The sequence below is a fragment of the Canis lupus genome, chromosome 7, assembly GCF_003254725.2.
Source record: "Canis lupus dingo isolate Sandy chromosome 7, ASM325472v2, whole genome shotgun sequence".
In the NCBI taxonomy this organism is placed as follows: Eukaryota; Metazoa; Chordata; class Mammalia; order Carnivora; family Canidae; genus Canis; species Canis lupus.
In genome coordinates this window covers 51,948,509-52,076,940 of record NC_064249.1, presented here as the reverse complement: position 1 = coordinate 52,076,940, position 128,432 = coordinate 51,948,509, and the positions used below count along the sequence as shown (strand labels likewise).

At 39.2% G+C, this 128,432-nt stretch overlaps 1 long non-coding RNA gene across 1 annotated transcript; it reads left to right on the top strand.

Annotated features, from left to right (window-relative positions):
* Nucleotides 1-72,387: 72,387 nt before the first annotated feature.
* Nucleotides 72,388-123,348, top strand: LOC125755457 (uncharacterized). The gene is made up of 3 exons (XR_007412075.1): nt 72,388-72,472; nt 117,931-118,133; nt 120,898-123,348. It is a non-coding gene; the product is annotated as an uncharacterized LOC125755457 (long non-coding RNA).
* Nucleotides 123,349-128,432: the final 5,084 nt, after the last annotated feature.

Sequence of the window (128,432 nt, the reverse complement as noted above, 5' to 3'; positions counted from 1 at the left end):
CTGTATTTTAGCATATTGGATGTGAGACAACCCAAAGAATTTTTTTCAGAAACCCTCTAGTTGCTCCCTTTTCAGTTAATGCCCCTTTTCATTCCCTCTACATCAAACATGTTTCTGAATCCTCAGCCCAAAATATAACAGCATATGCTTCCTTGTCTCCTAGAGATTTTTCTGATCTTCCAAGGTCCCACTTGCCTGGTATAATTAGGTAAACTCTTTGTCAAACATCTTTAAGTGTACGAAGGAAGCTGTTGTGCAAAAAACATAATTTTGAAACTTTTCTCAATGAAATTGCTGAGATTATCCCCCCTTTGTGTAAGTCCAAAGTAATGTGACTGATGTTTTAAAAGCAAAACATGTTCAGCTGTCACCAAAGTGATGCAATGTAATCTTCCTGCTTTCAGAGAAATGTAGACTAGAAGGCTCATTTGAGACACACACTATGGCCATAATGGAGAGCATTTCTCTGCATCTGAATTTCCCAAGAAGAAAACATTTTGAACAAATTTGAAATAATCCCACAACTGTTTGTGAAGAGGGTGGGCTTAAGCAGCAACATTTCGATAATCTGAATGAATCTTAAAATGATCACATGCAGGTATATTCATTTACATATTTTAACTGAAAAAAATATGAAGGGGACAGAAAGAATGAACATAGTCATGTTTATCAAATCCTAGGCACCATTAAGAACTGAAAGCGGTTGTGCTGAGTCAGTTGCAAAGACATTGAGTCTAGCTCTGTGTCTGTCTGGAATGGATTAGTCAGCTCAGTCTCAGCCTACTGCAGAAACAGCAACAGTGGCCAAACTAAGGGGGTCATTTGGTGTATGGAGATGGTGACCAATGTCATGAGCATCCGAGTGACCAGATTACCTAGCATAATTAATTTACTAAGTATGAGTGGGTACTTAGAAGCTGCCTCAGTAATGGCTGCCCAGAGAACAGACAAAGAGTCAGTAAAGATAAAATTAGAATTATCAAGTGTAGCATGTTTTTTCCATTATCCTGCCCCATTCTCTTGCTCCTTCTGACCCTCCCTGTCAGCACCCTCAGTTAACCTAAATCCATGTACATGACCATTTCATATTGCAAAATTCACATGTCTAGAGGAACTTGAGTGGATGACTTTTTAAAAATAAATATTTATTTATTTGAGAGAGAGTGAGAGAGCACAAGTGGGGTGAGGAGCAGAAGGAGAAAACTCCTCACTGAGTGGCTCAACCTGGGGACTCCAGGATCATGACCTGAGCTGAAGGTAGACACTTAACTGACTAAGCTACCTGGGTGCCCTGAGTGATGATTATTAAACTGAAATTTCATACTGCTCTCTGTGGGTTCTTCATCTACCTCACTGGCCTCTGTTACAGAGTCAGTCTCCCACCTTCCTTCCACCCTTCTTACTTGTCAATGTGGCAAATCTCTCCCACCCCCACTGCCAGGTTCAGTTCTCAGATGTTTCTCTTTGCCTCTATTCATACTTGATACGTGGATTTAATTAATATCTAGATACTGATATGCAACTCCTGTTACAGCCTTTTCTCCCAGATTCCAGATTCCTATATTCAACTACCTACTTGCTATCTTCACTTTGAAGGTATCTATTAAATACCTTCTGTATGAAGACAGCCTTTTGGTTTTTATCCACAAACCTGCATCTACTGAGATTTTCTCTAACACAATAGATGGCAACTCTGTCTCCTCTAACCAACTACTTCAGAGTTCCTCCTCCTGCTCCTTCCCTGCCTCCTATGTCTCATTTTTTCTCCTCCTTCTTCTAAGGTCATTTGTGAGTTCCCCATCTGGAATCCACTGCTTCAGACACTTTTGTGGATCACTTCTCAATTCCTCCAGGAATTTGATCAAATGTCATGGCTTCATAAAAGGCTTCCTTCATGGGGTGTCTGGGTAGCTCAATTGGTTACACTTTTAATTTCGGCTCAGTCCATAATCTCAGGGTCATGAGATTGAGCCTCATTTTGGGTTCCATGCTGAGTGTAGAGCCTGCTTAGGATTCTCTCTCTCCCTCTGTCCCCTCACTCCACTACGTGCTAGTGTGCACATGCTCTCTCTCTCTTAAAAAAAAAAGAGCCTTCCTTCATGCCTCTTTATAAATGGCCTATTCCCCACATCACTCTATATGCCTCATTCTGCCTTTTCTTTTCACAGCTCTTATCACATGTGGTGACATATTACCTATTTATTATTTGTCCTCACTAGAAAAGGGGCTTTATGAAAACGGCTTTGTCTCTTCTGTGTCCTGCTATATTCCAAATCCTGGAATAGGAGTTGAAACATAGTAAATACCAAAAAAATTATTTGCTGAATTAATAAATTATGCTTTGGTTTTATAATCTGTCATAATTCTGTAGTTCTAGGTTTACAGCAATTTTCCCTCAGCATCCTCTAATATATTATTCCATTATCTTCTGGCACCTATGGTTGCTAAAGGGAATTTTGCTTGTTATCATACTAATTGTCATTTCTTTTCATTAAGAGTAATCTGCCCATTTTTCAAAGCTTTTAAAATTGTCATTTAATTCTTAGTTTTCTAAAATTTTACTTTTATGTGACTTGGAATGGACTTTTAGAGTTTAAATATATAATCTATAATATGCAGTATATTTATAATCTTTAGTATATATTTTAAATAAATAAATACACACACATACAACATTTTGTAGTCTTTCTTTTAAAAGTTTCTTTTAATTTTGAGAATAACGGTTTTCTTAAATTTTGGATAATTCTCAGGTACTACATTAGGCATTATTTTTCCACCCTTCTCTCCATGTGTCCCCAGAAAATTTTCATCCTATTTTTCCAGGCTTTCAACAACTTTTTTAAAAAAAGATTTTGTTTATTTATTTGAGAGAGAGACAGATAGAGCATGGTGGGGGGGTGCAGAGGGAGAGGGTGCAGAGGATCGAACTGGGGCTCCATCTCAGGACCCTGAGACTGTGACCCAAGTCAAAGTCAGATGCTTGACTGAGCCACCCAGGTGCCCCTCAATGACATTTTTTCATATTAAAAAAAATCCTAATTTCTCTAAATTATCTTCAAATTCACTTACGTCCAGAGTAGAGTTTTAAGCCTCCTTTAAACTTCAAATATTAAATATTTATTTTCAAGATTTCTTTTTTTTTAAATTTTTTTACTTATTCATGATAGACATAGAGAGAGAGCGAGAGAGAGCGAGGCAGAGACACAGGCAGAGGGAGAAGCAGGCTCCATGCAGGGAGCCCGACGCAGGACTCAATCCCGGGACTCCAGGATTGTGCCCTGGGCCAAAGGCAGGTGCTAAACCTCTGAGCCACCCAGGGATCCCCTATTTTCAAGATTTCTGATAATTTTAAAATCTCTGTTTACTCTTGCTTCATTCTTATCTAAGTTTATTTCATAATTTCATAGTTCTTTAGTGGGTATCATGCCTTTGTGTGTCTTTTAGGTATCATTAACACTGAGTTAAAAGCCTTTGTAAGAATGTTTCATAAGACAAATTTTACCTGACTTGCATCCATGTTACAATTTCTGAAAACTACAAATGGCATGTTTTATTAAGACTTTAGGAGGAGTATGGGCTACTGGTGAGAATCCCTGAGCAGAATTTCTGAGGTTTCTTAAAGGCTGCTCGCAAACCTGACCCAGGTTAAGGGACTACCAGTACTTTATATATTGGTGCCTATATTGTTAAATGGGGAGATTTTTTTGGTCATAGCTGAGGTCTGAATCTTCGAACTTTTGTTATCTCATTTTGCATTTTTCTTTACTATGTTTTTAAAAATGTATGCTTTATCTACTACTCTGATTTCTAATGAATTAAATAGAATTTCTTTATATTCCCTTTCTTCCTAACTGAAATAGAGAGGTATCCATTATATTTCTATTCTTAATGACTGTGTCTAAAATGCGCATTTACCTAAAAATAGTTTAAAGTCAATCAAAAAGTACAAACTTTAGATTCTTTAAAATTCATGTCTCCTCCACTTTCCATTATCCTATATTTCCTGCCTTATTTTAAGATCCTAATTTATGTTTTTCATTATTTTCCATCAATACCTTTCTTAATAAACCAACATGCTGAATACATTAATTGTTTAATATTTTTCTTGCATGACACTCCTTCCTTCTGTCAAGCTGTGGGAGATGTATAATGTTCAAAATATTTGTTGCCTCTTTTGTCATAGAATTACATTTCCCTTCTTCCTGGATCTGAGACTTGGTTTGGCCAATAAACTGTGAGCAGACGTTACCTGTGTAGCTGCTGAACAGAAGTTAAGAGAGACTCTCCTATAAGGGCAGCTGGATCCCAAAGTGAGGAAAGTGGGGCAGAGCTCTAGCTACCCACAGCCAACCTGGGAGCTGTGAGCCACTGGGCATCAGTGCAACATGGCCTACACTCTCTCCAGCCTCTCTCTCTTGATAACACAAAAGTCTGTCTTTTTAAGAACTCTCTCACCAAAAATTCGCATATTAAATCTTGTAGTCTTTGTCAGAAAAACAAAACCCAAATATTTTGCTCTCACTTTTTTTCTCTTTAAAAGTTTCAAGTTTGCTCTCTCCAAATATAAAGCCAGTTATAATTCAACTCAACATAGGAACTTGTGTGCAAAGTTACAAGGAACTGTTGCATTTGATAAAAAGCTAGGTTAAAGGGGATTGTGTGGTTTATTCTGGGTGTGTTTTGTTTTGTTTCAAGGATGTGGCTCTTCCTCGGGCGCCTGAACTCTGCAAAGAAATGGTTATCTTGATAACCATTTGACAAAATATTTGTCCAAATAACTATTTGGACAAATTCTGAAAATTAAAAACAAATAAAACAAAACAAAACTCATGCAGTTGGTTGTAAATTCCTCCAGGAACTGTTTTACTGTCTGCTTTTCAGGAATTAAAATAATAATAATAATCTTTAAAAAAAAAAAGCCACAAGCTTAAAAATCAAACTGCAGAGGGAAGAAACAGTGACAGATTTTGTTTTGTTGTTTTTGGTGAGTATGCTTCTTTAGAAAATCTTTAACTTCTGGTACATTTTTTTTCACAGTGAATAAACATAACATTGATACACTACTATTAGCTAAAGTCCATAGTGTATTCAGATTTCTACAATTTTTACCTAATATCTGTTATCTGTTCCAAGATTCCATTCACATTAACACATTACCTTTAGTCATCATGTTACCTTCGGTTCTTCTTGACTGTGGCTTGACAGTTTTGAGGAGTACTGATCAAATACTTGATAGGCTACTCCACTACTAAAAATTTTCTGATGTTTTTCTCATGATAAAACTGGGGATATGGGTTGGGGGAAGAAAACCATAGAGGGAAAGTGCCATTTTTATTACATCATATTAAGGTTATATATTATCAATATGATTTATGACTATTGATGTTGACCTTCAGTGCCTGCCTGAAGTAGTGTTTGTCAGGTTTCTCCACTGTAAAGTTCATCTTTTCTTTTCCTCCTCTTTGGAAGGAAGCCACTATGTGTAGCCCATATGACAAGAGGGGTAGTTTATATGCTCCACTTCCTTGAAGATAAGGTATCTATATAAATTACTTGGAATTCTTCTGCATTAGAAATTTATCTCTTCTCCCCTAATATTGATTTTTAAAATAATTTATTTATATCCAAAAGGAACCATGAATATTTATCTTATACTTTGTGATATAATCCTACACTATTTATTTTGTTACTCGCATTTTCCCAGCTTTGGTCATTAGGAGCTCCTTTAATTGTCCCTGTGTTCCGTCAACATACTCCCACCCTTGTGGGAGTTTGTGATTTTTTCTCTGACTTTCAGTATTGCAAAATGTTCAGTGGTCTTTATATTTCATGTTCCAATCCTAGAATCAGCTATTTCTCCAAGAGGCTTATTCCTCTTATTAGAGAATAGTATTAAGGACCAAGATTTGGACAGTAGGTTTATTTGTTGATGCTAGAGTGTTGTTTCTTTTAGGCTGACAGCAAAGAATTATATGTGTGTATACTAACCTGTGTATATTCACACATTGACAACTATTTCTGTATGTAAACATCTCTATCTAAATTAAGTTAAACATGAGTTTGTACTGATATCTCCATTGCTATGTGGATCATTCTATTTCCCTTGCTGATCTATAAATTCCCACTCCAATAGTGAGAATTCTAAAATTTTTAAGATTCTTTTTCTCTGATAACTGACTTTTTTTCATCACATTGGAACTAGGTGTGCATATAATTTACTGTATTGAAAACTCAATGTGCTCTTTCAAATGGAAGACATCTTTTGTTAAGTTATGTATCTGTTTCAGACATTACATCTTTCTGTACTACTGCTCCCCATTCTCTAATATCTCCTCCTGAAATGCCTAGGGGATAAGATGAAACTTTTTAGTTTCTTTCTGTCTTTCATCTCTCTTACCTTCTCTTTTATAATTCCCATCTCCTTATAGCTTTACACTGCATTCAGATGAATTCTATTTGCATCAAGTTTAACAATTCCACCCTGTTTCTTTCTTTGCCTTTTCTTTATATGTATGCCATATAAACACCACCCAGAGAAAGATGTAAAACATTTCTAGTATCACACAAGGCTCCTTTATTCCCTTTGAGTCAGTATTCCCCTAAAGAGTCCTCCATAGCTATAGATTACTCTTTTTGAATTCCATATGAATTAATTCTTGAATTTATGCCACTTGTGTCTGGCTTTCTTTTTAACAGTTAATTTGTTTGATTTGAGATAATTTTAAATTTATAGAAATGTTGCAAAAATAGTAGAGAAAGTTCTCATAAACCTTTCACTCAGCTCCCCTTTCTGCCAACAGCTTATATAGCAATATGTTTTAGGTGAACATGAATACTCACTTAAATTAGGTATTTACCCATATGTTGAGTTGCTGGGTCATAAGGTATGCATGTTTTTAGCTTCATAGATTCTGTTAAACTGTTTTCCAAAGTGGGCATAGCAATCTGCAATTCAACTCATCCATATATATAAAAATTTTAGTTTCTTCACATCTTTGCCAACTCTTGCTATTGACAGCTTTTATAATTTAAACATTCTGCTGGGTGTGTAATAGTATTTCATAGTGTTTTTAATTTTCATTTGGTTATAACTAATTATGTTGAATATTTTTTCAAATATTTATTGGCCATTTTGATGGTCATTTACCTTTTTGGTAAGGTACCTGTTCCGGTCTTTTTCCTACTATTTTATTTGACTGTCTTTCCCTCATTGATTTGCAAGTATTTTGAATATATGCTGGAAAGGACTTTTTTCTCATTTTATGCATTGCAAACATCTTCTACTCTGTGAGTTATCTTTTAACTAATATGAAAACTAAAACAATGTTTCTAGAATAGAACAGGAAAAACATATTTGTGACCTTAGAATAGGCAAAAATTTGTCAAATATTATGCAGAAAGAACTAACATTAAGGAAAATATCAGTAAATTTGATTTATAAAGCCATTTTAATATACTTATTTTAAAATTTTAAAAGAATTTTAAGGAGTCCTTCCTTTTTTGTTATTGCTATTATGTGGATTCATTATCTCTCATGGAAGTTTATTTTTTCAAATGCCTTGTAGTTTTTCCTCCTCCTCCTCCTCCTTCTCCTCCTCCTCCTCCCCCTCCTCCTCCTCCTCCTCCTTCTTCTTCTCCTTCTTCTTCTTCTTTCTTCTTTCTTCTTTCTTCTTTCTTCCTTCTCCTTTCTTCTTCTTCTTCTTCTTCTTCTTCTTCTTCTTCTTCTTCTTCTTCTTCTTCTTCTTCTTCTTTCTTCTTCTTCTTCTTCTTCTTTTCATCTGTAGTCAGTAGAGTTTTTGCTGTTGTTGGAGCCCAGCAGTTTCTGTACTGTGAAAAATCCTTTAATAATAGAATATTCTTTTATCACTTCTGGGGATTCACAATTATGGGCCAATTATATATTTATTTCCAATTTTGGGGTTTCTATTCTACATGTATTAATTTGGAACTCATAGCAACACCTGGAGCAAGCATGAGTAACTAATATATTTTGAGGAATCATATCTGTACCTCAGGATGATAGTAATTCCAAGCTGTTTCCCTAGGTTTATAGGTAGAATTTTTCAGTCTCCATTTAATGGATAGGAAAATGCTTGACAACTTATGGATTTTATAGACAGCCCAGTTCCAGTTCTCACACAGCAAAGCCCTGTGGCTATACTGATCCAGCATGAGTGGGAGGCAAGGAATTCTGAATTAATTCAATTTCCATTTTTGATCAAAACATGTTTAATTCTGTATTTCCAAAACACAGAAATTTTAGGGCTACATCTAGTAACATCTCTGAAAAACATATTTTAATAAATGCTAAAAAGACTAGAGGTCAGGATCTCAGTCATCTTTTTTCCCCTAGCATAGTACCATAGTTCACTGATTATGTACGTAAGTAAATTAAGATTAAATTTCAGCCCTAATGAAGACTGAAATTTAAGATATAGGAATCCATTTTACTGAAGACTGCCTTTAGAATGAGTCTGTTCTTATTTGTGTAAGTTATGACCATTTGACAAGAGTCCATGAGACAGAGAATATGATAACCCTCTTGTCAATACCAAGGATGTGTCGATAATAGAAAAACTCTCTGTGCAGTCTGTCCTGGGAACAACAAAGCAGGCAATACCCATTATCCATGTGTTATTTCCTGGTTGAGGACATAAAAACAGATCAGGGCAAAACCCAGTGCGTCTTTAAATTAGTGGCACAGATCGATGCCCATATTTCTCTGTGTCATGTTTCATTATGTTGAACTATTTATGTCATCGTAACCCAAGGCATCTTAATGCAACCTGACATCCAGGTTATGTTGCATTAAAAAAAATAAGAAGCTATTGCATTCTGTTAATGGGCTGGAAAGCATTCCAAGTCTCTTTTTTTTCTGCTCATAATAGGGTTACCACATGGTGTGTATATGGGGGTACAGTTCTTTATTAAATGTTGAAATATCAGATACCTTCAACTTAAGTCTGTCAAAAATATTCTTTTAGTTTGGCCTCTCACTCCTATTTTATGCCAGTAATAGAGATGTAAAGGTTAGTTTTGGGATGGTAAAATTGTTGTTCATGGTATTTAGAGATGACCACTTAAATTGGGGCAACTCTTCTCCAATTTTCCAAATTGAAATGCACTCATCTTTTAAGAGTCTACTTGAATGCTATGCCTTCCAATAAACTTTTCTTTTTACCACTTAGTTTTCTTCTTTCTTTTCTGAACTTCCATACCCAGTCATTCCTACTGATATGGCATATTTTTATATCCTAATAATATTATAGATTTTTGAGTATATGCCTTAGCTCTTTCAAATACCCTACATTTCTTCAGGATAGAGACTAGTTTTATTACTGTAGCTTAGTGATTCTCTAATCCTTTGTGTCCATAAAAATAATTTAGAGACTGTTTAGAATACAGTAATAAAACTAGTCTCTATCCTTGTCATACTACCAGTGACTTTGATATAGTAGGTCTGAAGTGGCAATCAGTAGTCTGCATTTGTACTAAAAAGCTGCAGGGGAATAAATATCAAGAATACCAAACTTAGGTACTGATATCGTTGTCAAATTGTGAAAACCAAAGACAATGATACGGAAAGAACATATTAAAAGTACTAGGAAAAATCAACACGTTATGCGCAGTGGAACAGTAATATGAAAGATGGTTGATTTTCAGTCAGAAACAATGAAGGCCAGATGACAATGGAATGGTCATCTTTAAAGTGCTGAAGGAAGAAGGAAAAGAAAACCCTACTACACTAGAATCTATATGCAGCGAAATATCCTTTAGAAATGAGTGTGAAATAGACATATGCAGATAAATGAAAGCTGAGAAAATTTGTGGCTGGCAGACCTGCACTATAAGAGATATTAAAGGAAATTCATCAAGCCAAGGAAAATAGTATGAGATAGAAATCTGGTTTCACAAGAAGAAATGAAAAGCACTAGAAATAGTAAGTATATAGATTAATATAAAAGACTAACAAATTTTATCTTCTTAATTTCTTTAATGGGCAAATAAACTCTTTAAAGCAAAAATGACATCATCATAAGATAAAGTTAAAACAAGTAGAAATAAAACATATGACAATAATACTACAAAACTTGGTGGTGTAATAAGAATAAACTGATCTGATGTTCTTACATTTGTGAAATTGAAAGCGTGAAATGTGAAGTATGAGCTAGTAAAATATTAGTTCTAAGGATACTTTTACAAATTAAAGATACATATTATAACTCCTAGCATGAAGAGGAAAAGTAATAATAAAGAGAAGCATAGCTAAACAGCCAATAGAGGAAATAAAAAAGAATTCTAGAATGATTCAGTTAACCTCTCAAAATGGCAAAAAGAAAAATCAAAACAGAGAAATAAATAGAACATAAATAATAAGATGATAGATTTAAACTCAAGCATATAAATAATTGTATTAAATGGAAAGAAACTAAAACTCAAAAGATAGAGATTGTGAGATTGGCTATAAAAGTAACATATATACTGTCTACAAGTCATAATCTAAGTGTAAACAGCTTGAATGCAATCACAGATGAAGTGTTAATACCTCCTTTTAGCAGTTAATAGAGTAAATAAGCAGAAATTCATTTAGGATACAGAATTTAAACATTAAAACCAACTTGACATAATTAACATTAACAGATCACCACACCCAACAATTGCAGAATAATATATTTTCAAATGCACATGGAACATTCATCAAGCTAGCTCATATATTGACCCACCAAATGCATCTCATAAGTTTCAAAAAATTGAAATCTTATAAAATATGTCTTCTGATCATGATGGAATTAAATAAAAAATCCTTAGCAATAAGAGGAACAGAAAAATTTCCAAATGTTTGAAAATTAAAGAATACACTTCAAAATAACCCATAAGTCAAAGAAGAAATTATAAGAAAATTAGGAAATGTTTTGAATTGAATTATAATAAAGTTACTGAAAATCTTTGGACCTTGTGGACACAAAAAAGCACTAACCATAAGAAAACTAGAATGACCTTGAATATGTGAAATTAAAAAGCCTGACGATATGAAGTGAAGATATGGACCAACTGAAATGTTCACACATTGATGGTGGGAATGTTAAATCACTTGAGAAAACTAGACATACACCTACCTCGTGACACACTATTCCCATGCCTAATTATTTATCTAAGTGGATAAAAACATTTGTTTATGAATGGCTTAAGTAATTATGTCATATGGCTTTCTCCACAACAGTCAGAAACTGGAAACCATTTGAATGACTAGCAGTAAGACTCTTTTTTTTTTTTTTTTAATTTTTTTATTTTTTTATTTTTATTTTTTTTTTATTGGTGTTCAATTTACTAACATACAGAATAATACCCAGTGCCCGTCACCCATTCACTCCCACCCCCCGCCCTCCTCCCCTTCTACCACCCCTAGTTCGTTTCCCAGAGTTAGCAGTCTTTACGTTCTGTCTCCCTTTCTGATATTGCCCACACATTTCTTCTCCCTTCCCTTATATTCCCTTTCACTATTATTTATATTCCCCAAATGAATGAGAACATATAATGTTTGTCCTTCTCCGACTGACTTACTTCAGTCAGCATAATACCCTCCAGTTCCATCCACGTTGAAGCAAATGGTGGGTATTTGTCATTTCTAATAGCTGAGTAATATTCCATTGTATACATAAACCACATCTTCTTTATCCATTCATCTTTCGATGGACACCGAGGCTCCTTCCACAGTTTGGCTATCGTGGCCATTGCTGCTATAAACATCGGGGTGCAGGTGTCCCGGCGTTTAACTGCATCTATATCTTTGGGGTAAATCCCCAACAGTGCAATTGCTGGGTCGTAGGGCAGGTCTATTTTTAACTCTTTGAGGAACCTCCACACAGTTTTCCAGCGTGGCTGCACCAGTTCACATTCCCACCAACAGTGTAAGAGGGTTCCCTTTTCTCCGCATCCTCTCCAACATTTGTGGTTTCCTGCCTTGTTAATTTTCCCCATTCTCACCGGTGTGAGGTGGTATCTCATTGTGGTTTTGATTTGTATTTCCCTGATGGCAAGTGATGCAGAGCATTTTCTCATATGCATGTTGGCCATGTCTATGTCTTCCTCTGTGAGATTTCTCTTCATGTCTTTTGCCCATTTCATGATTGGATTGTTTGTTTATTTGGTGTTGAGTTTAATAAGTTCTTTATAGATCTTGGAAACTAGCCCTTTATTTGATATGTCATTTGCAAATATCTTCTCCCATTCTGTAGGTTGTCTTTGAGTTTTGTTGACTGTATCCTTTGCTGTGCAAAAGCTTCTTATCTTGATGAAGTCCCAATAGTTCATTTTTGCTTTTGTTTCTTTTGTCTTCGTGGATGTATCTTGCAAGAAGTTACTGTGGCCGAGTTCAAAAAGGGTGTTGCCTGTGTTCTTCTCTAGGATTTTGATGGAATCTTGTCTCACATTTAGATCTTTCATCCATTTTGAGTTTATCTTTGTGTATGGTGAAAGAGAGTGGTCTAGTTTCATTCTTCTGCATGTGGATGTCCAATTTTCCCAGCACCATTTATTGAAGAGACTGTCTTTCTTCCAATGGATAGTCTTTCCTCCTTTATCGAATATTAGTTGCCCATAAAGTTCAGGGTCCACTTCTGGATTCTCTATTCTGTTCCACTGATCTATGTGTCTGTTTTTGTGCCAGTACCACACTGTCTTGATGACCACAGCTTTGTAGTACAACCTGAAATCTGGCATTGTGATGCCCCCAGATATGGTTTTCTTTTTTAAAATTCCCCTGGCTATTCGGGGTCTTTTCTGATTCCACACAAATCTTAAAATAATTTGTTCTAACTCTCTGAAGAAAGTCCATGGTATTTTGATAGGGATTGCATTAAACGTGTATATTGCCCTGGGTAACATTGACATTTTCACAATATTAATTCTGCCAATCCATGAGCATGGAATATTTTTCCATCTCTTTGTGTCTTCCTCAATTTCTTTCAGAAGTGTTCTATAGTTTTGAGGGTATAGATCCTTTACATCTTTGGTGAGGTTTATTCCTAGGTATCTTATGCTTTTGGGTGCAATTGTAAATGGGATTGACTCCTTAATTTCTCTTTCTTCAGTCTCATTGTTAGTGTATAGAAATGCCACTGACTTCTGGGCATTGATTTTGTATCCTGCCACGCTACCGAATTGCTGTATGAGTTCTAGCAATCTTGGGGTGGAGACTTTTGGGTTTTCTATGTAGAATATCATGTCATCGGCGAAGAGAGAGAGTTTGACTTCTTCTTTGCCAATTTGAATGCCTTTAATGTCTTTTTGTTGTCTGATTGCTGAGGCTAGGACTTCCAGTACTATGTTGAATAGCAGTGGTGAGAGTGGACATCCCTGTCTTGTTCCTGATCTTAGGGGAAAGGCTCCCAGTGCTTCCCCATTGAGAATGATATTTGCTGTGGGCTTTTCATAGATGGCTTTTAAGATGTCGAGGAATGTTCCCTCTATCCCTACACTCTGAAGAGTTTTAATCAGGAATGGATGCTGTATTTTGTCAAATGCTTTCTCTGCATCCAATGAGAGGATCATATGGTTCTTGGTTTTTCTCTTGCTGATATGATGAATCACATTGATTGTTTTACGGGTGTTGAACCAGCCTTGTGTCCCAGGGATAAATCCTACTTGGTCATGGTGAATAATTTTCTTAATGTACTGTTGGATCCTATTGGCCAGTATCTTGTTGAGAATTTTTGCATCCATGTTCATCAGGGATATTGGTCTGTAATTCTCCTTTTTGGCGGGGTCTTTGTCTGGCTTTGGAATTAAGGTGATGCTGGCTTCATAGAACGAATTTGGAAGTACTCCATCTCTTTCTATCTTTCCAAACAGCTTTAGGAGAATAGGTATGATTTCTTCTTTAAACGTCTGATAAAATTCTCCTGGGAAGCCATCTGGCCCTGGACTCTTGTGTCTTGGGAGGTTTTTGATGACTGCTTCAATTTCCTCCCTGGTTATTGGCCTGTTCAGGTTTTCTATTTCTTCCTGTTCCAGTTTTGGTAGTTTGTGGCTTTCCAGGAATGCGTCCATTTCTTCTAGATTGCCTAATTTATTGGCGTATAGCTGTTCATAATATGTTTTTAAAATCGTTTGTATTTCCTTGGTGTTGGTAGTGATCTCTCCTTTCTCATTCATGATTTTATTAATTTGAGTCTTCTCTCTCTTCTTTTTAATAAGGCTGGCTAATGGTTTATCTATCTTATTAATTCTTTCAAAGAACCAACTCCTGGTTCTGTTGATCTGTTCCACAGTTCTTCTGGTCTCGATTTCGTTGAGTTCTGCTCGAATCTTTATTAACTCCCTTCTTCTCTTGGGTGTAGGATCTATTTGCTGTTTTTTCTCTAGCTCCTTTATGTGTAAGGTTAGCTTTTGTATTTGAGTTCTTTCCAGTTTTTGAATGGATGCTTGTATTGCGATGTATTTCCCCCTTAGGACTGCTTTTGCTGCATCCCAAAGATTTTGAACGGTTGTATCTTCATTCTCATTAGTTTCCATGAATCTTTTTAATTCTTCCTTAATTTCCTGGTTGACCCTTTTATCTTTTAGCAGGATGGTCCTTAACCTCCATGTGTTTGAGGTCCTTCCAAACTTCTTGTTGTGATTTAGTTCTAATTTCAAGGCATTATGGTCCGAGAATATGCAGGGGACAATCCCTATCTTTTGGTATCGGTTCAGACCCGATTTGTGACCCAATATGTGGTCTATTCTGGAGAAAGTTCCATGTGCGCTTGAGAAGAATGTGTATTCAGTTGAGTTTGGATGTAAAGTTCTGTAGATATCTGTGAAATCCATCTGGTCCAGTGTATCATTTAAAGCTCTCGTTTCTTTGGAGATGTTTTGCTTAGAAGACCTATCGAGTATAGAAAGAGCTAGATTGAAGTCACCAAGTATAAGTGTATTATTATCTAAGTATTTCTTCACTTTGGTTAATAATTGATTTATATATTTGGCAGCTCCCACATTCGGAGCATATATATTGAGGATTGTTAAGTCCTCTTGTTGAATAGATCCTTTAAGTATGATATAGTGTCCCTCTTCATCTCTCACTACAGTCTTTGGGGTAAATTTTAGTTTATCTGATATAAGGATGGCTACCCCTGCTTTCTTTTGAGGACCATTCGAATGGTAAATGGTTCGCCAACCTTTTATTTTCAGGCTGTAGGTGTCCTTCTGTCTAAAATGAGTCTCTTGTAGACAGCAAATAGATGGGTCCTGCTTTTTTATCCAGTCTGAAACCCTGCGCCTTTTGATGGGGTCATTAAGCCCGTTCACATTCAGAGTTACTATTGAGAGATATGAGTTTAGTGTCATCATGATATCTATTCAGTCTTTGTTTTTGTGGACTGTTCCACTGAACTTCTTCTTAAAGGGGAATTTTAAGAGGCCCCCTTAAAATTTCTTGCAGAGCTGGTTTGGAGGTCACATATTCTTTTAGTTGCTGCCTGTCTTGGAAGCTCTTTATCTCTCCTTCCATTTTGAATGAGAGCCTTGCTGGATAAAGTATTCTTGGTAGCATGTTCTTCTCATTTAGGACCCTGAATATATCCTGCCAGCCCTTTCTGGCCTGCCAGGTCTCTGTGGAGAGGTCTGCTGTTACCCTAATACTCCTCCCCATAAAAGTCAGGGATTTCTTGTCTCTTGCTGCTTTAAGGATCTTCTCCTTATCTTTGGAATTTGCAAGCTTCACAATTAAATGTCGAGGTGTTGAACGGTTTTTATTGATTTTAGGGGGGGATCTCTCTATTTCCTGGATCTGAATGCCTGTTTCCCTTCCCAGATTAGGAAAGTTTTCAGCTAGAATTTGTTCAAATACATATTCTGGCCCTCTGTCCCTTTCGGCGCCCTCGGGAACCCCAATTAAACGTAGGTTTTTCTTCCTCAGGCTGTCGTTTATTTCCCTTAATCTATCTTCATGGTCTTTTAATTGTTTGTCTCTTTTTTCCTCAGTTTCCCTCTTTGCTATCAACTTGTCTTCTAGGTCACTCACTCGTTCTTCCACCTCGTTAACCCTCGTCGTTAGGACTTCTCGTTTGGATTGCATCTCATTCAATTGATTTTTAATTTCTGCCTGATTAGCTCTAAATTCTGCAGTCATAAAGTCTCTTGAGTCCTTTATACTTTTTTCTAGAGCCACCAGTAGCTGTATAATAGTGCTTCTGAATTGGCTTTCTGACATTGAATTGTAATCCAGATTTTGTAACTCTGTGGGAGAGAGGACTGTTTCTGATTCTTTCTTTTGAGGTGAGGTTTTCCTTCTAGTCATTTTGCTCAGTGCAGAGTGGCCAAAAGCAAGTTGTATTGGGAAAAAGAGAAAAAGAGAGGAGAGAAAGAAGGAAAGAAAAGAGAAAGAGAAAAAAAAAGGGAAGAAAAAGAAAAAAAAAACGAAAAAAAAAAAAAGAAGAAGAAAAAGAGAAAGAAAAAGAAAGGAGAAAAAAAAGGGGGTGGGGGAAGGAAACAAATCAAAAAGCAAAACAAAACAAAAACAAAAACAAAAACAAAAACAAACAACAAAAAAGAACCACCGGGGAGTATCTTCTGATTCTGTGTACTTTAAGTCCCTTGGCTTCTCCTGGAAGTTGTCAGTCTAGCTGGTGTTCTGGGGGAGGGGCCTGTTGTGCTGATTTTCAGGTGTTAGCAGTTGGGGGAGCTGCTGTGCCCCTGCCTGGTGCAGGGCTCAGCGGGGGTTGTTTACCCCGTGAGGCCGCAGGAGGAACAGCCCCAGTGGCGGGGCAGCTCTGGAAACCTGGATTCAGCTCCGGCAGGAACTCCGTCTGCAGGGCCTGGAGGCTCCGGGGCGGGGCCGCTGATGTGCTCAGCTGGGGCAGGAGCGTCCTCGCTGTCCTGGGCCCTCCCGGCCTCTGCCTGTCCCGGGGGAGGCGGGATCCTGGGCTGTGTCCCGGCGCCCTGTGCTCCGGAGCCTGCGCTGGTGGATTCGCGCTCCCGGGCCGCGCAGCCCCCTCCGCGGAGCCGCCGCCCGAGCCCCTCCGAGCTGCTCCTGGAACCGCGCAGCCCCCTCCGCACGGAGCCTCTTCCTCTGCCCGAGCCCCTCCGAGCTGCTCCCGGGGCCGCGCAGCCCCCTCCGCGGAGCCGCCGCCCGAGCCCCTCCGAGCTGCTCCTGGAACCGCGCAGCCCCCTCCGCACGGAGCCTCTTCCTCTGCCCGAGCCCCTCCGAGCTGCTCCCGGGGCCGCGCAGCCCCCTCCGCGGAGCCGCCGCCCGAGCCCCTCCAAGCTGCTCCGGGTCCCGCCGTGCGCGCTGCAGCCCTTAGGGAGCTCGGCGCACTCTCCTGGGGCACAGGTGTCTGTTAGTGTCCCCGGGAGCCCGAGGGCACCCCCTCCCTCCTGGGGTCCTGCTCCAACTCCCTGCGAGCCCCTTTCCGCCCGGGAAGGTCGGTGCAGCTCCTGCGTCTCCGGGACGGGGCTCTCCTGTCCTGGGGACGCTCGCCCCGGCCTCAGCCCGGCTCCTCGCGGGGCCCCTCCCCCTTGGAGGCCTTTGTTTCTTACTTCTTTTTCCCCGTCTTCCTACCTTGATAGAAGCGGGAACTCTTCTCACTGTAGCGTTCCAGCTGGTCTCTCTTTAAATCTCAGGCCGAATTCATAGATTTTCAGGATGATTTGAAGGTTTTCTAGGTAGTTTGGTGGAGACAGGTGATTTGGAGACCCTGCTCTTCCGCCATCTTGCTCCTCCCCCTAGCAGTAAGACTCTTGATAAAAAATCATGGTGTATTTAGGTAATGGGATACTACTCAGCTGTAAAAATGAACAAACTGCTGATGCCCATAAAGCTCACAGACTTTATGTTGAGAGGAAAAAGCCAGAATAAAAAAAAAAAAATACCCTGTGTGACTTCATTTATATGAAGTTCTGGAACAAACAAAATTAATCGATGGAAACTAGAAGTCAGATCAGTTATTACCTGGAGCAGTTGGGGATTGATTGCAAAGGAGCATAAGAAACTGGGGTGTGGGATCCCTGGGTGGCGCAGCGGTTTAGCGCCTGCCTTTGGCCCAGGGCGCGATCCTGGAGACCCGGGATCGAATCCCACGTCAGACTCCTGGTGTATGGAGCCTGCTTCTCCCTCTGCCTGTGTCTCTGCCTCTCTCTCTCTCTGTGTGACTATCATAAATAAATAAAAATTAAAAAAAAAAAAGAAAGAAAGAAACTGGGGTGCAAGAAATGTCTATCTTGACTGGGGTGAAGGCTACATGCGTGTATATGTTTGTCAAATTGTATCAAAATAAATACTTAAGCTGTGTGCACTTTATGTTATGAAAGTTGTACTTCAATAAAGTATCTTAATCACTTGAAAAGCATTTGGGCATATATAAATTTCTGGGCTCATTTTGCAAAGATTCTCATTCAATGGGTCTGTGTGAGAACTAGTTAATCTGAATTTTTAGCAAGGGGTCCTGGTTGACCCTAATGCATGTGGTCCATCAATTATACTTTTGAATGTAGTAATCAAACATAATATTGTATGTCCAGAAGTGCTGATCACATTTTGCAAATGTAAATGAATTGATCATAACTTACAATGAATTGGTTATCTTTTAATTATTTCTTTCAAAGGAAATAAATGAACCTCTTTTCTTGTCCTTTTCTTTTCTTTTCTTTTTTTCTTTTTTCCCCAAACATCAAGCTTTATGAATTTCCTCCAAACCCGATAAAGCTAACTCATCTCTCCATTATCTTTCATTCATGCCACAGTATTTCCAGCATTTGCTTTTGCTAATGGGCTTTTTCCCACTAAAAAAGCCTCTGCTGTTGGCTTTCTGTTGGTCTTGTATCCTCTCCTTGGAAAGCCCAATGACATGAAGCCCTTTCCAACTAGACCTGTTGCTAGAATCTAACTAATAATGATTTCCCCTTTTTAAAAATCCTGTAGTTCTTTATTGACTGATCTATTCTTTCTAGCACTTCCACACATACCAAACTGTATGGCTGTCTCTTTTCCATATGGGTCTTTTCGATAATATTGTAAACAGTGGAAACAGTTCTACTTCTCAGTTTCTTGTAGCTAGTCTTCCCCTCTCACCATGATAAGTAAAATTAAAACATTTGATAATTGTTTTTAAATAAAGAACAGTATTTGAGATTCAGTGGGAGTTAGAATTCCAATCCTGGCACCCACAAACTATGTAATATTGAGAAATTTATTTGTCTTCATCTATAAAAATGAGAATTGTAATTCTTCATAAAGTTATTCTTCTTCATAGTTATTGCAAGGATTAAATGGAGTAAAGTACATAAGCCACTTTAGCACATTGTCTGGTGCTTTACAAGCATTTAGCAAATGGTTGTTGACAAGATTGTTTTTTGCTGGTATGCCATTATTGTGTAGTTGTGATATTATTATTTGTATTGTTAAAGACCATACAATATTAAGACTGTAGGGGAATTTAGAGTTACATAATCCAATCCATTTGTTCTTATAATTAGAAAACTGAGGTCAGAGAGGAACAACCTATTGATTGATTCTTTGGTCTTAAAAGAACACTATTCAAGTTTCGAAGTTTATGTTCTGATTTACATTATGTTGCAATGATAATACCTATTTGCTGCATACAGATAGTATTTTCCCATTAAAGGAGGAAAATATCACTCTCTATTTACATGGAAGATGACCCTGAGAATTCCCCAGTTGTTTTGTTTTGTTTTCTAAGTATAAACTGCTTTCTTTAAAATGTAGACCCTAAGAGATATAGGAGGGAAAGCCTCTGCCCACCATGCTCTGACTGCCTGTACATCACACATATATTCTCACATATTTACAAAGATTCAGGTCAACCTCATGCAACGAATCAGTAATTGACTTGATTATTAATTGTTTACCTTATAACTATGATCACAGAACCCATAATATATCTCCCTATTTTGGTCTTCTGCTCTTTAGTTGGTTGATTAATTCTTCACCAGAAAGTTATATGTCTTGTGTGAAAAAGCCTACCCTCCTGATTCAGAGACCACCATAACTCATTAGTGAGCCCATTTCCCCTCCATCACTAAGTGTGCACAAATTGTCATGCTGAGAGGAAGTCTAAATGGAAATTTGGAGATGGTGAGAGACAGAGATGAGAGAGGTGGGATCCAGCACATGAAAAAAAGAAGTTTTAGATATTGAGGCTTTAAGAAAGAATGAATTAGGGTCTGTGAAAGTGGACATATGGTATGCACAGGTCAGTAGCTGTCTTGCCTTCACTCTAGCACTTATCCTATTTTCCTCTGGAATGTTGGGCAGATTTTTAAAGTCGATGAACTTCCTAATGGTGCTGCAGTCACCGCCCTGTTTCTTTTCCCTTGCTTTGGGGCTCCTTGGGTGTCTATGGTTAAGTGCCTTTAAGAGCTGCTTATTATTGTGATTTCCTTTAACCAGCTCAACACATTCTTTGCTTTTCAGTTGTTGATGTCAGTCCTAATGTGTTGGGCCAAACACATTGGAACTTGTTAAGATTCTCCAAATAGCTTCTTTGTGCTGGAGATATCACACCACTGACAGGCCCTCCTCTCCAGGCTCCCTGGAGCTTTTTATGCATGTGTTATGCCCCCTACCGTCCCCATCACTCTGCCTCACAGAGGAACTGACATTTAGAGCCAGAGCTCAGATACCAACAACACATTATTTTTTAAAACTTCATTTCTCTCTATATTTCCCCCTTAGTCCATTCAGATGCTGAATGTAATAAAGTTGCCAAAACTCTCCCTCCATTGGAGTGAAAACCATTCATTTGTCGTCTCAATTTAAGATTCCTGACTCCAAATAGAAGGATATTCTCTGTGGACGTAATGGGACATTTAGCAATTCATTCATTTTCTTCACATGCTACTTATTTAGGCGCTCAGCGGTTGGTGGCTTTGATGTGGAGTGGTGAAATTATAAAGACATTACATATCATAAAAATATAAATGAAAGAAAACACAGACCCTCTTTTATATCAGGCTAAATTGACTGCTGTCATATTAAGGGTATTTTGTTTTATAAATTATACCCGTTTCAAGGTATTCCCTTGAGTGAGTCACTACTTTGTCTTTTATTTCCCTTTCCTTTCTTTTTTTTTTTAAAATAAAATATGCTTTCCCTTTCCAATATATTGATATAAAGAATGTTAAAGGACTCAAATATAGAAATTAATGTATCTGAAACCAAACTTCCTCTGGAATTTGCAACATTGGGCCTGTAAGGCAATCAAGTCATGCATGATTTGCCAATTCTAACTTACATTGTTATATGTTGGACATAACAAAAGAACTTTGGAATAATACCAAATTCATGAATTATACTCTTCAATATTGAGTTTCTTGAAAAAGTTACCCAAGTATGACTACCTGTCCTAGTGTTTGGGCTGCTATGACAAAATGTGATAGGTTTGTTGGCTTATAAACAACAGAAATTTCTTTCTCGCATTTCCAGAGGCTGGAAGTCCAGGATCAGGGTGCCAGCCTGGTTGATTGAGGGTCCTCTTCTGGGTGGCAGACTTCTTGTATTCTCACATGGCAACTGTCAGTCCTCTTTTATAAAGACATGAATTCTATTCAGGAGGGCTCCATTTACCTCCCCAAAGACTTTACCTTCTAGTATCTTTACCTTGGGGGTTAGGTTTCCAATAGAGGAATTTTGAAGGGACACATACTATAGCACCATCTATGTAATATTTGCTCTATGAAGCTAAGATTGCTTACCCTAATAACTCCTTCAATAATCTATTCTGTGCCTCTCCTTCATAATTGCACTTAATCCTGCTCCCTACAGGGTGGGCATGGCCAGCAAGGAGGAGATGGCAGCTCCAAGATGGAAGACTGAACTTCCTAGACCAGAGATGTCACAGGGGCCATGTGTGGGATTGGTCTGTACATTGGATTAGGTGAGGGGCCTTGTTTAGTTATTGTTAGAAATATAGGAGATTGAGTGAGTAAAGCTGATAGAGGAGCTGGGAGAGGGCTGTGGGGTCACAGAAGGCAAAGTACAGAAGAAAAGAATTAAGGTAAAAGATTCAGCTGAGAGATGCTAGGTCAGAAGGAACAGGGGAGGGGAATAGGAATAATTCCAATGCCAGCATAAGGTATAAAATCAAAGATGGGATTTATTTATTTATTTATTTATTTATTTATTTATTTATTTATCTATTTATTTATTTATGAAGATGAGTTTTATTGTGAACAGTCTAAAAAAAAAAAAACTAGGTACAGGATCTTTCTCATTGCCTATTATTTTTACATGTTAGAAGGTCTCCGTCCTTATTACTGACCATTTTTGTCTGAGTTGACTGTTGTCAGTAGCCAAGAATAAATATTTAGGAATAAGTGTGTCCTGTGATATTATGATTTGACTTAAGACTATTTTGTTTAGTCTTCAAGAAAGTCTTACTCTTATTAGTATTACAGTATTCAATAAGAAATACATGTTTCCCCTCTCCATGCTTTCCCTCCCTTTGAATGGATCACTGCTTGTATTGCATCCTCAAATATGAGTCTCTCCCAACTCTTCAGTTTATAGAGCTGAAATTATCTTGGTGTTCTTCAGCCTGCACTTTGGGGTTCAGAGGTGGATCATCATAGGGGAATTTCTCCTAGTGACAGACTTCTGATGAATACCGTGGCTTTTGAGTCCCAGCCTGAACTCTTGCCCTGTGCCACACTGCCTTTGGCTTAAAGATAAGGACCATGATGGCTTAGACACCCTCACTCCTCTCAAGTTGTTCCCTCCTGCCTTGTTAGAGCTTCTCTGGTAGCTTTGGCAATGATTTGCAAATTATAGCATAATAAATTCTTAATCCAGTTTTATTTTAACATCTTCATTAATTATGTGGAAGAGGGAGACAACCACCCGCTTATTAAATTTTCAGATGTTGCTAAATTGGGAGGAGTTGCAAACCCAGCCAAGATCCAAAATGCAACATAAAGGAACCTGGAGATGTTATTGGGAAGTACAGGTAGAGGATCAGAATGAGGTTTAAATTAGAAACAAAAATGGAGGTTATCTAGAAAGGAGATGTGGCAGCTCCATAAGCTCAGGGGCCAGAAGCAGCCTTGGGGAGCCAGGCAGATCATGAACTGTGATGGAGCAAATCAGGGTGCCAGGGTGCCAGATTTCCATTTTTTCCTCCCAGAAAGGAACCATGCCTCCAGTATGGTAGCTGTGTCTGATGACTTCAGGCCTGATACTTTTGGTCACCATGGCCTGTGAAAACAATGAGAGGGGGCATATCAGCCACTCAGGGGGTGTGCCAAGATTTGCTTCTTGCATTCCTTACAGTGCCTTGCACCTGGCTGTGCACAGGGCAGATGATAAAGATTGAATTAATTAATGTATGTGAAAATGGTTTAGAAAAAAATAAAAAGCACTATGGGAAGATAAAAGATTATTGTTTTTTCTTACACAATGAATATTATTATCAATCTTTCTTAAGTTAAATTTAATTGAAGTTGATTAAGGGGAAAAATGGCATATGTGGGCAAAGAGAGCAGAAAGGAAACAACAGACAGAATGATTAGAATGGGTTTCTCCCCCTAAATCCATTGCTCCATGTCTAGGGAAGTTACTTAGGTTGCTAGAGGGCTGAGGCCCTTTGGTGACAGTGACAGATCTCTGTCCCAAGAGTGGAGCACCTTTGGTGATTTTATTAGCTCCTTCAGGACAGGTTATATTGGGAATTCAGCAAGGAAGAGTGGCTGCTGGGGCCAGGGCAATACAGTTGAGCATTATAAAGATCATCACCTTTGCATGAAGGAAATATTTTTAACTCCTTCACCCTACTCATGATGTTTTCCCAGCTACAGTCATATTGACCTTTAGTCAAGTCCGCACTGTGGACACATAGTCTCACTGAAACATAACTGTATAATTCAAGCCACACACTTCATTCCTAGCCTCAGCTCCTAAATATTACTACGGATGCTACTGTGAACCCTGATTAATATCTTTTCAACTAGATGCCATTGGTTACAAAAGATGCTAAATGAATGAGTTCATGAAAGGGATTCCCAGTGCATTCCCATCCTCAGAGCTGGATAAAACCTGGAAGGATAATATTTGTCCTACTAAAAAGGAAGAAGCAATTTCATCACATATGAAAAATAGCAGAATCATTAAGATTTTCTCTTCCTACAGTAGAGTTTCATTTTCTTCCCTATACCAGACTCTAATAGGGTATGGAATATTGCTTCTCTTTTCCTCCTATCTTCTGCAATGACTAACAAGGGGATGAACACAAAGGGAGAACTCAGTAATTGATGGATGGCATTTTAGAAAATTACTGCTTTTCCCAAGTGCCTACTTATCCCCATTGAGAAAAAAAATAAGGACAAATATGCTGCCTTTTACAACTCTCTAGAAGTAAAGAAAGGCTATGGGTAAATATGACACATCTTTTTAGACCAATAAAAGGCAGGTAGGTCTTCCACCAGAAAGCATTGGATAGGTGGCTCTGCTGAGAAAGCATTGGCTTTTGTCACCACCTGGCTCCTACTTGGTGGGTTAGGGAGTGGAAGAAATGAAAATAGCCAACCAATAATTTAGGATTATATGGAAAGAGGCTAATTGGTCTTTCACCTTACTTTCCTTGTCATTCCTTCAGGGATTAGGTTAAGCTTCTGTATATGTTTCATCAGGGAGTCATCGGGATTATACCTTGCCTCTCTGTCTATCATGCTGACAGCACCTGTAATGTTGACTTGATTTTGATAAGCCCTACCACTCGTCACACAACTCCTTTTAGTCAAAACAGGTATATAATTTATGGCGCCCAAAGCAGTTGTTAGTATAAAAGAATTAACTAGGAGGGAGGCATGTGCACTAGGACAGTCCATTCTGAATTATTAAGTGGCTATTCCAGTCTGCTTTGTGGGGACTGGGTTTTTTCCTTTGAAATTCCTGAGCAAGGAATAGACACATTTGTCAGTCAAATATGGTGTAATTTCCCATTTAGGGAAGAAAAAATTAAAAAACAATGACTAGCTTAAGTTAAAAAAAAAACAGTGGAGAGGGCTAGGGTTTGTCAGGGAGTTGGGGGAGTCAGCATCCAGGTAGATGCCTGTTGAGTGAGCAACACGGTGAAGGTGAGGCACAGGGGTGGTAGTAGGTTTGGGGCGTCAAGTAGGGTGAAGCACAGTAGGAGTTTAGGCTGGCTAGGACTGTCAGGGTAACTGCTGGGACACTTTCTCTGGAAGTTGCAGGCAAAGGTAGAATATGGAACCTGAGTCAATATCTGGGAGACATGAAGACAGGCTGTGGGGTTTGCTGTTTCCAAGGATGCTCAAGCATAGCTACTTTTTAAGCACGGAAGTTCTGCAGGCTGGAACAGCATCTCCCAACTCGCCCAGTATTTGAGCTTGAATTGTGTCCCCCCCACCAAAAAAATATATATTGAAGTCTTGATTCCTGGCATCTCAGAAAATGACCTTACTTTGAGATAAGTTAAAATGAGTTCAAGTTAAAAGAGAAATAAGCAAGTTAAAATGCGGTTCTTAGGGTACTCCCTAAGGCAATGTGACTGGTGTCCTTATACAAAGGGGAATTTGGACATGAAAACTTGTACACAGAAAGAACATCATATAAAGATGAAGGCAGAGGTTAAGGTGATAGGACAACAAGCCAAGGAACACCAAAGATTGTCAACAAACCTCTGGAAGCTAGGGGAGAGGCATGAAACAGATTCTCCTTCAGAGCCCCCAGAAGGAACCAACCCTGTGACATCTTGATCTCAGACTTCTGGCTTCCAGAATTGCGAGAAAACAACTTTCTATTGTTTAAACCAACCAGTTTGTGGCACTTTGTTACAGCAGGCCTGGGAAACTAATATGCCAGAAAAGGTCAACTAGCCCTGCATGAATGAACTCATAGCTCTCAGGAAGTCACACTGGCTTAGCAGTCCCAGTTCCACAAGGAAGATATGATGTTCTTTACTCAAACAAAAATCTGTAGAGTCTGTCTGCAGGAAAATCAGTGGGATTTAGACTTGTTCATTAGCATTCAGGAGAGGTTAAGTAATTTAGCTAAAGCCTACAGGAAATAAATGGTGGTTGTGTAGCTAATATCCAACCCTTCTCTGTCAGGTCTCTATTCTAAAAGTATTGTTCAGTGACAATGCCAGGGTGCACAGTAGGCTGTTAGGGGAGTTTTTCTAGGGATTAGTATCCTACCTTCCAACTCTTATCCTTGAGATGTCTTTCAGGTGTCTCACATCTGTCTACACGCCCTACATTCATCCTCAGCATTTCAGGCTCTTTTGATCTCACAATAAGACAATTCTTCTGTCTAACCACAAATCATGTGTCTAACTTCCTCAGGAATGAGGCTTCTCACATAAGCAAATGTTCTAGATTCTTGATACTCATCCTTAAAGTCGCTGAATTAATCTTCAAAAAATATAACAAGTTTAAGTGGGATTATTTCTAAAATATATCATGCAAGCTTAGATAGATATTCTCATTTGCTTAAGCACCAGTTATCACAATGACTGAAGATAATTATTACTAGTATCAGTACACTCCGCTCTAACACAGACAGATTTTCTCTGTTTTTCCTGCCCCAAGCAACATCTAAACTACTGTACTCTATGAAGTTTTCATCGGGACAGTGGGAAAATATTGTAGTTATCTACTGCTGCATAATGAATGACCCCAAACTTAGTAGCTTAAAACCACAATTTATTATTTCTCTCAATTCTGTACATCAGGAATTTAGGCACAGCTCAACTGGGCAATTATTTTATATCACATAGTGATGAGTGGTATCATTCATGCTATTGCTTTTAGCTGAGAGTGTGGCTGCAGCAGGTACATGCAAGATGGCACATTATCCTCCAGGACCTCTCTCCTTTGTATGCCTCCTGACAGTATGGTGGGTGAACTTCAAAGGTAAAGACACAAAAGCTGCCAGTCCTTTTAAGCCCTCTGGGAGTCAGGCATTCCAAAACAACACGTCTGTCACAGTCTGTTAGCTAATGCAATTCCCAATGCCATCACAAGTTTAATGAGAAAGAGGGTGTCTCCATTTTTTAGTGTGAGAAGTGATATGCTTAAAAAAATAGAGGATTTCTGGGAGTCATATTTAGAGACTGCCACTGTAGAGATTTAAATGGCTTTAAATTTTTTTTTTAAATCTTTATTTATTTATGATAGTCACAGAGAGAGAAAGAGAGAGAGGCAGAGACATAGGCAGAGGGAGAAGCAGGCTCCATGCACCGGGAGCCCGACGTGGGACTCGATCCCGGGTCTCCAGGATCGCGCCCTGGGCCAAAGGCAGGCGCCAAACCACTGCGCCACCCAGGGATCCCTTAAATGGCTTTAGATAGTATACCAGAAATGTATGCCAGCAAATTAACCTCTAGGAACCTCTTTCTTTGACAATATGGAGATTAAAGATACTAAGTACCCAGAAAGAGAAGGGTGGCCATCAGAGTACCAGGTTTTAATAGTTATATGGCCAGGTCTGATAAAGATTTTTGGATCCTGAAATTTAGGCTTGTGGTCTAAGTAAGATCTAGTAAGATCTCTTTTTCCTGAATCTAAATCACCACAGAAGAAGGAAATTAAAGTGAGAGAGACAAAATTCTTATTACTTATCTAGAAGTCTGGAACAAAAAAAAAAGGAAAAGGAAAACCAAAAAAAGCTCCAAAGTCTCCCTTGATGGCAAGACTGACTACTCTTGCTAGTACTTATTTCTGCTTCACATCCCTTTTGGAGAGAGTCATCAGTTGTCTTCTTTTTGTGCAATGGTCATATCTGTTTTTAGTCAAATCTTACACATTTTTCATTTATGGTTTTGAATTTGCTGCAGGAAACTGGGAAATGACCTTATATAATGTTCCCAAGTGAAAAGTGAAATAAACTCTAAATGAGAAAAGATCACCTTCCATAAGAAGTTACATCATGACAAAACATTTTGAAATTTATTTTGGCTTTTAGGGTTATTTTAGTTTCTTCTAGATTCTTTTTTTTTTTTTTTTTTTTTTTTTTTTTTAAATTTTTTTTTTTATTGGTGTTCAATTTACTAACATACAGAATAACACCCAGTGCCCGTCACCCATTCACTCCCACCCCCCGCCCTCCTCCCCTTCTACCACCCCTAGTTCGTTTCCCAGAGTTAGCAGTCTTTATGTTCTGTCTCCCTTTCTGATATTTCCCACCCATTTCTTCTCCCTTCCCTTATTTTCCCTTTCACTATTATTTATATTCCCCAAATGAATGAGAACATATAATGTTTGTCCTTCTCCGACTGACTTACTTCACTCAGCATAATACCCTCCAGTTCCATCCACGTTGAAGCAAATGGTGGGTATTTGTCATTTCTAATAGCTGAGTAATATTCCATTGTATACATAAACCACATCTTCTTTATCCATTCCAACGAAAGATGAATGGATAAAGAAGATGTGGTTTAGTTTCTTCTAGATTCTTATATATGTTCTAGACTACTGTTTCCTCACATTGCCTTCATCTTCAGGATCACTGGGAGAGCTTTTGAAAGACACATATTTGTGGGTGTATGTCAGTCCCTTATCAGATTTCAGGGGATTGGGCCTGGTACTGAAGAAAAAGAGAAAAAAGGAAAGAAAGCAGAGGAAAAGAGTAGTTTTATTCTGAAGATATGTGAAGTGATCTATGTTTTGTTTTTTGTTTTTTGTTTTTTACTTTATTTCAGAAGTTGGAGAGTGAAATACAGTGGTTGGTCAAAGTTTTGATGGAACAAGGTCCCCAAGGACACATGGGATGTAAGTTTATAGAGGTGGGAAAAGTCCTTGAAGAGGAAATACTGGTCTGTGTAAGGCAGGTGTGGGTGGAACTGTGATAGGATTGGCCTGGGAGTAGCTAAGGGTATGTACCAGAGAGGAAAAGAAGAAAATGTTTGGCTAAAACAGTAGGGTAATGATAGAGACCTGTTGCTTATCACAAACAAAGTTTGTGAACTGTGTGGGGGAGATAGGCAACTTCCTCGGAGGTAAGCCATTTTAGACCATAGGAAAAACTGAAATTGGCACTAATGGTGCCAATTTCTCCTTGGTAATATCACAATCAGGCTTAGTCTCCCCCTAATGGCCTCTGCTGTTGAAATTGTTTGCATTGGAATTCTCAGGAGAGGTTTTACTCTCCCCCTTTGCAGCATTTCCTGATCATCTGAGCTTCAGGACACCAGTTGGATCATGGTGAGGACATAGGAAATCTCCAGGCCTAAATTCTGATGCTCTTCAAAGTGTCAAGAATAATTTCTTTGGTTAATAATACTTAGCAGTCATAGTAGAAGGCCATTTTTGGCGAGGCAGAGATTCAAAAGAAGGGGATGAGCACAGATATGGAAGAGTTGACATTGTCATCTGTTGATGTTGGCAACAAACGATGAATTTAGAATGATAGAGACAAAGGCATCGCAGAAATTACAAATGAAGAAATTGAAGACATGAGAGTAGTTACTTCTTGATCCTTGGGAGGGAATTGACAATTGAATTAGAACAGGATCAGCACTTCAAGCTAGCCTAAGGCTTTTCCCTCTGCAATAGTCTCTTTGAACCTCAAGCACCATCATGTGTTTATAAAAATCAGTTGATATATCATTTTGGGGCAAGGAAGATGAAGGGAGTGTTACTCAGCTTAATGGGAAGTCATCTTTGGTCTTATTTTAAATTGCAAAGTTGACCTAATGCCTTTGTAGGTGTTTTCCTAGATTTTAATCACCACTGATGGGAGCATGTTAAAGTCAGGAGCCCCCATCTTCCAAGTGTCTGAAAAGATACAGTTAGTGTGGAAAATGAACTTCATAAAAGGCAACTGAAATTCTCTTCTCTCTTGGTTGAAAAGAAGTTCAAGATTATGGATGAGGATATTTGGAATACAGAGTATTATAGGCAAAGAGTTATATATGAGACTGCATATTTTGAGTGGTGTTTTAGATATAGATCAACTTAGGCACTGAGTTTCTAAACTTAATTTCTGTATTCTAAATTTCCGAGCCATCACTAAAGTTTGTGTGCTGATAATAGGTACATGCATCATCAGTGTTGGCTTGAGATATTTGGGAGTGCCTCACCAAGGAGGTGAGACGTATCAAAGGTATAAAAGAAGTGAGGTATGTCCAGGGAGTTTTTGAATTAATGATGGTGTTTTGTCTGTTTTGCTGGATGGAAGACATAGATATTTGTTTTATTATTCTTTATAACTTATAGATACTTCATTCTTTTGTATCTACTCAATATTTTTATCACCCTCTCAAAATAAAACAAAACAAAAAAGTAGTGAGATGGAATTTTCAGTGGGAAGAATAAGGGAAATAATTTTTCATGGGTCTATGAACCAGCTGTTTTAATGAGAGCTGAGGGCCCTAAACTGGGGAAAAATGGGATGGAAGAGAAAAGTGAGAGATACGACAGAGTGGAACTAACAGGTGAGGAGCAATACTAGGTGTCAAGTACAAAGCATCTGAAAATGTCATATATTTTGAGCTCGGAGCTGAAAAATTTAATTGCAAGATAATATGTTAAGTCAAGAGCAGCAAACTTTTTAGCAAAGTGTTGATAGTAAATATTCTAGCCTTTGCAGGCCATACAGTCTCCATTGTAAATATTCAACTCTGCCTTTGTAAAGTGCAAGAAGCTATACACAATATATAAACAAAGGGGGATGACTATGCTCCAAAAAATTTTATTGATAAACGCTAAAATTTGAATAATTTTTATGTATCATAAAGGAGTATTCTTCTTTTAATTTTGTTCCAAATAGTTAAAACCTCACAGGAAGTACAAAAACATGCAGTGGGTCGGATTTTGCCCATGGGCCATAGTTTTTCTAACTCTATGTTAAGTGGCTATGATATGATAAAGTAAGTAAAACTGAGTATACAGTTTGAAATACTAATTTTATCTACACTAACTTCTTTTCTCTATATTTCTAATTCCTAGAGTCTCCTTTAAGATTCAGCTTATTTTGTTTTGACTTAATTTTTTTTACAGCAATTTTAGATTTACAATAAAATTGAGAAGGAGGTACAGAGATTTCCTTTGGAACCTCTGCCCCTACACACACATAGCTTTCCCCATTGTTAACATCACTCACTGGAGTGGTATTTTTTTCTTTTTTTAATCAAGAATGAACCTACACTTCTCTTCTCTATGTCTATACTGGACTAGGGACCATGTTTTTAAGTATGGGGCCTAAACATGTAAATAATTTTGTAGATGATATTTTTTTTCTATTGTTTGCTTTGGAAATTTCTTTGTATATGTCTTTCAGTTGTCTTTTGTATTGCCTGGTTTTTAAAAAATAAATAAGACTTTCACATTTCAAAAAAAAATAAGAATGAACCTACATCAACACATTATATTCACACAAAGTCCATAATTTACCATAGGATTAGATAGTGTCATTCCTTCAACCTGTACTTCTCCTTCAAGATTGTGTTGACTATTCTGAGTCTTTTGCCTCTCATATAAACTTTTGAATCAATTTGTTAATATGTATAGAATAATTTACTGGACTTTGAGATTGCAATGAAACCATAGATCAAGTTGGAAAGAAATGACATCTTGACAACCTTGAGTCTTCCTGCTCATGAACATGAAATATCTCTCTATCTCTTTAGTTTTTTTATTTCATTCATGAGACTTTTGTCATTCTCCTCATATATATCTTGTATGCATTTTGTTAGATTTATATCTAAATATTTCATTTTTGAGGGTGTTAATGTAAATGGCATTGTGTTTTTAATTTCAAATTCCACTTGCTCTTTATTGGTATATAGGAAAGTAATTGGCTTTTGTATATTAACCTTGTATCCTGCAAGGATAATTGCTATTTGTTATAATTGCTTATTAGTTCCAGGAGAGGATTTTTTTGTTGTATCTTTCAGATTTTCTACATAGACCATCATGTCATCTGTGAATAAAGACAGTTTTTTTTAAATTTTTATTTATTTATGATAGTCACAGAGAGAGAGAGAGGCAGAGACATAGGCAGAGGGAGAAGCAGGCTCCATGCACCGGGAGCCCGATGTGGGATTTGATCCCAGGTCTCCAGGATCGCGCCCTGGGCCAAAGGCAGGCGCCAAACCACTGCGCCACCCAGGGATCCCTAAAGACAGTTTTATATCTTCCCTCCCAATCTGTATACCATTTATTTTCTTTTCTTGACTTACCACATTAGCAAGGACTTTCAGGACAATGTTAAAAGTAGTGAGAGGAAACATCCTTGCCTTGTACCTGATCTTAGTTGGAAAGCTTCAAGTTTCCCAGCATTAAGTGTGATGTAGGCTTTTTGGTAGATAGTCTTTATCAAGTTGGGAAATTTCCCCTATATTCCTAATTTGTTGAGAGTTTTCATCATGAATGAATTTGGATCAGTTCAATTTTTACTTTTCTCCAACACACCATTCTCTTTCCTTAGGAACAAACAACTCCCAACATGTATATTAATTGTGTGGGTATGTTTGTCTGTTTATTTTCATTCAATGGTTATAGCCCTGTGACATATCTTAGTATTGAGATTCAGACAAAGTGTTATCCTTTCTTGTTGTCTTCACAGTGCCCAGCAGAGTACTGAATATCCAGTCTGTGGTCTATAACTATCTAACTTAATGCATGAAAGAATAAATAAAAGTGAAGTTCATTCTGAAGTCATCAAATTAATTCTTCCTTAATGATTGAGTATAAAGTGTACCAAAATTATACTAAACGTATAAGCTAATCAATATAAATTATAGGAGTTCACACTTAATATAAATTAACACCATTTAGAATGTAGGGGAGTTCATTTTATAGTGACACTAGCAAATAAAACAGATCTACATTCAAATTACAGCCTAATTAATCACATCCTATGTATCAGTCAATGTCCTGTCAGAAAAAAATCCAAGCCATACTATGTATTCCAAACAGAGAAAAACAACGTGGGAATGTAGTTTGCGGGCTTTCTGCTATGACAGTAGGGAAGAGAGTATATGAAAGCAAATGTGAAACTGAGGGATAAGAGATTCTCATGGCACAGTTCACCCCTGTGACTTCTCAGCATCCACATACATCCCTTTCTTCTATAGTCAAATTTTTGTATAATGGTAATAAAATCATCTTGCTTCCCTCTAAGAGACTGCAACTAGCCCTCATACTAATGAAGGTATGCTTACCTTCTCCTAAAAAGTGGAGATATCAAATCCTATTTATATCTTTGTTTGGGTAATGTTAAACTAGCCACAATTCCTTCTGTATATTCTATAACCTAAATTCCCACAACCAACCATTACCAACACTCTTTTTATCAAACTATAGTGGAAAAGGAGAGTAGAAAACTGATTGACATATACAAATATATGCATAAAAAAAGAAATAGGTATACTCTTATTGATCTCAATTCTGAAAGTGAACATGAGTCTGTAGTTGGTATTTATAACTTCTTATCTTACTATCTACTCATTCCCTGTTCCTTTGCTTTTAGCTAGAATCTCAGTTTGTTAGGGTTTTTCCTCTGATGGATAACCCATATTTTATTTCCATAAGTTTTTATCTTTGGTAGTCCTGATTTTATTGGGTTACTATAGTTTTCATTTACTATTGAATTTAGATGTAGAAGGGATACCTAATGCCTAGGAATACATTGTCAGTACTAGAATCCCTGGAATCACAAACCCCCATCCCATCTCCACTTGGCAGAGGGTAATAAACTTTCTGTTCCAGGGTCCCTCTCCCTGTTTTCCCCTGCTATCCCAACATGTGATAGGTTACTTTTCTTCCCTAATTAAACATTTTGAGCTGCAAGTCATTTGTAATGATTTATGGCAGCTGTGCTTTTGCCAATATTACACAGTATTTTTCTTATTACTTAATTGTTTTAGCAGTGCTTCAGCCATTAGTTTCTGAGTTCTGAAAACAGGAAACAGAAGTCTTCTATTATAGACGCCTGCCTAATTAGCTCAGAGGCTGTCTAATGGGGGCTATTAAAAATGCAAATGAGGTGTGATCAAACAGTGAAAAGTTTGGTCCTGACAGAGTATACTAATGCATTTTCCCCCCTGCAAAATATACCAAAATCCTGAATGTAGATTTCTCCCTTCCTTCCTTCCCATGTGAAATAGCTTTTTTTTTTTTTTTTTTTTTTTTTTTTTTTTGTGGGGATTGGGTTCTTCCTTCCTCACCTGGGCAAGGTTGTAGCTTAAGAAGAGTTCTTAGGGAAATCATTCTCATTTCCTACCCCTCAATATAAGGCGGTGGTTCTTAAACTTTAGCATGCAGAATAACCTGGAGGGCTTGTTAAAACAGATTCCTGAGATGACTCCTAGATTTCCAATTCAGTAGGTCTGGTGAGGGACCTAAGAACTTGCATTTCTAACCAGTTGCTAGGGAATGCCAGCGTTGTATAGTCTTTGTCCTTTTGTGACTAGCTTATTTCACTTAGCATAATGTCCTCAGGTTTATCCACATTGTCACATATTACAAGATTTCCTCTTTTTAAAGGCTGCATCCTGTCTTAATATTCCATTGTACATTTATACCACATTTTCTTTACACATTCATCTGTTGATGGACATTTAAGGGTGTTTCCACTTCTTGGCCATTGTGAATAAAGCTTCAAGTAATAAACATGGAAATGCTAATACCTCTTCAAGATCCTGATTTCAATTCTTTTGGATAGTCAGAAGCAAATTGCTGGGTCATGTGGGTAGTTCAGATGTTAAGTTTTAGGGGAACCTCCATACTGTTTTCCATAGTGACTGGACCGTTTTGGATTCCCACCAACAGTGTACAAGTGTCCCAATTTCTCTACTTTCTCACCAATACTTGTTGTCTTTTGTCTTTTTGATAATAGCCATTCTAATATGTGGTAGGTGATATCTCGTATACTAAGATGTCCACACTACTTAAAGTGATCTATAGATTCAATGCATTCCCTATCAGAATCCCAAAAGCATTTCCTATAGAAATGAAAAAAATAACTCTATAAAGTTCATAGGGAGACATAAAATTCTGAATAGACAAAACACTTTTGGAAAAGAAGAATAAAGCTGGATTCATTGCATTTCTTGATTTCAAAATATACTACAAAATTGTAGTAATTAAAACAGTATGGTACTGGCATAAAGACAGACATATATATCAATAGAATAGAGAGCCCCAAAATCCATACCTATATGGTTAATTGGTCTTTAACAATGGTGCCAAGAATACGCAATGGGGAAAAGATGGTCTTTTCAACAAACAGTACTGGGAAAACAGGTTACCCACATGCAAAAGAATGAGATTGGACCTGTTAACTAATAAAGTGAAAAGACAGTCTGCGGAATGGAAGAAAATATGTAAGGAGCTCCTATGATTCAACAATAAAAAAGCTAATAACTTGTTTTAGAAATGGGCTAAAGACTTTAGTAGACATTTCTCCAAAGAAACATAGGAGAGGCCAAAAGATTATGAAAAAGTGCTAAACATTGCTGATCAGCAGAGAAATGTAACCCAAAGCCACAATGAAATATCATGCCATGTCTTTTTCTTAATTAGCAACCTGAGAATGGCTTAGTTACACCAAGTGTTGACTCTTTGGAAAAGCTTCTCTGACTCTCTCTCAACCCAAATCAGGGTTATGTGAACATTCTTTATGACTATATTATTATCATATTACCTAGCACATGATGGGTGGATCTAGGTTTTGTGGAGTCTGAAACTTATATAATATGAGGAATCTTCTTTCAGAGAAAGATTTAAAAAATATATCAATATAAAATTGAGTGAAGATCCCTGAAATTTCCCAGTTAATATGCCCTTGCTCCATCTTATGCAGAACCAATTCTTTGCATACCTTTCTCACTAGATAGTGAGTTCCTCATGGACTGGGATTGAATCTGTTTGTCTCTGTGGTCCCATATCCAGTGGTCCCCTGACCCCATATTGCTCCTGGAAGTGACTAGGGAATTCCACTGCTTCTTTTTCTTCTTTCCCTCTGTCTTCTCACAGCTTAGGCCCTGATTGTATTTGGGCTCTTGAAATAAAAGGATCTGAACAGGGAAATTTGCCCTGATCCTTCTACTACTTCCTGTGGAAGAGGTTAGGGAGAGGATGAGGAGGAAGAGGACACATTGGTGGCATTCTGCATGAGGAAATCACAGCCTGTGGAGCTTAGCCCAAGACCCTGAAGGAGGACATCTGCAATTAGAGTCGTCCGCATGTTGGACTTCACAAAACAGCGTTCTCCAGATTCAACAAGGTATAGTCAAGTGCTGTCTTTTCATCCCTTCATTGGTGCATTAATGAAAAAGAAGCATCCTATTGATTGTAATTCTTAATGCTGCTGTTCACGCCTCGCCCAGCAGACTTGGATATTCTGAAGAGGGCTCCAGCTTGAAGGTGCCCTGGCTGCCAGCCACCACTCTCCAGGTCTCCTCGCCTCTGGCTGCTCCTTTGTGGCTAGAATACAAAATGAGGGAGAGGCACTGCAGGCCAGAGTCTGCAGGTAGTTAGGGCGTTCTCACCAAATGCCTGAAGACCTCAACCTAGCTCCCAGGAAGTAATCTGCTTTCCCTACTTCTCCCCTCAGTCTCCATCTTCAGAGTTAGGGCTCCTCCACTCTGCCTGAGAATCCCGTTTCCCTCATCAAACTCTCTCTTCTATCCTTCTGGCAATCATATCTCATACAGAGCCTGAGTTATGTTTTTTTTTTTTTTTTTTTTTTTTTTTTTTTTAAGATTCCAGATGTCTATGTGCTCACTGCTTCCCAGCTGTTCTGGAAAAATGGTTCATGGTCTGCCAAGCTGGTTGCAGAGGAAGAAGGAGCATCACAGATATTGAGGGCACTTCTGCCACCACCCAAACCATGGTTTTTGTTTCCTGTAAAGGACCACAGGTGCCCTTGCCCCTGAATCACTCTTGTACTTGCCTGCTATGTGGCCTCTAGTCACTGGTTGCCCATCTTGACACTTCTTCAATTCAGATGACTCTGCTACAACTTAATCCTTTAATTACACAATTAGCACATCTCCACTGAACAGGATTTGTCCTTGTTGGGCTGGGCAAAGAAACTGCACATCATGGGGAAAAAATGGGATAGCAATTCAGTATGTGGGAAATGCAAAGACAAGTGGTCTGGTCTTCATAAAGGGGTAGTGGTGGCACTTTCAGCAGCTTTCAGAGTAGCTCTTCCCAGGCAGTGGCTGAGATCCAGTTCTTCACAGTTGCAAATATTCATTAGTTCTTAGGTCATCGAGGTAGGGACGGGTTGGACTCCTCCTTGGTGAGCTTGTACTTCTGTCCTTTCTTTCCTTCGCCTCTTCAGGCTTTATAATGCTGGTCATCACTCACTTTAGATTTCCTCTGTACTCATCCTCACACTAAGTCTTCTCCCCTCCTGGACTAGCCCTGTGTTGCTCAACTTCCCACTCCCTTCACGCTGGGCACTGTCCTGAGCCGATAGCCCCAGAGGTGTCAGAATACAGCTCCAAGGTGAGGCATAATCATAGCATAGAGACCCCCCACCTGCATGGCTCCATGGGCTCCAAGGATGTTGACAATTACAGACCCTCAAGGACCAAGGGAATATTCTTCCCTAAATGCTTCCAGGGTGAAAAAGACTAGTTTGGCATCTCTGTATGGGGCTTTAAGAGTTATTTTTGTCCTTGAAGTCTAATAGTGGGTTATTGGTAATTATAGGAAAAAAATGGAGAGGAAATAAGGGGTTTTTTGAAGTTTTTTTTTCTGGTTCCAGTATTATATTCTGAATTTCCTATTCAGTTAGATACAACTCCTGAGATCATGACCTCTATGATTATAGCAGAAAGAGGCCCCCATCATCCATGAGCCTATGATTTCCACTTTGTTTCTATCCCTCTAACTGGCATAATTTCTCTGGATACTGCAGAGAAGGGATGTTACCTAAATGCTTGTTTTGCAGGGTGCCATTTCCATGCATCAAGTTCACTTGCAGTAAGGACACACAGGGGCCCAGTAGATCTCTCTTCATTGGTGTTTTATTCAGAGCAACTCAGAATATTTGTTCTGTCAGATGCTTTGAGTGGCTCCCTACTGCCAACAGACTGAAAGCTCCCTCCTTAGTTGGGCTTTCCCTTTCCCCTGCAAGTGACTTGCACACACTCTCTCAATCACTCTGTTTCATTCATTCATTCATTCATTCATTCATTCATTCATTCATTTCTCCATTCTTCCATAAACATGGATTCACTACTCTTCTAATGTTGAAGAAGCTGTCCTAGGTTCTGGGGATATGAATAAGAATAAACAATAACTCCTTCTTCAAAGGTCTAATAATCCAGAGGAAGACAAAGATGTAAGTCAAAACCACAAGAAGCACTGTCTCTGACAGTGAGATGGATGTCTGTTTAGAGTTGGGCAGGGGCACTTAGAAGGAAGAGCCCTGTTTCACTTGGGAATAGGACTGGAGAATAACCAGAAAGGTTTCATAGAAGAAGTGGCACCATCATGGTATTACCACATGTTGAGAAGCCATTTCAACTGGAAGGAGTGTCCTGAGGAAAGCCAGAGGAATTCTGGTCAGAGTGTACTCAGGAACTATAAACCAAAAAACAGGTGGCCAGAAAAGGCTGGAAGGGAGGGCAAAGTCCACAGTATGTAGAGCAACATGTAAGCTGTAGGAAACATTAATGGATGCTGTGTTGTGTGTGTGTGTATGTGTGTGTGTGTGTGTGTGTTAAAGCCTATAGTTGGGTAACAAACAGTGTCTTGGATACTAAGGGACCAGCACAATTATAAAGAATGTTTTAAACATGAAAAATATGAATAGCTTAGAAGACATCCAGTTGATTGATTTAATCATGACTGTTGTAGTCCAAAAGTTTCTGGCTCAATGGTCCCTTCCATGAATACAGTACAACCTCAGACATTCCTGCAAAGGAATGTTATTCTAGTTATTTCTGAGACTCCTTGAAGAGTGACTCACTCACTAGCAGGACTGTCTGTCACCTCAGGGACACCACATGGCTCCTGCCTCTTTCACCTGCCCTGCTCTAATGTCCTTGGATGTGTTCATATCCACTGTCCTGCCCATTGTGGGAACAGTGGCTTCAAGCGGGGCAGTATCTGGGTGTTCCTGTGCTTCAGGCTTTGGTGAGGCTGATCTGAAAAGGGCCCTACTTGGAGGAAGTAAAGGTCTCCCTCCAGGTCTGGGCTACACAAATCCCAGAGTGTCTGAGCTCAAAGCAGAGACTCACAAAGCTGTTTACAGATAAGAAGCTGCATCAACCTTTGTACCTTCCTGTGGCCAAGTAACTAGAACTGGCCCTGGGGCCAGATCATGGACAGAACCTGTTTCTCTCCTCCTTCTCTTCCCTGACCCCTCAATCCAATGCCACGTGTCTTCCATAGTTAAATACAAATGCTTCCAATTTGCTTCTTATTCTGGTAGCAGTAAATACATACTATCATAGACACCAAAAACCCTGACATCTATACATTGGGAGCAAGGGATTTGAGCTCAGGAGCTAACTGAAATCAGAAAATACTAGAAGAAGGTACAGAAATTCAAGTTGCAAAAACCAGGATATAATTTTTGAAAAAAGAAGGGGAGATAATGTAGGAATGGTAGGAATCAGCCCAAAATGGATTATTTGATATCAACTTTGATAATTATAGAGAAATGTAAATTCATATTAGGCAAATTATTAGAAGTAAAAACCATATTTATGATTTTAAATCATGAATAACCACAGAATATATAAGCAAATAGATTGTATCTATGGAGTCAAAGACAGAAAACCAAGGCAGCAGCAAGGATGCCCAAACGAAAGGAGGCTCACAAAGAAGATAGAATGAGTAGGGCGGGATGCGTGCTATGCCAATAATTACAAATTTCTTAACATCCAATATTAAAATTGATGACTTTCATGTGGGAATAATGATACATCTAAGAGAAAGAATCACCTAAATAAGATGGCAAGGAAAGAAAAGTTAGAAATAAAAGGATGGGTAAAGGGAAAACAGAAAAATACAAAAAAGAAAATTAGTCCTAGAAACATGAATATCAGTCTATGTATAATCATAGTAAAAAAACAATAAGTAATGGTCAAAAAGGGTCTATTGGTCATGAAAATATTACTTTAAAAGGCATTAACATAGTGTGAGAAAGCAAAAAAATAAAAATAAAAAAAACCTGCCCTACTAGAATCTTCCTTGAATTCAGCTTATCTATGAAGGGAAGGAGAGAAACGGTACAGTAAATATTGGAGATATTTGTCAAGGAAAGATTAAAAATATGTACTTTATTGAATTCTTTTCTTGAAAAACAGTTTTCATGTAGAACACTTGGAAAATAAAGAAAAGTAGTACAGAAAAAATAAAACTTTACCTACAATCTCAGAAGCCAAGGGCAGGTGCTCCTTTAAAAGAGCTTTTCCCTGTGGGAGAGCTGTGGTCTTGGGGAAGACTTGGCCTCTATTAGGCCTGGGGGAGTGGAGGCAGTAGGAAGGGAGAGGATGACTATCCAAAGAGGTGAGTTGCTGAGTGGTGAGCTGGGTCACCATTCATCTCCTTTTCCCTTATCTAGATCTTTATGCCTAGAAGCACAAGGATTTTGCTGTCTACTTCTTTCTTTTCCCTTGGACCTCCCAAGATGACTGAGCCAGCCCCATTCCATGAGGAAAGGAGAATGGGAGAAAGTAAGTACTGTGGGGCACAGAAATCTTATTTTATCTTTTCATTTTAAAAGATTATTTATTTGAGAGAGGGAGAGAGACAGAGACAGAGTCAGAGACTGAGATAGCAAGAGAATGCAGGAGTGGGGAGGAGACGGAGAAGTAGGCCTCCCACTGAGCAGGGAGCCCCAACTGGGGATTGATCCCAGGGCCACTGGGATCATGACCTGAGCCCAAGGGAGACACTTAACTGACTGAGCCACCCAGGCCCCCCTATTTTATTTTTTTAAATAAGTACTTTTGAATTAAAAAAATCAGAGAACATATAAGACTATCTGAGAAAAGAAGTCTGGGAAAGTAGCAAAGCCAAGGGGGAAGGAGAACAGGAAAAGAGAGAAACCTGAGGCCTCCCTTGTGACTTTCTGTCCCAGCCCTTAGAAAAATAGAAGGAAGAGAAGGGGGCTGGGAAGGGAAGAAAGAATGTAGATAAAGATGGGCTTCTCAGGGGCAAGAGGATGGTATATTTAAACAGAGGAAAGAAAGCTAGACAAAGAGCTTAGCTATAAAGGAGCCAAAACCAGTTTCTGGGAGGAAGAAACAATTAGTTGAGTAGTTCACCTTAGCCAGGTAGGTGTGCAGCCCCCGAAGTAGCTTCGAAATTGGCTTGCCTGCTTTTAGTGGCTTCCACATTTGGTTAGGTCAGGTCAATTCCCAGACCAAGGGTGCTTTACTAAGAGGGCTGGTTGGTCCCCAAGAGCCCAGAGAAAGGGCGTATATGCTCAGCAGAGGGGAGGCATCTGTGTTCTATAAAGAATAAGGCAAATTTGAGTTTTTATACCAGTACAAGCTTTCTCAGGCTAGAGGTAGTTCAACACACGTGGAGGAGTTTTGAATTTGTAGATTTTGTGCCAGCAATTGTCTCAGAATAACAAAACAGCACTGCTCCTTTATGAGTCTCAGATTGAGAACAGCAAGTACAGAGGTAGGAAATGTGGTAGGTGGGAAATATGGCTTAAATGTGCTTTCAGCTGTGTCTTCCAGATAATTATAATGGAGTCTGCTTCTCCCCCACCCATGCCTGTCATCCTCAGTATTAAATTATGATGATGATGATGATTACTGGTAATTATCCCTTTCATGTATTTGGCATTTTCTACTTTCTTAAGTACTTGCACATGGTTCCCTTCACTGTGAGCCTAGGAGACAGGAAGGGCAGGCACTGCTCCACCCATCTTTAGATGAAGAGTAAGGCTGCTATTCCCTTACCCTGGGTCACACAGCTTGTTAGGGACCCCAGGCATCTAATGGTGTCTACATCTCTCTCAGCTGCATATTTGGTTCGCTAGAACACTAATTATTCCTTTCCACATTTAAGGATATAGTGGATATGTATATGGGTACATATATTCCATACGTCAAAAATTGAGTTGTTATACTTTAAGTCTATATATCTCTCTCTCTTCCATCTGTATCTGTCTCTGTCTCTCTGAGAGAGAGAGAGAAAAAAAAGAGAGAGAAAGAGAGAGAGATTGAGATCCACATTGCGTTGTTCACTTATGGATTTCAAAGCATTTTCCAAATAACAAGACATTATCTCCTTTGTCATTTATAATGGCTGGAAGTTTTGGCAGACTTGTCTCAGCTTTCTGCTTCTATGTATTACGGAGAAAAACCTAGGGATAGAACTGGGTATCCGCATTACATTTAGGAAACTGGATATAGAAATGTGTGCATGCAAGGTACCACCTGCCTCGCACCTTGGCCGACTGCTGATTATTCTCCATGATCTGGAGCTAATCCGGAGGATTAAGTGAGCATCTGCTCCCCATGCTGACAGTTGGGTGGGGCTGAGCCATAAACAGAGGGGGCAGATCAGGCTAAGGCAAAGCAGCCAGTGTGGAGAGGGCTGGGCTTCCCTGAGAGTCTGGGGATATTTGACCCTGGTTGCTCTCCATCCTGCCCTTCTGCACTCTGCTCCATTCTACCCTCACCCACCTCTCAGCCTGGAATTTGTACAGGGTGGTGAAGAGCCAAAGTCAAACTGCCAGAGTTTGTCCTGCTCTGCTGGCTCTGTGTGCACTCTGTGACCTTGGGCAGACTGCTGTGGAGAGGTGCCTCAGTTCCCTTATCCACAGGAGGGGATCGTGGCAGTAATCCACTCCTGAGTCACAGCGCAGAGTAGGTGAGATGTTCCCTTAGAGAGTCTTAACTGTAATTGTTGCTGGGATGCTCCTCCTCCTCCTCCTTCTCTCTCTCTCTTTCTCTTTTTGTTCTTTGCGTCTCATATCAGCTCAAGTGCCATCTACCAGTGTTCTGGTACATACTGATTCTCCTTATCTGCTGCCACATCCTACCTGGAAAAGTCCTTTTGGCATTCACCTTGCTAGGACATACATTTATGTTTCTGTGTTTCATGGATCTGAGTCTGTGAGTTCCTCCTGGAGAGAGTCTCTTTCAGATCTTAATTTTCTGTAGAAATACACACACACACACACACACACACACACACACACCTGCAGGAAGAAGGGAGAGGAAGGACAAAGGAAAAATGAATGAAGACACAGCCTTTATTTTAATCATCTCCAATGTTAGTTTTCTGCCCACACTTCCTCCTCCTTAGACAAAGCAGTCTTTGGGAGCTACACCTAACAGCACAAACTCAGCAGAAAGCCATTGGAGAGTAGAAAAAGAGTCCAGTTTAGAGTTGTGACCAAAGTAATGGTGATAAAGCAGAAGCCCCTCAGTCCTTAGGAGGCAGGGGGACTCTTATCTTCTTTTCCAGGAATGGAAAATGCAAGACTGCACCTTGTCCACTTTCCTGAGATGGAGCCCCTTTTTCCCCATGGATACCATCTCTTCTAGAGATTTCTCCCAGAGATGGGAAACAGGCAGAGGACACATTGAAAGGTTGGGTTTGTCAAAGTGTTGAGAGTGTCTGGAGTAATGGGAGGAGCTGAGAAGCACCACCACCTGGGTTCTAGGTACCAGCAAGAGCACTGGCCTGGCACCCAGGTCCTGGCCCTGGTTCAGGAGGCCATAGATCCCCCTGGACCACCTGGGGCAAGTGGCCTCACCTCTGTGGCCTCAGAAGTTCATCTGGAAAAGGTGATCACCTAGGGTCCCCTCCAGGTCTGACATTAGGTAGCTTGCCACAGTCCCTACAGATATCACTGCCTCCTTACACAAGACAGCAGTTGGTATTTAAAATAATGGTGATGAGTCATCTCAAAGCGATGACAAAAGAAGGTTGTTCTGATTTATTCCTTACAGTGCCTCCACATTCTGGAATCCTGAGAGCTAAAGGAGTCTGCAGTGCTGAATCTTCTAGATACCTGAACCCTATGTACTTTTAAACATCCAAACTGAATTTTGTTCTAAATTAAAAAAAAAAATTAAACATATTTTCTTGGAATTTTTTTCATTATATTTAATATATTGTTCTAATTATATTTTTATCTTCAGAAAAGAGAAGGAGGAGAATACCTTGCACTTCTCTGGATGACCTTGGGTCATCATTCTGAGCATGAATGCTGCTAGTGAAGGAAAACCCTCAGGAGCTCCTGAGCTCTGTCATGGGTTTGGATTTTCTTTCCACTGACCTTCTCCTGAATCTTTACTCACTCTCTTTGGTCTCTGATGGGGTCACTGGGCAGGAATGAGAAGGGACACAGTTTTCATATATTGAGTCCAAGACCCAGAGCGGGACAGGGATTTCCTCAAGATTAAAGAGCTGGTCAGTAGTATAGCTGGAAGAGAACAAGCACTTTTGCTTGAGAGCCAGTCTTAGAGGACTCCAGACGCTAGCTTGCCTTATCTCCTTATCTGCAATCTGTATTTCCTTTTACAGGGTCTAAAGTCATCCACTTCAAGTTTCAAGGATGGCTCCCCATGGAGTTGATTGATATGTTGCCGATGAAGACTATCCCATCATAAAAAACACTGTGTGTCATATTTTCAAATTTTTCAGTCTTGAGAGATTCTTTGGTGGGATAAAATAAGTTTAAAGACAAAAAAGAAAAAGAAAAAAAACAAAAAAACCCCCACCTAATCACCTAAGATCCTGCTCTTGCTTGGGTAACTGGAAGATAACTGGCCAGAATCCTATATAAGCAGTTTTATCTTTCCTTTTTTCCCCACTATCTTTCCATCCCTCCCTCCTGCCCTTCCTGTCTTCCTTCCATCTCTTTTGCTTTTTCTTTCTTTTTTCATTTTCCCTTCCCTCCTTCTTCTCCTCTTCCTCTTCTTTCCCTCCTTTCCTTTCTTTCTTTCTTTCTTTCTTTCTTTCTTTCTTTCTTTCTTTCTTTCTTTCTTTCTTTCTTTCTTTCTTCTTTCTTTTTTTCTTTCTTTCTTTCTTTCTTTCTTTCTTTCTTTCTTTCTTTCTTTCTTCTTTCTTTCTTTCTTTCTTTCTTTCTTTTCTTTCTTTCTTTCTTTCTTTCTTCTTTCTTACTTTCTCTTTCTTTCTTTCGTTAATAGCATGAAGCTTATACCTGGTATAGCACTGTGATGCTGCTCTTAGGCTATTTTCTACAGTTCAGAACTCCAGAGACTATTTACTTCCTCATAGTCCTTTGCTGGTGGTATTAGTATGCACCATGTTTTTTTTTTTTTTAAGATTTTATTTATTTATTCATGAGACACACACACACACACACACACACACAGAGAGAGAGAGAGAGAGAGAGAGAGAGAGAGAGACAGAGACACAGGCAGAGGGAGAAGCAGGCTCCATGCAGGGAGCCCGAAGTGGGACTTGATCCCAGGTCTCCAGGATCAGGCCCTGGGCTGAAGGTGGCACTAAACTGCTGAGGGCTGCCCAGTATACACCATTTGTGATGGAGAGTGAGAACTTGGTTTGCACCATGGGGCCTAAGAACCAGGCTCAGCCCAAAGTGTAACAGAGAGTTGGCCTCTCAAGACTGTAAGAGAGGCAAAGTTTACATCCTGAAATGATGGTGCCTTAGAAAAGATGGATCTGCTATGTACCATGTATCCCTTTTTGTTCAACTCATGTGAAAAGAAAGTATACACTCAGAATATATGATTATAGGTTGTGATGGATTTATAATGTTTCAATTTAGCTAGGCTGAATTCCATTTCCTGCATGTTTCTCATTAGGGTGTGCCATGAAGGGGATTCTTAGGGGAGATGTGTTGGGCCAAAGGGAAACAGAAGTCATTTAGTATCTCATATACATTGTTACTTTCTGTTGACTCACTTGTAGTTCTGAACAATAGCTGGTTATGCAACTGATCCAGCTTCCTCTGAGTCCTAAGCCAGGTATGTAGGTTCATCTGTGAGACAAAGGTCCTGGCCTCTTTAGGATACCCTCAAGGTCAGAGCCAATAAGAACTCACACAAATTTCAGAACATCTTCCTACGCTCCAGCCCATGCTGGTGCATTCTAGCTTGTTCTTGCTGTCAAGTCCTACAGTATAATATAGCTGGCAGGGACCTTGATTGTCTTTCCATTCCACAAGACACCACACTGGTCTATTACATGGATAGTATTATGCTGATTGGATCTAGCAGTCAAGAAGTAGCAACTACTCTGTAGACCCTAGTAAGACACTTACATAGTAGGGAATGGGAAATAAATCCTACAAAAATTCTAGGGTCCCCTGCCATGATGAAATCTCTGTGTCCAGTGCTCTGGAGCACGTTAAGATATCTCTTCCACAGCGGAAGGGCAAGTTGCTGTATCTGACCCTTGCACCACTGAGAAAGAGGTACAGTGCTTAGGAAGCATCTTTGGATTTTTGAGGAAATATATACCTCATTTGAGTGTGCTTCTCCAACCCATTTTCTAAGTATCATGAAAATATGCTAATTTTGGGTGAGTTCAGATAAGAGCTGGCTTTCCAACAGGTTCAGACTATCATGCAAGCTATTCTGATCCTTGGGCCATATGATCCAGCAGATCCAATGGTGCCTGAAGTGTCAATGACAGATACAGATGCTGTCTCTGGCAAGCCCTTGCAGCTGAATCACAGAATAAACTCAGATTTTGGAGTAAAACTACTTTATGTCTTCATACAATTGTTCTTCTTTTGATATACAGCTTTGGCTGCTACTGGGCTTTATTAGTAGAGAAACATATGATTATGGGCCATTGAGTTACTGTGTGACTTGAGCTGCCCATCACAAATTAGTGTTGTATGACCCACCAACTCAAGAAGTTGAGCATGGACAGGTGTTCTCCATCATCAAATGGAAGTGATATATATGAGATTGGGCTTAAGCAAGCCCTGAAAGTACAAGTATGTTGCATGAAGAGGTGGCCCAGATGCCCATGGCCCCTATTGTTGCTACACCATTTTCTTTCTCTGAAACTATGGCCTTATAGGGAACTCCCTATGATAAGTTAGCTGAAGAAAATATTAGGCTTGATTTTACAAATGGTTCTACATGGTGTGCACTCACCATTAACAACTGCATTGCTGCTGCACTATAGCCCCATTCTGGATGATTCTATAGACAATAGTGAAGGTAAATCTTCCCAGTGGCAGGACATTGGACATTGGACAGTGCCCAGTGCCTAGTGAAGATGGCAAGAATTGCATATCTTTACCATCTCATAGACCATGAGTGGCTTTGGTGACTGATCAAGGACTTGGAAAGAACAAGAGTGGAAAATTAATGACAAGAGGGTCTGGGGAAGAGGCATGTAGATAGGCTAATCAAGATGAGCACATGGGGTGAAGATATTTGTGTCCTGTGTGAATGCTCACCAAAGGGTGACCCAATAGAACAGGATTATAAAAAATCATGTAGATAGAATAGGCTGTTCTGTGGATACCAGTCAGCCTCCTTCCATAGCCACTCCTGTCATTTCCTAATATGTTTATCAGCAAAGTGGCCATGATGGCTGGGATGGAAGGTATATGTGGGGTCAGCAACATGTACTGCCACTCACCAAGGATGAACTGGTTACAGCCACTGCTGAGTGCCCAATCTGCCAGCAGCAAAAACCAACACTGACATGGCACCATTCCCCAGGGTGACCAGCCAGCTACCTAGGGACAGGTTGATTACATTGGCTTGCTTCCATCATGGAAGCCACAGAACATTATTTTTAGTGAAAAAGACACTCACCTTCTATATGGTTTTGCCCCAAATGGTATATAATTTAAAAAATAGGAATTCTAAACACCAACAATAAAACCCATACATTTGATGCAGTTAATGCATTTTTGCCTATAGATGAGAGCCCACCAAAAGGTTATTTATGGCATTTTTTTTTGTGCATTTAAAGAAAGGGTTGGTTATCTTATGTCCATGTCTAGACCATATTAGAATGTTCAAATTAGAAAGTGGGGAAAATAAATCTCCTAGGATAGGTAGGGTTATGCTGCACTAACATACAAACTTAAACTCCTGATGATTTAGTACATACTTCTGTCCTTCTGCTGTTATCATAAGTTGGCTTGGGTCTCTGCTTTAGAACCCAGATTGACAAAGCAGCCACCTTCTGGAATGCTGCCAGTCATGATGGCAGAGGGAAAACTTCATGGGGGTCTTATACTGGTGATGAAATTGACAGGCTCAGTCCACATGCTCCAACCCCAAAGGAGCCAGAAAGTTCAATGCCACCACGGCCAACACTTTTTGGTGATCAGAGCTAATGAGTACTCTAGAGGTGAGGGAAGGTTGTGACTTGCAGAGTCCCCACAATGCTGAAGAATGATAGCTGCTTGTGAGGGAAGAGGCAAAGGGAAGACTGGAAGTCAAGATGCAAGATGGGGGCTATTTAGTTGAGAGGCAGATGGTCAGCTACACAGGCCTGAGTGACACCCTGCTCTCCAGTATAGTATAACAAATGATTCTCATATCAGCTCCCAGTTGTCAAGGAAATGTAAAATTGTGTTTTGTGTCTTCTGTTTAAGAGGAATTGAACCTTGATATTACATGTTAGAATTATTTCTATGCAAAATACCAAATATATTGATATTTTACGTGTAAAGGGACTCTATGTCTATCTTATTCTGCGAAGACGCCTAATAATGGTGACACAATGAATTGTTACTGGTTTTGTTATCATCATAGTTATTATACCCATACCGGGCTTTGTTTCTAAGTGAATTAAGTCACATGAAGCAAAGGAGAGGCCATAGCCTCATGAGAGCACATCCACTCATTTAAGTCTGTCAGTTGGCTGTTTTCAGCTGTATCAGTTGAGAACGTGTTGGGATGACATGCAGCCCTGGATAAGATTGTTTTGAACAATATGAGAAATCAGTGGCATTCAGGCCAAATTAAATCTAATTTACTCTACAAATTGCCAAACTATCAGTCCTATTAAATCTGTTTATTAAAAGGCAGAAGAGTCGGCCTGGGTCGCAAGCTGTGGCTGGGATAATAAGACAAAGATGAAGCCCACTAATGTAGATAAATCATGTTTGATTTCCAGGCCAGAGGTAGCCAATGGGAGGGCTTTCACCTCGTCTTCTCTGTCATCCTGAGGTGTCTGCAAACCAGTCGGAATGTCCCCAGAGTCAGGCCATTCTGATTGATTTTCATGGCACTGGGAGGCCCATGTCATTGCCCCCAATCTGGGGTCATTAATAAAACCAACTCCATTTCTCTCTAGTTATCCATTCTACAAAATATAATTTAAGCAGGCCTTTATGATTTAGAGGTGAGTGAGATTAGGAGGGTAGAGGAGCAGATAATGGTGGTGGTAGAGGCAGGGATAGGAGGTTGGGATTATTATATTCTGAAATCCTGAAGTGTAGATAGGGCAGGTAATAGTAGACCTTTATTCTCAAATTACTTGGGCTGATTCACAAAACTTTATAAGGTTTTGGGTTGGATTTTACATCTTAACAATTGCAGATGTACACATAAAATGAGGGGGAAAGGGCAATGCTAATTAAGGCCTTATTCTTTAAGAAAGATAAGTCTTTGTTTATGGTGCTCACTTACTTGGAATCTTCTATTTCAGGGTCTCCAGTTACTAAATTCTGCTCATTCTTGGAGGTCTGTCTAAGGTCCCTTTTCATCTTAAAGTAGTTCTTTTTTAATACCTCAGTCCCTGGCTTTCTTTCTTTTGAACTCTTGTCCCAATGAATATTTTTCCAATGAATATTAATAGCACTTGATTTGAAATTATCATATTCTTTACTATATTGCACTTTGATAAATCTTTTTTTATGAACTATTTCCCTGAAACTACAAAAGAAATATATAGAGATATACAGTAACTTACCCAGGATCACACAGTTAATAATGTGTGCTATTCCTAAGCACCCCCTCAATATTTGATTACATGGGGTAGTCTGATCTTGAGGGGGAAGCAAACTCATCAAGTATGTAAGTTGGAGGGGGCTAGGGACTGGTGAGGGAATAAAATGTGAATTGGATTCTTTAGGGGGCTAGAAAAAGCAGGGCCCTCCAGTAGATGTCAAGCAATGGCCCTTCAGCCAGTGTAGGCAGAAAGGCTGGCTTGAAGCTGAATGATTGGGTTTACTCATTCAGAAGATTATTCCTTTTCATTGAAATTTGGCCTACAAGCACCTTCCACAGATCCATATCTGTGCCTTCCACTCTGTTCCAGGCAGTCTTCATCTCAGACAGCCTTTATAGTGGATATTTTCTGAAAGCTAGAAGTAAGGAATATGAATAAGATTAGAGAACAAGCCTTGAGCATACAACCTCAAACCCCAGATTGTAATTCCATGGAATAAATTTGTGATTCAGTCACCACTCATTCAGTACAATCCAGTAGGTTCAGGAAACTTCTGGAGGAAAGTTGAGGTGGGAGAAGGGAGGGATGAAAATTGCTCACAGTAATCCAAAGGCTTTATTAGTCTGTAATTAGGAGTGATGGGAGGAAGCCAAGTGAGGGAAAATTTAAGCTGAATTGCAGGAAAAAACGAGTCTCTAACAATGAAGAGTATTCAACTGTGGAGCGGGATGACAGAGACAGAGCAGCGGCAGTCACTCATAATTTCTTTATTGGTAATTTGGTCTCTATATTTTGGATGAAATACATATCTGGGAACCATGCCAAGTCATGCAAGGGATGCCCTTTAACCGGCATTCAGGGTGATAGCATTAATGGCTCTGGGAGAGGAAAATGAGATAATCTTGAGAACCAGCTGTGAATGAGAAGTCCAAAGAACAAGATGTTCTCTTAGGTTTAGGTCCTGGCACTGCACATCGTTGGAGCCGCTCTGAGTTGGGGCCCTGTACCACCACAGCAGAAACCAGTCACCTCTCACCTGGCTTCCAACATCTCTAGAGGGTGTCTCACTGCCTCCAGTCTTAGAGAAATTGGAATTCTCAGAATATCTGTTTTCTAGGAAATGACCATTAAAATGCAACTCTGTTCCATGTAATACATTTAAGTTAAAAGGGAAAGACAAGTGAAGATGGGGTTTTAAAAATGAATTAAAACATACATATACAACTTTGCATCACCTTTCTAGTAAGACTTACATGTGAAAACAAACCTTTGGTTGTATCCTATCTAGAAAACTCAACAAGTGTTTTAAACAGCAGCTTTTGCTTCTTTTAGTCTCTCACCCAGGTGGGTTTTTATGTGCTGCTAGTTCCATGTCACCTCTCTGTTCATGATCTTTCCAAGGACTTCTACAGTCTGTCCTCAACTTACCCCGTGGCCATTATCTGCATTACTCAAACCCTCGGTTTTCCAACTCTTCAGTATTTGCCCAACACATACACATACATGCATGTGCACACACATACCCAAACATGAACACAGGCTTACAGATGTGTGAGTGCATACACATAAATAAAAAATAGAAATAATGTTTTTTTTTTAATTTAACATCTTGAGATTCTAGTGTTTCTGGGAATATAATTTGAGGAAATGCCTCTTTGTTTTTACACCCAACCTACCCATTCCCAAATCTCTATAAAAAGGCACATGTGAATACAGTCACCACTCTTCTTCTACCCAGAATGCTATCATCACTCAACTCAGTATATAAGAAGTCTACTTGCCATCTAAGACTCAAGCCTAGCGCTATTGCTACAGAATGTCCTTTCCAACCTGCTCCACAGGAAGGGATCTCACTTTTCTCTGAAATTCTGCAGCCTGGTGATGATCCAGGCATGCCCAACACAACTGCCTTCTACTGTGGATCTTTGCCTTCATGCTTTAATCCTCTTACTAAGATGTACTTTCTCAAAGTTGAGGACCATGTTTCACATAGCTTCACACTTTACATAGTACCTGGCAAGGTCCCTTTAGCTCAGTAGATAGAAAGTACTCTTTTTAGAGGATAAAGAAGTTGATAATCAGAATATGATTATTTTTTATCACAACACTCCTCCATTTAGGACATGTTCTTGAACTTTCCACCAAGGTCTCATGAGGCTTATGTTTCCCCTAAAATCACATATAAGGTCCATTAGATCACTGCTGGTCGTCAGCACTCCTTCCTGTTCCTCATTAGTTCTTTTGCACTGCAGGACCACTGAAGGTCAATTTTCTACCTAGAGTGGTGGCTTCTCTCAATTGGCACTTAAGGCCACCCAGGCCCTGCCTTCTCCAGAAAACTTCTGGCCATTCCACTTTTGATGAACACCCAGTTCCTTGAATTTTTATGTAGTTATAATTAAACTGCACACCATAGCACTTAACTATTTTCTGTTCTCAGAATGTTTTTGTTTCACCAACTAGATCATAAATTAGTTTAGGGACATATAGAATAGTAAAAGTAAGTAAAAGGCTTGAACTCCAGAGTCAGCAGCTTGGTTGGAACCTGACTCTGACATTTATTAGCTGTGGGATCTTGAGCTAGTACTTAACCCTTCCATACCTTCTTTTGCATCATCTCAGAAGTATCCTTGATCCATAGAACTGTGAACTAAACAGACTAAAATTTGCATGTGCGTTCAGAATGCATGCAATAGGGTAGAGGCAGAAATAAATGCTTAAAGAATAATAAATTATAGGTCTTACTTAAGAGTGAAGGCAAGTGAGTCACAGAAAGGATTCAACTGAAAGAGCAAAGGGAGAAACCTGGATGTGTTGGTCTGTCTAAGAAGTTCTGAGTTGATTCTTGAGAAATTTTATCAAGGAAGAGAGCACAGTGTAGAGTGATTCTGAGCCCATGCATGATGTGTGGGCAGAAGTGACAAGCAGAGGGGCCTGTTATGACTGGGGATGTGTAGGTCTAGATGTGGGTTTATGTTAGTGGTAAAATGAAATTTATTTCTTTGAACACATTGGAGGCAGTTTCCCTTAAGTGCATTGGCCATATTTTCTCAGCCTACATATGTTGTACCTGGTTTTATGATGGCACAGGTTACAGGACATAGAGACTACCCTGGAAAACATGGAGTGTGATTGACATGCTTACAGACATGCAGAGGCAAGACAAAAACTACTAGACCATTTTTAAAACTGAGAAGAGAGTGGGGGTGAGTTTTTTATGTGCAAAAATTACGGCTTCATCACATGGCAGGAAAAGATACCTCTGAGATGCTGTTAGCCTCCAGAAGAGGCTGCATTCCTTCAGTGGGTAATCAAAGGTGCCAGAGAACCATCCAAAATGAGGAAGGTTGCATATGTACTGAGGCAGTCCATTAACCTCATTCCTTCCAGTTCTGGGATGTTAAATAGCAATGAGAACATCATGCATTCATTTATTTTCTGCCCCACCTCTTGGGCCCCTTGAAGTTACTCCATATTTTCATTTTAATGGAACATGATAATAGAGCCAAGAACTGCAAACCCACCAGATTGGGGAACTTTTGGGGGGAAAGTCACACGAAGGGCACATATTTACTGCAGTAACTAACAATTATCTTCAGAGGTTTCAAAAACTGCCTCATATATGTAACATTCCAATCACATTCTTATTGTTTAATGGGAAGATATGAAAATTCAATTGACAGGGCTGTCACTTCCATGAAGGTATTTTCATCTGAAATAGGCACTGCAGATACCTTTAGGAGAAGAGGCCCATGTGAACACACTCACTGGACTCATGAGTCCAATCCTGACACAGTAGACCTCTCATCAGCCCTGCACATGCCTGGATCATGCACAGTTGCTACTCTGCCTGCTTGGAACCTCTGTCCCTGCGTTAGAAAGTCCTACTCATCTCTCAAAGTCCAGAGTAATTTGCCTTCCTCCAGGAAAGCACCCCTTGCTTCTCCAGCCCATTCTCATCTCTTCTCATTCTGATTCTATGGCATTTAGAGCTTAAGCTTCATAATTAAATTCTAAATTATAGACCATTCTATTGATATTAATAATATGATTTTAACATAATGTTTTATGCACTATTACTTCAAGTACACAAAGCTCATATCCCAACTAGAAGTACATAATGAAAAGGGCCTGTTAAGAGTAACAGGGAAATGTGTGTGGACATTTCTGACATTGTATTGCCTCTTTAGGGGAGATATTTAGGCAAGGGTTCCCTTCAATGACATTTAAGCAAGTCGCATCTCTACATTGGTTTGTTTATGTGTCATTTATTTAACTGTCCCATTACTATAGGAAGGCACTTTGGATTACATTTAATTATAAAATATAAATTGAATGAATAGTAAGGGTAAGATATAGGGCTAAGTTTGTGGATGGAGGAGAAGTAGGCAGGGAAAATGTATCAGAAATCTCATTTGAGATTCTGACTTATCTGTGCATACTTGTGAATTCCTGACACATAACCATCCCCTAGTGGGCCCAGGGACTGTGCATGTAGAGACGTGCTTCTGATGTGGGCATCAGCACAAAATGACTATAATTCTTGGGTAAAGTCACAAACTCCTTTGCTTTTAGATGCTATGCACTCAAAACAAGTACAGAACAATTATTTCTAGAGTGACATCCACAATTAGAGGATGAATAATATGCTCCACTAAGGTGTGGGAAGAGAATAGTAGAACTTGTATTATTTATAAAAGGATTAAATTTCTAACATTTAATTTTTAATTTGCTTGGAAGCCCTCTTCAGTTCTTAAGCCAGAGTCACATGACTCACAGTGACCTTAAAGTGTCCAGAAAGGAGGGTAAGGATTCTGTAGCACAGAAGGTTTGGTGGTATGCCATCACTTCTTTATTCTTTTAGTTTACATATGCCCAGGTAAAGGGATTTGTGGGTTTATTATCTTCTTTTAATGAAACTGCCCCTCTTCTAGAGAAGTAACTTATAATAATCCTGTGAGAAAACTGTGGATGAGGATAATGCTAACCATACAAGCCCCAGAGAAATGCCTTATTAGGGCATGGTGGCACTAACACTTCTCTTCCTCATTCTTCCTTAGCCCCATTGCCAGATAAAAATAAGGACAGTCCAATCAGATGTAAAGAAAGGTCAGTCAATGAGTGGGAAAGCCAGTGCCCTCTGAAAATGGGTGGTTTTTAAAAAGATTTTATTTATTTATTCATGAGAGACACACAGAGAGAGGCAGAGACATAGGCAGAGGGAGAAGCAGGCTCCCTGCAAAGAGCTTGATACAGGACTCCATCCCAGGACCCTGGGATCATGCCCTGAGCCAAAGGCAGATGCTCAACCACTCAGCCACCCAGGTGCCCCTGAAAATGGGTGTTAGAAATGTTTCCATCTCTGTGTGATAGTCTTGTGAAAAATGATGATTAAAGTTCTCATATGTGAAAGCACATTGAAAATGTCAGGAAAATTTTTCTAACCTGCTTGACTTTAGATAAGCTAGAAATTGACTAGCAAAATTCCAACAAATGGTTTTGCTTTTTGGGTACATAGGATTGAAAAGTGAATTCATGACTAGTCAGCAGAACCAATTGTGCCTTCATCCATGGGCATTATGTGTCTTCATGAGGTACCTCTAACAGTTAGAGAAGCCATGAAAACCAGGATCAAAATAAACTGAAATCAGTGCCGGACTTTACAATTGTTCTATCACAATGTATTAAACCAAGACTTTCTGAAATGTGAAACATATTCAGGCTCAAAGCTTGCTCTGAAAATATTACTATGAATAATGTTTTCAATTTCAGCAAAAGGTTGACATTAAATTGTGATTACATAAAAAATGCAGGGATCCCTGGGTGGTGCAGCGGTTTGGCGCCTGCCTTTGGCCCAGGGCGCGATCCTGGAGACCCGGGATCGAATCCCACGTCGGGCTCCCGGTGCATGGAGCCTGCTTCTCCCTCTGCCTGTGTCTCTGCCTCTCTCTCTCTCTCTCTGTGTGTGACTATCATAAATAAAAAAAAAAAAAAAATAAATAAATAAATAAATAAATAAATAAAATAAAAATGCAAATGTGGATTTTATTTATTTCTCATTTTTAATTTATATTTTAATGTAAGTTTTATAATGAATGCAACAAATTAATTTATAGTATGTATATATGTATATATATGTATGTTTATCTATCTATTTACTTATATGGGGAAAGCAAACTCAATTTTTTTTCCTGATAGGTGTATATGGCCAGAAACTGTTGGAGATCACTGTATTTGTGCTATATACACATTCTGAAAGCATTCTATGTGACCATAATATTAGTGATGGAGAATGCTATTTGAGAAGCAAAGTACAAGACTACTGGTCCATATGATTGATGATCAATTAGGGCAATTAACTGCAAGCAGGTGCCAACAATAGATTTGAATGAAATGAGGATAGTTCAATTTTTCTAAAAGAATATACTGGAGATTCTTCTCTCTCCTTCTTAAGAGCCTACTACACAGACCAACTTGCTTCTTCTGTCTTACTACTCAGTGTCTATTGTGTCAGCCCTCCTCTCCAACCTGACTGGATGGCTCTTCGCCTCCCAAACAGAACTCGTGCTTGCATCTCTCAGATGTTTCTTTCCCAGTCCCTGTCTGAAGTGCCCTGTCGTGTCCTACCGACCTTCTTGTTGTATCCAAATCTTGCTCATCACTCCTGACTAAGGTCAACTCTCTTCTCTACTTCAATCTTCTCAGACCACTTTAGACCACAATTTTCTCTTTCTTTTCTAAACTAATAGCAGTTTCTATCTCTGCCACTCATTTGACAATCAACTATATAATGCATTGTGACAGCTCTGATATTACATTGTGCCATAGCATTATTTCCCTCTTCTGTTTTTAGGGTTTTTTTTTTTTTTATCTATTTCCTCTCACATTTTTCTTTATGACTGTAACTTCACTCAAACCTCCTTTTTGGTAGGGGTGGTATTTCCTCCTTCTGATAATAGTCTTCTTAATCTGTGCTCAGTGAAGGTGTTTGATAAATATTAGTTGTTAGAATAAAGGGTGGGTAGTTCTACTGGATGTTGCATTTCTTCACCTGAAATTAGAATAATAAAACATACTCATGGGGCTGACGTAAGGATTAAATGAACAATGTGTATATAACAGAGTGCCTGCTGCTTGGTAAACATTGGTAAATTTTATATTCCCCAGAATTAACTCATTAATGAAAACGCTTATGTCACAAAACCACTTGGTTATTTTGAAGCAGCAGTTGGACAGGAATGAATGATTTGAGGCCTGCTTCATTCATTTATGCACTTATATCAGGCACTAAAGAGGGAGTTTTATTTTTTTATTGTCTTAAAGGTAGGTTTTAAATTTGTATTTCAGTGTGCCCTTTCTTCTTATTATACCAATTATTATTCTCTGAAATTTTCCTCCAGTGATCAAGAGAGAGATTATAATTTTCCTGACTCATTGATAATTGATGCTAATAGTATGGTGGTCTCTCTGACAATTCAATACAATGACCACCATGAAAAAAAAAAAAAGAAATACACACACACACACACACACACACACACACACACCTGCAGTACCTTTAATCAGACCTGAAGCTTCTTGCTGATGGATATTTAACTCATTAATTCTGTTTGGCTGTTGGTCTGACACCATCACTGTAATACAATATGAAGTGCTAATTATCACAAAATCCAATGATAGAAAGAAAAACCCTTTTCTCTCTCTTTATTGGAAACTGCCTGCTCCTTCTCTTAAATTTGATCAGCATTTACTGTGATAGAAGAGGAAACCACAGCACCACATTTGCCTTGAGCCCTAACTAATGCAAAGGACAGTTCACTCTCAATCTATGTTATTTTTCAGATAATTCAGCACATCACTGAGTGCTTAAGAGTTTCTGTTGGTAATCTAAGAAGACAAAACAAATCTGAGATCCTGTATCCCCTCACACGGGTACTGTGGCTGCCTCAGAGGATAAGCAGCCGAGGCCAGTACCTCCTTCCTGGACTCTGAATCCATTTGTGAGTACGGGCACTGAAGAGCTGGCCATCCATTTCATCCTATTTCCTAAATTAAATGGGCTGGTCAGTTTCAATATTCCTCTCAGGTCCAGATTTCTTAAAAATAAAGCCACCCTCGCCAGACTTCCTTGGAAGAGTGTGTATGGCTTCTGAAGCCTGGGAACTGCCAGTTGTCACCTGGCTCAGGCTGCTGTTCCTAAGCCCACACCTGGGGAGTGCTTGAGAGAATCTACTGCCTCTCCCTGGCAATCACCTCACTGCCTAACGTTCTACTAGTCACCAAGTTCTCCTATTGACCCCAGTCAAGGTCTAGTGACCTCTGAAAGGCATTTTCTTTTCCTGAGGTCAGTTAACAATCGAGGAGCCATTTTTGTACCTGGAGGCATCATTAACCTCATCCATTCATTTTGCCAGGCCACCTAAATGCTCAGTTTTTTTTTCTGTTTATTTCCCCACTTCACCCTGACATCGATGTGACCGAAGCCCCTGAGCCTGTGGGTGGTGAGTGGGGAGTCAAAAGGGTGGATCTGGTGTAGAAGAGGGGTTGCTGTGCTGGAGAGGAGGGTGAAGACAGCCACGCCGCTCCCATAGTGAGCCCTTGCCTGTCGGGCCATCAATTTCCTCTCTTTCAGTACAACTCCCTTCACTTAAGTCCTTAGTCCCAGGAGCTCAAAGAATGCAGCAATGGGAGCAGAAAGGCAAGGGAATTTCCCAGGGCACAAACCTCCTTGAAAAGTTCACTTTAACTATGTCCAATGAATGAAATATTGAACATCCGGGATATTATTTTAAAAAGGGATATTAAACAACAGTGCAGGACTGTCTGGTTATATTACAATGTCTATCTTCTCATGTGTCAGCAACAAGTAATGCTGAAGGAAGCCTAATTAACATATTCACAGTGGTACAGGTAGTAAAACAGTTATGCTTTGCATTGCTCAGGATGTTCAGAGCTGAAATAGATAAACTATGTGGGAGACTAGTAATAGGTAATTATTCTCTACTTACATATTCAGCCTCATAATTCTAAATTAAGGTAAGTGGAAAAAGCTTATAAAATATTCAAAGCTCCTTTATCTTTCCTCCTCCCTCTTATTAGAAACTGTGCATGAATTTGCATAGAATAAACTGAGCTCATAAATCAAAGAAGAAACTGCAAGAATGCTCTTTGTAAGTTATAATTTAAGGTTAACTGTAGCACATTTTGCTTACTGTATTATTAATGACTTTCGTTCACTCATGACAAGATTACATATTAAAAATTGTTGGTAGACAAAACTCAGTTCATAATCAATTTGCTTCTTAATGTGAGCAATCTGCGTGCATCCCTACGGCGGAGGCAGGTTTAGCCGGGGATAATAGAAGGAGCGCCTTGGGAAGGATGGTTCTCCCACCGTGGGGCTCCTGCAGGGGAGTGATTGACAGGCAGATCCAGAGAGGGATTTAGCGGCTGCTGAAGGGCAAACCCGGTTGCCGGCTGGCAGAACCTGGGCTGCTCCCCGGGGAGGGGCGTGGGGGGTGGAGGGGTGGTTGGTGAGGCCAAGGCCACGCGTTGGGCTCCACCCTGAACCAGCCTCCTCTCTCCATCTTCCTCCCACAGGCCTGGGTACTGTCCAACACTGGCTGGTCCTCGACTCCTTTTCATCCTCCCATCCTCAATTGATGAAAATTCCTCACATCTCTTTACTAGAAAATGTGTTTCTTTCCCACTATTAAGCAAACTCAATTTCCATGTGCTTTCTCAAGCAGTTGCCCTTCTCGTTTTTCCTTGTTCTCCATCGTCCATTTCACCGTCTGTTTAGATTTCCAGCCGGGTCCTCTCCTTGCTCTTGACATCTGGGTCTCACATTTCTGCTCTCCTGTGGAAACACTCCTTCTCCTACACCTGAGCAGAGAAGAGCCAACCGTGTTCCTGCAGCTACAGCTTTCCACCTCCTCCACCCACCTGAGGGTCAAGTCTTTGATTCTAGTACATTGAGATTCCCGCTACTTTCTGATGCACTTACCCTCAGTCCCAGCTGGAGAAGCAGAGAGACAGACAGGAGGTTTCCAGGTTATTTTGCTGGAACTCGGCATGGGCAGGTTTGATATTATACTCCAATCTTGTGTTTCAGCCCTGGCTTGGCCTCAGGTAGATTTTTGGAAAGAGACTTGCTTGGGTGTCTTCTGAATGTGTGGGAAAACATCTGGAATTCTTACAGTAAAATGTTTTATTTCTCTACTTCCTTAGCGTTTGTGATTCTAGTATTACAGATTCAGGTGAATTGGCACCCATTTATCTACAGAATGTGTTCAAATTATTTTAAAAGCCTTAATCGCATGTAAAACACTTGAGATTGCAGCTTCTTGGGATGAGGAACCGTTGATGTAGACATACTAGAACCTCTACAATCCAGAAAGTCTTGGCTATAGATTCTAAAATACCACCAGAGGGGGATCAAGGTGGAGAATTGTATCTTATTTGATACCAATTTCTAAGCAATCAGACTGACTTCTTGTCTTGTCCTCTTCAGACTCAGAGGTCCTCCACTCCAACCCCTGGACATGCAAATATTCCATAGAAAAAGGAATTATTCATTTACATTTTTAATGTAAAGCCAGAGGAGGCACAAAGAAAAAGAATGTGTGGTGTTGGCAGAAAAGAAAAGAAGTGAGATTAAGAAACATATTTAGTCATGAAGTAGAGGGGGCACTTTGAAAGGGGAGGTGATTCAGATGTAAAGAAATCTAGGACATTAATTACATTTAAATTAAATAAGAGAGATGAAATGAAAAGTCAAAAGGGACTTTTTTTTTTACCTGATTTTTTAAATTGAGTGATCTTAGGAGCTACACTGTCACTCTTCTCTTACTCAACTCACCTGTAAGATGATCTCATTACTTTTGGGGCTTCAGGTCTATCTCTTTATCCATGACCCTATATCCCTAAACTCAGCACAGTCTACTCAATGGAGCTCCAGGCTTATACTTTCAATGTCCTGCCTTATGTCTTCTTGCAGTTCCCACGTAGCACCTCAAAATTACCATGTCCCAAACAGAATCCCTCTTATTCCCCATCCAAAAAAATCCTTGGACTTTCTGTCCCCATGCATGACCATCATCCATCTAGTTTCTAAGCTGCCATCTTATGAGGCTTCCTACCTGCTCTGTAGCCTCTAGGCTCCAACCCCTAGAAGTCTATCCAGCATCTTCCAAATCGCCCCTCATATGCAACCCCTTGGCCATACTTTAGCACAGGCTCTCATTGGGAGCAGGGGGGGGCACTGTAATCATCTCTGAGCTGGTTCTTTTGCTGAAGTTTTTAACCCCCAATCTAACATCTACACTGCTATCGAGCGGTTTTCTAAAACAAATCTTTGGTCATGTCATTTCCCTATTTTAAACCCTTCAGTGGCTCTTTGAATGATAAATTCAGATATCTCAGTTGTGGATATATAACCCTTTATGATCTTCCTCATGCCTATCTTTCTGTTATCTTTTGCTTTTTAACTATGGGCTTCCCCAATTCAAATCGAACCTTTTTCTCCTCTCCTATCTCTCTCTCTCCTCTCTCTTATAGTTCCTAAATTTTAGGCATTAACTCTTTTTATTTCACATTTAGCCAGAGGCAGAGCTTTTATTTCTGTAATGTTGCCAAAATGTTAATTTAATTCATTAAAAATGTATTGTGCATCTATTATGAAATTCTAGGAGTTGGGGGAGGTTGGGAACGAAGACAGCTAAGTAAGAGCAGAGAGAACAGGAAACAGAGAAGACCCAGTGGACTTGGAGAATCTTTATCAGCCCCTCTTCCCTTCCAAGGGCACAGCAATCAGAAGCCCTAGGGAACAGTCCTGCTGAACAGGGGCCATTCTGCCCTGGGACCAGCTGTGATTCTGGATGGTCTGACCTTTCTCTGGGGTGAGACCGAGTAATGGATTCAAAGTGTTTCATGCACAAGAGCTATTTTCCTGGTTTTATAAACTCGGAGGCACAATACTTAAAACTAACACTTGAAATGGGACTCTTGTTATTATGGCATTTCTTTTTCACCCAGTTCCATAACTCTAGCTGAGCTGTGAGACTAATTTGCCAAGTTCAGTTTGTCACAGGCTGGTGTTTGATTCCTCTTTTGCCAAGAGGTCCACCAGAGAGGACTTTTACGTTAATTAAAACAGTGCCACGTTGCCCAGTACATTGGTAGGGACAGTACTCCAGCAAGCCTGGAGAGAGAAGGGTCCACACTTCTCACCTAAATGAGTGCTTTACATTCTTGCCCTGAGTGGAGCATTCCCAGAATATGAGGGGATGGCAATCAAGAAAATAGGGAACAAAGGCAGGGGGTGGTGAGGGGAGGAGAGAATGAATGTCTGTATTTAGGTTACTTGTTCCACACACAAAAAAGGCTGTAAACATTACAATGTGGAATTGCTCAGTAGCTCCTGTGAAAGTTACTCCTCCAAAGTCACAAAATCATAATTAATTGTCAATTGATTGATGCAGATGTATGCCTTTGGAGTTCTGTGGGGGTGAGATCAGCGTAGCCTGAGGTAGCACAAAGGACCCCGAAAGAGGACTAGGAAGGAAGCATGGAATGGGGGGAACAGCATCACAGGGGAGGGAAAGCAGTGGTGTCCCCTGGGCAACGTGAACTCACCCTTCCCTGATGTGGCACCAATGGCTGGCTAAAGCAGAAGATCAACCACAGTTGGGCAAACTGTCCTTGACGTAGTGCCTGTGGAGAAAACCCTTCCCAAGGGTTGTGCTAAAGTCCCCTGAGTCTAGTCTTCTCTCTTGCATTCAACTCTGTGTTTTGTGGAAGCATACAGAGAACTTCTTCAGTTTCCCTCCCATCTAATTCTGTTCCTCTGGAGGGTGCTCACTGCTATCAACACTTTGTCGTGGATTTTTCCAGCTCTCTTTTTATGCATTTACATATGTAGATACAGATACATATTCATGTATATGCGCACATCCATAGAAATTCTAAACCAAAATGGAATCATCTCTATATATACTTCTAATGAGTTGCTTAATTTATTGCTTACACATGTACCTTGATGATCCTTCCTTGTCAGCCGCATTCATTCATTTTGGTTCCACAGTGTTCTATACTATGGACAGCTCAGTATTTATTTAAGCAGTATGTTACTGATGGGCACTTAAGTCATTTTCACTTTTTCCTTAGGGCAAAAAACATCTTGATATCTACAATTTTGGACCAAATACGTGTTTTTATGTATGACAGGTTCATAAAAGTAGAATTGTTTTTTTTTTGAAATCTTTTTTTTTAAATTTTTATTTATTTATGATAGTCACACAGAGAGAGAGAGAGAGAGAGAAAGAGAGAGAGGCAGAGACACAGGCAGAGGGAGAAGCAGGCTCCATGCACCGGGAGCCCCACGTGGGATTCGATCCCGGGTCTCTGGGATCACGCCCTGGGCCAAAGGCAGGCGCCAAACCGCTGCGCCACCCAGGGATCCCTAGAATTGTTAATTTTGATAAAAAGCCATTGGATTCTCATCACCAAGGTATATAATATGTGCCCATTTCCCCCACACCAGTATTATTTTTTTCTGCTTCTAAAATTGATATGAAAAATATTTCATTATTTTTTTCAAAATACACTTTCTTGGCTACTGGTAAGGTTTAATATCCTTTTTATGTGACTGGTTATTCTACTTTTTCAGGTCTATTTTTATTGCTCCAAAGAAGCCATTTGTCTCATTTCTATTCCTCATTAATTAGAGTTAAATTGGTTTGACTTCCACTGAATTTTTCCTAACCATCAAATGCCTAAGCCAAGTAATGTGAAAGTGTTAAGTGAGTTAAATAATCAATTGATCAATACGTATTCACTAGGCAATTAATGCCTCTAGTCTGTGCTGGATATTGTTGGGGATATGACTCTGGCTTTTAAGAAGCTTATATGATCTTTTAGGGTGATAAGACTCAAACTGTAATCAATGAGAGTGCTGCTGTTTACTAGACCCCAAGGACTGTAGACAACCAGGGAAGAGAGGGGCTCTGTGGTTCGGAGTAGCTGAGAGAAGCCTACTGAAGGAGAGGTCGTTGCGCTTAACATTGGAAACAGGATGTTGGAGGAAGATAGTGCATTTCAGAAGGGAGAATATTGTAAGCCAGGGTACTAAGTAGGTAAATGGGGCTTTCAGAGGGTAGCAAGGAACACAGCCATCTTTAAGCACAGATTATGGTTACCCATAGGATTCCATGAATTCTTGAGCTGCTGTGAATACTCCCCCAACCCCATCAAACACACAGAGAGGACTGTTTCAATCAATCCCACTAGGTGGATTTGCCTCTATTCATTCTTGTGGTAATTTGCCTTTGTGAGGCTGGGTGTCAGGGAGTTCAGCTTTTAGGTTGCTGGTTCAGGGGGGCAGATAAGGACAGGGCGAGGCTCCACCCTTTAGAACTCCACTGGATCCCCTAGGAAGCTGCTGGATCCAGGACCTGCCTGATTGCAGCCCCTAAAGCCTCATCATTTTGTCCAGAGGTGCCATTGCTGCAATTACAATCCAAACCCAGAGTCAATTACTCACTGTGTGAATCACCCCCAAAAGATTGCTTTTTCCTTTTCCATTAGTATCACACATAATTGCACTCTGTATGGTTCCTAAACTCTTATTCCTGACTTCAATGTCCATGAGGATCTAGGGTGATTATAAAGTCCCTTCATCTCCTATCACTGACCTCACTGACACTTTCCATAAAGTTCTCTTACTATTTTCTTAACGATACGCCCACCTCGTACAATTAATTTTTCAGCTCCTTGTGAGGAAAGAATCACTGTGTTTTCCCTGCTGTTTTTTCCATATGTTCATCCTTTCTTCTTTTTCTTTGTCTCCTTATTAACGGGGAATGTTAACACTCACGTACCCTAGAGTTAGTCATAAGGATGGTTGATTCTAATGGTTCTGGCTTTCTCTTTTATAGCCACCATCAGCTGCAGACCCCACAATTCCCCACCTTTTGGCCCTCAAAACACCACAAGCTGCCTCAGGGCATGACCTCCCTCAGGCTTTCTCTCTGACTCATTCTCAAGCTGCAGTTCACCTCTGCTTTCCCTCTCTTCCTACCATTCAGGGTGACTGTCCTGTGTATTACGTGCTTGTGGGGCTTATGAAATGAGATCAACCAATTCATCACAAATAATTTAACAGCTGCTAACTACCACTACATGGGTTACAAAGGCAAGTCATGCTGAGTCCTCCACAGCAAGAGAGATGGAGAGTGAGGAGAAGCAAGAGAGATGGTAGGGTAAGGTATCAACCTAGCTGGATGACAGAAGGGTACAGGGAGTCCTGCATCTGCTCTCCAAAGGGCTGTAGGTACTCCATTCCGTATTTGGCTCAGAATTCACATGCAAAGGGCCCAGTCTGGTAAAATTTTTTTTCATTAGTAGGGAACTTCAGGACTGGTGATATTTCAAGAAAATCAAAATAGTAGTGGCTCTTAGAGACATTTCACGTGGAATCCATCTACCAGCAGAGGAGTGGGTGGTGGGATGAGGCATTCAAAGGGCAGTCAGAGCAGGAGCATGACACAACAGAGTGTGTGAATATTCCAGACAAGCAGGCCAACTTTCAGGTTAGGGCCTGGGACAATGAAGTACTAGAAACCCAAGCCAAGGAATAGTCACTGAGACTGAGCAAGCAGAGCAGGGAATTATCACGGGGCATGCAGGGAGTGTAAGGGTATTCAGAGGGCAAACCAAATCCAGAGTCATTTAGGAGTTTCATTAGTTTTTTTCTCCACAACTAAAGTCTCAGTCTAATTCAACAGGAATTGTGTTTTGTTTCTTACAAGTTGCCTTCATCAAATCTTTTTTACTTTAGTTTCCACAAATGGAAGAAAGAAATAATTATATTTCTTTTGTATTCATATTTTATCTGTTTAAATATTATTTCATTAAAATGTGTCATTATAATAAAAAGCCCCAAATGTAAAAAATATGTTTGATCATAAGCACAACTTGACTCTTGGTGAGTATGGAATTCACAGGTGGGAACAGAAGTATGTGGGCAAACCAGAGCCTTATGTCCCAGTCACACACTGTTAATATTCTGGGTATAAGAGTGAACACCAATGAATCCGAAGTTAAGGTAAGTGCCACCTACTATCCCTCACTCTACTGACTCTCAGCCAAACTAAGGAGTAAGGAGCATAAAATCTCGAAGGAGGAGGGATCGAGAGTTCAAGGAGGGTATGTGGCTGAACGATTAAGGATGGTAAGAATTGCTTATAGTCATATATATATATATACACATATATATATATGGAAAATACTGAAATGTAGACTAAAATATGCAAAGGGATTTTCCAGGCAAACTAATGGGGAGCAAACTCTGGCCAGGGATATAACAGGTTCAAGTTCACAGAGATGGAAAATTCAGTTTTGACTAGGAATTTGGTATGGCTTTTGAGCAGTGTACTTGGGGAAGGGAGAAGGCTGAAGCTGGGCCGGCTGGGTAAGTTGGCAGGGACAAGATCTTATTTTAAAATTTTTATTCTTATGATAAGGAGATTGGATTTTACCTGATAGTTTGAAAACCTCTGTCTGGCATTGATTTTGGAAACTCTGATTCATGCCTATCATGGAGTTACAGACATGATGCAATGGAGAAACACTTGGTAACCATAACGTTCTTCTCATGGCATTAATTTCTGTCCCCTGTTTTGAGGAGGTCTTTCTGCAGCATCTTAAAGAGATATGCAAGATTTGGAGCATAAAATGGAAAGTCCTTGTTTCATAATTTAGGCCTAATGAGGATTCTCAAAAGATGTTTTTTTTTTTTTTTTCTAATCTAGAAAATAAGGTCAAAGTAATGTACAGGTTTAAAAATGAAAGGCTATCTTTATGTTCAATAAAGCATTTTTAATTTTCAGAAAGAAGAAAGAAAGGGGAAAATAACAAGGAGGCTTCTGTCTGAGATCCCAAGGCAGACGTAAAAAGCTAGAAGAGAAGATAAATATGAGCTATCGGCAGAGAAGGACTATTGCTCTCCTTAACCCAGGCGAGGGAGAATGCGTCCTAAGGAAAGAAGGGTTTAGTAAGACTTTCTGAGGCTTCTGAGGCTTCTATGAGTTTTCTTTCCTTTTTTTTTTCTAACATCGACCAGAAAGCTTTGTTGTCTAGGAAAGGGTAAAAGGATGTCTGGCTGAATTGGAATTGACAAAACTAGGCAACTCAGAGAGGGCAGTCTCGGGAGCAGCCTTTAACCACAAAAGAGATATTGAAGGCGATGCAATCGATGGAGCCGGAGCGGGCACAGGAGGAAGATGATGAAAACCATCAAATTCGATCACTGGGCAGGAGTGGTCAGCGTTAGCTTCCTCGGCAAGGGTCACTCGATGTCAGCCTCCATTCAGGGGCTTTCACCTCCCCTGCTGATTACTTTTTTAGGATCATAAAGTTTGAGAGTGGAGGGAATAGTGCATGCTGCCTGCTCCAAACTTCTTTCTGGGCCTGGAACATCTTTCACTCGTCGCTGATGTGAGTGGCTTTGCTGGACTCATGGGTTATGGAACTGTTGACTCAGATGCCTTGAATACACTTGACAGGTATGACTTCTCTCCCTGAAGACATTCATTCATTCATTCAGTCAAAATTTATTCCTATCCACGGTAGGTTTCAGGAAATCTGGCTACGGAGTCCTTGCAGTTTCTTCCATCAATAGGTGGAGTGCCTGTCCCCTGGACACTTGATTTGGCCTAACTGAACAAGGAGAATGAGAGACATATGGAGAGAGACTTCAACTATCCCAGTTGTCTCTATCACGTCCGAGGCCAGACTTGTGTGCAGAGGCAGCAGGCTCCATGTGGAGAGGAACTGACTCAGCTGAGCCCAGCCCCAGTTGCTGATCCAGAGGGTCTTTAGCAAACAAAGGGGCTCAAAATAAACATTTAAACCAATACCTTTTGAAGTAGTTTATTATGCGGCAGCAGCAGCTAATTGATTGATTTGTATGGAAGGATAAATTTAGGAAGACTCAAAGTGGAAGGGATACAGAATCCCTTCTGCTGAGCCTCTCAGAGAAGCCAGAGGCTCACCAAAGAAGTTTAAGGAGCAGATAAATATCTTAAAACTGTCCTGAAAAATGATCTATGAACATCAAGAATTCAATCATAGCATTCGGGTAGAACTTCAGGTGAATGTTGATTGCACTTAGAAAACATCCATCCAAATGACTGCATTGTAACAAGGAAACAAAGGTATGCATGGCATCTGATAGGTATAAGCACTACCTATCAGAAGCCAATGAAATGTAGTGTTCTCTGTCTCTAGAAGGATGAGATGGGCAATGTGTTTTGGCATACCTAGAGTGATGGGTATGTGTCTGTAGCAGAGTGGGATACATCTGGCTATGAACTTGATTATGTGTTGAGGTCACCCCTTTTCTATCCTGCTGTTTCCCTTTCATCAAACAATTCTTGGATTATAATTTGGCTTCTGGTGTGTACTTGTCCACAAGAGAGAACATGGTTATCCATAAACACTGACATCCCATCTATTTAATAGTTATATTTCTCATTGTAAATTAATGAATTGGGCTTCTGTGTTTATAGATTGTCTCAGTAAGCTTGATTAATGCATTTGTTGTGCTATGAGTCTGATTTCAAGCCTGTAAGCCTAGGGTGCAGAGAATGGTAATTCACAAAACACATGCTTATTTTTTCTTGAGTGCCAATCAAGCCCCTCTACCAGCAATACTTGACCTTATTTGCACCTTTTCTTCAAACTGTAGCAGAACCCTGGTCTCCTGACGCTCGGACCAAGGCTCTTTTCACTTCTCCGTTTGGTTAATTATAATACTGGGTACTATTTCTTGAGGGCTCGCTAGGTGGTAGGCATTACTCTTAGGGCTTTTCATGGATTACTTCACAATGACTATAGGAGTAATGTATTCTAATTTTACAGATGAGGAAACAGTGCCAGAAAGTTTAGTAACTTTCGCATTAGTAGTAGGAACAGAGCTGTGTTCCAGACCCAGGAAGTTGATTCAGAATGCTTACCCTAGACCACCAAGCTACATCACTTATCCAACCAGAGATGAAGCTATCTTTTTTTATACCCCTTCTTGTTACGAAGAAATCCAGAACATCTCCATTCATAACATTAAGCCCAAAGTCCTCTATATGGCTTTAAGGGCACTCTAAAATCTGATCTCAACCTATTGATAGCACTTCAACTCCTATGTTTCATTTAACCTTAACAATTACTTGAAGTGTTTTATATGCCAGACATCAATCTCCATAGAGATAGAGAAAAAAATAGATGAATAAAAGAATTTATAACTGAAATAGGCAGATAAAACACAAACCTGTGAAAATAGAACTAACAAAACAAGGCAGAAAGTAAATGATACTGTGAACATTTATAGCAAAAGAAACTCACTTCTGAATTGGGGACACTGATGACTTAGAGAAGAGATAGGGTATAAGGTCACCTCAATGAGGATTGTACTAGGCTGCGAAGAAGAAGAAAACAATTCATTACAGATAAGAAGAACAGTATAAGCAAGACAAGATCTTAAAAGAGCCATGGTCATTATGGGAACAAAAATGCACAAGTGTGATAAGAACAAGGACTATGATTGCAATTAATGTGAAAAAAAATAGATCACAGCTGGGTTATGGACAGGTTAAGGGATTTAGACCTACAGTGAAGGTCTGATCTGAGAAGAGAAATTACATATTGTGATTTTAGCACATTCACAATGAGTTGATGTTTAAAGCCTTGAGAATTGAGGGATCTTCATTGTAGACCTTTAAAGGGGATTGGTGTTTTAGAGGACTATCCTTCAGTTCCCTGTTCCTGCCAGATTATCTGGCAACTCTGATGGAGAATAGTGTGATGCCATGGACACTAACTAACTTGGTTTCCTAAGGTGCATTCTGGGTCTTAACATTCACTTGAAATGCTCCTTAGTTGATGATTTGCAGGGTCACATGTGTTTGCGATAGGCCTAGTATATATCCCTCTTAGATGTTAGTAAGGCTCAACAAGATATTAAATAAAGGCTTTGAAAATTTCTGCTGCGCAGAAACATATTTAGTTCTATTTAGTATGGTTTCCTAAGGTTATTGTTACAGAATTTCTCTTGATTCTTGTAACCACTATTACCATCATATGGGTTAGTGTTCCCTTCTGTTGAAGCTTTGGGAATCTTCCATTTAATTGATACATTCATTCTACAATATATCTTATCCCTTTTGGGAACAAAAGATGGAGCACCCAACTAGCAATGGGGCAGCTGAGCTCTTTTCCCATGACTGGCCAATAGTGTGACTTTTATGAATAATGGAAGTAGATCAACATCTCCTTATAGGATGAATCAGGTTGGTGACTTCTAATTGTTCCGCAATAAGCACCACAGGATTTAACTAATATACTGACTGATAGATTTGTATGTATAAGAATAGTTATTGTTTTATAACTAAAGTTTTAGTGTGAGTATTGAGGCAAATCAAGACTGGGTTATTGTTATGAACAGTTGATATAACTGTACCATTTTCTCTGGACTCAAGTGATCTGAAATTGCTTGGCTTCTGCCTTAGCCCCTTACTTTGAGTGATCTAAGAAAAGAAGAATGAACTTAAGAATAAGAAGACATATTCCTACCACCTGTTGCCATAAAAATGATCTGTGCAAAGGTTCTGGATTGGGCACCTAAGAAACAGTGAGGGCTCAGGGATTCATTCTGTATTGACTGCGGTAAGTCAGGTGCCTTCTGCTTGCTGCACTTATATGACATTTGGAAAGTGGATTTTAGACTAGACCAGGGTCAAAATCCTCTCTAGATCTAACACTGTATGACTAAAGTGCACAAAAATGTTGCTCTACTCTCATGGCCATGAAGAAGGGAACTTTCGGGAATGATGGAGAGTTTGGAATCCCACTTGAGTCTGAAGAGACTTTCAGTGTTACCTTCCTTCCTTCCTCACATGTGTAAACTTTTATTATGGCAAAGAGTCCAAATTTAGCTTGTGAGAATGAGACTGGAAAATTGAAGGTTTTTATGATTAATATCCTGGTAATCTCTAAAGTCCATCTCTAGTTATTTGAGCCCTGTCTACCTTCTCTGGACCATTTATCCACTCTGTTTTTGATACCTGTGTACTACCTTTGAATTCATCTCCTAACTATAGAGGATCTGCCAAATTAATTCCTGAGCTTCAGAAATCAGGGACCACCATGCCTAGGCTGTTCTTAAATCCCCAAAGAGGCAACCTCCTCCCCACAACTCCAAATGAAACAAAAACTGGTTTTGGCTGCTCAAATATAGTGACCTCAGTTGTCTTTCAGTTTTTTTGTTGTTGTTGTTGTTGTTTGTTTGCTTGTTTGTTTTTTTGTTCTTTTTTCCTCCAGGTGAATTACCAACAAGCTAATGGCTGGGGAGGTTGAAGAGAGTTAGAAAGGTGGGAATACAACATACAAAGGGAATGGGTTTTCAGAAAACAGTCTTTAGAGGAGGGTCTGATTAAAAAAATGTCCCAAGCTCAGGAGTATAGCAAATCTTTTATTCTTTATTGTTGCTTAACTAGGACTGTGAAATCTTCTCCTGGAGTTGGCAGTGAGATAGTCAACCAACCCCAGGAATGCCAATATGTCAAAAGGAAACCTTTTCCCTTCAGCAAATAAAATATTAAGAGGGCTCAACGAAAGCCAGTGGGAAGTGGCCTGGAGAAGGAGATGAAAAATTAATTTTAATGCATGGGAGACTAAGTAATTCACTTATTTCACAACCTCAATCAATTTTAATATTTTAGTATTTAATGTGAATGTGGTGCCTTTCCAATAATATTTTAAAAGTTGTTTCTCCTTTTTTTGCTTTTGTTCTACTTGTACTTTCTATTTTCTTAGCTATTTTTTCTTCATGTCTTGATAGGGAGGTTCCAGTGGATTTCACATTACTCAAGGCAGATATCTACCCTCTCTTCTTCTTACCAGTTTTAAAAGTTTAAAATTACCAGATAGGGAGCAAAGGCAGTGGGGAAGACCCCAAACCAGCTTTTAGGCAGACTGATTTTTGGAGAGGCCACTGAACCCCAAGAGCCTCTCAAGTCTTCCGGGACAGGCCATTGTGTGGAGAGCAAAATGGAGTCATTTAGTCATTAGTTGCTCAGATATCAGCCCAAGAGGGGAAGCTGTCTGCCTTTCTCCACAATTTAGACACTTATCTTACAAATTCACCAAGCTCCGTGATTTCTGAACAATGCCAGCTGTTAGGGAGCCATTTCCCTGGCATTTTCCCCATAATTTGATTTGAAAGGAAAAGATTAAACTCAGTCCGACCCAGAACTGTCAGCCCAATGCCCTCAAAGAGTTTGACAGGAAAAGAAAAGAAAAGAAAAAAACAACCTTGCAGACTCTTAGATGAAGAAATCACCTGTACCTGTGCATTAAGGAGAACAGTGAGGTACAATCCATAGGCCAATGAGTGAATGTGGATAGGGCCAACCATAGAGATATCTCCTCCTAGAAAGATGGAGTAAAGTGAAGCCTAATGTCCTTCTTAATGACCAACTTTTGGGTAATGTTAATTTTAGGGAGAAAGTTTAGATTGCATTTAAATGGTTATCAGCTGGTATGAGTATGCTAGCGTTTTAAAGATCGTTATAACTGTTTTCCAGGTTATGGTGATGCCTCATTCAATTCAGTGAATTCAATTCAGTGAAAAGCATTCTGTTTATTCATCCAGATTTGGGTAAGTACGAATGTCAGAACGTTTATACTTTGTTGAATGCTTGTTTTACTTAACTTTCCCCTCACAAGAATGATTTAGATGATAATCTTACCTGTGTTTCTCTGGTAAGATCATTGATTCTGAGAGAGGTTAACTTGTTCAAAGTGAAGTAGCTGATAAATGCTATAGCTGGGTTTTGTCCAGCTTCAAGTCCTAGAGAGTTTGTCAGTGTGCTATGCATTGTCCCTGTAAAAGTCGGTAGAGGAATGTTGTAAAAATTCTAGTCCAACAGTATGGTTTTTCACTTACAGTATTGTTCATATTTTTTCAAAATATAAGCACTTTAAAATATTCTTCTTGAACTTGGTTCCATTGCCCTTCTGCCAGGGGCTGTTTATAAAAGGACAGTTTAATTAAAGGACACTTTGAGGAGACCACAGTTGCCTCTGTTAATACCACCCTCTCAGTGTAGGAGCAACTAAAATATTTCTAATTTCTTTTGATAAATAAGTAGTGTTTAATATCAAGAAATGTATTATATATTCCATAGCATAACACAACATAAAATTTCTTTCAGTTTAAAGATAATCCAATTTCCCTTATTTCACGGATGAAGAGGTAGACCTAGACATGAACTTCCCAGCCACAAAGCTTATTGGTGGCCAAGCCAGAGCTGATCCTGGACCCCTGTACTCCAGTCTCATGATTGTCCCAGTATTCCATTCCAAGGGCATTAATACTTTCATTCTACATCACTTCCTAGAGTGGTGAGACCCATAAATGTAAATATATGTTTAAAATACATATTTATACATATAAATGTTACCATGTACTTTTATTTTTCTCCCAACTTCACCCTTCTTTATGTATTTCATGTGTCTTTCTTGTTTTCTACAATTAAGACTTAAACTTTCCCTGTTCCTTCATTCACATCTGTGCATGGGACAGTTCTGACAAAACATTAAGTCTTCATTAATTATTTAATGATTGATTAATCCTCTTTGAGATGAATTTGCATGCATTTATGATTTTAAATTCCTCAGTATGTCATTTTTATTATTTCCTATCTATTTATTTTTTATTGGTAGACTTCCATCAAACTCAGAGGTCATCTTGTGCTGAAACACACTGAAAGCCATATTCCAAAAGCAACTAGGACACCATAGAATTTGGTTCTGTTAATAGCTCATTTGACATTGCTGAAAGTTACTCAATCTAAATTTCCATTCCCATATGCCAACATGCCTCCCAATGATCAAAAGTAATGAAACTGCAGTAAATAACAGAAATGCTTGACTTAAAACCCAAGGGGGTGCCTCTATCTTCATTCTGAGTCCTTGAACTTGGTGCAAAGGGAGTGGAGACTTGGTGGGAAAGGAAAGACCCATAGGAAGTGGTCGACAGAGAATGTATTAGGGTGAGATGATATGAAAAAGAAGGATATTAAAGAGACTCCAGACCTTACTAGGGATTTGCATTGACTTGGGTTCCTAAGTAATTTATATACTAAGCAATGTGTAAAGATAGAATTTTGTCTTTCAGAATTCCCAGATTGAAGGGGAGGTGAACCAACCCTATAACTACCAAGTGCAAATCATTCTACCTAAGGGAAAGTGTGTGTGTGTGTGTGTGTGTGTGTGTGAGAGAGAGAGAGAGAGAGAGAGAGTGTGTGTGTTTCACATAAATAACATTCTTTCTTGATTCATTTAACTGCTTTGTACTCAAAAGGATATAAGATGGCTATGGCTTATGGAAATTCACAGACTATATACAACATAAGATATTATGGATGCACAAGAACAAGAATAGACAACAGAAGACATTTAAAATGAAGCTAGGAATGAAGCATATATAAAATGCATATCATACAAAAAAGCATATATTTGACGTAGGTGGGTCAGTAGAACTCTGGTGTCAAAGTGTTTTGACATTTACTACCTCTGTGACTTTAGACACATTTTTTCCCTCTTGTTTAGACAGCTTCGACATGATTTTGTATGTGCTATGTTTTCAAACACTTACAAAATGTTGTCACTGCCCTCTAGGATCTGGCAGTCTAGATGGGAAAACAAGATTTACTCAATTGAAACAATTAAAATTGACTCTTCTAAATGTATCTTCACACATGTTCCATCTCACTCAAACTTCCATTTATCCCTCTTTGCTTCTGGTTTAGCCAACTTGATGTCTGTACTCCTTTCCATACTATCTTGTGGAGGGTAACTAGTAATAACAAGAATGTTCTGATTTGTTACTTTTTACTGAAGGCAATCCTTCAGATGAATATCAGGTTCTGAGTATTCCCATTATCGCTGATTGGAGGGCATCTTCGCCACTTTTGGCAGTAACCATCTGTTGTGTGTTTCTTTTTGTTTTTGTTGTTATTATTATTTTTCTTTTGACCAAAGTCTTGTCATGTTCCAGTTTTTGTTTTTTGTTTTTTCCCTCCCAGATCCTCCCTACATCTACCTCATCCAGTACCCTCAGCATTGTGTCCATTACAGCCTTTGTCATTTCTATCACTCTGAATGGCTGCTTTTGCTCTCACCCCTTGAGGTTTTACTCTCATTTAACTTTGACACATATCTTCATTATCTCCCTGAGAGGAACTCCAGGGGCCTAGAATGAACTGCTGAAAGTGCCTCATACAGTTTCCCAGAGGTGGTAGCAATTGGGTGATGCAAATTTTTACAGAGTTGGGAATTGTTAGATCTTGAAGGAGCACAGCTGTGAAGCGCTCTGGGCACTCACTATTGAGAAGGAAGCCAGTGCTGGGATGGACCAGGACTGGGAGAAGTTAAGTCTACCCCCAGGGTTCCAAGTGAGAACAGAATGGCTTCCTAAGGCCCACTGCTCAAAAATGAGTAATAATTTTAACTGACAAAATATGAAGCTTGAGTCTAAGGGTACTCTATCCAAGAGGATGAGGCTATAGAAATTTCCTGGAAGGAGTTGGGTTTTAGTTATTACTCAAGATATTGATGAATATAACACAGATCAGGTCTCCTGGGGCACTGAGGGTAATGATCAGTCTCTACTTAAATAGCTATCTGCGAGAATCCTGTTTTTTAAAACCGTCTGGAAATGAATCCACATTAGCACAGCTGTGTTCTATTGCCAGGAAAGTTCCTATTTAAATATTTTAGATAATAAGTTCATACATTTTTAAATGTATGTTTTACCTTTTTTAAAGAGAAGTTACTGAAAATAATTCAGATTTTTATTGAATTGTCAAAGTCATTATAACAAAATACTTAATGTTACATTTTTAACCATGGTATTATGGGAAATTTTTAAAGTAAGTAGGGCTATCTAAATCTATCAATGACTCCAACGCACAGTGATTCTTAGCTTCTTACAAAACTATTTTTATTGTTTTACTGTCATATTTCTGTCATAATACCACATAAATGTTTATGTGTATATGAGTATATATATAATATATAGGGACATATACACACTTTAAATACTTTTGTCAGTTTGTAAAAATAGATGTGTCATCAATTTTGAGGGTCTTTAAATCTCCAAAGGTCTGTGTTTTTAGTTTAAAGTTATAATTCAGGCAGCCCCGGTGGCACAGGGGCAGCCCGGTGGTGCAGCGGTTTGGTGCCGCCTGCAGCCTGGGGTGTGATCCTGGACACCCAGGATGGAGTCCCACATCGGGCTCCCCGCGTGAAGCCTGCTTCTCCCTCTGTCTGTGTCTCTGCCCCTCTCTCTCTGTGTCTATGAATAAATAAATACAATCTTTAAAAAAAAAGTTATAATTCTAAGTTTATATAGTCCAAGTAGGTTTGTTTGTTTGTTTGTTTGTTTTTCTTTACTTAATGGCCAGAAGTTCAGGCCATTCAGTACCTGGAGGGTGGGTGGAGTGTGCACTGAGAAACTGTTATCACCCACCTTATCACTGTCAATAGCAAGTCCAAATGCAGATTCTCTTCCTAGTCTTGGGAAAATAGATACAGTTGAGGAAGAATGCCACTTTCCTGAAAAAAAGAATGCTGATTATGATTTTCACAGCATGGCAGGTAATCCAATACCATGGCATGGTGACAGTGATTTTCCTGAGGCTCTAGAATTTGTGCCCTTGCGCCATCCCACTTAACAACTCCTTGAGCACTGAATGACATTGGAGTGTGGGATAAAACTGTCTGAGTGTCTCAATCTCATGTTTGTTTTAGGATTGAACATTAAGAATTAGAGACCTCCTGAGAGATGTTGGCTCTTGTTTTGCTTGTACTCTAAGGTGGGAATTCAAAGACCGATGTCTGAAGTCAGCAGTGGAGCAGAAACAGATAAACATCAAACACAATGGGAATGGCAAGTGTAGATTCAAAGAGTCATGCCAAGGATAAATACTGGCTGTCTAAAAAGGAGGAATGCCACAAACTAAGTGGAAATGTGCCACAATCAGCATTAGGAAATAGGAGACGAAATCAGAAAGCTGGAGGGAGTATGAGATTCAAGAAGTTAAGAGGAAGCTATCACGTAGGATTTCCTTAGAGCCTGACTAGTGGGAGCAGTCTTAAACCTGTCCCTTCTCCATTCATGCCATAGGCCCTCCTTGAAGCCTGGTTCAAATACAGTTCCATGTGGATTTTTTCAAACATCAGTAGATAATAGCCTCTCCTGGAAGCCTCATTCAACACATAAATGCCTCTGTCCAAAACCTGATGTATAGATTAGAAAAAGTACATCTACTGGTTTACAACCTTTTTGTGTAAAGGGCCAATAGTAAATATTTTAGGCTCTGTGGGCCATATGGTCTTTGTCATAATTACTCATCTCTGCTGTTGTAGCATGAGAACAGCCATATACAATATGTAGATAAGTGAATGTGGCTGTGTCCTAATACTTTTTTTTTTTCTTTCTTTACAAAACAGGTGGCATGACAGATTTGGCCTGTGGAATGTGGTTTCTTGACCCCTGGTTTAGAGCAATGTTATTCCTTCCCCCAACATAGTAACCTAATGCATCTTGAAAAGAAAATTAGCAAAACACAGGCCTTCAAAATAGAAAGCCAGATGTTTCTCTTAATCACCTACAGTTTTGCAGATGTTATTGCTGGTGTTCAATATCTCTGTGTACCCAGGTTGCTGGGATGTGGATGTACAAACAGTGGCAGCAAATATAGTTTCTTTTGGAAGCTACAGGAAAGGGATCTCATTTCCCCAGGTAACTCACTCACTGGCCTACTCTCACGTCAGAAATTCCACCTTTAGTAGATCAGTACAATTCACAGCACTGATAGGTTTCCTGATACTGTATGCAAAGAAGAGAATAATTGTTCTGACCTTCAAGGGGCAAGAAAAGCAAATTTCCTTTTGACAACTTAAATACTCCTGAGAAGGTAAGCAGTACTTGTCTACAGGAAAAATGGGTTGAAGACAGAACTAGGGAGATTATTTTAAGTTAGCATTAACAGCTAAGTGCAATTGTTTATAAAATTCTTGTGTGTGTGTGTGTGTGTGCATGTGCATGTCTGTGTATGCGGGTCTGCTCACACATAGGTGTGTGTGTGTGTGCGTGTATCTGTATTATGTAAGATGTGATTGGGAAGGTATTGGTGGAATGTATTAAAGAAATGGGAAGCACTGAAATGAAACATTTCCAAAGGCATTTTAGTCAAAACCCAGATCCTCCATTAGTTCATCTTTCTCCTCCTGGTGGGGTCTAATCAGTTTCTTGATTAGCATTTGAAGTCACGGGGATGGCAAGTTGCTTTTACATGACTCTCAGGGGTTCACCAGATCATCTCAGAAAGCCAGCTCTCTACAGCCACCTGGCAGTCTGTGGGCCCTGGGCTCCTGTGAATGTGCCATAGTCAAATGTAGAAAGGGACAAATCAGATATTTGCTTTGGGGGACTCTTTCCTGTGACTTCTCCTCCATGCCCCTCTTGAGCTTTCTACATTTTTGCCTCCTTTGCACATTGGCCCTAGACCTGCCCAAAACTCCCAGCCCTTTCCCAAGTCCCTCATTTTTCACCAAAATGTCAAATCAGTTTGCCTTTCATAGAAGGATATTGTGTCCTAAGATGGTACGTGACTTCTGGAACAGCTTGATAACCCGATTGAAGATAATACCTTTTCAAGTTATTTGCATTTTTTTCAGTTAAAATATTTGCATTTTATTGGGGGTTTTATACTCTTTCCTCATAAGAATTTACTAATTGAAAATTTCATTAAGGTCTCAAACACCTCTGCTGGAAAGGTTTTGAATCAGAATGCTATAGTTAATTGAATGTCAGGAGATCTGCATTTTTGTCATGTCTCAAATTACTAAATTAGTTATAAAACTATGTTCCCATTATGCATCTCAGTTTTCACATTCTCTAAAATTACAGTTTGGAATTACCTGATTACTGCTTAAAACTCCAGGATAAGCTAATTTACACTAAAGTATTAATGACTGACAGTAGTTTAATTAGTTAGCTATCCAGGTACAGCAGAATTTTGAAAGCTTTTAGATCTCAAAGGATCTTAGTACTCTCATTTTAGATACCATTAACAGTGTAGAGAGCTTTCCAGTTTCCTTCAAATCATACCAGTAGGCTGCAGTTACAATTGAGGCAGACAGAAAAATGGCCAGAAAGTTGTGTTTTGTTAAGCATAGATGCTTTCTATGATTTCTGAGAAGATTTGGAATAGGAAAGGACCTTGAACCAACATGGAATAATCAGGCATGTCTCTTTTTAAATTTCACATGTAGTATCAGAAACACTGTAAATCTTCCACATTTATTTATTTGTAAAGATTTTATTTATTTATTTGAGAGAGAGTGTGAAAGCAAGAGAGATCACAGACGGAGAGAGAGAAGCAGACTCGCTGCTGAGCAGAGAGTATGATGCCAGGGCTTGATCCAGGACCCTGAGATCTTGACCTGAGCGGAAGGTAAATGCTTAACTGACTGAGCCACTCAGGCACCCCTAAATCTTCTGTATTTAATAGGACTTTTCTCTTAAATAGCTCTTTATTTCCTCTGAGATGAAATGTATAATTCTTAATGTGTTATTCAGATTCATTACACTTGATGCCTTTTTGAAAATTAATAAAAGGAAAGCTCATTTAAAATGGAGTCAAGAGGCCCCAGCAGAGGGAGCTCTCAAGCCCCACCACGCTGCCAGCTGCAGACCCCAACAGGAAGACAGGTACCTTGTACTCCCAGTAGGAAGAAGAAAGATTTTCTCCATGCTCAGCAACAGCCCAGCCAATGAGAGACTGTCCCAGCTCAGCCAATGAAAAGCCACTCTACTTCTAACCCCCAGTTTATACCAAGAGACTTTTTGTTTATGACAGCTGCTCCGAAATTCCCCTTTCCTCTCTAAAGGAGCATTCCTGTTCTTTGTTCTCCTGACTTGCCTATGGTTTTACCATAGCTTGCATGTCCTGAACTGCCATTCTCTGCTATTTCCCCAAAGAAACACGTTTTGCTGGCAAACTAACCAACTGTCTTATTTTTAAGGTTAATATATTCATTCAGTAGCTGGTAATGACCACACTGTTGCAGGTGCTAAGTCCCTGGGCCAGGGAACAAAGTCTATTTAAAGTCCTGACCTCATGGTTTCTGCATTCTGACTAGGACAGGCAGACAATTTACAAATAAAAACTTAACATATGTCACTCATGAAAGTATGTTCCAGAGAAGGATGAAGAAGAAAGCAGAAGAAAGGACTAGACAGTAATGGAAGATGGATACTATTCTAATAGGGAGGTGAGGAAAAGCTGCTCTGAGCAGGGGACATTTGATCAGATGTGAAGGAAATGGGATCTGGGCTAGAGGTTTCCTGGTAGATATGATCTGTTCTCATATACTGTTCTTGACTTTTAATGATCTTCCCTGTGCTGATTTGGCTCTTCCTCCCTGGACTGTCACCTCTAGTCACTCATTTTAAGCCATCCTCTTTGTCCAAGGTTCCCTCCTGGTATTTATAGTTGATCCTCATTATTTGCAGGTTCCTTTTTTGCCAGTTCACTTACTTGCTAAAATTATTTATAATTCCCAAATCAATACTCATGACATTTTTGTGCTCATTCATGGACATGTGCATGCACAAAGTAGGAAAAAAATTTGAGTCACCTGTGCATACATTCCCAGCTGAGGTTGAACAAGGAGATGCTCTGCTTTCTTGTTTTAGCTTTCATTCTGTAAATGAGTGTCCTTGTCATGTTCTATTTAGTGTGACATTTTTAATATTTTTTGCTTTTTTGTTGTTGATTTATCTATTTAAAAGGACCTGCAAGCAGAGTGCTGAGTTACTATCTACTGTTCTTAAGCAAAAAGGCTAGGATGTGTCTCATAGAGAAAATATGAATGCTAGGTAAGCTTTATTCAGGCATGAGTTATAGTGCTGTTAGATCCGAGTTCAATGTTAATGAATTGTCAAAATATATTAAATAAGGTGTTTTTATTTTTAGCTTTTTAGAGGGGGCAGAGAGGCAGAGGGAGAGAGAAAATCTTAAGCAGGCTCCACGCCCAGGAGGGAGCCTGACCCAGGTCTCAGTCTCTCAACCCTGAGATCATGACCTGAGCTGAAATCAAGAGTCACATGCTCAACCTACTGAGCCATCCAATGCCCCTAAATAAGGTGTTTTTAAGTAGAAATATACATAACACAAGGTTATTCATTGATTAGTTGATGAGAATATTATCAGAGGCTCATAGGAACCTAACCCTGTTTTTACTCTAGGAGCAATGGTTCAGTATTTGTGAATTCAGTGTTCCCGGTGACTCTATAGAACATGAACTACCACAGATATTAAGAATCAACTGTAACTTCTAGATCTTGCCTTTGAAGATATTTATTTTGGAGTACTTTATATTTTAGTGCCCAATTATATTATGATTAGTACTGCACAGTATGCTTTTAAGTTCTAATTATTTTGCGTATTTTTTCCCCTGATCTATCCCCTTTGGCTAGCTCTCAATCAATGAACATCTACTGTGTGCCCAAAATGGGTGTGGGATTTTCATTGTAACAGCCCTGAAAAGTAAGCATTAGGAGACCCATTTTACAAGTTAAAATCCTGAGGCCTGACAGGTTCTGAGATTTGCCCAAAGTCACCCCACAAATAAAGCCGAGGAATCTGGATCTCTTCCAAGGCTTGACTGGCTCTGAACCTTTTATGTCTTGTGCAGTTAGTTCTGGGTCCTTGATAGAAACTCAGGGAGCTGAACAGAATGTTACAAAAAAAAAAAAAAAAAAAAGACAAAAGAGGGAGGGGAAGTCAAGGACAATCCATGCTTTGTGTTGGTTGGTAACAAAGCTATTTTTCTCTCTGGAAGAAAGAGATGAAAGTTCTGATATTCAAATGCTCCCTCACCAGGCACCCTTCAGAATTCCCATCCATCAGCTGGCAAATGGACACATTTTAACAAGCACAATCTCAACCAAGCGAGTTCTGGCAACAAAATATGCCTCCACTAATGATATTCAATTGTTCTAAGAAGACAAAATGGTCTGAAGTGTAATGAGATGCCAAACACACAAACGCACAAAACAGGCTGCTCATATTTAAGTCCTTATGTTTCTTGAAGTGAAAACTCATTTTAAGAAGATTATGGTGCATATATTATAAAGTGAGATGATATTCCACATTCATGCCCCACTGGGGCCCTGACTGTATTAAAAAAAATGAAAACAAAACCAACAACAACATTTTGTTCCCACGCAAGTACTTCACTAATAGGACATGTGACGTGGTAGTCATTTGTTTGGGTTATTTTTATTGCAGGCGTTATGGATGAATTCACTCTTTTGATACACAAAGCGTTCAGGAAACTTTTCAATCCAGCTCCTGCAAGTGGGAATATCCTACAAACAAGGGGTGGCAGGTCAGGGCCATGGGAATAGAATTCTAGTTGATGAGGTAGGATGAGAGAGAGGGAAGGGAATAAATTTTCCAGTGATGTGTCCCCATCCCCACCTCTGGTGAGAACAAAGTAATGCCTATGGAGGCAACAGCCAGATTTTTATCCTTGACCAAATTCTATTCAACTTGTTTATCGGTGGCAAAGATCCACGGTTTCAAACATTTTATTATAAGTGAAAGCCTTTGTTGTGATGAAATCCCTCTGAGAAATGTAAATAAGTAAAACATATGAAACAGAAATAATATGTTGAAGTGAGGGGGTTGTTTTCCAAACACTTTCCGTCCCCCTGTTTTTTTAGTAGCAGCTCTGAGGGGGCTTCTGGAAATCCCTCAGACTGTAAGAAACTGTGAAAAGCACTGATCCAGATGAATTGAGATATTTCAATGTCTAGGAGAAATGAATGGAATGGTTAAGGAAAGGGTATGTCCGGGCAAAAGAAAATACTCTGTTTCAACGAGACAGCGAGGAAATGGGGATGGTGGGCTAATTGTAATTGTAGAGATTATTGAAATTAATAATTTTAGGAAGCACTCACCACTCCCAGGGCTGATGAAGGGAAAGGAAGGAATTGGGGGTTTCAGAGTCTAAGAATACTAAGCAAAGGCCACATGATCAGTATGGGTACCATTAAGAGGGCATTAGGGGTACAACCAGGGTGGCAGCCACTTCCTGAGATGCACCTAGATGTACAGATAGCAAGGAAGAAATGCTGCTTCTTCCCTACTCCTGTGTCTGACCCCACTAGTATCTCCTACTGGTTAAACCTACCAGGAAGCCTGCTGGAAAAACAGACTCCCAGGGCCTGCATTTCTGAGCAGAGTTCAGAAGGGCAGGCATGAGATTGAGAGATAGGTCGATAACTGGCTCAGTCCATTTATCAGGCTATTCAGCATCCACCCATACCTTTCTCATATTTACAATTCCTGTACCACAACAATGGCAATGGCATGGTTCTGCTTAATAAAAGGTAATTGTCCTTGGTACATAGGAAGATGCACATGGTCTCTTCCAAAGGGATGACACCAAGTTTCGTTGATCATTCCCTGCCTCTGTCCCTGAGTGATATTAGCTCTTACTCATTTCATACGTGAAGCCCATCTGGGTATTATGTAACATAAGGCAAAATTTTAACTATCATCCATGTTCTATATAAAATAATAAGAGAAGATGACAAAAGTTTATGTGTGTATTTTGGGGTGTATGGGTAAGTTACAAGTAGGAAAGAGAACATTTCATTCCAGGTTCCCTTTGGCCTGATCAGTATATCAGTTGGTTGGCGTACTTTACCTTTTGGGATGGTTCAGACATTCATTCCTGCTGCAGCTCAGCAATTAGTGGCTTTACTCTTAATAAGGTTCCTTTGGGTTCCTTTAGTCATTTATGACATTTTTTTTACTTGAATTTCTTAGACGTAACCGGGGAATCCCCTGGGTCCCAAACACAGTCTTCCCTGGCTCCACTGCATAACAATGACCCTATTTCCTTTTCATAATCATTCAATAAATTCCTTTTGAGTTAATGCCATGAGAAGCCTCAAATGGCCAAAATGGCCAGGTGGCAATCTCAACTTCCACTTTAAAAGGATTCTTGTTATTCCCTTTGATGGAAGCATTGCTCCTCTGAGAACCAAGAACTCCAAAACACCATAGCTAAAGCTAAAGTTGCTGAGATGGGAAGCAAAATTCTTTGGGTGGCTTATTAGGTACAACAGTGAAAGGAGTGGTCCCGCTTCTACCTCTTCATTTCCAAACTCATGCATTTGGGCTATGGAAGAAATAGTACCACATACTGGTCACTAGTTCAGAGCACATAGCACATATTGAAAGTGAGTGTGCCATTTCATTTCATCACTTTATGTTGGCTAAGCACATCTGGGGGAAGGAATATGGCATAAAACCAGTGAATGTCATGGAATTAGCCCATTGATGCACTTTCATGTTAAAATGAGTTGTTTGGTTAGAACATGAATTCATGGGTGGTGGTACTGGCAGAAAAATTTCGAGCAGAGAAGAAAAATTCTTATCAAAATAACTTTTTTTTTTTTTTGAGAGCATGCCACTGGTCCCAATGTTATAGAAAATAATCTAATATAATCAGACTGCCATCAGGTGGCTGAGATGATCCCCTTCAGAAATGATAACCCATTAGGGCCTGTTGGAAGGTTTGGACACTCAACAGTGATAGAAGCAGGATTTTTTTTTTTTTAAGTGAGGTGAGAGCTCATGCTGTTGACCCATATATAACTTTCTATTCTTGCTCCAATGGCTATTTGAGTGTGAGTCCATTGAATGAGCATGAGGGTGGCTAGGCAGAGGTTGGCTAACATCCATAGGAATGGTCACTTTGTTTATGTAATATTTAATAACTTCCTCTGTTCTGGGTACCCTTCAGTAATCAATAACACAGAACAAATATATCCTCTCTTGCTATGCCCATCCTGGGTGAGTCATCCCAGGCTTCATCCCCTGAACTTCTTCCCAAAATTTAATCCTTACATCTTTTCTTTCCAGTTATCTAATCCTTAAACCAAACTGTTATCTGTTGCTTGTGAATCAGTATGAATTCATAGTTCTGGCTGTATATACATCCAGGCAAAGTAAATAACTTTATTTTTTTTAATTTTTTCTAAAATATTTTATTTATTTATTCATGACAGACACACAGAGGGGGGCAGAGACACAGGCAGAGGGAGAAGCAGGTTTCATGCAGGGAGCCCTATGTGGGACTTGATCCCGGGACTCCAGGATCACGTCCTGGGCTGAAGGTGGACACTCAACTGCTGAGCCACCCAGGTGTCCCAAAGTAAATAACTTTATAGACTTCTCAAAGTTAGGCCAATGAGAAGATTTCCTTCCACTGCTGTCTTTCAGGGACATTTCTGATTAAGATTGAAGAGCAATAACAATCACTTAGGACTGAGAACAGTATGTTATGCAGAAATATCTGTAAAACTAAGCCTAAACTCTTTCTTCTTCCGTAACTGGTCATTAAGAGTTTCCCATTAGGCCACAGGAGTTGGTTAAAGGAGTCATGACAGAAAGTGCATTTTGAGGAAGTGCCAGAAGAATCTGAGCCTCTCATTTGTGCAATTTACTTGTGCCTTCAGGTGTCTTTAACACCTCTTTCTGTATGTAACACCTCCACTTGATAACAGAGTGCTGCTGCTCATCCCTAAATTTATGATTTAATAGATGAGAAATGCTCAACTCATGATATAACTTGTTGGGTCAGTTTTTGTTCCATGATCAGATATTAAATCTCAATCAGAACCCAATACCAACCTAAGAATTTTTTTCCCCACGAAGCTAACAGTATTTTCAGAAGGGAGCATTATTTTCCCCCCAAATCCTAGGGGAACAGAACTATGATTTGTCTGTTGCTGAATCACAGTGACTCCATTCAATACTTCTGTTTGCCACTGTTATTTTGGGTTTCATGGGAAAGGCTGGTTACTAAGGTCTAGGCAGCACAGCAACATCTACCACAACCTGGATCAACTTCAGAACCTACTTACAACTGAACCTGTCAGCTGGTCAGTAAATGGGTTAGAATGAGGTGTAGGTTATCTCAAAAATCCAAAGAAGCCAAACATGCCTTGCTCTAATTTCTTAGTGATAGGCTAAGTAAGGGGAAGCTCTGCTGGACTCCTAGAAATATCACCATGGTGCAAAGTCTACATATTTTTATGGAGTTTATCTCCTAACCTCTGACATATTTGAATATTATTAAGGCATCTACAATTGTTGATGCCTGCTATTCATCAAGGTCAATCTGCATGATGTCATCAAGACACAGCATCAGAATGATGTTCTGTAGGGTATGCTCAAATCCCTGTGAGTTAGCTTTTGACAGAGATCAAGGTTACTCACAGCTGTGGAGCATGTCAGTTGAAGTACATTGCTAACCTCTCAGGTACAAGCACCTTGCTTTGGTGTGTCTTTAGAAATTGGTACATATAGGAAAAAACCCCCAAAACATTTGATATATAAATTGCTACATGCCCAATTCCAGGGCATTTTGTTTTGTTTAAGTAAAGATAATACATCTGGAACATGAGTTGCAATCTGAGCTACTACCTGATTTATTTTTCAAGATCTAGACATCTTTTGCACAGCCAAAAAGTTAGTGATTAAGTAATTTTTAAAAAGATTTTATTTATTTATTCATGAGAGACACAGCAAGAGAGAGAGAGGCAGAGACATAGGCTGAGGGAGAATCAGGTGCCCTGCAGGGAGCCTGATGTGGGACTCCATCCCGGATCCTGGGATCACACCCTGGGCCAAAGGCAGTCATTCAATGGCTGAGCAACCCAGGCATCCCAGTGATTAAGTAATTAAATAGTTAAGTGGGTGATATGATAGGTTAGAACTCACCACTTTTGCAGATATCAAGTCTCTTAGTACTAAATGTTGTATCAATCAAAGTCCAATTAAGACCATCGAGGAGACATACACATTTCCAAAGATGCTGCTAGAAGCCGAGACAGAAGTAAGAATTTCTTCTTCCCTCTTCCCAACATCTGATCTCTCACTAATGCCTCTTTTTAGGAAAACTAGCAGAATAGTGGTTGGCAAAGGAAACTGGAAAATTTAATTTAGAGACTTGGAGCCTCAGCATTACAGAGCAGAGAAGTGTCAATGTAGAGCTATAAAAGACTAGATAAATAAGTGGCAGTTACTTTTCACATAATAAATGAGTTTTTGGCACAGACCTTATGATTTTATGTAACTTACAGGTATCTCTGCTTTTCCTTACAGTAACCATACAAAAAGAAAGAGGATGGTAAACATAAGGAAATGTGCCTCAGAAGGCTATGGTTTAATGGGAAAATCTGTAATGCAAGTCCTGGCAACTTTGTATGTTTCCTCAAACCCAAGAGGTTAGGACCATGTCCAGCTGAAATAAACTGGCGTTAATACCATTTTACTGACATGAGGTCATTAAGATGAGAAACACATAAATATAAATGTGGGGACTCAGGGAGGAGCAGTGTGAGGAGTGATGCACTGGGATCATTTCATTAAAAGATGTGTTGTTTTCGGTGATTGCCTACCCACTAGGAACCACCAGGATGCTATAGTTTAAAATAGAGCACATTCAAACAAAGATTATATTTGGGAAGTGAAACTTGTGTATCATATAAGATATTTAGTTAGGGAAAGATGGGTTCATTTATATTTATCCACATATTTTCCCTTTCTATTGCATTTCATTCCCACCTACGTTTTATTGAGTCCATCTTTAATATTTTTTCTTCCCTAGAATTCTTTATAATGCTTCTTTTAGTGCAGGTATTCATTAATGATTCTCTCAGGGTTTTAAAAAATATTTTATTTATTATTTATTTATTTATTTTAGGAAGAGAGAGACAGCTCATGGTGGTGGGGAGGAGCAGAGGGGAAAGGGGAGGGAGGGAGAAAGAATCTGCAGCAGACTCAGCACTGAGCGGGAGCTCCATGAAGGGCTCCGCTTTAAGACTCCATTCCATGACCCTGAGATTATAACCTGAGCCGGAACCAAGAGTCAGATGCTCAACTGACTGCATCACCCAGGCACTCCAGATTCTCTTAATTTTGTTTCATTAGATCTCTCTCTCTCTTTTTTTTTTTTTTGCTTTCACTTTTGGAGGACATTTTTATTCGGTGTAGAATTTTTTGTTGAGAGGCGTTTTCTTTTGGAACTTCGAGGATATTATGTTATTATCTGGCTTCTGTATCTTCTGCTGAGAAGTCAGGGTTCACTCACTGTTTCTCATTTGAAGGTAGTATCTTTCTTTTTTTCTGGCTGCTTTTTTAGGTTTTATTTTTTGGTGTTTGGTTTTCACAGGTTTCACTATGACATATGTAGATGTATTTTCTTTGTAATTTTCTTGCTTAAAGTTTTGTAGAGCTTTTTGAATCTGTGGCTTCTAATTTTCATAAGTTTTGGGAAATTCTTGGGTATGACTTCTTTGTATTTATTTTACCTCATTCTTTTTCATTTCTCTGTATGGGTTACAATCACACATATGTTACAACTTCTCACTGTGACCCATTTCTCTCTCTCTCTAATAACTTCAATTCAGTTCTCTCTTTGCTATAATTATTTTGCACTATTCTGTCTTTCACTTCATTAACCCTCTCATCAGCTATAATATAGTGGCTGTTAACTTCATTTATTGAGCTCTCAATTTTAGATATTGTCATGTTTAATTCTAGAATGCCCATTTTATTCTTTCTTATAGTTTCCAATTCTATGGCAAAATGCTCCATTTTATTGTCTATTTTTCTGAACATATTAATCACAATTATTTTAATATTTGTGTTTGATAATTGAAATACCTGGAATAACTGTGGGTCTGTTACTATTGTCTGTTTTTCCTCTTGGTCTAATTTCTTGAAGTACATGGTAAGTTTTGATCAAATGATGGGATTTTTTTTAATTAAAAAAATTAGGCTCTGGATAATGTTATCTTCTTCCAGAGAGGATGACTCTTTCTTTGGCAGGCAGTAATAGTGAGAGCACTTTAGCTCAATTCAGTCATGAGTTGAGCTGACTCAAAGCTGTATTTCAGATTTTGTAATATACTGCTTTTTCCATGGTATTTTTAAAGTGGTGACTGTCAGTATCAAAATACTGTTATATAAGATATATCACATTACATATGCTGTATCATATAAAATATGTATCCATTATATATATGATGTGTATCTATATGTATGCATGTAAGTATATGTGTATGTGTATATGTAATATCATCTGGATTAGTTTTCACTGCTATTTAAATTTTTTATCCCAAACTATTTTCCACATAGCACTTGTGAGTGGCAAAGCTTCCTATGCCTAATAATATTTGTACACCTCTAAATTTGCATGGTAGTTTGGGTGAATAGACATTTAGGTTTAAAATTATTTTATAATTTGGAATTTCTGGTTTTATGGCAGGAAGAAGTTGGCATACACAAATGTTAATGTGGAATGAATATAAACTAAAATGTAAGTGATAAAACTTCTTAAGGAAAACAGAGATTACTGCTAATTTAGGGTAAACAAAGATTTAAGACACAAAAGACATCAAACTGGAAAAGATTAATTTAGTAAAAATAGGTTTCATCTATCTATATACCTACCTACATATCTATTTAAATTATACTTTTGTAAAGACAACTTATAGTATTTGAAGCTGCAAGCTGTTGTTGAGGAGATTCGTATTTCCTATGTTAGAAAGGTACTTATGTCCTGAATATATATATATAGAATTCAAATAATCTAAGATGATAAATAGCCCAGTTAAATGTGTACAGAGGATATGAAAAGACATTTCAAAAAAGAAGATATAAATGTTCAATAACATATAAAATGATGCTCAACAGTCTTAGTCATCAGGGAAATGAAAGTTTACGCCACAATGAGATAGTGCTACCAACACATTAGAATGGCTAATATTAAAAATTTTTTTTTCCAAATTTCACTGAAGATGAAGAGCAAATGGGACTCTTATACACTGCTGGTGACAAATGTCAAATGATAAAACTCTTCTAGAAAATAATTAAGTAGTTTCTTATAAAGGTATACATTTGCTATATGACTCCACAATTTTACTCCTTCATATTTCCCACTCCCCCAAATGAAAACATATGCCTGTCCAAAGACTTGTATATGAATATTCTCAGCAGCTTTATTAATACAAGCTTATTAAGAGGTAAATGGATTAAAAAATGTGGTATGTCTATTCAATGGATATCTACTCTGTAGAAACAGACTCATAGTGAATATAACAACATAGGTAAATCTCAAAAATACTATTCTGAATAAAAGAAGCCAGACACAAAAGCTTTCCATTTATAAATGTAAATCTAAACTTCAGTGATAGTAAACAGATCAGTGATTGCTTGGAGCCAGGAGTAAGAGATGAGAATGAATTGACAAGTGGTTCAAGACAACTCTTAGACTTATAAAAATGTTCTGTATCTTAATTGTTGTGGTGGTTGCATGTTGCACACATTTGTCAAAACTCATTTTACTATATATACTTAACAAATATTGCATTTTATATTATGTAATTTTACCTCAATGAAGTTAATTTAAATAAAAGGGGTTTTGGCATATCTACTTTTCATATTTTTCCCAAAGAAAATAACTAGATAGGAACATAAAGATAAATATAAAACTCTATTTATCCCATTATTCCTGTGAGAGATAAACCTAGAAACAGCTTACATGATTAACAATAATGAATTGTTTCAGTAAGTTTGGTATATCCATATAATGCAGTCATTAAAAATGATGATGTAGATTAGATGTATGCTAATTCATATGCAAACATACTCCAAACACTTTTATATTCATTATTTAATTTCAGCCTGACAATAATAGCATGAATTTCCAAGTAAGTTATTTGGGTTATAATTGAATGGAGGGAGTTCTTTGATGGGGTATATATGTATATATGCTTCCTTCTTTGCCATGCTGTCTTTCCTGTAATACTCTTCAGTTATATTTGTCATGATCTAATCTGATCTGTTGCCTGAAAGTGGCAAAGAACAGGGCTGAGGACATCTTGTTCATGGTGGTTGCATGTGCTAGATTCTATTTATCATTGTGGAGTCATAGTCTGCAAGGGGAACCATATAGGAAATAAGGATATACAAAGCTAATATTGTGTATGAAAGGTGCCATAAAGGACATACATTAAGTCATAATTCTGATCGAGTCAAAATATGCCTTCTCTCTCCAATCTGATGCCATTGCTCTTTAGGGAATTTAGAAACCAATGATGCTTTTTTTTAGAAGGACTAAATTAGGTCTGATCTCTGGCAATATTCCATCAGGTCATTCTTTACCTCTGTATCATTTCATTCCATCCATTGCCTCTTTATTTGTTTGTTTATTTGTTATTTCCATTTTCCCTTTACTCTTCCCTATCAAATCTGACTAATACCATGCTTTTGAACTTCTTTAGGATTTGTTAGCCAAAGTGTGTGTGTGTGTGTGTGTGTGTGTGTGTGTGTGTCTGTTCATACCAAGTTGTCAAGGACTCAGTTCACATGCTACACTCCCAGTTACTCATCAGTGTTGGTCTGGGAAACTTTACTATAGCATTTGAAGCTAACTGAATTTCTATAATGTGATACAGACTCACAATCTTTTTCTCTGAAAATCTTAGGGCCAGATAAGTGACTGAAATTTTGGATTTTTAAGATAATTATTATATATACATATATTTAAACATATATGTATATGTATATTTAAACATTAACTATACATTAAATGTATAGTTAATATATATGTATATTTAAACATTTATATATATATATAAATTTATATATATATATATATATAAAATGGTCTGGATCACAGGTCTATAAACACAAATTTAGTTCGTGCCTGGAGGCAGAGGTGAGAGAGCTGGGGGTGGGGCAGGCTGCAAGAATGATAGGAGATAGGGATGCTATTATTCTAAAATTATAGCAGTTTCTGGTTCTGTTTCACTATTTACATGTGAAGTTTAGTTGTTACTTTATTTTCTTACTTTGGAAAAGTATTTAACTTCTCTACATCTAATTTTCCTAAACAGTTAAATAGAAATAATAATAATAATGATAATAATTATAGCTATCTCATAAAATTGTTGTGAAGAGTAAATGCATTAACACATGTAATATTATTAGGATAGTAATTCTGGAGCCCAGTAGTATCCTAACAAAATGTAGCCACTGTTACCTAGTATGACTTTTCATTGTTGGGAATATTTTAGTAAGCCTATTGATCATATGTAGATAACAAAGATCAGACAATCTCTTCAGCATTATGATATAAATCTGTGTCATTGTGAGCAAAGCTTCACACAGGTATGAATATGAGATTGAGACTGGAAAGAACCTCTTCACCCCCACCATCCATATTCTGGACTTTGAAGTGTGAGTAAAGTATCAATACTTCAGACAGGGGGACAATGATAAAAGCATTCTTATTGAGGGGATGACTATATGGGAGATAGAGCCTATTCAGTCTAGAAATTTTCACATTTTGTAACCACTATCAAGGGCTTTTTCTATGTTGCAAATCTGTTTTATTATCTTGGTTGAAGATTTTTAAAAATTTAAACTCTTATAGCCTGTTCTTATCCATTTTTTAGAGTAGATTCCACTCCTGTTCCAAATGATGTAGCCAAGGCACAGCAGTGGTCACCTATGAGATTCAATTATGGTTTGGTGAAAAGTGATGGAAGAAAGAAGTGTTGTCCTCTATAATAGGTGGTTTCCTGAGGTGAGAGATGGTGGGACAGTAGTAAGCATTCCTTGGGAATTCTCAGATATCCTTGGGGATGAATATCCAGTGAAATATTGGACTTCATGGTGAACTCAAGTACAGTGGGGACTCAAATGATTATTAAATGGGAATTAGTCAAAATTGCAGATATAGAAGCCAGCAGAAGTTGAGGACAGGGGAACATTCATACTCCAAAAGACTGTATTCAGAGGTGGTACTTACACTGCCTTCACTGGTTTCCTTGAACAAAACTTCTCTTACATCCCAGCTACTCTTGCCTCAGGATAGAGACAATAGATGTGTCTGCGTATCTAGTCCATGATGAAGCAGTATTCTCTGGCTCTGCAGAGGTCCTACTTCACAAATAAACATGGGTGTTCACAGTGCTCATTTCTTATCAGTTGATTAAAATCCAGTGGTAAATGATCAGTTATGATCAACCGTAAGACCACTTACACTAGGTTTATGTGGACTTTCCACAACCCTACCTGGTACACTAAGGGTATCACCTCAAAAACCCAGTCAGCACCACCAGATCCCATCTTTTTAACAGTCCTTAGAATGGACTGGCTCAGCAAAAATCTTCAAGATGAACTGGGCAACATATCCAAAAGCTTCAATCCTCAAGACTTGTAGGGTGAGTTTGTGTTGTATGTGTCTGTGTTGTGTGTGAAATATGAGCGTGGGAATTTAGTTGTGGATTCAATTCTCCCTGGAGTTTGGTACCTGAAATATGGTGTTGCCACCAGTCAGAATAGGCATGCTTATAGTGCCCATGTAGGCCAATTTGCATATAATTGCCACAAACATGCCATAGGAGAACTGGCTGTAAATTACCCAGTCACAGAAGGCCAGTTCTCAGTTCCCTTAAAAATTGAAGAAAACACATATTTGATTTGAAGACCAGATGGGGTTGTTTGGGAGCAATGGAAAGCTAAGAGACCACATTCAAATCTAGCAGGCCACATCTTTCTTATGTAATTAAGGCACACAAATATGAGGGCTGGACATTTCTGTGACTCATAATCTCATGACATAGAGATAGAAGACCATAATGAGAGTTCCTCACTGAGTGCCTGTGTTTCTTCTCAATACTTTCCATCTATTGGCTGGAGATCCATATCCTCCACTTACCAAGTTCTGCCAAAGGCATTGCTTAAATCCCATGCAAACTCCCATTCTACTTGCCTGCCGTTGTCTTAGAGCTCCAAGCAAGCATTTTGCTTCTTGACAGAGTTTTTACAGATCAGGACTTTAAGAACTTCTCCAGCACTGTGAGTGAAACTACGCAGGTGTCATGGTGCCTAGCACCAGTGTTCTTAACATCAGGCAGGGTCTAGGAGCACTATGCTTCAGATAGAAAGGCTCCCTTTATCTATGCTCCCCAGCTTTTGTTTTCCTTTATCTTGAATCATCCCTCAGCATCTACTAATCTTTCTTGTGTGGTTCCAGGGTGCTCTGTGCCTGATCTGGCCTGAGTAATGACATTTTAGGTACTTAGAGTACTCAGCCTGGCTCTCCGTTGCATCCTATCTCCTTCTATATGGAGATATTCAGGAAAATTATACTCTTCAGGTGCTGGTGCTGAGATTGTTAAGAGTCCCCACAGAGCTCTCTGAGGGGAGCCAACCCATTACCTGACAAAATAGAAGGAATAGTACAGAGGAAGATGGGATAATGCTGCAGAGACCGAAGAGAGTGCTCATGCTTGCATGGAAAAGGAAGCCACCTTATGCTCTGCCATCAGGAGTCCTGGAAATATGCCCTTAGCTAATTCTTGAGATGATACTGTCACAGCTTTATATCTTGTCATTTGATTTCTAACCCTGCTTTTTTTCATATATGGGTTATTTCAATCATCAGAGATTCATTGAAGTACTTTTTTTTTTTAACATAATGGGTTGTAGTAAATGCAATTTTTTTGAAGGACACACATTTTGAGCTGGAGGGCCTTATAGTTCAGTGAGAAATATGTCTTTTTATATTTATAAGTAAGAAATTACAATATAACACGATATGGGTTTTCTCATCAGTTGCTTAAAAAGGCAACAGAAGAAAACCTTAATTCTGCTTGAGGAAAACAAGAGAGGCCTAAAAGGAATTAGCCCTTGAGTTAAAATTTAAAAAATGGGTAGAAGATTATTTCTAGGTGAACACAAATGGTAGCAGGATGCAGAGGGAAGCCATTCAGGGCAGAAGGAACAAACAGTATGTAGCAGGATGACAAGACAAGAGACTTCCTGCTGACTTAGAATGGCACATAGTCCATGGTGTTTTTGGTAACTAGTACAATAGGTCCCAAAGAGGAGTGTGATGGTTAATCGTATGTGTTAACTTAATTAGACTGTATGGTGCCCAGATATTTAGTTAACATTATTATGGATATTTCTGTGAGGGTGTTTCTAGATGAGATGAACACTTGAATCAGTAGACTGAATAAAGATTGCTTCCCAAGTATGGGTAACCTTATCCAATCCATTGAAGATCTGCATAGAACCAGAAGGCTTAAGTAAAGGAGAATTCTCTCTCTTTTCCTGGCTGTCTTCAAGCTGGGACATCAGTCTTTTCCCACCTTCAGACTTGGACATGGACTTGCACTTACCTCTCTTGGGCTCCAGCTTGCTGACTACAGATCTTGGGACTTTTCAGTCTCTAGAAACTCACGAGCTAGTTCTTTATAATAAATCTCTTTATACAGATCTTTATCAACTTACAATGGGGTTATATCCCAATAAACTCATTAAAAATCGAAAAGGTTAAGATCATAATGGCCCTGGCACATTTTGTGTGAATGACTAAGTGTTTGCGAAATTGGGGCTGTGGAACAGAAAGAATGTAAAAGGGACAAGGTTACTCAAGATGATTTTCAAATACTTCAAATGTATTCCAGGTACAGGTCCTATGTAGAAAAAGATGTCCAACGCGTATCAAGTAGGACAATGGATATGCATTCTTTCCCTCCACTTCCTTTCTTGGAAAGAGAAAGGCAGTGAGGCTAACCTGGATTCTCAGGTCCATTGAGGCTGAGATTCAACAGATGAGAGGTCACATTGCTTAGCTGGTATCTCTGCTGTAGTCTGATGAGAACTTGCTTTTTTTTTCCCCCACAATGTGGTTAGTCAGTGAACAATAGAAACTCCTATTAGAAAATTGCACCCCTCACCTTAAGGATTATGAAATTTAGGCAAGGAGACATGTACACAGAAATAAGTCTGATAAATTAACAGTCAAAATCTAAGAACAAAATACAGAAAATTTCACACGTGTGCTGAGTGAAATGTGAGCAGCTACAGGATGAGTTAACATCGAGAAATGGAGATATCAGGAAGGCCTCCCAGAGAATTGATACAAACTAGAATAGGAACTAGGCAGGTGAAGGGTAGAGCAGCACTATTGAAGAAAGAATAATACTAGGCTCAAAAACGAGGAACCACAAGATGGAATGAGTAAATGCTTTTGAGAGAACAGGCACTAAGTTTAGGTTGAAGTGCACAACTTAAATGGTAATAACTGGGGATTTGAAACTTACCCTATGGGGAATGTAGAACCATAGAAAAAACTTAAAGATGTCCTTTTCTCCATAGATTGTCCAAGTTGGAACAGCACCTTAACTATTCTTTATCAAATAGTAAGTTCTCTTCTAGCATCCTATATTTGAATATCATACACTCAGCAAGACATGATTATATTCTTGCTGTTTCTGAAAGTTATGCAATTACCTTGATATTTTTGTAGCATTAAATGTGAAAAAATATCCTTGTTTTCTCCCCTCTTCTCTTTTTTTTTGGGCTGCTTTTAGCAGTCTGAAAATCAGCTTTCATTTTGACTGCCGCTTAACAGAATTTGATTAAAAAAAGTCAACTAATTACAACGGAAATGCAGCCCTGCGAAGCTTTAAGAAAAACACATTATTTTGTTTTAGGGTTCAGTTACTATACATTCATTTATCATCTTTATAAGCGATGTGCAGGCAATGATGAATAGGCCTTGGCTTTGAATCAGGAAATGTAAATTATCCTCTTTCTTTCTTTCTTTTTTCTTTTTTTTTAAACAAATAATGAATACTAGTAAATTTGAAGCTAACTGATGTGCCAAGAACTCAACGATGATGTAATGCCATGAAAGCAATGCAAAGGCTGCCCATCTGAGAGTCTGAAGCAAAGAGAACTGTTGGTCCAGGGGATGCATAACATGGCCTGGAAAGGGTTGTGCCTTGTGTTGAACCAGCTGGCTTGGGGGACAGTTGGTAAGGTGCAGATTACTCTTCTACTGCTTTGCATTTAAGTCCCCCTCATGTCAAACAGCCTTTGCCCTTGAAACAATAGCAACTGTGCTCCTTAAACATTCTCTCCTCTGGGCTTTATCTTTTAGCCATAAGGCTTGGCTCTCTCTTCTTCCCCTTCCAAACAAGAGTTGTCTTTAAAGGGCTGTGCAGGTGTCAGCTTCATTGTAAAGTCTTCTCTACTTGCTTCAGATCACAACCAAATCTATTTACAATATTGCTAATTTTTAATATATTGTGGTAAGTGGGTGCATTTATGAATAGGAAGCTCAATTTCTCAGGATGGACAAAATACATTTTAATGTGTGAGTAGTATTTGGGTAGGGAGAGAAAATGGGAAATCGCATTCTCAATAAGAGCAAAGATGCTCAACTGTAGACCATGGGTGAAAAGAGACCACTTCTGACTGGATGGCTGTTATTACATATATGCAACAGGGAGGATTTTAAGGAAGATAAAGCTCAGGATGCTCACCTCAGGATAAATCTCAAGTTTACATTACACTTACCATTTGGTGTAGAAAAACAAACCTCAGTTGAAAGAAAATAGTAGTATGAATGTTGGCTTTACTGGTGCAGAAAGCTATGCATACTCATTTCCATTTTCAGGGGTTTTGCAATATTTACATTAACTTGCATATAGAATGTTTAAGTTATTTGTATGCGTTCTGCAAATTAATTTAAAATTGGCAATTTACTTACATTTGGATGACATTTATGGATAAAGACATTAGCCATAGACACTACTCACAGATGAAGTTATGTGTACATCATTGATTCTCACAGTCTTTATAAATGATGCCAATCTGATTTTCATACTGCAATTTTACACATGTAGTGTTTTCCTTTTTGGAAATAAAATCGAAGTGTTTCTACTCATCATTGCACACAGAACGTATTTGAGTCCTTCCTTTTTAATTTCATTAATTTTCTTTCTTCTCACAGTCTTTCCTTTACTTTTATTATACCTTCTCTCAGATTGCTGAGGCAACGATTAGGCACATTGGCCTTGGAAAAATAAATAAAGAGAAGGAAAATATGATGCTCTGTCACTTTAAAATGTAGTCCATTTCCACCAACATATTAAAAGTCTAAATATTTTATTGCCTAGGCACAATCTCATTTTTATTGCCCCAATCACAGCTCATTGGCTAGGATATGCTGGGCAGAGGAGTGAGCTGGTCAGCTAATGGCCTCCCTGCTGCTAAAATTAACTAATTGTTAAAGTAATAACCATGGACCCTCATGGCCTATTTTAATAGTCAGTGGCAATCTGGGAAATTATTTTGCTGCTTTCATTTCAGTGAGTCCTCCTGTTGGCCATTTGCACCCCTTTCTATCCTCTTAAATGTCCTCTTGATGAGAAATATTTCAATGAGAATCTGCAGGGAGCTCTGGCTGGTCCCTCCAACTTGCAATTGGGGCCAGTTGTTTCTTCTGTGAATGTGGGAGGAACATTCTATGAGTCCATATCGGGATGAATGGGGGCAGCCATTTTTCTAGTGCACCAAACTTCTTTTCCAACCTCATCTGAACATGTGACTTTCACATCAGTTTGTTTCACAACTCCCTATGTCCTGCCCATATGTTAGCCATAATCTTGCCTCTCTTTTTGGTGGAAAACTCATCTATCTCTTGATGATCACTCATCTTTACGTCAGAGGTCCAGGCAGGAGTTTAGTCCCTCAGTATCTTAGGGCAATACTAATTTTGATATTGACCTCTCCTCTGATACTCTAGTATATATTCTGGCTATAATATGCTTTATTATATTTTTGAACCTCATATTGTCCTTTATTGTTTATTTGTTATTTCTTGTGTACAGATCCTCTCTTCTCAGCTAAGCTTACATTTACCTGGAGAAGATTTTGTATTTTCTCTTATATCTCTCAGATGTTCAGTAAACATATGTTGTGTTAAATTAAATTAGATATAGGGATTTCGAAGTTATACCTGCTATACAAATTTCCTGTGGGAATGTTTCAAATCCCTCATATCCACAGAGAATGAGGTAAGTTCAACAGAATCCCACACTGGGACTAAATCTTGATGAGTTTTGTCATAAGCATGTCATTAATATGGACCTTCTAGAATGGAAATTCCTTAGGATATAATTTTTTAAGTCCTTAGATGAAGACACAATTTGTACTGAAGGAATTAATCCTTGAACAAGGTGGGTTTGAGGCAGAGTTACAGAGGAAACAAGTTTGATAGTAGAGATGGAGGGCTGCTCTATTCCAGAGGTTCACCTATACATGTTTGCTACTTCTTCACTGGAACAAACATGCCAGGGCCTCTGCTGGAGACACCTGTGAGTTTGCACACCTGCACAGTATTTTTTAATAAGGTTTCATGTCTGTTTAACATAGTCACTAATTTGGACTTTGAAAAACTTCATTGAGCTTTTCTTACCTGTACTATTGTAAGAATATTTTATTTTCTGCCTGTCAAGACCTGATTATTGAGATGTTTATGAATATTTGTAAGAGTACTATGTTGATACTAACCAGCTAAAGAAACTTAAAACCAGTCTCTTGATTTAAAACTCCATGCCAGTTGTGGCATGGTCTGTGAAGGCATTAAAAGCTTCTTGGAGATTATACATTTTTATACTTTGGGCTAGTTATAGCTAACTCACAGGCTAGTCATATTTTAGATTCATGACCAATTCTAGTCAAGGTTGGTACAACCGCACTTAAAAGAATCCTTCAAATACATGGTTTCTCACATTCCGTAAAGTCTTAGAGCTCAATCATTCAATGAGGGTTTGGATTAGAGGAATATTTTTGCAATTATAGCAAGCCATAAGTTATGATCCCTTTTGTACAAGGACCCTTTTACAGGGATGAAGTTTAATTGACCATTTGAATTTTATTTTAGAAAATTTTTTCAGAAAACCCTCTCAAAAATCATGGTTAGGACTCAGAAAAACAGATTGATATCCTGACCCCTCCATTTACTAGCTTTATTTCCTTGGGAATAGAATTATAATACCCACCAACTTCATTTTCCTTATCAATTAAAGGGAGAGTGATTGCTCTTTGCCCTTTGGTAAGTGAAGGAACAAAAGATGATGATTATTTGTAAAAAAAAGAATCAACAGTCACTGAATAAAAACTTTAATAATTCTCCTGTGAACCAGAGGTAAGTGCCTCAGTACATGGAAGTTTTGTGTGTGTGTGTGTGTGTGTGTGTGTGTGTTTTAGTACATGGAATTTTTAATATCTATTTTGGTTGTTCATATATCTTTTTTTTTAACCCTAAGCTATCACCTAGGTTCAAAGTAGTTTTGATGGAAAAACAACAATTCAGTGTACATTCCATATCATCATGTCCTTTGTGTTCAGATAGAAAGGCAGAGACTAAGAGCAGAAGGTTTTGAGCTGGCCAGAGTTGCTTGCAAGCCTTGCCATAGTCACCTACTATCTATATAATCTTGAAATCCTTAGCAATGTCGCTAAGCCTGAGGTTATTCACCTTAAACATGGGGACAGCAGATATACCTGCTTCTTAGGGATGTTATAGGGACTGCATTATGCAGTAATGCTGCAATGCATTTAGCATAGTTGCATCTATGACACACAAGAACAACAGGTTCTTAATTAATATTGGCTATTATTTCCATATTATTACTAAGAACTGCTGAAATCAGTGGCATTTTGGCACCTAACAGGCACTCAAAAAGAATTTGTACAGTGAGGCAATGCCACTCTGAAAGGACCTGTGAGCAATCCCTCATCAGGACACAGTGTCAGAGGAAGGAGAAAAGCCACCAGGAAAGGGGGCCGCTTGCCAGGGGGCTGAGACAATGAGCAGTCTCCAGGAGGAATGACAACTTCCCTTCCTTTGGGAGCCTCAGGGCCCTATGAGGGCTTTATGAGGGTAGATGAAGGAACCCTGGGGGGTCAGCTCAGGCATTTAGGACCTCATTGGAGAAACAATGTCATACTCAAGAGAAACAAGTTCTTGTGTCCAGGAATGAAGTCCTGTTTTGAAGAAACCACAAATTCCGAGTCAGGCCTGAGGTTCAGTGTGAACCAAGTAAACTCCAAATCAAAGTCTTCTCCAGCTTCTACAACCTTGAGCACTGTCAAGTAGAATTCAAAGAGCACAGGTCAACAATTATAGGTCAAATGAGACTTTTAGATTAGAACAAAAGATCATGAGTGTGTGTGTGGCCTATGTGTGTAGGTAAGTGTATTCATTTCTCAAGGTTTGCTTAAGCCTTCTCCTCCTTGAGTTCCCAAGGGATTATTCTTATGCCTATCCACAGATCTCTGTACATAGATTGTCTGACCCATCTCTAGTAGAACCAAGCAGAGTTGTTATTTTCAAATCCATATTCTTTATTCACCTAAATGGTAAGCCTGGTATCTTTTCTTCATGTGTCTACTCTTTATGGCCAGCCCAGTGCTCTCAACATACCCAGCAAGGTGAAAGGTCCTTAGGATATACCCACTTCAGAAAATAGAAAGAGTACTTCAAACAAGAAAACAAACCCAAGAAGGAAATCTTGCAAAATACGTGTTAAGCCATTGATGGTGTGATGGTGTTTTCTTCTCCTTGAAGGTAAAGCTAACTTTGGGAGATGCGGGGGAAGGTGGCCCATCTGGTTCTATGACATTTTTCTGGAAATACCATCAAAGTGAAAGTGAGAAATGTGCTACGAACTGAACAGTCATGATCCCCCCCCTCACATCCGAAAGGAAGATTGTGAGAGTAATGAGCATAAATCAAGGCTGGGCTTGTCCTGCCTGCATTGAGGCAAAACAGGTTTTCCTTAAAAAAAAAAAAAAAAAAAAAAAAACATCTGCCATAAGGAGATTTAAATCGGGTACTCCTGTTTTTAGAAGATCTCTATTTCCTTACAGGATGTCGGCTTTGATCACTAATCCCTGGAAAATGTCTTTAAGAGCTACTCCAATTGGCAGAAGTACTAGGGAGTAGGCGTGGGCAGGTGTAGGGAAAGAAGTAGGGGGGAGAAACCCCTCTTTTCCCACGCTGATGTGTTATTTTAAAATAAAGAGACAACTCCCAGAGGCTCTTGGCTCTGATGATCCCCTCTGTGATTTTTTTTTTTTCCAATAGCACGGTCCAGGGACACCTTTAGAAAATGTTCCTTCTGTAGGTCAGCACTTTCCCGGCCGCCCCTCTCCCTGGCCAATGGCATGAACGTGCGTTTGTCAAGACTGAATTTCATTTGCCGCATAGTGGCTTAGAGAGGGCAGCGCATCGTGTTGCATTTTCTTTGCCTCTCAAACTGGAGTTCCTGCTTCTCCCCAGCTCTGTGTTGTCAGCAAAATGTCGCGTTTACAATCGGTCTCCTGATCTGTGGTAATTACCTGCAGGAGAAATGGCAGGGGAAGGACTTGACAAGAGAAGTCCTGTGTTGTCGCTGGGTGGGCTGCTGTCCTGAAAGTGTATCAGGCTTGTCAAATTGGTTCAAATTAAATTGACACGGTGCTCTTCTAGGCATCACCACTTATTATACATCGTGGAGCCCTTTGGGGCAGTAAATGCCTTCGGAGTTAAAAAGGAATGTGCGAAGGAAACTCAAAGGAGCCCACGACAAGGACAGGGAGGACCTCCAGGAGGACCCGTTAAAACTGGCCAGGAGAACGTGAAGGTTATGTTATGACTGAGCTCAGTTTTGCTCTTCTCTCAGCAATTTCCAGTTCCGTGCCACTGTGACAGAGGTGTCCCCAGGCCTTGGTCATGAGGCTTTGGAACCATTTTTTTCTGCCTCCAGCTCCATTTATTTATTTATTGTAACATTTATGAGCTCTGTCCAGGGAAACTGCTGCGTCCAGCAGCATCAGCCCCAGCCTGAAGGGAGACAGGGGAATTCTAATCCTAGCCTTTCCCTGATGGGCCTGGTGACCTTGGCCAAGTCATTTAACCTCAACATGTTGGGGCCGCTGTTTTTAAGTGAACAGGGGCGTGAGTGAGCCCTGGATCACCTCGAAAGGGTGTCAGGAGGGATAACTAATTAATGATTGTAAAGCACTTTGCAAACAGAAAGTACTGTACAAAATGCTTAATATTAATAATAAAATGCATTCACTGCAAGCCTCTAGGCGTATGCTCAGAAATAATGACAGCAATTAAAGTAACACGCTAACAAAACTCATTAACCCCCAAACCTCCTTCCCACTGCACTTGGCTGCTAGAGCTTCGGGGCTTTCTTAAGACTGCCAGGTGGTGCAGAGGAAGGCTGCAGTGGGAACCATGGCACCAGGCTCCCCCTCACTTTCTGGGCAAGTCAGCATGTCGCCTATTGAGAGAACTAACCCATCTCCATTCAGCCTTTCCAGGCATTTCCCCATGTGGATCCTTTTCTTCTTGCCATGCTCTGGCACCCACTGCCTATACCAGGATGCACCCTAGAGGGCGCTTCTGGCCTTTGTGTGCTTCATTCCCTTCCCTGTGTAGGTGACTTCTCTGCCTGGACTCATAAGCTGCTGGAGGGCAGGGTTTCCCTCGTATTATAACCTCCCAATTTTTAAAGGAGACAGTGTGAAGGACAACCCCACAGGTGGTCCGTGGAATAAGGAGTGGACACTTTATCCTCCCCAGGTGGCTGAATGGACTGAGGGGCAGGGTGTTATTTGAAACAGGCGGCACATACTGGTTATCATGCCCCCGGAGAGCTGGCCAGTACTGCTAAGAAGCTCCTGAGGTCTGGCAGGAAGGAAAAGTTAGGACCTTGCCAGAATGAAGAGAGAAGAAAGGGCTTTGACTCAGTTGTTCAGAAAATGTATAGCTTTGAACTGGGAGACAATGAAAGCTAAGACTGAGAAAATCATTTGGGGAAAAGAGAGAAGGATTTAAGACAATATGCCTTGAGTAAGCAGAAGGCAGAGCTAGGCCTGAGGTGGGTCCTAGCCAATAAGGGATGGATAGAGGGTAGGAACCACATGCAAGGCTGGAGACCCCAGAGTGCTGAGGGAGGACACTGAGGGCTGTGTGCACACAGCCTGGGCACCCTGTAAAAAGAATCTATGTTTCTATTTTCTCTTTGTAAGAATGAATGGCTATGGCAAAACTAGTCTCTCTCTTTACCCCTTTTCTCTTCCTCTTTAATAAGTTGCCATTTTAGTTTCTTTTCAACTTTTAAATTTCATATCTAACCATTTCAGGAGTGTTAGCTTCTGTAAGAATTTTTGTGTCATAGTAGCATCTTTTATAGAATATAAAGTGCTATGTAAACTATATTCCTGAGGCTTTGCGAGTCAAATTTAATCTGATTCCACTTTGAGTACTATGTTGTAATACAGGCTTGTGATATGGATCACTAGATTGATGGTCCAAATAGTTTTTATAAAAATTTACCACATACACTAAGAAATGCCTCTAAATTATAAATAAAAATAGTATAATATTTACTAATGCTACAAAATGTAGCTAAGGAAAAAAAAAGACATACATTTTCAGTTTGATTATTTAAAATAGGTTCCCTGGAGAGCAGCTTCTTAGTAATGAAGGGCTTTGTGTCTTAGGAGAAATCGCCAAGGAACTCTTGAGCAGGAGAGGGCTGGGGGACTGAAGGTTGAGGGTTGTGAGGGAAGAATTTTCTGTGAAAAAGCCTGGAGCCAGACAGAGTATGGTGCCTCTGAGCACAAATGTCTGCTTATAGGGGAGAAGGGGGGAGGGAGGGATATGGAAGCAGGAGGAGGGAGAAAGAAGTTAGGCACATACAAATGTGATGCTGAATGACACTGGGATGTGGAGAGAAAGATGTAAGAGGAATCCAAAGGAGAAAGTGAAGAGCAGTGAGAGTGGGGTCTGGAGATCTATCTTGGCAGAGGCATGTTGTGAGGAATATTCTTGACTTTTGGTAGCCACTCCACAGATGATTCCCTCCTGTGGAGAGCTAGAGTGATTGTGGACAAGCAGTTTGGGAGATTACAGGTCTGGAGATGACTTGGGGGAAAAAAATCCTAAAATTACAAGAAAAAAAGCCAAGAAATGATATTGAGGGAGCATGAGCCTCTATTTCATGGCCAAATCAAAAACTCCCTGACTAGGAAATTGATATTCTGCCTCAAAGTCTCTTTGCTGAAGGTTGGGCATGGCTTACAGGGGAGGTACAGAAGAGGAGAGGTGACATCAGTGTGCATTTTAGGATTCAGTAGTGCCACCAACTTGTGGTGTGTCCTTGAACAAGCTGTCAGCCTGGTTTGCATCCGTAAAAAAGGCATTTGAATTAAACAACCTGTAAAGCTCTTTCCACTTCTGTTAGCCACTGAGCTCCATGATGTAGAGTGTCTAACAAGTGCCTTACACTTACCCGGTGGCTAAGAAGCCTACTTAGGTGTCATTTCCATTGCCATGAAGCCTATGAGTTTACTAAAGTGTGCAACTTGAGGATTTCATTCCCATGGTGTACAGTGGTCATCAGCCAAAATCCACTCAACAACTTCTGTGTGTCTGGTCCCTTGATAAGAACTAAAGGATGACCTTGTCTCTGCTCTTGAGGTGCTTAAAGTCCAGGCAGGGAGTCATATAAACACAAAAAATGACAAAAGAAAAGAGATGTCACTAGATCCTTATGTTTCATTGAGAAATTAGAACTTTAGACTGGGAGTGCTTTGAGTTTAGTGGAGCATTAACTTCCTGTTGGGCTGAATGGCAAAGAAGAGGTGTGAGCTCGCCTTGGAAAGCAGATTCAAACAGTACCTTACTGTGTCTTGATTCCTGCTGGGTGATAAGGGAACCACTACACATACACACACACACCAAGAACATCCGAAGCTCTGATGAAGCAGAGCACTGAATGAACCTCTGTGGACTAGCTTGAGGCAATGGAGATGAGAGATGTGAGGGTTCAGATCCAGTAGCACAGAGAGGGTGGTAGATCCACCATTAAACCTGTGGTCAAATTTTGGGTCCAAATCCTTTTTCTGTCATTTACTAGAACTCAGAATTTGAAAAAGTCTCTTATGCTATTTGAGTTTGGTGTTAGACTTGAGAAGTTTTCACTGTATTAAAGTAGGCTGTGGTGACAAATAGCAAAGTTAGAGGGGGAGTAGACAAGTCAGGGACTAGCATGAAGATCCTAGGTGCTCAGGGGATAATTGGCACAGGCCAAGGATAGTTTCTGAGTGTTGAACATAGATTATTGGTTTACTCTACACTTTGAATTAAAGTTGGCCTTTCTGGGGATCCCTGGGCGGCGCAGCGGTTTAGCGCCTGCCTTTGGCCCAGGGCGCGATCCTGGAGACCCGGGATCGAATCCCACATCGGGCTCCCGGTGCATGGAGCCTGCTTCTCCCTTTGCCTATGTCTCCGCCTCTCTCTCTCCCTCAATGTGTGACTATCATAAATAAATAAAAATTAAAAAAAAAAGTTGGCCTTTCTGAAATGTTTCTTCACCTTTGTGTATTTTTAATAAAGATATTTATTTATTTATTTAGTTAGTTAGTTATTTTTAAAAATTTTATTTATTCATGAGAGACACAGAGAGAGGCAGAGACATAGATAGAGGGAGAAGCAAGCTCCCTGTGGGGAGCCTGATGCTGGACTCCATCCCAGGATCCCAGGATCATGACCTGAGCTGAAGGCAGATGCTCAACCACTAAGCCACTCGGGTGCCCCTATTTATCTATTTGCGAGGGAGAGAGAGAGAGAAAGAGAGAGAGAGTGTGTGAGCTGGGGAAGGGGCAGAGGGAGAGAATCCAAAGCAGATTCTGAGCTGAGCATGAAGCCTGATGCAGGGTTCCATCTGTCCATCCTGAGATCATAACCTGAGTCAAAATCAAAAGTCAGACACTCAACTGACCCACCCAGGCACCCCTGTGCACTCCATTTTTTTTTTAGCAAACACATTTCATCAGCAAATATAATTATACTGCATGTAAGTGCTAGGCATAACAATGATCATATAATTTATGGTCCAAACCAGGCAACCATTAAAAGTAAAACAGGTGCTACTAATAATTATATAGGTTAGCAGATGAAAATCAAGCTTATCTTGGGGAAGTTGTGTGATAAACTTATTCATAAGAAATCACGCTTTCCCCCCAACAAAACATCAATTCTTCCTCTTTCCAAACTAGGAAGCTTCATTTAGTGACTCTCCTTAGGCACTGGTGATTTTGTTTAAACACACAAACAAGCAAACAAACAAAAAGCTGCATTTTTAGGAAACAAAATTTCCCCAGGAAACAAAAAATGTTAACGAAGGTCAAAAAGTTACCTTGAAGAAAGGTGATATAGGATGAATGTGTGTACGTATACACAAGAAGAGTTTATGCACACACACACATTCTTTTTCAATATAAAATCTAAAATCGCAGGGTACTAAATTATTGTACATGTGTATGTGTGTGGACGCACACGTACACACATGCATTTAGAAGTGTGAATCTCTATCAATTCCCAAAGAAATGATTCTTGGATGACCCAGAGAATTGGAGAGAAGAAAGCTCCAGAGAGGAGGGGTGAGGTCGAGAGTTGAGGATGCATGTGTAATTTAAAATTATAACCCAACAAATGCAAAGCAGGAAGGGAACAGCATTTTAAAGAGGCCAGCAGATAACATCAGCTCATTAGTGGTTCCATTACAGTGTACATTGGTTTGCTTTCTCTTCTAGCATCAAAAAAAAAAAAAAAGTGATATATGTGCATGTGTGTATGGAGGAAGTAAATTAAATAAACATAGCCTAAGTTATTTTAGGGTACTCTGAGCATTACTCTCATCTTTGAAGGTAGTGGTGAGAATTATGAAATGTTTCAGTCTTTGAAATTAGCCACCTCACTTTGTATATAATTGGATTCCCAAGGCATCCCTTTGACAGGTGAGTGGTGGGGAAGGGTCAGAACTAAAGGTAGTAGAGTTCTTTTCACCACTTGGATGGGATGACAGGAGCATCGACGATGCTGGCACAGCACGGCTGTCAAAGATCGGAGAACTTTGTTTCCATTTGGAAATGATTAAAGTCTTATTGCTCCTGTCTTGGATATGAAAGACTTGAAATGCATCAGTTCGATGTAACTAACGTTGAATGACAACTCTATGCATGTAGTTAGCAAAGTTCATTGAGAAGGAGAGAAGAACACTGAATTTCAGAAAACTTGAACCACAAGAATTGAGTACCTTGATTGAATTTGATAGCTCTTAATGGGAAACTGTACTGAACTGGCAAAAAAAAAAAATGCAATGAGATATGGTGAAAAGGATCAAACTCAAATTTAGTTTTTAAAAAATCTCAGAATTAATCTTGCCCATTTTATTCAGTTAATGGTAGAAATTATTTTACATGAGGAAAGGGAATGTCAGAAATAGCTGAGTGGAATTTCAGAGGTGGAATTAGAAGAGGGCAAAGGGGGAGCTAATTTGCTTTTCTGCTCCAAAATATTCCTAGCAATCATGTCTGGAGGTCTATCTGATTCTTTTTTGTATTAAAGGTGGATAAAATTCCTTAGGGAGGATTTTGGGATGGAGCTTGGGTTGTAACCACTGAACTGAGTACTCAGAAGGCCAAATGAGCTATGCCATCTGAAAGTCAATGTGGATAGGCTGGCAGATAGAAAGAAGGGCCCTTGACGCTGCTCAGAGAGACCAGCTGTGGCCATGGACCCTCAAAAGGCAAGTAAGTCAGACAAGGAGAAGAGAGTCATTGTATAAGGAACCTAGGACTACAGATGAATGTTGGTGACCTCCTAGGGATGGGAGGGCTTATCCTTGATGAGGGCACTGAGCATGGGGAACAGATCCCTCTTAGTGTTTATAGCCTGAGTCCTACATCTCTACTGTGGGCACATGTGTATGGATAGGATGATGGCAGCTAAAGCATACCCCTTGGGCTCTTTGGCTTAAGTCTGTTTCCCACCTCCCAGCAGATTTAATTTAATTTTCTCTTTAAACTTAATATATTTAAGTGAGGCATTCATTCCTCCCTTTGTAGCAGCCACCACCACCCCCTATTGTCGAATATTGGATAGGCTTCCCTGATTTACAGGAACTGATTCTTGATTTCTGTTTGGCCATGTGCAGTGTTTGGCTTTTTGGAATGCTCTGGAGAACTCTTCTCCCTATTTAATCCATAATGATTTTCTGAAAAGAAGGGCAAAGGCCCAGAGTGATTCATTGAAGGTGCATATGGTATTCATTCTGCAGAGAACAAATATGGAACAGGAGAAAAAGTGACAGTCGCACCATTTGCATTTGATATGTAAATTCAAGATACATATTGATTTACATGTATAATTTAGTAACCAAAAAAAAAAAAATGGAAGAAAAGAAAAAAATCCAGATAGCTAAGTAAACATGAATACCCACCCCAAGCTAAAGGCTGGGCTCATGGCAGTGTTTGTAAATGGCGCTGTGCGGTAGCACATCTCAGCATGCAAATGTCTATAAACTTCAAACTGTTGCTAGGTTAAACAACACCTTTCCCAGGAAGCACACGGATTTAGCAGCTTGTGCTTTATGCATTGGTCTCCAGAGCAGAAGGCCCTTCTCCTCACCTCACAGTAAGGGCAGGACACATGATCCATCCCTGTGTTTTCTTTACTGAAGTCTGCCTTTAAGCAATATAACCCAGTGTTTTTAGACACATTTTTCTTTTTGTTTTGTTGTTGTTCTGTTGTTTTATGCATGAAGAATTTGGACGTATATTTTCCCATAACCTTCAAGGATGGGTCTAAATGCCTTAACTGTCTCCATCTTTATCCAAACTTATTTCCTATTCTCACCAAGCTTCTCCTTCTTCTCAGCTCCTGAAATAACCCTCCAGAGACAATTCTTTATTGTGCCCTGGACACGTGCATATTCTCACCACCATGCTCTCACTAATTCAGTACCATCCAAAAGAATGCCCTTTCCCGCATCCATCAAAACCCCATTAACAACTCCAGCTCAACTTGGACTGCATGGAGCCTTCACAAAATTTGAAATGAAGCTAATTTCTTCTTTCCAGGACTAGTTGCAGTGCTTGCGGTGTCAAGCTGTTTTCTCAATCTTGGTCACCCACTGTTGTATGAGGCACTCTAATAATTTGCTAAGTGTTGCTCTTGGTTTCTTCAGCCAGGGAGAATGTTTCTGAGGAAGGGGATTTCATCCTCTTTTGTACAACACATTCTATTTGGTGTAAAGATGGACATATTGACAATGTTAGCACATAGTTAAGGACTAAACTGAAAAAAATACTTCCCTAAATTCCACTCTTTATGATTATTTACAGCCTGCAATAGGAAACCATTGTCACTGACCATAATTTTAAAATGGGTTAGCAGACGGATGTTAAGAGCACAAGAAGTGCATTAGGGGATGCATTCAAGACTTTCCTTCTGCTCCCACTCTGCTATGTTTGCTAGGATTTCATGTTTGTAATGAACAGTAACATGTCCAGGTTCCTGAACTTTAAATACTATTAAGACTTTGGGCAAGATAATTCTTCATTATGTGGAAGTCTTTCCTATTTATACAGAATGTTTAGAAGCATCCCTAGTCTGTGCCCACTAGATGACAGTAGCTCCCTCAGACCCCATGCCTTTGCACCACAGTTGTGATAACCAAAAGTGTCTTCAGACATTGCCAACGTCCCAGATGGACAAAACATCCCTCTATCTTCCCATGTTGAGATACACTGCTGTAATCAGGGACCTAAAATTTTTTAAGATGTTTGTCTCTCTTCAGTGTGTTAAACCCCTATGGTACCTTAATACTTTACTTTAGAAAAATTCTGCTTTTTCCATATTACTTGTTTATTATTTATTAACAAATACTTACATAGCAGTTTGCCTTTAGTTTTCATTGTTTTAAGCACTTTACAAAAAATTGGCCAATTCAATTCTTAAACATACCCCTAAGATAGGTGCTATAATTATTCTTGTTTTACAAATGAAGAACCGAGATGCCCAAGAGAGGTTAAGAAATTTATCCAAGGCCACACAGCTAATAAGTGGTAGAGCTCCAAATCTAGAAGCCCTTACCCTAAAGTCTGTGCTTTTAATCACTCTGCCTTTCACAAAGGGACACATTAGTCTCCTTTGGAGTGACTATCACAAATTATGAACAGGAGTATTTTTGTAAATTTTCACCAGTTCAGGGGACGCCTAATTTGGGGAGTAAGCATAAACTTCATTAATTATTTTAAAAATCCAGAACTATTTTCTCCTTTGCTCCTAAGTGACCTTTTGCTATGACTGGGGCCTAGACTTATACCTGTACTAGACACAGACTTGTAGAGGAATGTGCATCAGAGATCTTGGGTCCACTTCGGAGGCCATGGAAAATATTCAGGCTGTCATACCTGAATTAATCCCTCAGTTCTCTGTACCCATGAGAAAAGTCCCAGACTGATTGCCGTTTTGTATTTTCAGCTGTTTTATATAGTCAGGCTAGTCTCCAGCTCAAAATCTCTAGTGAGTCTTTACTTCCAGCTGCACTGAGTCTAAACTCCTTTGACAAGATGTCAAGACCTTTCATTATCTCACTATTCCCCACACAGCCCATCTGCTTGGTATGGGTCAGCATCCTCACTTCCCCTTCTAACATCTACCTGTCCTCTTAAGGCAGAGCACAAGTTCAGCTCCTTCTGTGAAACTTCCTCTATAATCCATACCCTCAGCTTACTTTTCCTGAACTCCTTCATCATTTGTTTTCTGTGCCATCCAAATTTTCATGAAGATGAAAATCTATATTTTGTGCTAATTTTCATGTTTATATTTATCTTCTCAACTACATTGTATAGATTTTGAAGGAAGGACTGTGTCTTTTTCCATAAACCTGGCCCTCCACATTAGGCATAAGACAGCTACTCAACCAAGATGTTGATCCACTGGTCATTCATCATCAACCTTCATGGTTCTTTTGCCGTACAGGGGACCATGCATTTTTGCTCTCACGATCAGCGGATGCTAACCTGTAGCAAAGTCCTCCAGGCCCTGACTTGTGACTCTAGTGGTGGTCAGCTATAAGATACCAATTGATAGTCTTCCAAGAAAATACAGTTTCTGAAAGAAGATGAAGTAAGGTGTCATGGCCAGTCAGTGGCATGCAACTGCTTAACTTCAAAGGAGGAAAAAAACTACAAATATCCATGTTGCTCTACAGAAAAACACCATCAGTGAGAACCAATAAATGGCATGGCCTTGCTGCGCTATATTGGGTGACTGTATCAGAGACATGGGGGCACATATCCTTGGGATGAAGTAGATTTAGGGATCTGCCAGGCTTCTACCACCAAAAATAACAAGTGTGAGAAGTGATATGTCTCTTTTAAAACCTAGTTTTCCATCAGGGTGTTTATTTTCTATGGTGATGATCACAGTAATATTTTCAGTGTTCATAGTATTTTGACAGTTTTCACTGCATTGTCTCTTGTACGACACATATGACACGCAGAGAACAGGAAGTATTACCCCAGATCTTTAAAACTATTGGAGTCCCAAGATGTTAAAGATATTTACTTAAGTGAATATCAAGACCTTTTAAAATGATTTTAAAGACTTCCTAGTGCCCTTTAAGTCATTTTGGTTTTAGAATTTACATGTAAGAGAGAACCCTGAATGCCAAAATTTACTCAAGTTTATAATATAAAAATGAATTATTCATGGAAGATTTTAATATGAAACTGGACTTTCTTTCATCCTAATATCAATTAATCAATTAAAAAGTAATAAAAAATTATTTAATGTCATAGGTGCAGGAATGGTGAGGGGCAGTTTCTTACAAGGATTTTAGTAACATCAATTTTATTTTAAAAATCAACAACTGGAAATTTTTGTTTGAGGTATAATTATAAAGAAAAATATTACAAAGCCAAATGAATATTGCTTTTGAACTCTTGTTTTTATGATTTTCTTATAGATTATGAGTGGATAACCCCACTTTCTTATTTTGCATTGCTCTTATGAGTGGTGGAGATCATGTATCTTCTGAATAACCTGGCCCATTGGCTGTTCTAACTCCATATTGGTATCTTTCTGAAATATTCCAGCTTTTCTATCATGGGCAGAAATTTCTGACCCTATTTGCTTACAACTGACCTGTTACTCCCCACATTCCACAGTGACTTTTTTTAAATACACAATCTTGTTAATAGGATTTGACCATTTCTAGCATCAATAGTGAGGTGCACCACTCACTGGTCATTCATGTTATTTTTTGTTAATCCTAACTTCCTGGGATTTTCTGAATTCCAAATACTTTGCTTTTGGATAAATCCAGAGAGGTGAGTTAGACTTGTCTTTCTTTCTCTAAGGGACAATCATTTGGTCCCACTCATCTTCTTGGGAAGTTGATTTTCCTATAAACCCATGGGAAAGTGTTTGTGCTAACAATAGGAGGTTGGAAGATATCACTTACTTTTCTTTCCAAAGAAGTTCATGTTACAAGAGCTGAGATCTATAATAGCCAAGGTAATCTGCCATATGCTGTTAGGTGCACTTGGACAATTTCTTCTACCAAATATTCTAGGCAAGAAAAATCTGTTTAAAACATGAAGCAAATGAAACATGCTTTGTATCTTTTTCCTGCTAGGGAGACTTTTCCTCATAAAGGGCTCAGCATCCAAGTGGCCATCACCATAAATCTGGTATCACAGCTTTGGAGCAGTGAGCATAGTACCGTGGCTCGCATGAGGAGACACTCCTACCTGACTCCAGGTTGCCATTTAGGGCCCTACTCCACCAACAAGATCCTAGTAATTGAACTGGAGGGAATAAGCACATTGAAATATCATTCATTAATCCAGAAATTCTTAAGAAATAATGTGAAAACGTGATCTACGGGAAACAGAGTGGTTGCTAATGCTAAGTTCAAGTTCCCAAGGAGTTTTCAAACTAACAGGCCAAGTCAAATTCTGGGAATCATGATTTTCTACAAAGAAAACACTAAAGGTTTAGATTCAGCATTCTAGGGAAGGCTTGACTTAGGGTTCATTGTTAAGGCAGAAAATCTTAGAGTTTGGAGAGGATCACAAATAACCACACTAATTATCCCATGGTAATTAGTGACATTTATATTTATAACAAAGTATGAAAGGAAGAGGCCAACAATGGGACCATGGCACACAATGGTTTATTTTATTTCTTGGTATGTATTCTCTGTCTTTTCTGAGTTTTTTTTTCGAGTATTGTTTTTTGAAACTAGGGGAAAATATGATTTTAAAAAAAGTCTTCCTTGAAGAAATGGCAATTCATGTTGGGGCTATATACTATGAGAAAGATACAGCTGATGCACTTCAGAACATTAAAGGTCTAAGGAACTACAGAGAGTAGCTGGGGCACTACATTCTTACAATAATATTTTCCTGTTATCATAAGGTTAGCCCATTGCTATGTGCCCATCTCTGCACCAAGAACCATGAGGTTCCTCATTCACGGCAAGCCTTTAAAGAGGAGACAGACACATGGTGGAGATGGTGCTGCATTGTATAATATCAGCAAATATCAACATTTGTAATGACAATTCCATGGGTTAGTGAAGTGCAGAGAAGCTAAAACCCAGGTTGTTCAATTCTGGTTGATAATCTTATTCCAGAATAATCTCACTAGTGTTTATCAAATTCGGACTTCATTCTCCTTTTATTAATTTATTTTTATTAAATAAATTATGCATTGAGAGTCTACCAGACACAATACCCCAAACCGAACACAGTTCACTCAAAAAAGACTGAACACGATGGAAATGCTATCTGCCCTTCCAGACGTCATGGTCAGCTCATGGCTCCACATGGCTAACTCCACCACGGTATTTTAACTGGCCCAACGCAGACCAGTCTAAAAGATAATGCTCCAGAGAAATTCCTGAGAATTGTCAAGTGATAATACTGTGACCCAGTAGTCCTTTTCCTCAGAACTGAGAACAACTTCTCTTTGTAATATTCTTCAATGTCAGAAGGTTACGAATGTTTTAGAGAATCTACAGAAAACAAAACAAGGGAAGACAATATATTAGAAGATTCACAAAGTTTTGGAAATAAATTCGTGAACCTTTATAGCAGTGGTCCAGCTTGGAGGGTCTTCTTAATGTCTTCAGCATATATTATACTAATTTGTTCCCCTGATAAAGAAAGAAGCTCTCCATGTTAGAGGCAGGGAACCACTCATACTAACAGAACCAAGGACTGATTTTATGGGACAGAATCCTTCAAAGAAAGAAAAAAAAATGTTGCTGCTTGAATTATATACCATTTGATTCAACAGGGCTTACTAAATGCCTTTGAAATGCAGGAGATATGCAGAAGATCCAAATATGAATGAGATAGTCCCTCCTTTAAGGGACTTTAGGGACACAGGATACAAATAACTTTCAACTCCATGAAAACAGTGAATAGCATCTAAAACAGTATGTGACACATAGTCTGTGTTCAGTAAACATTTTTGGAACAAATAAGATATAATATGCCAAGTGTTGAAAGCATGGTCTGAATAAGTCACTGGTTATTCAGAAAATGAAGATTTTAAACCTAATTGGAAGAGGCAGTGCAAGTTTCATAAAGGGAGAGCCTTGGGACATACATGGGAAAAGATAGATGGAATTTATGGAAGTGGAAAGGAGATGGAAGGATGCTTCAGAAGAGAGGATGGCATGAGTAATGGAGACGGCCTAGGACAAGACAAGACAAGACAAGAGGAAGCTCAGACTAGAGAACTGGCTGGGCCATTTTATGGTGGGTGAGAGACATCCAGATTGAGGTAAAGATGACAGATGATGGCTTGCCTTTCCTTTGGCCTCCCTTCGTTGTACTTTAATATTGATAATGCTGTAGAAGATCATAAAAGTCATAGTTTTAGTGAATCAACTATGCAATTGTTAGCAATTCTTGTTCTGGACCAAACTTCTTATTTTTTCCAGTCTCTCCCTCACATCTCTTTTATTTTTATGTCATTCGACACCCTTCTGTGTTTCTCTCTCCAACTTTCCCTCTCTCCCCAAATTACAGTTTGGTGGAGTCTAAAATAGTAAAGTGACACGGTTTGGGAAGGAGGGTGTGCCTCTCTATCGCATAATACTCTGATGGAAAGAAATGTTAAAATGTATTGATCCATTCACAGTCAGGTTTTCCTTATATGCTTTTGAGGAAGATGAGAGAATGTCATACAAATGGTACCTGAGTGAAAAAATCAGTGCAAAACCCCATTCTGTGTTTCCTAGGAGTCAAGCTTCTCATTTTTCTATCACAGGAGAGATTTCAATGTCTTGAATCTTTAGAATGAGTATTTTTTTTTTTTTTTACCAACCCACAAAGGGAGGGGACGGAAAATTTTAAAAAATGATTTGTTAGTTGTGGTAGTCACATCTGGGATAAATTGGGCCAATGTAGCCCAGTGACACACGAAGTCCCAGAAGTTTCTCTTATTAACTTTCCAGGCATTCTGCCATTACTGAGCCTTCCCATATCACTTACTGAAATGCAGGAAGGCACAAGCTGTTCTCTGGTCATCATTGTTTTTAAGGTCCTAGCTTTCTTCTCTGTTTCTCACATTCTGGTTCCTCTCTGTTTCAGGTTTCCAGAACCAATGACTCTCGACCTCTGGTTCTGTTTCTCCTTAATAAAACTAGCCATTGTGTTCTTTTGGCACTCTAAATTGAACATGATCTGTGTCAATTTAGAGTAATATATCCTAGGGAAACATAGATTTTAACCCAAGCCAAAAATTTAAATTAAAGAAACTCTCCCTAAATTATTTAAGACTATGCTTTCTAGGTCCCTACTAATGCCCTGAGGGCCGAGAAGAATTATCTCTAAATTTGTTTTGACAAAGTTATTTGTTTTTATTCCTTAGTTCTTTCTTTTGAATTGCTAACAGTACATGAAGAAAGAATACAACAGCTAAAGTTGTAACTTTAAAATATCTATAACAGAATAAGACCAATTGGTGGATATCATATCAGACAAATGACTTGGCTGGACACTTTGATTTTCGCTTTTTCCTAAAAGCTATTCTTCCTCAATCTCCAGAAAGTACAGCCATGAATTGGTGTCCAGATGGGCTCTATTTCAAGAGATAACTAGGGGAAGGCCCAAGGACCCCAACGCAATGGGATTACACCTTGTCTTGAACAGATGGCAGAGCCAGAGACCTGAGATTTTCTAAAATGCAACCAAAAGGACCATTTTGTTTTAGTGTAAATGTGTTAAATATCAACATTAATAGAGAATGCTCTTCAGAAGCTAACTTCAACATTGACATGGTGTGGGAGGAATTAGAACTCCTTGTATTACCTGATGCTTAGGTGAAAAAGTGTGCAAAATGGTCCTTTAAGAGGGTAGTACTGAGCCTAGGACAGGTAAAAGAAATATAAATAAACCAACATAATCACAACCTGGCTACTCCAGGATCATTGGTCAAGGCTAAATGCAAGAATATTCCCTGAGCAAAATGTTAGGCGTATATGCCCTATAACCCTTTGTCCCACTTCCCCTTGATCAGGTAGGCTACTGAATAGGGCAGTGGAAGGTCAGAAAAGGTAAGATCTAGGTTAGGGTGAGACGGCCCTCTCATTGGTTTGTGCAAGGTGTAACTTAGGCCTACCTTTTAGGTAATCACTGATATGGAATCCACTAATCTACAAAGAAGTGTTCACACACCCATCTCTATGCCTTTTCTCATGTTGATCCTCCCCATCCCATCTACCCCATTGAATCAAACCCTCACCAGCCTTTAACGTCTCTTCCAAGAGGCCTTTAAAAAAACACAACACAAAACTATCATGCTGTACTATCAATTCTTGTTTCATTTATTATCCATTGCACTCACTGGGAATTTTTTCTTGGGCTTTGTTATTAGATATGTTTTGTAAATATATCTAACCTACAAAAAACAATTTCTGGGCTCCTGAAGTCAGATGAACTCATGTATTTCTTTGTCTTAGATCCTTCCTTTAATTGCTTAGCACATAGATTAGTATGTATGTATGTATACATATAACATTATATATACACATATATATTATCCAAATCTATATAGATGCATAACATATTTCCTTCATAACCAGTATATATGTACATTACAGAGAACTCAATTATGACTCGATATGAAGTATAAAGTATGAAGCTTTGGCAATGATAAAGTTTTTTTTAATGATAAAGTTTAGTAATGAAATATGATTTTCTTTTCCAGATTTTAGTGCACTCCATTCATCCATCCATCATTAGACTGTGTTTCCCCAGAGATGATAAGATGTGACTGCCTGAAGCAAATGCATATTATCTCTTCCCTGGTAAACCTTTCCCTCTTTCCAAAATGAGTTGTGCTCGGTACCAGGGAAAGAAACTTCGAAATTCCCTTTACTGCTCTATAAAGCCTAGAGCCAAGAACAAGAGGTAAGTAGCCTGTTTCTTGTTTAATTTTCTCTGTCTTTTCCCACAACACTTTGACTCCTCTGAATCCTTCAGATTTCAAGCAAAAGGTACATTTGAACTTATGCCAAGGCTTCTGAGCCTTATCATAACCAGCACCATTCCACATGGGAAAGAAAAAGTTAATAAAATGCCCTTCTAAGAGACACCACTAATTCTTATAAATAGTTCATTTTTCTCAGGAAATTCCCCTTCTCTCCTCGGATCTTGTATGTCTACACACAGAGAAGAATGGGAGAAGTCTGCCATGTGCCTATTCTTGCCAGGTTCTTTCAAGTCTGATAAATAAATAAATAAATAAATAAATAAATAAATAAATAAATAAATAAATAAATTTTCTCTCAAGTTTTTAGTAGCTATAAAGTCTGTTATTATTCTCTTCAATGACTACCTGTTAGAGTTCTAGGGAATTATTAAAATGAAGATTTTGAAGAGGAATAGAACTTGTTTGGAATAAGGGAACTAATGAATTTATGATGCATAGTTATACATTTCACTAGAAGTGTTCAAGCACAGTAAGAGGCAGTATATATATACTGTCTGTGTGTACGCGCACGCACACATGTGTGTGTGTGTGTGTCTGGTCACTCTATTGCTCCTGATTCATATTTATTTGAAATTTACATCAATATTTTCTATTGCATGGACATATATCTCATTTGACAGTGGATTTAACTTAAATTCATGCTTCATGAATCACCCATACTCACAAGTTTTGGCATTATCAAGAAAAACTTTCTAATAGACATGATTATATTCATTTAGCTGGACATTTGGATATTTCAGTTGATTCAGCCATTCATGGGAAAGGTCCAGCAAATGCCCCTAATTTGACATTGTTAGTTGTGGGCTGTTTTTTTCTCCTGTATCAACCACTGTGGCTAATTAGGCAGCAGATTCGAATCTTCATGAATTTTTCAGGCTGATGCGTGTTCCTTCCCAAGGCTAATTTGCTATTATCAGAGGAATGACTCTGGTATACATTGTTGGTGGTGTCTGACCTTATTCCCCTATTCAGATTGAAATTAGTTGAGGGACTGTGGCCAAGGAGGTCATTTGGTAAATCATCTTGCAGAAAACAGGTCTGCTTTAGAGAATGTCCTTTTCTTGCTCCCCTTCATAGCATAGCCTAGCTTCTGCTGCTGCAGGGCTCTATCAAGATGGAATAAGATTCAATAAAACTTTTACCCAGGATTTCAGAAACTTAAAAAATTCAGTAGAGAAGCTAGTTATAAAACTTGCGTAGAGGACTAGAATAATTCCATTCTATGAGCTTCCTGTGCTAACAATGAAGAGGATTTGGCATATAACAGCAAGGGGCAGAATTTTGTATAACTGAATGAGAATAAGGAAAACTGCTTTATTTTGTGATTTGCCTTATTAGGGATGTTGAAGAGTCCAGGTTTCCTGGGATGGCAATGTAAGGTCATCCCACTTAACCTTCTCCTCTGGACACAGAGGAGAAAGGCAGAGTACTAATCCACCCCCCTAGAAGTTGTTGTTTTCCAATTACAACTGATTAGTGGTTGGGATTATTAATAAGAATCACACAACCATTTATGTCTTTTGAAAGTCATCAGTACTAATTTCCACAAATTGGTTGCAATTTCCAATAAGAAAATACCAATTAATTCATTCACTAAGAATTGTAATGAGTTAGCCCAGTGGAGACTGACATGGCAATAAGAGCAGAGAAGTAGCATTCAGGACTTCAAGGTTATAGATTACTTTTGGCAGTCCTCAGTACTTTGGATTTTCACCTTACCAGATTTTTTTTTAAGACAAGGTTCCTTACAAGACATGAAGAAAATATCTCATATATGACTATTACAATCTCCCTCCCCCCCATTTTTCCCCTTTAGTAATTTTCTTTTCCAATTTTTCACTGGGAAGAGACAATATGGTATTTAGCCCCTTTTCTCCCTCATGATTTATATATAATTAGGAGCTCAGAAATGTTATCCTTCAGTTCTAAAAGAAGCTGCTATATTGGAATACAAAGGGTCATTTTAGTTATGGGTATACAGACTTTTTAATTAAAAATTATTTTATTGCTTTTGTTAAGTAATTAAAATTTACAAAGTGATTTCTCACAAATATTTATTAATATTAAGTTGTTTTTGGCATACACCAGTAAATTGCAAGCAATTGCTTTACTCTGCATGTGTAATTAAAATGACTAAGTAATTATATTTTTTCCTTGAGTATAGTTGACACTATCACATTTTTCTAAGTTTGGCTTCATTTTTATTTCCATTAGTGAATGCTTCATAGAAGGCAAGATAAGGAGTGTCAGTTAGCAAGGAGGAAAGCTGCTTCTCTTACTGAGCTTTTGAGAAATACAAGCAGATATTGTGTGCCATGTTTATAGTCTCATGTGCTTTGTTTTCCTAGATACCTTTCCTCTTCCTTTATCTACCTGTCTTGCATGTTTCCTTTATTATCTGGATAGTTATTTGAACATTGCTAGAATGCATATCTTAACTTAAAAATTCTTAATTTTATATATTTAGATTTTTATTCAAATTGGAACAAATAGGTGGTGTGTGTATTCAACTATACCTTTTGCACTGCTAAGTCCTTACCATTTTCCTCTCTCTTGTTCTTCTTCATATATTATCAGTTTCCTTGCATTCCTCTGTATCATAAGCAAAGGCCCCAGTGTGCAGGCTCCATGTCATGTACAGGGATTTCTGTGCTTATCAACTTATACTTCTTACCTCCTTAGGAGCTCAGTATCAGATGGAGAGAAGTTTGAATCAGCATGATGGTTTCTTCCCAAAATAAAGGAGAAAGGAAAGTAAATGTGAAACAGCACACCTAGAAACCTCTAGTGTCCTTTACCACAATGTAGGATGGCAGACTGCCCATGCAGTGAAGGTTAGGTAGTGGTACAGTCTCACACTGAGAGAGGACCCATTGGGGAATATCTCAGACAATGAAGGCAGAGCCCAGGACTCCACTCTAAGTGATGCTGGCTCGAAGTGTGGGTGAGATGCTGGCAGAAAACCTAGTGGAGGAGTTTGAGATGAAAGAGGATGAGCCCTGGTATGACCACCAGGACCTCCAGCAAGGTCTCCAACTTGCTGCTAAACTTGGGAAGACATTACTGGATTAGAACACAGATTTTTTTTTTTCTTGTTACCGATTTTTTTTTTTTTTTTTAGAGAGAACTCTTTAAAATAAAAAGGTGGAGAGGCGGAGGCCTGGGACTGCATGTTATTCGGTGCCAGTAGGACTGCACAGTTACAGAGGTGCCTGTGGCTCTGGGTTTGAGAGAGAATTGGCATTCTGTGCCCCATGAGGCTGTGCTCCAGATTGCCACACTCCAGACCATGGGTGCTGAGCACACGGAACCCCCAGAGAGAATTAAGACACACAAGGTTTGCAGTTTCATTGTGTTTAGAGGAACAAAATGAGCAATTCTCTGGAACAACAGAAATAGGAGGAGCTTTCCCATAGTATTTGGAACAAGTCTTTCATAGCAAGAAAGTATGGCTGGATAGAATAACAGGGACCAGATATACCCTTTCACCTGAAACAACTCACTGAAAAAAAATGACAAAATTTCTAAAACAATGGTTTCCAAGAAGTGGGACCTCAGACAACAGACAGTGATTCGTGAAAGATGGGAAACAAATGAAGTAAGTCCTACAGTTTCAAACTTACTGCCTTGAGAGAGTTTCAAGATCTAGACCAGGAAAGGATAACTCAGAACTCAGTGGATATCCTGAACTGAGGAGTTGGGGTTGGGAATCTGAGGAAGTCCAGGTGACTAGAGTTTGCAGGGCACAGTAACACAGAGAGGAGAGAGCTGCTCAGAAAAGCACCCTGGACATCTGTAGAGGCTGACTGTGAGGATTCAGCAGAACACTGATCAGTGCGGGCCATAAGGAAACTGCTCCTGCCTGGGGAAGAAACCACCCCAAAGGACTACAGGAGCAAGTACCTGGTGCTCAAACAGGGGAAAAATAACACCCGTTTCCACCAGCCAGTCTGGCCACCTCAACATGTATGAGGTATTGGTAGAGCACACAGAGGAGTCTTGCCCTCGTGGTAAAGGATAAGCAGCCCTGGAGTAAATATTGCTGTGGTCTTGCCCAAAGATTCTTGAATGCTAGTCTCAAAAGAAGCAAGCTGTTTTAGGAATAACTCAGATTTTCAGGAAGCTAGTTTTTGGTGTAGGACGCTAGCTTTGGGCTAGTATTTGGATGGAAGCAGAAGAGAAGTCTGTATTGTGGAAGGCTCTGCATGGCTTGTCTTGAGTGCTGGTGAGAAATCATGGCTACAGATGGCTGTGAGAACTCACATACTTCACCCCACCACCAGCCATGATGAGAATCCCAGAGAACTCCAACCTGCCACCAGCAGCTGAGCTGGAGAATCTCCACATTCAGAGATGAGTAACAAACAGAAAAGCACTATCATTAAAAGTGATTAAAAGCACAGGAAAACCAGAAATGAGATATAACTAGAGAAGGATACCTCAATAATAGCACACATTCGAGAAGTTACCACAGATCAGCTGGAAAATATGACTGAAAAGATCACCAAGATTTTTGGGGAGTAGAAAACAAATGCTTTTATCAAATAAAAATCAAAGGTAGATCAATACAGAGGTGCCAGAGGCCCTGGAAGATAAAGCATGAGGCTAGAAGGAGATAGGACAAGGACTGGAGTAGCTTTCAAAATAAAGGGAAGAGAAAAACAAAACCATCATGGGAAGAAGGGCACACATACAGAACAAGGGCGAACAGACTGAAGAAAACAAACAAACAAATCAACAAGCAAACAAATGAACAATAGCCTTTAGAGATGTAGTGGTCACGATCAAGACTAGTAAACACAAAGAAATGGAATGAACAAAATTAAAAACAATGGAAATGGTGAATATGAAAGAGAAACTATGGAGTTTGAGTAAGCACAGGTAGGATCCATAAAGAAAAAGAATGAAATCCTGGATTAGAAAACTGTATTTAAATATTAAGAAGACTTGGGGCACCTGGGTGGCTCAGCAGTTGAGCCTCTGCCTTTGGCGCAGACTCTGATCCCAGGGTCCTGCTTCTCCCTCTGCCTTTGTCTCTGCCTCTCTCTGCGTGTTTCTCATGAATAAATAAATAAAATATTAAAAAAATAAATATTAAGAAGACTTTTCACAAATAAAGGAAGATTTGAATGTCTTTCAATAGTTCCTTTACTTCTTTCCATACCCAACCCAAGATTGGTCTTCTCCAAAAAGCCTTTTCACCAAGGGCACACGAATGACTATTCCGGCAGCGCAACTTGGTGGAAGTTATAATGTTTCTCTCCTCTAGTCATTACACTGGCTTTTGCTGCTGTTTTTAGTTTGGAGAGTTAAGCACTTGTGTGAGGAGTGGGGCTGCGGCTTCTTCTATTTAGGACCTCCTTTGTACTTTGTACAGACTATGTACAGAGCCAGTGCTGTGTAAACAAATGGAGCTAATTCATAAAACACAAATTCTCTTCATGCCTTAACACAAGGGTCTCTGGGTACCGATCTGACGTTCAGTTCTGTTACTGGAGTTGCTAGTTAGCCCCCTGATACTGATTTTCTGTTTTTCTCTTAAAGGTAAGTGAATAACTGAAGAAGGGCAAATATTTGATTAGGGCATTGGAAGTCAAAATGTACATTCCCCCCATTGCCAAATATTCTGATTCAGTTAAAGGCGGAGGTACAGTCTAGAATTTCGGACAAGGAGTGAGGGCATAGGAGTTGTCGTGCAGGGCTTATCATTGACTGGACCTGTGCCCTCAGATTAGTCACTTGATCTTTGTTATGTCATACCTCAGGGCTAGAACAGTTCCTGCTTCATAATAGACACTTGATAATTATGTTCTCAGTGAAAAAATAATTAGTCTCAGTTTCCTCCTATGTAAAATAAGACGTGTACTAACATGGTCTCTAAACACTGTTTTCACCATAAAAAAAAAATCGAAAAACTACCTGCTTTCCTCTGATTGGTAAGCATTTATGCTGTGTATTTTTAATTGAAGTATCTCAATGGTGCCTGTTGTCTCTATGGATGATATATTTGTCCCCACATGTATACATGTTCCATGTAGATTCAGTGTTCATCCTAACCTGCACAACTTTTGAGAACAGCCAGACAAAAAGTCCAGAGGGCACACTGAAGGATTCTTACAGGAAGCTTATAGCCTGTCTCCTTTGGCTAATTTGCAAAAGCATTTTTTGATTTAAAACAGAAGGAGGGCGAATCCCTGGGAGAAAACTCACATCCACTAATGTTCCTTCTGGAGTGAGTTATGAAAGAAAGCCCCAGATGGATTATAGACGAAGGTTAAACTTTGAGACACTAATTTATTGAAAAGGTAAAGATGAAAGAACAAAAGTGCCCTGAATGCTATGTCCATGTGTCCTTTTTGCTCCGTGCCCCATGCATTCCAGTAATTTAAGGATATCTAAAAGGAATATGCATTTCTGTTTAGGTGATTTCACATAGATCCCTAAAGAAAATTTTCTTTGGAAACAATCAAAATGATCATTCTAATCAGATTCTCCAGTTACACAAAAATAGACAAACTTTAAAGAAGATATTTCAATTTGAAAATAGCAAGTGTAGCAGAGCTGTTTGGGGGCAATGGAATCAAAGCCTACAGTGGTAATCTGGGAAAATATTTTTGAGTATGGTGAATTTGGTGGTGTTTGATACCATATCAAAGTGGGTAACTTTGAAGTTACCCACTATTTTCACGTTTCTGAAATCACTTTATAACAACAATGTCTTATAGTTACTGTGGGTCAGGTAAGAGTTGGGTCTAGCTGTCTCTGAATACCCATACATGGGCCTGGTTATTTTCCTGGTGCTGCAGCCTGACAGCTATAACTTCATAATATTTCAGTCAATACATCTAGTAAGGCCCTGCAAAGGATATGCAGACTGATCCTTTTCTGAAAAGCTTTTGTTGACACCATCTAGTAAGATTTAAAAAAGCACCTTCATCTAAACTTGCAAAATAGGGGGCAGTGAGTTGGAAGAAAGTTCTGGACACAATAATGGTACACTTTTAAGAAATGCTGCATCACCAACATGCTTGAGGAAGAGGACATAGAAGATAATAAATGTAAATCTTTAATCTTTATATATTTTCTAAATATCACTACTTTGATATCTGTCTTTGTTTTCTTTCTTTTCTTCCTAAATTTCAGGTAATAATCATGCATCCACACAGCTCTCATTTGGAAGTGTTGTCTGAGTGGCTGATGAAAAGTTGGTGATTAAATGAACTCTGGAGAACACATTAAAAAAAATCTTTATGGGATTCTTCAAAAAGTGCTTCTTTAAAAATGAGGTGTAGTAGATGAATACATTCATGGCTCCACTTAATGGTTTCTGTATCCATACCCTTTGCAATGTAACTACATCAAGAATTGGGAATCCTTGTCTCCATTCCTTGAAGCTGGGCTGTGATGATGTTGACCAAAGAGATAAGGTGACAGGTGGTGATGTGCCACTTCTGAGATAGGCCTACAGAGGCCTTGCACGCTTATGCCTTCTCTCAGAATAGGCAGGCCTAGGATAGCCTGATGGAGTATGACAGACCATGTGGAAAAGAGGCCAGTTGTCCTATCAGAGGCATCCTAGACTACCCCATAGCCAGGCAACGCATGTGAGACGACTCAGACAAATGCAGCAGAGTTAGCTTACCTTACATATAGCTAACTGCAGACTTACACTTGAGCCCAGCCAAGAACAGAATTGTCCAACTGACCTACAGACTCATAAGCCAGTAAAAATGCTTATTGTTTTAAGCCACTGAGATATGGGGTGATTTGTTACACAGCAATAGCTCACTGATACATGAGGGGCAGCATATGTTTCTCACATAAAATCAGGTCATTGTGAAGTTCACGTCAAGATGCTTTTTCTGAAGGTGTTTTGAAGCTTTTGAATCCCACATATCCATCTATTTCTGCATTTCCCAGGAGTAGAAGCACTGAAATTCTGTAAGACAGGCTGCTCTTGAGATATTTTCAACTTAGCTGGAATCAGGATTTGCCAGAAATGTCGTGAGACAGCTTGTTTAAGTGAGATTTCCTGCTCAGTTTCCTTTTTTAAAAGAGAGAGAAGAAGAAAGAAAAAAAATAATGATTTTTGGATGGAGTTCATCTGTTCTGGACACATTTCGACATGTAGTGGAGGGGAACCAATATATAAGGATCTCTGAGTTCTTAAGAAACTTTGGCAAAGTCCTAAACCACCTGGGAATTCATAAGATTGAATGTTTGAAGTGTGATTTTAAATTAATAACACTGACATCACAAATTGCTCACACAAATCAGTCCCTCACTACTCAAAAATGTTCTGTTTACAGATTGCTCTGTCTTCCTATGGCTGTTTTTTATTTAGACTGGATATGTTCTTTTACTATCTTGCTTGTAAATTACTGGAAGATTGTCTTCATTTCTTTTTAGGCTTCACACTGAAAGGTGAGTTTTAGATACCTTACTGTTTGGTTAATATTTTACATTTCAATTTTTCAGTTCAAACCAGGGAACCAGAGAAGGGTATGAATAAAACTTAAGCTATAGGTGAACATTTAGAAAAAAGAAAGAGCAAAGGATGAATATGTATGAAACTTATTTAAAATGCCATATTTATGAGGAGAGGAAAAATATTGGAGCCTCGCTTTCCCTTTACATATTTTCAAAACACCACATGGGATTGAGTGGGACCAAGTGAAAAGTATAAAATTTGTTGAGTGTGGCGGGTGTTTTAGTGTGGCAGTGCAGTAAAAAGTTGGCAGTGTGAATCATCTGGGGCTGCGGGTAGGAAGATACACTGAGGCCTTGGGATTAAGGAAGAATGAGTTCTCTAGTGATTGGTTTTCAATGGAACACTCAACAGGATGTTTGCCCTCCTTCTATGTCAGTTTGTTTCACTTAGAGGCCAAGAGTACAGAGGCCACTAGTTGCTCCTCTGTGGGCCAGGACATGGGTTCGCAGCATCCTGACTTCCTCTCTGTCTGCTCTGTTCCTGTACCAAATCCAAGGGGTGGTGACAACAAGGTCACCTTGTTGCCATAGACCAATCAATGGAAGGGAAAATAGAGCTAAAGGAAACAGTTAACTCAAGGGATTTGAATTCGCTGGCAATTATTTCACCCATTCTGTGATCAGGCCTGTATTGGGCCTTGAATGGCTGAAACAATAAATTAAAGGGCCAGGGGCTGCACTCTCCCACCCATTGATTCCACATATTGGTGCACAAACCATGAAAAATCACACAGGCACAGGAGACATGGGCAGAGTTGTTAGTTTTCATGAAGAAGGTTCTGGTTAAATAAGGTATGGATAGCTATTCTGTAAGAGTCCAGGCAGCAGTAAGTATGAATAATGTAGACCCATGTACTAACATACAAAATTCTCTAATATATATAATTGAGTTTTAAAAAGCTTCAAGTTATGACCTTCAATGTAATACCATTTGGTATCATTATAAACCACCTAAACAAAACTATAGATCTCTACCTTGTAAGTATAAAATTCACACAAAAGGATTGTGGTAGTGTGTACAAAATACCTCTGTGAAGGCACTGGCGTGGGGGATGGAGGCTGGTCATAGAAGTATTTTTCTATCTCATTACTGTAACACATTTATGCACTAACTGAATTAAATAAACAAATTAAAAATAATTGAAGTAAGCGAATTATGGGCATAAATAAATATTCCCCTCTCCTCACTGCACACATAAAAACAAAGGCAGTCACCTTCAGGTTCTTTCTTTTCTGTTTGTAAAAGTAAGACTCACAGATGTACTTCATAGCTTTAATGAAATAGGCTCTTTTCTTGATTTCCATAAAATTTTTCGTTTGTGCCCCCTCCCTGCCCCCACACCCGATCTCTCTTGGTCCTTTTCAAATCTGGTATTATATGTGTTCTCTAAGGTCTGTCCTTAGACTCCTCTCCCTTTTTCTGGGAACTTTTATCCACTTTCACAGAATCGAAGATAACCTCAAACAGAATGACTATCTTAATCTGTTTCCAGCTTTACCTTCTGTACTCTGTTAAGCATTCCCACTTTGCATTTTCTACCACCATTTTTTCAACATTTTAAATATATATTATATGATAAAATGATAAAATTTTGTATGCGTCTGGCTTAATGCATTTTTTAGGTTTTTATTTTAATTCCAGTTAGTTAACATACAGTGTTCTATTAGTTTCAGGTGGACCATACGGTAACTTCACACTTTCATAGAGCAACCTAGGCTAAAACCCA